A 107,201-nucleotide genomic window follows, 5' to 3' on the forward strand; every position below is an offset into this window, starting at 1 on the left:
AGATACATGCTTGGTTGTTTAAATTGTTCTTCTATGCTTAATGGGTTCCTAATGCTTAATTTTAGGTTAGACAACAAATGATCAAATTAGGGAATTAGGAACACAAGGTTATGACCAAACACCATGGCTTAATCATACATTAGCTAGAATCAATCCGTTAATCTAATTGAACTTGGGAACTTATCTACTTGAGTTAGTTATTTTCTTTCTTTCTTGTTTTATTTATTTCCTTTCTTTTTCATTTCTGTTTTGTGTAGGGAAATGAATTGGATCATTCAATCACCAATCCTCGTGGGATCGACCTCGCACTTACATACGCTATACTACCGAACGGCTCGTGCACTTGCGAGTATCACAAGTTGAGGATGCAGCTTAATCCATTTTGGTGCAGCTGTATCTACACAACAGGAACAACAGTTAACCAACAAGTCACTCCAGTTAGAAATAGGTAAATTTGAAGATAAGTCAAAAAATGAAGTTTGTTCTGATTTACCCAATGCCTTTTGGCACCGAAAGCAACATGTAGTTACTTTACCTTATGTCAAGTCATTTAGTGAAAAGAATATTCCAACCAAAGCCCGTCCAATTCAAATGAGCCAAGAATTAATGGAATTATGCAAAGCCGAAGTCACGGATCTAGCCAACAAAGGAATAGTTAGAAAAAGTAAGTCACCCTGGTCTTGTCCAGCTTTTTATGTCCAGAAAAATGCTGAGTTAGAAAGAGGAGCCCCACGCCTAGTTATCAATTATAAGCCCCTTAATTCAGTTTTAGGATGGATTAGGTACCCAATTCCTAATAAAAGAGATCTAGTTAACAGATTAGAAAAGGCAGTAATTTTTAGTAAATTTGATATGAAAAGTGGTTTTTGGCAAATTCAAATTAAGGAATCAGATAGATATAAGACTGCATTTGTTACCCCCTTTGGTCATTATGAATGGAATGTTATGCCTTTTGGATTAAAAAATGCCCCTAGTGAATTCCAGAATATTATGAATGAAATCTTTAATGCTTACAGTCATTTTTCCATAGTATACATAGATGATGTTCTTATCTTTTCCGAGTCAATAGAACAGCATTGGAAGCATTTACATAAGTTTTTCCAGATAGCTAAATCTAATGGTTTAGTCAGTTCAGCTAAAAAGATCAAGTTATTCCAGGTTAATGTTAGGTTTCTAGGATTCAACATAAGCCAAGGCCAAATAAGCCCAATCAATCGAGTCATCCAGTTTGCTGATAAATTTCTAGATCAAATTCTTGAAAAAAGCCAACTTCAAAGGTTTTTAGGTTCTTTAAATTATGTTTCTGATTTTTATCAAAATCTGAGAAAATTATGTAAGCCCCTGTTTGATCGTCTCCAGGGCAATCCTACTGCCTGGACTCCGAGTCATACATAAATAGTTAAGCAAATTAAGATTCATGTCAAGTCTCTCCCATGTCTAGGTATTCCTTCAGTCAATTCTTTTAAAATTGTTGAAACAGATGCCTCTGATATTGGTTATGGTGGTATTTTAAAACAAAGAATAAGCCTTGAGTCTCCTGAACAAATTGTTCGTTTTCATTCTGGTGTCTGGAATCAAGCTCAAAATAATTACAGTACTATTAAAAAAGAAATTTTATCTATTGTATTATGTATAAGCAAATTTCAAGATGATTTGTTGAATCAAAAGTTTTTAGTTAGAGTTGATTGCAGGTCTGCAAAACATATTTTAGAAAAAGATGTTAAAAATATAGCTAGTAAGCAAATTTTTGCACGATGGCAAGCAATACTGAGTGTTTTTGACTTTGAGCTAGAATATTTGAAAGGTAGTGAAAACAATATTCCAGATTTTCTTACAAGAGAGTTTTTACAGGATAAAAAGTCAGAGCCATGTCAAGTAAAGAAAAAGAAAAGAAAGACAAGCAAATAATGCAATACAGTCAATCAAGCCAACCAAGCCCAGGCCAGAGTCAACCCAGAGTCCTGCCAGCAACCCTGATGCCCAAACAAGAAGCCAATGCCCAACTTGTGCCTTTTCCAGGTTATATGCCAATTCTAGTCAATAATATATTTAATCCTTTAAGCCAGCCTTCTCTACGCCCTAATTATCAAGCAGTATTAACTTCTCAGTATGACCCTTTTATTGTTCATCCTCCTATGCCTTCCCAGAGTCAAAGTCCTCAAAGCCCAGTTCAAAGGTCCAAATATTTTCCTAAAAGTAATAGTAATCTTTTTTCTATTGAACCTTATTTAGAAAATTTGAATGACCCAATCAAAATAGTCAAGAAGTTTTTCCCTCCTAATCTTCATTATTTTCAAAGTCATCCTTCAAAGACTTTAAGATTTTATAGGGATATACTTTATGAAACCCAGTCAGCAGATATTAAGCCCATCAAAGATAAGCAAACATATGCCACAATTTTTCATTCCCTTTACATACATCAAATCATTAAGCCAGAACATTGGAGCAAAAATGCCTATGACCAGTTGCCACTTCAATTAGGCCTTACTTATAATTACGGAGATTACATTGATGCCTTTTATACAGTTTTATTTCATCAGCACAAAGATTTCAGTCATTCATGGTTTATGAATTTTGATGCCAAGTTCAAGCCCTATTTTCCATGCTGGTTTCTCCAATGGTGGAACATCAATGGACCCTGTTGGGAAATCATTCCAGAAGGCCTACGACCCACATTTAATTATTTTAGTCAAAAGCACCAATTAACTAAGCAAGAAAAATTCTTTCCCATGCTTCTTCATTTCTTTGCCAAATACAAGATTCCATGGATTCTAAAATGGAGTTATCAAGCCAATTGGGATTCTAAGCATTTAATCCGCCATTGTGTAGTCAAATGGTGGGACAAAGTCATTTTAAATAATATTATTAATGAAGTCCATGCAAGTTATCCACCTATCCAGATGCCAGTCGCTCAAGCCAAAGAAGCCTCTCCAAGCAGTTCAAATGCCTCCCTCAAAGGGAAATCTAAGAAAGAATTAACAGAATTAGCAGAGCAACTCCTTGCTCAAGTTTCTCAAATGAAGGATGAAGATGAAGACGATGCCAGTCCAAAGTCTGAATCTTCTTCAAGCCAGATGCCCAGTCAACAATTTAGTCAAAAGCCTAAGCCTAGATGGTCCGATTATGTGCCTGATAGTCAAGATCCTTATGATCTCTCTGAAGATTGAAGCCCTCCAAGTCAAAGATGCCTCTGTCAAAGTTAAATTAGCCGAAAGCAGAGTTAAAGTCCTTTCACCCATGTGAAAGCAGATGCCTTTCCTTCCAGTCAAAAGATGCCCTGACAAGTTAAAGGTTTTTCAAAGATGCCCATGCCCTTCAATTCAAAGTAGCCGAAAGCAGATGTTAAAGTCCTTTCACCCACGTGAAAGCAGATGCCTTTCCTATCCTTCCAGTCAAAGTTGTCTGACAAAGTTTAAGTTAAATGTTTTTCACTTAAGTTAAAGTCAAAAGTTATTTTGTCTTCTCTTGAAAGCCAAGGCTATAAGTTAGGAGTTTTCATTCTCAGTTACCTCAAGCTTTGTTCAATAAGCATTGTAAGTTTCTTTCAGTTTTCAAAGTTCTCTCAGAGTTTGTAGACCTGAGGCAACTACAATAGTTGTGAGTGAGAGTGGAGTGTGAGTGTCCTGCGTGGCATTGCTTGCTTTCACTTAACTAAGATTTCTGTAAGTTCTTACTTTGTTTTCAAAGCTTCCACAGATAATAATATTTTCAATTAATATTATTTTCTGTGTTTATTTCATAGTCTTTCAAATTCTAATTTATGTTAGTCCAATTATTTTCATTAATTTATATTCTTTATTTAATTAAATTTAGTGCCCTCATAATTTTTTATTTATACAATTTATTCTCATATGTTAATTTTCTTTTGAGTTTATGATTAATTTATTAATTTCAATTTGTGTTTATTCAATAACTTATTTTATTCATTATTTCTCCATTTTTTATTTGTTAGTTGCTCAAGTCATCTTCCAAGTCAATTACTTGGTCATACTCTTCATTCTCCTCCGTAGCTAACAAACCCATTTCCTCTTCCATATATTCAAAAGTCTCCAATACATAAACCAACTCCCTTAAAGTCAAGCTTTCATTTATAACTAGTTAAAAATCCTTTTTAGTCTAGTTCTTCTAAATTATAGGTTCTAGTTCCCCTTCTGGTATCAGAGCCGTAAGAGTTGAAAGGGTTGAGTCTAAGTGGCGATATGTGTTGTGTTGTTGATTCTGGATTATGCCATTTGTGATGTGTTGTTGATTTCTTACTTTTTCTATATTTTGATAGCCTTTGTGTGTATGTTCATAGAGCCTTTTTCTTTGATTCATTTGATAATTAAAAGTTGTTTCAAATAGAAACATATAAAAGCCTTTTTGTAACCAGGACCTGAATTCCATTTACTTTTTTCTGTGGGATACAAACAAGAACCTCTTGTATTAAATTTCAAAACAGTATTATTCTACCCTAGAATAGTTTTCAGAGTGGCCTCTGGGTTCTGTTAGTTTGAAGATCAGTATCTTCATTATTTTGTTCTTAAATTTCCATGTATGCATCATCTATATGGTTTCTTTCATTGACTAGTCATACGTGACGGTTTTGGCATCATCACTATATTAGCATATAAAAAACAATAATAATATAGAGAATTTTTTGTTAAAAATTGACTGAGCTTTGTTATTGGGTATGTAAGCCATAAGGCATAAGGCATAATTTTAACTATTTTGGTTTGTAAGCCATAAGGCATGAGTTTTAACCATTTGGATTTGATGAATCTGTTGATGGATATTGATTCGGTTGATTTGGATATTGAATATGTTGATGGATATTGAATATCTTGATTAGGATTTGGATATTGAGTATGTTGAATCTTTGAATCTGTAACTTAGGCATCACTTATTTTGGTGAATGAATATGTTGAATATTGAATTGGTTCATTTTTTAGTTGTGTCATTTTGGTACCGAAATGGTACCAATACCCATTTGGCACGGTATGATATGGTATCAACTTTGGCAAACAATACTCTCATACCGTACCATACCGGTTTTAATTTCCGGTATCTGTAGCAGTACGAGCTCAATACCGTACCGTGCCCACCCCTACTTCAAATGACTAGGATGGTAAGTAAGCGGTTAAACGATACTCATTTAGTAGGGATATTTCTTGAAAAAAATGACCTAAAACATTTATTTCAATCATTACTCCTCAAGTTGGAGGAAAATTTTAACTAGTTTATTGAAATGCGGACGTGCACTCTTGAACTTTGTTGGTGATACGTAACTTATTTGTTTGGAAGAATGATAAAGATATCATATTGTTGTTCACATTGTGTATCATTGATGGGCCCTACTTCTATTAGAGAGGGAGTCGATATGGTCTGTCTAGTATGACTCTTATTTATGAGAAGGGACACTAAAGAAAGGAAAAAAGAAGAGACAATTATGGGAGCAGCGTATTGGGGGTGACTTGGTATAAAATCCCTACCTTTCCTTTTCTCCGTTAATTTTTGTATTATTATTTTACATGAAGATTATGTCAGCATTAAGACATTTTGGTTTGTTGGTTGTTTGCTTTGTAATCTTGAGACATTTTAATGTTCGTATCTTGCTAGCAGTCGCAATTTTAGGCTTTTAGCAAGTATATTTGGGTTGAATAATACTAGCTAACCATAACCTTACATAAGTTATTAAGGGGGCAGATGAGGGCCTCAGGTCTTTCCGAATGGGGTGAAACCCTTTTGACAACCTTCCCTCTCCTAGCAATCACCACCACCGCCTCCTAAGATTTGGGGCATGGCTTGACCACTAAGATATAGTCGTGCCATATCCCATGTGGCAACCAGTCAATCGCCACTCTCGTACAAATTTTGAATACAATTGATGTTGCGGTGTTTCATTTTCTGAAAATGGCCACTCTCGGTCTAGCCTAGGTTGACTTTTATTTGGTCAATAGATTTTTTAAGACTCAATTTGGCTCGGCTCACCAGTTTAAATGCCCATCCCTTACTAAAAATAACTGAAATTATAATAGGGGAGACGTTATGGGAGGAATTGGGGTGAGCATTTCTAGTGATATCTTTTGCTTTAAATGGCGTTGGAGGGAAGTAGAAATAGGTGGCAATATTGCTGCCTCTGATCTATAGTGGAGTAGAGTCTGTAGAGAGATGGAAACATGGAATAAGAGGGTGCTTTGACATTGCCGCCGTCGTAATTAAGGTTAGAATTGAAGGGCATTATAGGCATGAACAGGTGGAAAAATAGGAATAGCGTGCGACAATAGCACTACATGCGTTTGCAGGTTGTCCCCAGAATCCCCCAGTTCTAAAATACAAGGCCTATCAATTGCATCATATCGCTCAAGTTAAAACGCAGAGCTGTTGTGAATTAAAACATGACCAGAACCAAATGGGGAGGGAGATTATATTAAAATTACATTATACAAAAACCAAAAACCCAATTAAAACCAGCCCTTTCAAATATGTCATTCATATCAGACATTTATTGAAGACAATGGGCATAATCATAAGGCAATGGAGCAATGACCTCGTCTTGGCACCCTTTAATACAAGGGGAAACAAAAAACGCAATAAAAATTAAAGGACAACGCTAATTCTAGTAAGTAACTAAGACACAGAAGGATCCTGCTAAATGGATCTTGTAGAACACATTTCCAACCCCATTGAAGGATACAGTGATATTGTCACAACCACAGGTGTGTAGCTGAGAGAGCTTATGGCTTCCACAGAAGGGTGGTTTCTGCAACCAAAGAAGTGACAACATATGGATCCATGTTCGAAGCCGGCCTCCTGTCCTCAAAATAGCCTTTGCCCTCTTTCTCTGTGTCTCTTCCAACACGGATTGAGGCACCACGGTTTGCAACACCCTGTCCATCATTTGACAGTAATGAAAGTGAGCAACTGTTTATATAACAAAGAAAACAATTATGAAATTGAGGACACAAAAGAATGAGGTTGTTTTTAGTTTTACCCATTTGAAAGTGTTGATATCAGCTGTTTCGTGCTTTCCTGTTAAACGGCGTTCATTGCCTTCTCCATATGCAGCAATGTGTTCTTTGTGCCTTAGTCCCAGCTTTTCAATTGCTTTCTTGATCACTTCATAGCCTCCATCAGCTCTCATGGACTTGGTACTGAAATACAACAGTTCAGATGTCAATCCTATAGGAAAACAATAGTTTGACCAAGACAGGCAAATCCTTGATTACAAAGAATTGGCATTATACCTGTAATTTGTGTGAGCACCAGCTCCGTTCCAATCACCCTGGTGTTAGAAGTACCAAGGGATTCAAAAATATATATATATATCAGTACGCAAACCAAGTTTCAAAAAAATGTGCCAATATTGCGAAGTTCAGTTGCCTCTTATTATGTAATGGAACAAGGAAATTGAAATAAAAGATATACTGTATTTAACATAGAGGAAAATATGTCACCTGGATTGGCTTGGGATCAAAAGAAAGCACCACCCCAGCAATCTCTGTGATCCTCTGTGAAAATAGGAACCAAAAATTCATTGACCAACAGCTTTATGTAATACTATCGGTTTATTGTGCAATCAAGCATGTTAAGTTACCTCCAAAATGTAACGAGCAGCCCAAAGTTCATCTCCCGCGGATATGCCGACAGAAGGACCAACTTGAAATTCCCACTGTATTATATGAAGTTTGATGGATTAGATTTCGAAAATACTTTAAATTTGAAACAAAGAAGGAAAAAGGAAGTATAAGAAGGAAGATTAGAAATATATAAATATATAATTTGTGAATTTTACCTGGCCTGGCATGACTTCACCATTGATCCCACTAATGTTGATGCCTGCGTAAAGGCAGGCCTTGTAATGCGAGTCAACAATGTCACGCCCAAAGGCTTTGTCAGCACCAGCAGCACAATAGTATGGCCCCTGTTGAGCAATAAAAGACATTTTAAAGTTGTGTTTTTGTAACAATGTGAAAAAATAAAATAAGAAAAAAGTAAGCATAATTAACATCACATAAGAATGTACGTCCAAAGAATTCTTAAAGTTATCAAGTTTGTGCCAGCATCAGGTGACAATGACATGTAAGTATTCGGAAAACTCATGAGCATAAAATATAACAACGAATCTAAAGCCTTAGAAAGAAAGCAACATCCATTACCTGAGGTCCTGGATAACCACCAACAGGCCACCCAAGCGGCCATTTGACATCTTTCTGTAACAAGGTGTACTCCTGTTCAATGCCGTACCTGTTTTCCAGATTACAGTACACAAAGTTCAAATACAGAAAATACATGAATAAACGACAAAGACATGTGTATGTATATAAATCGTACTAACCATGTGTAATGGAAGACCAAGTTATAAATAAATAAATAAAAACAGTAGCATGAGAAAAAGGATACCAGGGTACTTCAGCAACAACATTAGGATGGCTGAAGATCTTTGCAGCAGCAGCCCTCTTGTTTGTTGGAATCGGTACTCCAGCGGGAGTGTAAGCATCGCATATTACCTAATTTAGATCATCATTGAGAAACACAGATGATTTTAGAAAGAGAAACAATAAATACATCACAGCAGACCATATCTCCAATGAATTGAAAAGGAAAAAGAAAATAATAGGAGATCAAGATGACTCACCAAAATATTGTTGCCTCTCCTAAATGGATCCTTGAAAATGGCTTGAGGGCTGTTTCATTTCATGAGAAAGAAGAAGAAATATAAATAACCATAACCCAGATTAAATAATAAAACAGAAAACTATTAGAAGCAGATCCTTACAAGCAGTAAGAAAAATTAGAAGAGCTTACTATAAGATGACTTCACTATCTTCTCCAGGGGCTTGACCAGTGCTGGAGCCATCATAATTCCACTTCGGTAGCTTTGAAGGGTCACTAACGGGTCCTGGCAGAGTCTTCATACACCCAAAAAAAAAATATTACCATTTGAATTAATTAACCGAACAAGATCACACCACTAGAAAATAAACAAGAAAATTAATTACCCTTGCTTTGCTTCTGAGGTCCATACCAGATCCACCAATCCTGTTACAGTAATTAAAAGTTAAAAAAATTGGAATGAAATGAAAAAGAAAAATAAACATTGAACAATTAATTCAAGCTATAGAAATCCCAAGTAACAGCATAATTAAGCTGAGAAGGATTAACAAAACAGAGTAAAAGCTCAACAATCAAAACAAGAACGATCGTGACACTCCACGGAAAAGATATAATAATATAAAAGTATGAATTAATATTCTGAAAAATTGTTGAATCTATATGCTATTATATAAAGAGCAAAAGCTGGATTCTTAGCTCACCCAACTACGAAATTAACAAGCCATGTCTTTCTAAATTAAATAGGAAAAAGAAGAAGACTTTGGAATCTTAGCAACCAAATAGAAGAAAGAAAAGGAAACTGGACTCTAAAAACTTATTATTTGGTCACAATGAATAGGCAAAGAAGAAGATCAAAACTAACAAAAGCTCAAACAACAACAAAAAAATACTCAGAAAGAATACAAAGATTCCCACATAAGAAATCTCGTATGACAAAAAGTAAACCAACCCCATTGGATTTCAAATAATCCATAGAAAAATAGAACAAAATTAAAAAAAAAACAAAAAAGGAAATCCAGAACTCGACATCCTATAACTCTCACTTAACTCTCAGAAGCAAAACAGAGAAAGGGAAAAGATTTTGACAAAAAAAACAAAACACAACTTGATCATTTGACCTCAAGCGGTCGATCAAAAGAACAATACACAAAACCAAAGCCAACCCATCTCCTTATTCATCAAAACAAGCAGACCCATTTGCATACATACAAAAATACGTACAAATACACACAGATACGTATACCATGTTCAAGCATGGAAAACAGAGGAAGAGTAAGAGGGAAAAGGAGAAAAGGGGGCTGACCATATGTACTCTGCGATCACCTTCTCAGTGGAGTCTGAGAGGTCAAGGTTGAGGAGATCTGAGAGCAGCGACATAGTTGAAGAGATGAAAACGCACACAGAGCAAAAGACTTGAAATGAAGACTCTCTCTCTCTCTCTCTCTCTCTCTCTCAGTGAATGAATTGTATACAGAGACGTAAACAGGGGAGGAGGTGGGTGTGCTCCATTTATAGCACGGTGTCTCGGTGTTGTGAATATAAAAGGAATCTTGTATTGTTAATTTTTATCTTTTTGTGCATTATAAAACAGAAAACAATTCCAACAAAAAAACAACAGAAAATAATTAGTTGTTTTTTAATTGAATTTTGTGTTGGGAAAGATTAACGACTAATAATTATTTTGGCTAATTTTACCTGGGAGTGACCATTTTCAGAATTTAAAAAAAAAATAGATTCTGATAAAATAACTGATCGTGGAGAATCAAATCAGAGGGGTCCACGGTTGTTTAAGATATAAGCCAAAGCTGACCGGCTAACTGCTTCTTTCGGTCTTAATAGGAGTTTAAAAAGATTTGGCTGACCCATTTGAAGCCTAACTTGTTTATAATACCTTTTTCATAATAAAATTCTGATTTTATATTTTCTCCCTTATTTTTTGTTTTTAAACTATAAAAAATCAAAAGTCCATGGTGACATAACCGGAGAACTCGGTGATGATTTTTAATATAATGATTGAAGAAATAAACTTGGAATTGATAAAAGGTCAAAAAGTTTTGAAGCTACATTTACCAATTCCCTTATGGTGCGTTTGGATTAGGGAAGTAAACTTGGGATTTTGACAAAACTCAGAATTTCTAAATTGACATGAACCAATTCCCGTGTTTGGATAAAAAAAACATGGAAATTTAGAAATTCTGCGTGGAAAAAAACATGGAATTTGGAGATCATAAATCCCAACTTTAAATTCTATCTAAAACTCGTTATTTCTAAAATCCCAAGAGATTGAGTTTTAAAAAAAAAAAAACAACTTTACAAATAAAGGTTAAATTCCGTGTTTTAAATCTATCACCCAAACAAGAAACTTTACAAATTTTAGAACATTAATTTCCGTCATTTTAAATTCCATCATTTATGAAATCCTTTATACTTTTAAATTTCCTCATCCAAACGCACTGTTAGGTTCATAAGCAAAGATAAGTAGAAATTTGATGTGGAATATAAAAAATGAAACTTGGGGTCATAAATTTTATATTTAAATTTAATCAAAATAGGTGTTAATTATAAAACTCCAACATATTTAGAGGTTTGAGAGGAAAAAAAAACTACAATCACTTTACTCAAGGTCTAAATTATCGATGGTTTCGGAAATATCGGTAGTCCAAAAACCACATAAATTTTTCTTAAAACTTTGGAGGATGTTTATTTAGTCAATCATCTATTACTTTATCGCAAAAAATTGGAAGGAAATGCATTGCATGATGGGTTTAACTGATTTAAGTTGATTATATAGCGAGCTGACAAACACTGCGAGTGTAGAAAATATGTAGTAATTAATGAAAGAAGATTAAACACACCATAATCATTTATTTAAAATGATTTACTACAATATTTTACACTTTATACATTACATGGTAAGATACATGAGTGGTACCACATAGAGTTCCTATAAGGTTCAAATTTGAGTTATTTATACTAACACCTCCTGAGGTTTTCAGCTTTTTCACAAAACTCCTTGAGGTTTTAGAAATTACAAGAACACCCCCTGAGGTTTTAAATTGTTTTCACAAAACTCATTTTCATTGATTTTTCATCCAAAGATTGATGATTTTATACAAAAACATTTCTCCAAATGACAAAGTTGGCCTTTAAGATTAGATTGCATATACTTCATTGAGGTTAATTTTTTCATTTGCAAAGGTTTTTTTTCAATGAAATCATCAATTTTTTGATAAACAATAAACGAAAAGGGGTTTTGTAAAAACAAACTGAAACCTCAAGGTGTTCGTGTAATTTTTGAGACCTAAAGGGGTTTTGTGAAAACACACAAGAAACCTCAGGGGGTGTTAGTGTAAATAACTCTTCAAATTTTTCATCGTCTTCATCATCTCGATATTATCGATATTATAGTGATATTTTGGCCAAATGTTGCTGAAGTGTGAGAGAAATTATCAACGTCGATATTTTCCGATATTATTGATACTTATACGATATGTGTATGGATATATTCCAAAATATCATAGACCCAAAAAAAAGATAATATCCTCAATATTTTAGTCCTTGACTTTACCACATGTATTATCATCACATTGCCCATGCCATTACCACTACTAACCCCCACCACCGATGTCATTGCCACCAACTCCGCTTCCATCCCCACAATCACCTTACCAAGCAACTAGATTCATTGCATCACCCACAGGCTACGTTTGGTTCATGGGAAAGGAGACTTGAAGATGAGAAATTAATTGCCTTATCATGTTTGGTAAGTCTACACATGGGAAATGGTTGCCTAGTACATGGGAAAATAGAGGGGAAATGTAACCCTCCTCCGGTTTCATTTTCCATTCCCATGGAAAAGTTTGGGAAAATGAGCCAGCATTAAACACACACTTTTCATGATCATTTTGTCCCCAAAACATGGGAAATTATTTCCCATCAAATCTTTTCTGGGAACCAAACCGAGCCTAAATTCAATTTTTAAATCCCATTATAATTTTAGGTTAAACGAATAAGAAACTTCACAAATTCTAGAACTTTAAATCTCATCATTATGAATTTCATTTTTTAAAAATTTATTAGTACTCTTAAATTCCTTCATCCAAATGCATTGTTTTTAGCCTTATTTGCTGCTTGATATCTCTTGTTAAGGTTGAATTAGACTTAATTAAGAGAGTTTAGAGAATTTAAAGTTTGAAACAACGAGCTTTAGGTCTGGTTAAAATTCTTTATTGAGAATAGTTTAGAGGAGTGAGACTGTGAGAGATTGCTTTTAGTGATAGAACTTATTTGTTCTTATTTTTGTAATACCTTTGGAGTCCTTGGGCATAACCCAACTTTGGGTAAGCTAACTAGGCATTTGCGGTTCAACCGAAAAAACAGCAAACTACTAGTTACCAGTCGAGTTTTATGGGCGGTAAATCGTCATTGACCGGAAAGTCAACGCGGTGTGGTATTTAGAACTGAGCCAATAAGTTTTGGACACGGTTGCGGCACCCAGAGTGCCTATAATGGCGATTCCCGACCGAACCGATGTATATATATATTATTTATATTTAAATTATATGTGTCAACTTCTTATTTGTAGTAATAGGGAGTTCTACGGGTTGAAGGTAAAGACAACTACACTGAATTGCCAAAACATCCCCAATCTCTTTGAAATCATTGATCTGATATGAGCCAAACCTCTTTTCTCCTTTGTCTCGCTTGAACAAACCCCCCCTCTCCTCTCTCTTCGAAATCAATCTCCGTGTTCTCTTCCTCGAATCGACTTCATCAATCTCTGCTCTTCTTTCTTCAAAATCAGGCCATGTCTCTGTCGCTGTTGGTCAAGAAGATTATCCTCTCTCTTTATCTCTCTATCTTTTTCTCTTTTCTCATAGGTGCTTAGTAAAATATGAATGATACAAGTTGAAAGAAAAATTATATTGCCTTTCCTCTTCCTCTTATTTTCTCTGTACAATTTCCCCTTTAGTTTTATAACACATTATCAACACAACATTGCTTTTGGTATGTTTTCTTTCTCTGATTTTTCCGTTTTCTTATATAAGCTAGAGTCATCACATGGTATAGAGTTTTTTTATACTCACCACCATCAGACTTCATCATGCTCGTTTAAGAAAAAAAAAGTTTCTTGTTCTTATTACACATGAATATAATGCTATGTTTTATTTATTTGTTTGTTTATTTAATTTTAAGCATGATCTTAATTAATTACAACATGTTATGATAAGTTTGTATTATACAAAAGATCACGGCTCGAAGTTCCTTGATCATCATCATATAACTAGATTAGGACTTAGAGTCCTTTTGCTTGAATTAGAACCTGAAGTTCTTTGATTCCGAATAATTGAGGGTGTGAAATTCCGTGAATTTAAAAGCACATAAGGACATGAAACTCCTTGATTTTCTATTAATCAAAATCAAAATTCCATGAGGCCTACATATGTCAAGAACACGAATGAGAAGTTTCGAGTGCATATACATTGATTTGAATATGAAGTTCAAAACACAACTATTAATTCAATTGAATTAAATCTACTTATTCGAACCTGAAGCTTCAAATATACGTTGATATGCACCTGAAGTTCATAGATTTTCATGCATCTTAATACTATATATGAACATGAAGTTCATTTCTTGTTTGTGTTTATTTTCCATTTGAACTTCATAGAACCTGAAGTTCTATATCCATGAGATTAATTATCGAAAATTCAAATGTTATGATTTTGTGGAAAAATAGCCTACTTTGAGGCACATTGAATTGGTTGGAAATCTGATTCTTAAACTCGCAGTTCTATCTACATATTGAATCCACATTAATATTGAATTATATCTTGAAATTGCATAGTCTTTAATTAATTAATTTTATTCACCCTACACTTTTAATCATTTATTATTATTATTTTTAGATTTAATTTAATTTAATTTATATTGGGTTATTAGTTAATTTCGTTTCACAAAAGTAATGTTTTGTAATACCGCCTCAATATTGAAAGTCAGATGTGTCTATTGGAGAAACTTCTTACTTTATTTTGTGAGTTGTATTACACAACCATTAAAGTAGTTGAAGATTATGATTCATGAACCAAAAGTTTATTGACCCGATAACTTTTATGTTGTGGCATGACTGTCTTGGCAATCCATGGATAACAATAATGCATACGATTTTATAAATTCATAAAGACATCGTTTAAAGACTCAAAATATTGTCTTGTCCAACAAACATCTTTGCAAAGCATGCTAACAAAAAAATCTATCATAAAACCATCTCAGTCAAAAAATTGCCTTTGAGCCTTCTTTCTTTAAATAAATCAAGGGGATATTTGTGAGCTTATAAACATTTAATTATGGAGCACTTCACCAGTTTTACTTGATACACCTAACAAATGGTAACATATTTGTGTCTTGTCAAGAAAATTATGAGCACACCTCTTTACCAAAGATTTTTCAAAGTCAATATTCCAAAAGTTGTTGAAGATCATGGGGGATATCAATCAGGGGGAGCATCCTAGTTCTACTACATACAGGAAATATGTGCGTTGTATTCTTTTTCCCTTTGACTAGGTTTTTCTCCCACTGAGTTTTTCCTAGCAAGGTTTTAACGAGGCAACATAAACATATCAAACACCATATCAATGATCTAGAAGAATGTTGCACTCTTTTTCACTTTGCTTAGGGTTTGACCCACTAGGTTTTTCCAAGCAAGGTTTTTAATGAGGCAACTATGTCATTGTTTGGTGGTGGAAAGTTTTTTTTTTTAGTTGCTGGAAAGTTTTTTTTAGTTTTTGTGTTTGTGTTTGAAAACGTAGGCTTCTTCATTGCTACAAATTTTTTTTCTGCTACTGTTTTGAAAGTTTGGTCCGCTTTGTGTTCTTCATTTTTTCATGCTGAATCCAACGACATAAAGAACGTTAAATTTGACCAAGTGGTTTGAAAGTTACATGTCAAAACAGATTATATGTTGAAATTGAGCAAAACAGCAATTTGAAACCTCACGTTTTTCTTTTCTGTTTCTTTTCTTTAAGTCATTTTCAGTTTTCCGTCCCACACCAATGATGAATCATGAGTCTAACTTCTAATATGGCTCTTAGGAATTTAATAAGCATTGTGTTAGGTCTGAATCTTATTCTTTTGCTAGCTAAGTCTCACATAATTATGCTTGAGCTTTCTATGCACTTTAGCCATGATTATACAACTCTTGCATGTCTTACCCAATTGTATGCATTTTTGCTTGTGTGATTCACTGGAATGTTAAGTTATAACTAAGATATGATTTAGGCCATCTTTGTTAAGCCTCTTTCTTTTTCCTCCATCAACCCATACAATACATATTCCATTGTAAACCCTTTTGTGCCCAAACACTTAGCCATTTCTTTCTATCACCTTATCATCCATTAAATATCCTACCATCTAGGGGACATGTAGAGTATGATTGTATTTGAGATTGTAATGTATTCAAGGCAATAAATGAGCTATTAAAAAAAAAATTCAAAAGAAAAAGGGAAAAGAAGTATGGCCAATGTAGTCACGACCCTAGGGTGATATAAGGAGAAATCAAGGTGATCTAGGGTAAAGAGCCGCAAAATTGGGCCAAATATTATACAACGTGTGTAAATGTCAAATTCAAATTGTGAAGTGATTCAATTGCAAAATTTGGTGTTGTGAGCTTTTCAATTTATATGCCTTACATTTCAAATGTCAATGATCTTGTTTATATGACATGCTCTACTTTGTTCCTTAGACTTTGTGTTCCAATATCCATTCTTTGTCTAACCATTACCATAACCCCATTACATCATTTCATATCCAAAGCCATCATTGTTACCTAAAGCTGAAAGATAAACACAAAAAGGATTAAAAGCACAAGTTTAACTCAAAAACATAACCAAATCATAAACTATAAGGGTACAAAATGATATACAATTATGAACCGATCAGGTGGTCATCTAAGGGGGAAAGTGATAAATATATGGAATGTGGATGACCACCATAACATCCATTACCTCCACCCCTTATTTCTTTGTAACATATTCTCTTATTATTGTAATTAGTAACTATAAATTGTGGGTTAAATACCCCATTGTAGTAAGCCTATAAATAGGTGCTTAGAAAATATGAATGATACAAGTTGAGAGAACAATTCTATTGGCGTTCCTCTTCTTCTTATCTTCTCTCTACAATTTCCCCCTTAATTTTATAACATGAACAACATTATTTTATTTATAATATTGCACAAACCAGACATAGGAATGAGAGAAAATGACATTTTCTAGTCCTCATTTTCCAGTGATCCCAAACAAAGAAATCAACATCTTCCATTACCATCTCCAAGAAGTTCATTTTGCAAGCTAAACAAATGTTAGGGTTTAAGTACCATGGAATGCTCAAGCAAAAGCAAAATGGAAGGTAAGGTAGTAATTGGGGAAAAAAACAAAATAGGAGAAGAAAACAAAATAGGCGGCCATGACTGAACTAAAGAAGTGGCACTTGTCTCTTAATTGATTAGCTTGTAAAAAGCCTAAAAGGTAGCGTAAGTGTTTAGAGTTTTGTTAGAATGAGTAATAGTACTAAATAATAAAATAGCCCAATTTTTTTTTTATTTTATATAAAAAGATATATTTAGTCATATACCCATTCTTAACACTAATAATATAGATAAACCCTACACCATTTAATTTCTATAAACAAACCCAAAATGAACCCAAAAAATAACAACTGACCTTATTGAATTTAATTTTGATTATTAAATTACTTTGATGCCCTATTGAGTGTTTTGGATTTTTTATGAGATTTTGGGGTTGGGTTTGTTTTAAGAAATCAATGGTAGTTTTGTAATTTAAAAAAAGTTAAAAGTCTTTTTGTTATGTAGTAAATGAGCTTTTGGTGTGTTTCTAAAGTCCATTTCATATAGGGTTTGTTTTTTATAATTTGGACTCCTATATTGGGTATAATAGTAAATCTCCCTTTTAAAAATAGTCTAATTAAAAGAACTTTATTTCTGTACGGCATAGGACTGGAGCAAAGATTTCAACCGCCACGTGTCGGTAGAATGGTAAGTGGCCCATGACTCAAATTGGTTTCAGCATAGTCATGAGGCGGGCCCACATCCACTTTGGAGCTCCCAATCAGATCCTTGTGCTTGTGACTTTGTGCTTTATATGATAATATTTTCTTAAACAATTCACGCGCCTGCTCTGGCTTTTTATGGCAGAAAGTTTCTTTCTTTGAAAATAATGGAAGAAAATTGTATATAAAAAAATGGCAAGATGTCATTTGAAAATCATACCCAAAAAAATATCATTATTATATATTTTTAAAAATTATATATGTTTGTGCAGTCTGACTTCTCTGGCTGAGAGCCTGAGATGCATACAATAAGGTATCATTATTGTCATTGTCTAATGTTGATTGTATTTAGGTAGTATTCTACACGTATATTATAAGCAAAACAACGTATTTTAAAACGAAATGTATTATCTTTATCAGGTACATTACATATACTTTACAGTATAAAAACCAAATGGCATCTATAGTCTCCGTAGTTTTCTTTCTCGAGTTTTCATCTCCTGAAGAGTACGAAGAATGCTTACTTGAGTTAACGGTGTATGTGGATAATGGTGCGTTCTTTCCACTTCACCGAAATGTTTATTTTTAACCATTCATATGCTCTGTGGTGGTGGTAGGAGATTACCAAATCCTCTAGAACATGGAATATGTGGTAAAAGTCTAGGTCTAAGTCTATGGTCTTTGTTGTTTAGGGTTTGTGGTATGATTCAATTGGTTGACATTTTGGCCGAAGAAAAAGAAAGGATGCTGAATACGAAATACCCAATTACTTTCATCGTGATGACAGTGGTCACTAGGGGACTGCACATTCTCAGTTACAGTTCAAATAGCAACAAAAGATTTTAAATGAAACAAAAAAAAAAAAACTATTCAAAAATGGCAGATTTGTCAAAGTTGATTTTATGAACTTGTCAGCAACTCAGGTCTGTTTGTTGTTCACGTGTCCCGATCTAACGCGTAGGTGATAACGTGGACAGGAAGTGGTAGTTTGTGCTTTTGTTTTCTTTGACACTTTGTTTTTTTTTATTATTTGTTTTTAGGTGAAGACTTTCTTTCAATCAATACAGCTAAGAGATTTTCTTTTGAGCCAAGCATCCTTATTCAAGTTGGTTTAAAGAAATTTTTTGGAATGATAATATGACAATAATAATTTTTTATAATTTTATTAATTTATTATATATGTTTTTTTTTTTTTTGGTGTGGATAAACACTTATTATATAGGTGGCCAATGATCATTTTGTACGAGACAGATTTTTAATATCTATTTTTGTCAGAAAAATGTAATAGTATAATATCCAGGCTAAGAAACAATATTACACTTCTCTTTTTGTGAGAGTTTTATTTGTATTGTTAGAGCATCCATATTGGAGATGTGTAAATTCGGAGGTGTAAACATCTCCTTTACACCTCCGGGAGATGCAAATATCATTTTTGCTCTAATGAATTGGATGCAAATTCAAAGATGTAAATATGATTTTCTTGTATTAATTCATTTTTTGTGTTAAATTTTTTTTATGTTAATTTTGTGTGTGTTAGGTTTATTTATTTTTTCTAAACAAATCTATGTAAAAATTTTAAAATTCCGATAAGATATAATTTCATTCAATATGATGTAAATAAAATTAATTTGAACCATCGGTTTTAATATGAATTTATTCTTCACCATTGATCAGTGTAATTATTAGTTTCATATTTCAATTTGAATTAAATATGGCCATAGATTAGAGAGTTGTTGAAGAAGAACTTTGTACATTTGCATCATTTTAATAAATCTCAGCCATACCATGGGCATTTTAATAACTTCCTCATCTTTTAGGTAGCTTTCCTCTCTCCTCTCTCTTGGCTTTTTCGTTACAGGACCCACTTGCCCGGGTGTAAAATTAGATGTACATTTGCATCTTTTTTCCCATCTCACGGCTGTGATGTACATTTACAGCCATATACACCTCCCCATTGCAGGACATTCCGGCAACCAAATATGTATATTTGACATACACCTTACCATTGTGGATGCTCTTATGGCTTGGTTTTTTCAAACTTTATCTTTTTTTTGTTATTCTGAGTTTGCACTCTTAATCGGGATGCCTATGACAGAGTTTCTTCGATCTTGAGGGAACGTTAGTGGAGGAGCCCAAGATTTTCTTAAATTTGATGTTAGATTGCTCCGTTATTGTAATGACCCTTTGTGGCTAGTTTTGTATTGGCCATTTGTGATTAGTGACTTTTTTGACTGAATTAAGAATGCAATCCCAAAATATCTCAAAAAAAGAGAGAAAAAATGTTACACTTCAGCCAAAAATTATTTGCATGACTATCATAAGGCTCTCTTTCTTTTTGGGACAGCAACTATTTTAAGGGTTGATTGCTAGGTCACCATACTCTCTCCATGCTTCTATTTGCATAGTAAATGCGGCTCTGGCATTTTGACCCGAATTGGGCCTACTTTGGCCGTGGGTCAGGCTTTCCATGACCTGCTGGACGATTATAACCAGAAAAATAATGGAATCAAATAAAATAACTACAACAACTATCAGATTTTTTTTCCTTCGTAGGACACCCCTTGTTGGTTAAGAACTGAAATACTGGGAGGCCACAACTTCAAGCTATATTAATTGAATTTGTACATTAACAAGGAAAAAAAAACTATATCCACTTGATCCAAATTTTAAAAATAAAATATTTTGACATTGTTGTTGTCATCTATGATGTATGTTGGTTATGTTTTATATTATTTCCCTAATAATTAAAGTATTTAGTTGACAATTTTCCGCTTATATATATATGCATTGGTTTCAAAGCTACAAAGGACACGATTTAAAAAAAAAGAGTTTTTACAAATCTTGATAAATTGACTGGTTCATTATCAGGTTCCTTATGGAACTCTCGTCACAAACAGATTATATAATTCGACAGAATTTTAATAAATAATAATGGATAATAATGGACGGTCTATATACATGCAATGTCTAATCGTAGCATCACATTCTATGTATTTTTTTACTCAACATTTGGTACACATAAGTCGTATCGATCGAAGCTCATTGGAATAGGGTACTCTAAACATTTTTTTGTTTTGTTTTACAAAGCGATACTCTAATACCTCTAAAATATTCTAAACTACGAAGAGAGGATATACGCACGATCAATTGGCCTAACTCGCATATGCTGAATCAATTTAACTGTTAGAAGTTTGATATGTCTACACTTCTAATTAACTGTTAAGTGATAAGTCAACAATGCATACGTTTCTATTTGTTGTTCTTCCTGGGTAGAAGTTTGATATGTCTAACACTTCTTAACAGATAGATAGCACTCTTTTATCATCTATCTTAGTCATAAATATTTGAGGGCAACGAAAGGTCGAAGAAATGTGTTCTTAGGTATCCTGAAAGGGCACAAACAATTGACATTTTCTTACTTAATTTTTTTAATGCTCATAATTAGGCAGAAAAAAAGAAGAAGAAGTCATTTTATCCATAAAGTTTAGCTTAATGACTGAGCTATCAAAGCCTTTCGAAAGTTCTGGATTAAAATTCTGGCATATTACATAGTTCAACACAACTTAATTGAAAGTACGTCTATTTTCATAAATAAATAAAAATTTAAAGTACGTATACATATGCGTCATATTTTTATTTAAAATAAAATTATGAGATGTCCCCTAATTGCATCACATTTCGAGTCTTATTTAGATTGAGCGCAGTCATCCTTCTCATATTAAAGTATATAAACCTCACTTATGATACAAATTCGAAATTAGCATATCATTATTTTATAACAAAGATTTCAATTAAAAATGCACCTGTGCTTGCTGACTATTAGCTGAGATAATAACAGGTTGAGATGCATTTCAACGCATCTCGTTGTTCACGTACGTCACTACCCAAAAATATAGGGCAAGAGTTAGGTCATAAAACTAGGGGTGGAAAAAGAAATCCGCCCTTATACAAGATGGTCTATAAATGCGGGTCTTTTTAATCAAGACAATGAGCCGGCCCCCTCACACCCAAATTTGAATAATCCTTTTTATAAATTAAGTTAATTTAAAGTCGTTTGTATAAAAAAAGAATATGTCCTTCATATTTACCCTTCAACAAATGTTACCTCTCCTAGGCAACCTAGACACCCAAACTCAATTGGAATGGGAATCATGCGGACCAAAAAAACAAGGTAGAAAAAGGACTTGCCGTCTCGAGTTACAAAATACAGAGGACCCCTTGCCAGTGCCACTCGTTTTATTAGAGGATTAACCTTTAACCCTTGTCGCTATTAAATTTGTACACCAACCAAATGGTCAAACGAGACCTATCAAATTTTGGCTAAGATTACAAGCACGACCCCATTAATGCCTCAAATGTGAGGAGAAAAAAAAATCAGTCCATATGATATCGTGAGTTGTCACAATCATTTCTTGTTCCTTCCGTTTGAACATTGTCTAATTAATCACATATTAACAAAGAGAATATCAATTATGGATTTTGGCAGTTTTCCATTTTCCTAGATATATATTTCCTTTCACTTTCGTTAGTAAGGCATAGTTCAGTTGGTTGAGTTCTTTCATTTTCATCAACTTGAAGAGAGATTCGAAATCTCCAGACATCCATTGAATATTTGTGTAAACTGTTTTTTTTTCCAATCACTTGTACTAAAATATATATTTTTGTATATATATTTCCTTTCGCTTTCATGCTACTATATTTATATTTAAGCAATTTGAGGGAATCAATGACATTGTGCTGCAAGCTAAAAGGGTTTCATAGTGCATTTCAGCTAAGCCTTGTTGATGGCTGACAAAGCTGAGCTAGACAAACCCTAGGCCTTGTTGGACACTAGCAGTGGCAAGTAGCCACACAAAGCAGAGGAAGGACAATGCCACTTGGAGAGTACTGTCTCTCTCTCTCTCTCTCTCTCTCTCTCTCTCTCTCTCATCATCTGCTGTCCTAGACAGACTCTCCTTTGGCCTTTGGCCTACGGGGATTTGATTGAATTGGCATCTGGTGCCAATTTTGGTAGGCTTTGTACTTTCTATCCACACCACAAGCACAACAATAAAAATTCTAACATTGGTTTGGTGGGCTGTTGATGGTTACAAGAAAGGCTCATTGGGCGGTTACCATTTCCAATACTAGTTGTCGATCGTCTGCCAATATTCTATGGAAAAGGAACATATTCTCATACTCAACTCTCACCATGCACATTCTATGAATAACCAAAAAAGGATTTCGGCATTTTCGTTCCTTTTGAAGCCAAACAATATCTTTGAAAGCAAAGGTTTACATACTACTACTTACAAGGATGCTCCGAATCTTTTCAAGATATATATAGGGGGCAGGCAAGTTTGGGTTCCTAACACGTGTCCTTTGTATATTTAGCTAGAAAAAGTGGGGACAATATCATATGCTATGCCTACTCACGATCACATTGGTACATAATCCGCTGTGATGATCTATGGTTCTTAAAATAAGCTTTTATTCATATCTGTCAGACAGCCAACGAAATTGCTTATCGGTTCTCGAAATTCGCTTTACATATTGAAGATTCTAGAATGAGATTTGAGTAACCTTCAGATTTTATTTCTGATGCACTTTTTGAGGATTGCAATTCTTAATGTCTTTTTCAGATTAAGGAATATAGGAGAAAGGAGTGCTCTATCAGGGGTGGAGTCTTTTTGATCGTTATGCGAGAAGAGTGTAGCTACTACTTGGCTATAAATGCTTGAGCTCTTATATGTTGAGATGCTCGCTAATCCTCTTGATCTTAGTCTTAAGCTTTGATTGTACTACTTACTTTTCAATAATATATATATTATTGCTTTTACTCACAAAAAATAATAATAGTATAGATACGATAAACTTAAAAGATGTAGACTTCTTTAACCAACCCTGCATGAGATCACGAGATGCGATTATCAAAGTGTACTGGACATTTCTTTTTTCAGTCCCATAATGGCGTGTATATATTGGAGTTAGTTGGAAAGCACATGATGAAGTCCCGGCCCAATCGAACTATTTTCATCATTTTATGGATATCCAATTTTCCATATATGTGATAATGCCCACTACTCATGTGAATTATGCTTTGTGTGCACAAATGATGTAAAACAATATCTGAAGAGTTGATTTTTGGCCCAAGGGCTTTTAGGAACCAATGGGATCCCACATTTCCATTGGTTTTCATATAAAGAATTTTGTATAAATACTGTTTCACAAAGTGACACAGGGCTTTAAATGGCATGCAAAAATATTATAAGGTTCTCTTCGGTCTGAAAAATCTTATAAGGTTAAAAACTCAAAATGTTGTAATATAACTCCCAAGGTTTTTGTTTTTTACAATTCAATATTTTTAATTATTGTAATGTATGACAATGGGGATCGAATACGGGTGCAAAGGGACATGCACAATGCCTTTGCCGACTAGCCTAATGTACACGAAAGTAATTGGTTGAAAATATAATTTTTCAACTTTTGAACGTTAAATATGAAGCCCAAATTTTCTTTGCATTGGGCTTCAACATCAAACTACGAAATTGGGCTTCAGATTGAATTCAAAAGTGGCAATCATCCTGAACCATTGACCCTACAAACAATCTTCATATCCATTTCCAGAGACTCTGTAGGAGAATCTTTTGATTTCCCATTTGTATGATGATGATTACATTTTTTGTCTGTCCAAAGAGAATGCAAGTCAGAAAGGCCAATTACATGCGAAAATTGAAGAGAAATCAACAAATATTTGCTAAGAACCTTACCTTGACATTAACAACAGTAAAATAAGGGACTAAATCAGACAGTGGTAATTTAGCATCAATATTACCTACCCTCATGTAATCTTATTCGCCATGGTTTCCCCATGCGTGAGTCATATAGTGCTATGCTGCAATCACTACCCAGAAAAAAAAAAAATCATATATAATTTTCTCTCCTAAATATCATTACAAACAAGGAAAGATGGAATAAAATCATTACAGAAAGCAGGGATTGAAACCAATTATGTCGTTATAGCAAAAGAAACCACCAACTTCCCAAAATGGATGAACTAATTGCCGGTTTGGCACTTTACTACATGTTCACAGCATAGCAGAAAGATATGCAGATTTTGGGTAATATTGGAATTTTCAAATTTCCTTCAAATTCATGGCATATTAGAGGAAGAGAGTACAAGGGGGAAGAGGAACATGTTTCCATAAGAAAAATGGACGCTGACCAGCACACAAGCTGCCCTTTGCAGCTGAACCTTCTTTTACAAGAAACGTTTTTGAAGATGCTATATACTTGAGTCTTTTATCAGTACCATTCCTTATTACACCAAAACAAAAGTAGCTGCAAGCTCAAATTAGAAAGCAATTTATCCAGGACCAAAAACCAATATAAACAAGCACATGGTATGGTATCTAATGTGCTTGATGTACTAGTTTTCATAACTAGATGAGTATCTTATCTACAAGCATCAATGCATACCTTGCTAATGTTGCCAAGATATCTGGCTGTCCAGGATTAAATCGAACAGATACAACTGTGTATGTTCCCCATTCAAAACTCCGCTCTGGTGCAGACCTATGCATCACAAAGTCATTGTCATGGTAAGAGGGATAAACAGTTTTTTTTTACTTAATAGAAGAATAACCAGGGCAGGAACAAAACCTGTTGTGGTTTCATATATCTACTCCAACTCCACCCATAGCAAAACAATCAAAATTCCACTGGTGATCAACTGACCTGAAAATGAGAAAGTAAACCTTAATAGCAGAAACCTTGAAAATCATAACACATATCAAATAACTTGTAAAATTAACTAATTAGTTTCTTCCGAACATAAGTTTCCAATGGCTGCAAATATCATTTATAATTAGCTAGGTAGGTAATATAGAATACGCATGCATTGGAAAGACATATGACAGTATTAGGAAGGCAATACCACAGCAGATTTATTGGATGATATGTAATATACATTTCCATTTAGGAAATGCTATATACATATCCATCCTGGCCACACAGACACACAGAGTACTTCTGCGTATATATCCACCAAGAAAGCACCAAATTTTTTAGTTTTTATTTTTTATTACATCACAGAAAGAGAAAATAACCTGGAAAAGATAAAATGCAGAAGAACACACACTAAATACAATCTTTATGGCCCTGTTCTCAGCCAATCAAGAAAATAAACTGAACCCTAATTAAGAAACGCTTAATTGGGAATTCGAGTTCTGTGTCTTAATTGGGAATTAGGGTTCTTCATCGCAGAACCCTGATTCTTGATTTGGTTTCAGATTAAAAACAACCGTAATTCCCAATGAAGCATGTCTTGATTGAGGATTAGGGTTTAACTCATCGATGAAACGAAATCCCTACAGAAAACCGAACAATTAGGGAGATAATTTACCTCTTCAATCCAGCAAAAAAAACCTTAAAAGTACGGAATAGGAATGGGAGGTTTAAACCAGGAGGACCTCCTACAACCACTGATACCATATTAGATTACCACTTGACCCCAAAAGTTTAAGCTGTTAGAGAATGACTCGATAATGTATATCAAAATAACAAAAACCCTTGTTTTCACTTCTGGCTGTCAACACCCTAACCATGTTAGAATCCGTGGCAAATAATTCTTTCAAAGACAATGCACCTCCAAGGTATAGCAGCACTACCAATTGCCATATTGTAATGTCTCCCAACATGCTAACATGATTTCCGAAAAAAGAGTTTCAAAAGAGAAACTCCATCTAAGAGGATTCTAATAGCAAGCAGTATGGAACCAACAAGTTAGGCTACATGTCGCCTGCTCTCTTTTCCAATTATCAACCATCTTCCTGATAGCAAATACTACAAACATCAATTTCTGTACACTTGAGCATCAAACTATGTTTAAATCCTCATTCTTATGCCTACCAATAGTCTCGACAAGAACACAGCCCATTCTTAAAATGGTGAAAACGAGTAGCATCTCTCACAATGATTTCTCTGCCCACAAGCTTGGATATAAATTTGATGGCAGAATGACAGTCATTACAAACTCTGAGGTTCTTCATGATCCTCAGTGTAGTGTTCTCTGGAGTATTTATTAGCCCAAAAGCAATGGCAAGTTTCTCACTGTGATATTTAAGCATCTTCTCCTTTGCTTCTTCGCTAACGTCATGCAATACTGATTCAGTGTCAGGAATAAAGCCAATATTTTTGATCTCTTTCCATATCTTTTCCATCATCTTGTAGATTGCATCTCTCTGTGCGTGACCTCCATCTTCAACCCCAAACACATGGACTTTGTTTTGAATCTGAATCCAACTAAATCCTTGTTCTTTCTTCACTCTCCTATCCTTCATTGACTTTCTAACTTGTGCAGCATCTGCCCATCTTCCACAAGCTGAATACAAATTAGCAAGGGATGAGTAGGCCCCACTGTTGTCTGGATCTATAAGCAGCAATCTTTCTGCTGCAACCTCTGCCAGATCAACATTTTTATGAACCTTACAAGAAGATAAAAGTGAACCCCAAGCTATAACATCTGGCTCAATTGGCATACTTTGTGTAAAATTGAACGCTTCTTGAAGCAATCCAGCACGCCCAAGCAGATCAATCATGCATGCATAATGGATATGGGTGGGTTCAATTTTGTGTACGTTCCTCATCAAATTATAGTAGCTCCTGCCCTGTTCCACCAGTCCCACATGTATACAGGCAGAAAGCACGCCAACATATGTTATATGGTCAGGCTTAATACCAAGTGACAGCATCTTCTCAAAAAGTTCAATGGCTTCTTCCCCGAGACCATGTTGGGCCAGGGCTATAATCATGGAAGTCCAAGAAACAGTATCTCTGTTCCAGTGAACCAAATTGAATACTTGCTTTGCACCACTGATGCTTCCAGCTTTGGAATACATTGAAATTAGAGCATTGCTCACAGAAACTGAGTACACTTCCCCTGACCTCATGGCACTTGCATGAATTTGTTTACCATAGTCTAAAGAAGCCACGCTTGAACTGACACTTAACATAGCTGCTAAGGTGTAGCTGTTTGGTCTGGGGCCTTCATTTATCATCTTCCTGAAGAGCTCCAAAGCATCATCATTCAACCCATTTTGCACATAACCAACAATCATTGCTGTCCATGCAACCACGTCGCTGTCTCTCAATGAATCAAATATCTGTCTGGCTGGGTTTATATCCCCAAGCTTTATGTATCCATCCAATAGGGCAGTAAAAGCTATAACATTGAGGTCTGAAGTCACACATTGCTCTAAAACCTTTTGAGCAATTTCCAACCCACCAGACTTAGCATACATTGAGATCAAAGCATTTTTCACTGCTTGGGATGTGTCAAGCTCAGCTGTTATAATAAGAGCATGGATTTGTCTCCCGATTTCCAACTTCTCAAGGTTAGCACAAGCTGACAAAACACTTGACAAAGTGAACTTGTCGGGCTTTAGAAAAGAATCCTTGAGCATACTTGAGAAGATAGTCAGTGCCTCCATATCAAGCCCATGCTGATTGTATCCTGCAATTATTGAATTCCAAGAAACGACGTCGCGTTCTGTCATTTGCTTAAACTGAACAAGAGCAAGGTCAGCACGACCACATTGCATATGCAAATAAATCATAGCATTCCAGCTCGATGTGTTTTTCAATCTTATCCTGTCAAAAACAATCTTTGCTGTCCTTGGATCACCAGATTTTGCATACATGTTTAGAAGACAGTTTGCAACAGAAACATAACTACCAACAGCAAGTTTAACAACAAACGAATGAACCTTCCTACCAACATCCAAAGCCTTGACAGCAGCACATGCGGAAAGAATATTAGTAATCGTGAACTGGGTCACCGTAACTCCATCTGAAATCATATCTACAAACATCTGAATCGCATTACCAAAACGACCCATCTGATTGTAACCCACGATCATGGAAGTCCATGAAACAGAGTCGCGTTCAGGCATTTCATTAAAAACTCTAAGTGCTGCATCAAATTTTCCCTGCTTTGCATAAGCAGAGAGAATCGCATTCCAGGAAAGTGTATTCCTCACAGGCATTTCCTCAAGCACACGGTGAGCATCCAAAGAATACCCAGTTTTCACGTACATGTTCATAAGGTTATTCATTAAGAACACTCCGAAGTGAAGCCCGGATTTGATGATTTGGGCATGGATTGATTTCCCAGAAAATAAGTCTCTCTTTCTGAGGCATGCTTGTAGGTGAAATGCGTAGGAATCCGAAGAAGTGGCAAGGGAGGGCGGCTTTAGGGTCTCCATTGGAATTAGACACTAACGTGAAGTACCAACAAGTTAAACAAAAATAAAATTAAAAAAAAGGGACCAATTGTAACCAAGTGGCCAAGAAGAATTAGCTGATGAAAATGTGGTTATGGTATCTTTAATTCGAGCCACCAAGTATGGCAATGAGGGAATAGTGTTTGAATTGCCACTGAATTCTAACGGGGTTGGATCAAATCAACATAAACAACAATTACCACCTTCAAGTGAGGGGAAGTGAGAGATATAGAAGAAAGAGGGAAAGACAGCAAGAGAGGGAGCGAAACAAAGAAGAGGGCTATCGGTGAACAGGGGAGGGAGGGGGTGAGGGGCCTATGGGGTGAGATTGGGTGGCTGCTAGGTTTTACTTTTAATCCTTGTAGTTTGATGAAATTTCTACTTTCGTCCATATGGTTTCAATTATGACAATTTAATCATTTTAGTTTGATTTCATTGCAATTTAAAGACACGTCCAAATTTCCGTCTAATTTCTTGATGAAATAAAAATGTGTCTCTTATGTTACCTGGAGGGGTATTTAGGAAGGAATTAAATGAGAATTTGGATGTGTCCTTGAATTGTGATAGAATCAAACTACATGAGTTAAATTGACAAAATTAAAACTAGATAGACCAAAGTGAAAAAATCGGCAAACTATAGGAATCAAAAGTAATTGTTTCTCATATTTTTATTATGAGGAATGTTATCTACCTTTCCCATTTACCTTCCCCAATTTGTCTTTCCCATTCTTTTGTTTATTTTTTTGTTCGAAAATGAATGACGCCAACTACATAAACAAAGTAAGCTGCAAAGAAGCAAATAAACAAAGACGCCACCCACAATAAGGCTACAACGTCCAATCTTGCAGACTGCAAGCAAGCAACTAAGAAGGGGGGCAAGGGAGACCATCATTGTTGAGAACATGCACTAGCGAAGATAGTGGTCTATTGAACCAGGTCACAGGGTTCATCCTCGCACTTGCCAGAGACGCAGTGTGATCTGCTACCACATTAGCTGTTCTTAGACACCAAGCCCAGCTAGTATCAACAAAATTTGGATGGCCAAGCTGCTCCTTTATCTTACAGAGGAAAGGATACAGCTCCCACAGTCATCTCGAAATGTTTCATTGCACTCCACGAATCACTTCTCTACAATCCATCTCAAACTGAATTTGACGAAATTGATGCTCAATAGCAAAGAAACACGCTTCTACAGCAGCTAACGCTTTCGCTTCCAACGCCGAATTTGCCAAACAGGGACACACCTTGGCTGCAATAAAAGATCCCAGATGATTTCTAGCAATTAAACCAATGCCACCTCGTTGAGAATCTGCATACCAGGCTGCATCAATGTTTATTTTTATTTTTGAGGCAGAAGGGGGGCACCAAGTACAAATTCTCTACTCTGGAGGGGTGGAAGGCCTTCTAGTTGCCACTATGTGAGCTTTTGCTCTCAAAAAATTAGAGATAGCAGAAGAGGATGCAATCACAGTCGCCTTCGGGGATGGACTATAGCCTTCCATGGCCGCTTTACAGCGGGACTTCCATATATTCCAGCAAGTGAAGGCCAAAGATGATGTTATTCGGGCTCTATCCACCTTGCTCAACCCATCATGAAAGAGAATATCATGCAACCACCCATTCAAAGTTGTGATTTCATTTCTGCAGATTCGAATGTTTAGGCTACTACCAAACCAAACTGGATCAACCCATGGACAAATAAGCAAGACGTGTTCCACATATTCCACTCCAGAGCTGCAAAGGCTACAAGTAGGTGAATTAATGGATTTCCTTTCAAAAAGGCTCTCATTTGCTGCTAGACTATTCCTCAAAGCACGCTAGAGGAAATTTCGAATCTTAGGAGGACAATCAAATTTCCAAATAAGTTTCCACATCCTAGGATCAATGGAAGAGGAAGAAGAGGCGCTAGCACGACCCCCTCTAGTGGAGCACCCATGCAGCCAATGATAACCTGACTTTACAGTGTACTTCCTCGATTTCTCCCACGGCCAAATCAATCTATCACTAGCCGCAGCAGACCCAATCGGGACCGTGACAATAGCCGCAGCTTCCTCTTCACTTATCAACCTCCTAATAGAATCCAAATTCCAGGTGTTAGTACATATGTCCATTATAGCAGCAACCTTTAAATTTGGATCAAAATCAGAAGGGGATGTACAATGGGGATGCAAATTTGGAAGAGACGGGACCCAACGATCAATCCACACCCTGGTTTTGGACCCATCCGCAGTTTTCCACTGAGCACCATTAAAAACGAGGTCACGGGCATCAAGCAAACTCGACTAAGCCCAAGAAGCTCGGCTGCCCTTTTGAGCCTTCATGAAGGTGGAATGGGGAAAATATATGCTCTTAAGAATTTTTGACCACCACACATCCAGTTCGGTGAGGAGACGCTAACACTGCTTGGCTAGGAGGGAAAGGTTGAACTCTTGAAAGTTCCTGAAGCCAATTCCCTCATTTTTCTTCGCTAAACTCAGCTTCTCCCAACTAACCCATTGGATTTTCCTCTTCTGCTCCCTTTGACCCCACCAGAAGTTGGCCATAATGGAATTAAACTCATTACACAGGGAGTTAGGAATGCGAAAAATGCTCATGGGATAGGCTAGAATAGCCCGGACCATAGCCTTCAGCAAGACCTCTTTACCTCCAACTATAGACTTTCTTGCAAATCCTTTCCTTGATATACATCAGGGCATCTTTCTTTGCTCTTCCCCATAGAGTAGGAATACCAAGGTATTTTCCGGGATCTTCGACATCTCTAATTCTCAGAGAGCTTTCAATTCCCCTCATGTTTACTTCATGGGTATTTGGACTAAAGAACATGCATGATTTTGAGAAGTTTACGAGCTGGCTAGAGGCTTCACAGAAATCATTAAGAAGATTGACAAGATGGTCACAATAAGGCTTAGTGGCTTTAAGGAACACCAACGTATCACAGCAAATAAGATGTGAAAAATTGAAGGATCCCTATGGCCAAATTAATGCCCTGTAAAACATTGGAATCAACTGCTTTGGATATCATTTGGGAGAAGACATCACTTACAAAGAGAAACATATATGGAGAGATAGGATCTCCTTTCCGAATACATCTTGAAGGTTTGAACCGCCTCCTCGATTGACTATTAATAATAATTGCAAAGACTACAGATTTGACACATCCCATTACAAAACTTATCCATCTTTCCACAAAACCCACCCTCCTCATCACCTCTACTAAAAAATCCCACTCCACCATGTCATAGGCTTTATTCATATCCAGCTTAGATCCCTCTATGCTCTGTCATGTCGTCTGACCCCAATCTGACTTGTTAGTTGTTGGGAAGCAATACCCACATCATTTCAATTTCACTCGCCGTCACGCGCTCCATCCTCTTCCTATCTGGCCCTCCTATTGACTGTAGCTGCTCTCATCCGTTCACATGTGATGGTGTTTCTCAATTTTGGCTAGTAGAATTCTCGGATAATTGTAGCGCGGGTCCAGTTACCATAAGCAGCAGTGCCCTCTAGGAGTGCTTCAAACTGGCATTCATTCGACCAGTGCCCGATTCTCCAGCATTAGTAGCATAAATCCCCTAATCTATCAAACTGAAGCTCCACCCAAGTTTATGAACCATCTGCCCTTGGCAGCCAGAAGCCAATAGGGAGAGGGTTTGTGGTATCTATCCAGACTCGAAATCTAAGAAAACCTCTAGCCTGGTTTGGGTTTTCGTACTCGATCATATCTCTAATCTTATCCCATATCTTGAACATGTTGTCCTCATGGCACAGATTAAAGGGTTGATTTTGTGGCCCATTTAAACAAACTCATATCTTGGTTGGTGAGGTTCTTAAAGAGGGTAGAGTTAAATGAGGTTGTTAGGGGGAATGAGTTCCAAATTGAAAAGTTATCTTCAAAACTAGATCTACAGGGGCAGTTTCCATTAATACAAATTAAAGCTCAAAAAAACTTTGGGTACCCTCTTCTCCCTCCCCGAAACCCCCAACTAGAAACACAATTAGAAAGAATTTGAGCTCTCTTCCTCCTCATGTAGAATTCGAGTTCTCGTTGCTAGAAACTCAATTAGAAAGAAATTGAAGAACTGATTTTAAGAATTAGACTTACTAGGATAGCCCTTGGCCTGAAATCAAGAGGAGGAGGCAGCATGTGCACACTTGGAACTTGGATAGGATTTTGAGAGTTTAAAAAAAAAATTAAAAGTTGAGTCTGAAATTCTTAAAGAGAGAAACAGCAAAATGAGAGTGACCTTCAGAGCTATAGAATTCTTAGTAGTTTTATAGATTATATATGTATCTCCCTAATTGTAAGGCAATAAAATAAATTTAAACATTCATTAAAGATGAAGTAGACAAACCATAGCCATAGGCCTTAAACCCACATGAGGCGGCGGCACGTGCCCACCTAGTTGGATAAGATTGTGATAGTTGAGAGCATCCTGTGACAAAATAATTAAAAGCCTATGAAATTCTGACATTATTGTGGAAATGGGACAAATGTCCTAAAATATAGGAAAATTACTGACCACCCAAGAATGAGGAATTTCCAGAGCTGATTGCAAATGAGATGCAAGATCTCTAAGACGAGACACCACGAAGAAATTAGATTTTGAGCAGTTACCCACTGAGTTGAGGAGTAAATGTTCAAATCAAAGCTAGTATTAAACACTCCGACTCCCATAGACAGCTACCTTTTAGAATTTATGACCACCACAAAAGGTGGAGAGAGCTCTCATAGTAGAGAGAGGGAACTCTCATAGTGGAGAGAGTTCCCATTCTTTTGTTGATAGGATAAAACAGACAATTAATGTTTTAAGCACAAAAGAGATCATTCTTCCACATATACCCTTAATAAATCTAACATCCAAAAATTAAAATAAATCAATAAAACCCTACTTTTCTTGTCCATCTATTTAACACCTACTTAACACTGTTAAGTTAAATAAAATTAGAAAGAAATAATACAAAAAAATAAATCAAAATCAAGTAACCCAATAACAACAACCACTCCCAACTCGACATCAACCTTTCCTCACCATTGGGTTATTGGGTTCTTTGTCTTTCATTATTGTTTTAGTTTTTGTTATTTTATTTATACTTAACAGTATTAAGTGATAAACACTAAAAATATCCTATTCGAGTTTTGCTTTTTTATAAACAAGCCAAAAACCCTAGCTCGCCACCCTTCTGCGCCACACGAAAGGGGCAAGGAGGTGGCCTCGACCTCTCCTCCCCTAACCCCCAATCTCGCCCTTATCTTCCTTATTTCTCTCTCTCTCTCTCTCTCTCTCTCTCTCTCTCTCTCTGTTTGTATCCTTTTTTTTTCTTCTCCTCTTTCCTTCCCTTTCATTTATCGTGGATCTTGGTTTTATTTTGTTGTTTTTGTTGTTTCTAGCTGCAGGTTTGGTTGCAGATTTTTTTGATTTGGGTATTTTTTGCTTGGTTGTAATAAGAGTTACCGATGGTGCTATCTGTTCCGGCGGAGCCAGTGACATTGACATAAGTAGAGGTAGTAACAGTTGCTATGTTGGTTTACATGTGATGTGGAAACAGACAATGCGAAACACAATTGTCGCCATGATTTAGTTGCCGTTTTTGGCCAACATATATAGGGTTTTCGCTCCAGTTTAGTGTTTGGAGTTACAATAATGAAAGTTACCAGTTTGTGTGGGTTGGGGTTTAGCTAGTGCGGCATTAAGGGTTTAGCTGGTATGGCATCATGAATTTCTTCGGTTGCTAGAGAGGATGTGGAGCGGTGTTCATGTTTCTTGTTTTAAGTCTATTACTCATTAGGAGTTTGCTGTGTTTTGTATTCTAGGTTTCGGCTACAATACAGATCTGTTGTTGCGCGATGAAGATGTATAGTTAGTCTGAGTACGAGTCATTCGAGATTCTGAATCAGGAGGTTGACTATTTGTTGGTGTAGGGGTTTTTTTATTCCGGCAACTTCAGATGGGTCTGGGCTGCTGTAAAGATAGTGGATGATGTCGCCCCTTTTGCCTAAGTTCAAGAATCAAACCCCAAAACACTCCAAAAGTTTGTGGATCCTTAGGAAGTGCCTTGGTCTCTTTCACCAGCAAGATTGATAGTTGTGACAAATTAAGATTATTGCTTGGCCTGAGAAGCTTGTGGCATGGGAGCTAAATCTTCATGAGTTTAGCAATAGAGAGAAAAAGAGAGAGATAGAGAAGCCTAAATTTATTAGGAAAACAGAGACTTAGAAGAATGGGAAAGGAATATGGGGAGATTTTATGAAGGAAGAGAGATGGAATAGAGGGATTAGGAGGCTTGAGTTGGTTTTCCAGTAGCTTGAGGGATTGCTTGCTCACTCTGGATGAGTTGAGTCGATGGGTAGGAGATGCCCCTTTTCATAGGCGCTGAAAGCTCCTTATTCCGAGGAAACTCTAGCTGGTTCTCCCCAATATTGCTAATCTTCTTCTTCCTTTTCCTGTCGCTTCCTCCAATTCAATCCTTTTAAGTGAAACTTGCTCAATCCAAACACGTTGGGACAAGATTTCTTGGAGCTCTAAACCCATCTTGCAGTTGTTCCTTGCAAAACCTTCCATCCTTGGCAACGCTCCTCTCCATTTCCCTTTTCTTTTCTTACATAATCTTGTAGAAGGAAAGAATGGGTAAATAAGCTAGTCTAGAAGACGTTTAATCTCTAACGGCTCATGTATCAATGGGAACACACTTGTTAGAGCATGGTTTAGTTTTAATTGGCTGGTTTGATCTTAGTTTGGTTTTAATAGGGATGTTTGGAATTTATTCTATCTCTAGCCTGCTTACCCATGTGATTGGGCTCAAGAAATGGGCCTGGGTTTTGGTGCTTCCAAGTAGCCCAAAGCCTCCATTCCTTGAACCATCAATGAGCCTCATAAACACTCGTAACCATCCATACCACAACCCGCTCAGTAAGCCTTATGCATTCACGTGGCTTGGGCCCACTTAAGCTTGTCGGGTGGTTTGGCACCAAAATAGAGGTTTTCGCTTGGCATTGTGCGTTATTTGCGTGCTTATGCTCGGGCTTTGTCGTATTGCAATGGACTATGGCGGGCTAGGTGATGCTTGATAAGACAATGGGCGTTGTTTCATAGAACATGTACATCTTTACGGGCTTGTTGCAACCTCCCTAGGTGTCGGGTTGCGTATTTGCTTGGCGTGGCACGTGGACTGCAGCTTGTGTAAGCACATACGACAAATCCTCGAATACCCCAATCGGGGCTTCTTTCTCAGTGAAGTGTTGCATTGGGCTTGAAATACATTGGGGTCGTCCTTTGGATTTTTTGGGCTTTAATAGTTGGTTTGGGCATAATTCTCTCAGATCAAATCAACATGTTGTTGTGTTTGATCACTCGAGATTTTGTACCCATTTTGCCTCTTTTGTGGCTTTATACTATAATATTTTTCATCAATAATTACTATCACTTTTTCTATAAAAAAAATCTTAAGTGATTTTTTTAATTGCTCCAAATGAAACCCCAAGGAACTTTTGGAAGGAAACATGCATCTAATACTTAGGAAATGAACTTTAGCCACAACCTATACAACAAAAACATTCTAAATGGCGGATTCATTTTGTTTATACTAGTTGAGCTAAACCTTTTTCATTTTAAACCAAGTATCTTAGCCTAGTATATTTGAACACAAATAGAAAAGGAAAAAAAGGAATAGATCTTTACCCTTGATGACCTTTTCTTGATTTCTCAAGAATGAACACCTTTGTTGGTAAAGACCTTTTCTTTCTCTTAATTTTGACTCCTTCACCCTAAGGCTCCAAGATTGGAGTCCTCTACCTCACCACACCAAATGCTCCTAGAGATGAAGAGAAGATAATCAACAAGTATGGATGTTAGTCTACTTCTTGATTGGACCAATTTTTGGTTTATGGAAGATGAGATACAAAGATGATCACTCATTAACCAATGTAGGAAACCAAAAACCTTAGCTAGGTTTTCTCTAACACTTAGCTTATATAGGACAACACAAAAGGCAATTGGGTAGGTATTTGGGGCTCCATTTGATCCATGGGTCATGTCATCTTATGCCACTTATCCCTTGGGCCTAATAGCTTTTTGGGCTATTTTCTCAATTTCCTTTTAAATCATATTTAAAAGCCCAATCCAATATTTCTATATGTCAATATTAATTCCATAATTAATCTTTTAATTATAATTTAACTATTAAATTATAATTATAGTCTTACTTAATTGACCCGGTCAAACTATTTGACTTTGGTCAATTGCTCCAGTCAACATGTTGATTTTTGACCGTTGACTTTGACATTTGATTATCAACCATTGACTTGTGTCTCCTCATTTCATTTCTCCTCATTTGTACTTTTAATCACATTCTTTGAGTGTGCAGATCCGTAGGTTCCTTTTAGTAAGATAGTGGGTTGACTCAACTCCTCAGAGATGATATACGAATTAAATTTCACAATTAAATTCTTCATACTAATAAAGGTTAATTGAAACCTTTTAGGACATCCATAAACCATGGTTGTCGCCTAGCAGCAAGTCACGGTTATTCAAGCTAAATGAGAGGTTGTGAAAGAACCTATTCAAATTGGAATGACCGTGCAAGTGAATCTTTCTCTTATGTCAATACTCCTTATTCACATTATTAGATCATGGAATCTGATTGTCAATATCCTAATGTGAATCATTCCTTTTATATGATTATCTTGGTAAGATTTGAAAACTTCTTCTTTCAAGTCTTATCCACTAGTCTGCGCAGAAATTTGGCCAATCATATCTTGGAGTATTTTCTCTCCTTTACTGAGAGTAGAGATTCCTTGTTGTACATTCATTTGCTTCCATGACTCTATTGAGAATCATGATGAGCACCTTTAAGATATGTCTAATTCAACATGATCGTATAGTGCCCTCAAAGATTAACAACATAGCCACAAAACATCTATGATGCCTCAGGTCTAAGGATTAGTTTGCACCATTGCAATTTATGAGTTCTAGCTTGACATGTGAGTAAAGACTTCCATGCTGTAACTCATGTGTTAGATCGCGTTCAGTGTACTTGTTCTTCTACAAGCACCTGCACACATATCGATGTGTCTCCACACTTAATGATTTGAGACCTTGTCATTTCTTACATATAGAGACGATACTGTGTGTACTGGTCTTTGCGGAATATTGACACCCAATTAATATTCCTATGACCAGGAACACATTCAGGATTTAGGGATGATGAGAAGTCTCCATGTATGCAATCTCATTACATAGCTCTCATATACACTTGTGTATTCCTTGGACTATGGTTGTTCTACATATTGAAATATAATATAGGATGATTTGTATAAAACAACATTTCTTACCCATTGATAACATAATATGTCTTTCATAAAAAATGTCCTTAACTCTAACTATTATATAATTAGTTGGCTTTAAGGGCATATTTCTAACACTTTCTCTAAAAAAGTCCTCATGAACTTAGCTCTCTCCGTTGTTGTTAAGCTCATAATTTCATACATATACATGCCCAATTTACTTACTTCTTTTGCTTAGTTCCTATAATTCTAAGTTATTTCCCTCCCTTTGTGTGTTTTGTAGGCCAATAGAGCAAGAGAGCATAATTCATGCAATTCAAGCATGTTAAGGCCTAATTTGGATGAATGGAAGAAGAGCTTAAAAGACAAACTCATTTTGGCTACAGCCCCCTGCGAGTCCAGTTCCGTAGGTCATATTGCAAGCTTTGTTTCAGCAACCTACACAGCTCGGATGAGGCAGCATTCTTCATGAAAGTTGTTCCAATGGGTGTGTACTATAACATATCCAAAATTCAGCCCCATTGGATAAATATGGAGTCTGTTACCTAGCAAACACAGAATCATGCTCAGGATGGATCTTATCAGCGCGGAAAATGAGTTAGCAATTTGTTTCGGCCTTAACTTCGTCCTCCGACCTTGGATTGGCCCAAATAATATATGGCTGGAAAGAAGACATTCTGAACTTCAATTTCGAGTGCTTAAAGTCCTAATTTGATTAAGAGAAGCCCAAGTTGTAAGCCCTTGAAGTTGCTGGTTATGCTGACCTCAGCATGTGCTGGTTGGATGCTTGGTCATGGTGAGCTAGGTATGAGCTATCATTTCTGGTTGGAAGCTTGGTCATGGTGACATGAAGATGAGCTAGGGCTGCTGGTGGGATCTATTGGTGAAGTGCATCAACCAATTCAGATTTTATAATGCAAGTGTTGTATGCATTAGTGAAGTGCATCAACCAATTCAGATTTTATAATGCAAGTGTTGTATGCATTAGTGAAGTGCATCAACCAATTCATCTTTTATAATGCAAGTGTTGTATGCATTAGCCATATTGAATTCAGATTTGTCACTCCCCTCTCCCTATAAATACCACATCCATTCCACATTCAAGACACAACAAATCCTGAGATTCACAACCCCCACAATTCACTCCAACCATCCTCAAACACTCTCAAAATCCCAAACACTCCAACAATCACCAAAACAACTCCAGCAAACCTCTCTTCCATTTCCCTACGAATTTCATCTTCCTTAGCCATCACCACTCACTCAAACTCATCCCAAATCACCTCCATATCCTTCATACATCTTTCTAGAAGTGGGGAAGCTCTTGGAGAAGCATTAGAAGTGGAGAAGCACTTGGAGAAGCCTTGGACACCACAAGAACTTCAGAAAAAGGGTTTTTCTACTCTTATTGCATTCATTATGTTTTCTCATTTCTGTTCAAGTCTCTTTTCCATTATGAGTAGCTAAATCCATAACTAGGGCTTCGATGTAACCTAACATGAATATTCTGGGTTTATAAGTTTGGAGTTTCAAGTTTGATTCATGATTCATGTTCTTATTCATTATGCTTATAAGTTAACATGCTTGTTTGAATGATTGATCACCATTAAAACTTGTTTGTTAACTATCTTGGTTTGAATTAAGAGTATACACCATGCTTTAATTCGAATTGAACTATGAATAGGAAGAGTATGTATGGACATTCGACAACAGGGATTAGATACATACTTGGTTGTTTAAAATGTTCTTCTATGCTTAATGGGTTCCTAATGCTTAATTTTAGGTTAGACAACAAATGATCAAATTAGGGAATTAGGAACACAAGGTTAGGACCAAACACCATGGCCTAATCATACTTTAGCTAGAATCAATCTTTGAATCTGAATTAGACTTGTTACTTGAATCTTTATAACCCAGAATTGAATTGTTATGGTGATTCGAATGCCCTAGTCTCAAAATCTGTTTTCCAACTCTTAAAACCACTCTTTGTTACATTTGTTTACTTGTTTTTGTTTGCAATTTCATTTTGCTTCTTTTGTTCAACAATCACAACCACTCTTGTTTTAAATTCTGTTTTAGACATAACCTCCTACTTTCTTGAATTTGGTAATCTAAGTACATAACTAGTTTTAACTTCTCAGTCTTCGTGGGTACGACCTCGTACTTGTCTTGCTATACTACTAATTGCCCCGTACAATTGCGAGTTAACATAATATTAACAACAGTTGTCCCCCTTTGAGAGTGGTCGCCTCCTTCCCCACCGTCCTCTACCCTTTCCTACCCCCTCTCCTCTCCTTTTCAAACTTTCCCTACCCTCCCCTCTTCACCCCTCCTCTTTCTCCCCTCATCTCCTTCAAGTTCCTTTCTTCTCTTTCGGAGTTGTTTACTAGTTTTTTTTGGCTGGATTTTTTGCTTTGCTATACTGGCGAGGACGTAATTGTCTAAGGTTTAGGCAGCTCTTGTGTTTACAAATTCAATTTAATTGTAATAATTTAATCAAGCATTTATTGGGATGATTGAATAAATTGACCCTTGATGCATATTATATGGGAATATTATCCCATGTTAGTTCAGACTGTGTTTTTTTTTTCTTGTTATACTTTGGACGATGTTTAGGGGGGTGTATTCAATTGGGATTTTAAAAAATTATTTTGGGATAAATAAGTCATGTGTTATGCAATTAAGACTTTAAAATAATCTAAACAAGTCTTGTGGTATTCCATTAAGACTATTAGGATTTTAAAAAGAGAGTGACCAAATCTAGTGGTATTCAATGAAGACTTTAAACAAATAACAAAAAGTTTTATAGTATTCAAAAACTTGCTAATTTCGAAGGATTTTTTAAATGTGAGATTGTATGAGATTTTTTAGTGGGAGGTATAAATACTAAACCCTATTTCAATTTGAACATGGCATGTGTTTAAATTTGAGGAGGTCATCAAATAGAGGGAGAAAAGATATAGACGACAAAGCAGGGGAAGTAGTACAAGGATTAATGTGAATGACTAATCTATTACACTATGCAAATAGGGAAGATGATGAATAGTTAAATCCATATGATCCTTCCAAATCTAATAAATCTTATTATATAAATCTTTTAAAATAGAAAAGTGGAAAATCTTGATTATAGAAATTCATAAATAAAATCCTATAAGTCATTACATTCTGCTTAAATTTACTAGACTTTTTTTAATCCTAAAATAGTCTTTTAAAATCTCAATTGAATAGTGATAAGTTCGTAATTTCACACATTTGCATGCCTTCGTTACTTAGTAATTTTGTTTAGTTTCTCTTTATTTCGAGTCACTTACCTATGTTTGTGTGTTCTGTAGGTTAAGGCAGCGAGAGATCACATTTGTTACAATCCATGCATGTTAAGGGCTGATTGGCACAAGAGGAAGATAAGCTTAAAGACAGACCCAATTTGGGCCACACTCCTTGTCAGTCCAATTTCGTAGGTCATCTTGCAAGCCTCATTTCAGCAACGTACACAACTCGGATGAGGAGACATGATTAGTTCATAATTTTCATTGAGCTCTAGGTACCACTTGAGGCATTTGAAGCAAAATGGTGCAAAAACGTGCAAAAACTGGAGACTGAGTTAGAAATTCATTTCGGACTTATCTTCTTTATCCGAGCTTGGATTGGGCCAATGCTTGTGTGGTTGGATCAGAGACATTCTAAACTTCAAATTGGACATCTTAAAGTCATCTTTTGATTCAACCAAGCCCAATTCGTGAGCCCATGAAAATACACATCATGCTGACATGAGAATGAGCTGATGGATGCTTGGTCATGGTGAGCTAGTCATGAGCTATTGGTTTCTGGATGGAAGCTTGGTCATGCTGACATGAAGATGTGCTATGGCTGCTGGTGGGATTTATTGGTGAAGTACAGCAACCAATTCTGATTTTCTAAATACAAGTGTTGTATGCATTAGCCATATTGAATTCAGATTTATCACTCCCCTCTCCCTATAAATACCACTTCCATTCCACATTCAAAACACACACATTCACTTCATCCATTACTCCCATACACACATTCAGATTCACCACAAAGAGAGAAGAGCGATAGCTGCAAAGGAGGGAGAGCTTGGAGCTGTCCTGGGAACTACCTTGGTGCCACCAACTAGTTCTTCTATTCTCTTTATTCTATCTATGTATATCTTATTTTCTGTATTCATAGTTATGTTTAACTAATCCATTTAGTTAGGGCTTAGGATGAAGCCCTAGTCATGAATATTCAATGTTATGGATGATTTCATAGTTAATTGATTTCCTTGCTTTCATTGCCAAGTTGTTAATCTCCAGCTTATTATGTGCTTGATGTATGTTTTCTTGGAGTAGCTACCTAGGATTTTATGCATCTAGCACATGTTGGGAAGGGGTTTAGATTCACCAATTCTACTCTCCTTTCACAAGCAACACATGAATGGCCTAAGAATCATTCAAGGGGTTAATAACCATAGGTTGACTAGGACAGATACCATGTTCTAGGACTTGTGTGATTATCATATTCTCAAGGAACTTAATGACTCTTGTATGCTTTATTCTAAGTAGATACCATGCTTAGGTTGCGTATTAGAGATCACGTGTTGTGTAGATACCATGCACAATCACATGCCTTATGAGAATCATGCATCCTGCACCTAGATACCATAGGCTTGTATGCGATAATTTATTGTTGATGAGCTCGAGTCAATTTCTATGCATTCATAACTTGGATAGGAACACTAGTGGTAGATTCCAAGGCTCTAACATTTCTCAATCATTGTTTCACAACTTGTTGATTGCTGCCATTGTTACTTTCCAGCACTTTCATTTCATTCTCTTGTTTCCATTTCAACAACAAAACCCCCCATTTCGAGTGCGTGTGTGGTGCTAGGATTCTGTCCTAGACCTTGCCATTTGTTAGTTAGTTAGTTTCTTTGTTTTTTGTTTTTTCATCATTCTAAGTAGTTTAACTTGTAACCACGTTACCATTCTCCGTGGGATCGACCTCATATTTACATAAGCTATACTATTAACGGTTCGTGCACTTGCGAGAATTGAAGTTGCTATTTTTAATAACTCATTTTAGTTGTTAGGAATAGGCTCAACAAATAGCCAATGAGTTCCCACCACAGTGGTGGTGGCTTCCCCCTTCCCCCCATCACACCCCAGTTCAAACCCCAAGGTCGAACTCCAATGTAAACTCCAATGTAACAAAAAGAAATCCCAATTGAATACACCCGCCTTAGATCCAAGGCCACGAACCCTGAGTTTTATTTTATTTTTATTGTTACTTAATTTGATTGTAATAGTTGAGTCCAGTTTTTCTTACAAAAGACAACAATGCATGTCCATTACAATTTACATGGAGTTTTTCTATTAAAAAAATGAATCTATCAGGAATAAGGAGGTGCCCTTTTTAATTTGTTGGATGAAGTTTTAAACAATTACTTTTTTTTTAAATCAGAGTGAAACTTCGTACTTGAGACCTTTTTAATTGGTAAAAGAAATATTAGACCGAGAATTTAGTATGTTCTCGACAATTAAGAGCATGCAAAAGAATGTATTTCATAAAATTATTTTAAAAAGTTACAACGAAGTGGGAATTAAGAAACGATAGTTTACTAGTTTTGTAGAGCCGCCAAAAGTTTCTGCTTGATAGTTTTGTTTGAAATGACTTTGAAATACAATTTTGAATGATTGTCTCCAAAAAGTTCTAGTTCTTGTAACGGGATGTTTAATTTTTTTTTTTTTTTGGTCTGAACCATGAGATGGTCCTGGATGGGCCCCAACTATGGGTGGCACCTTTAAGCCTTAACCACAACCCAGACTAATCCCCACTCACACCGAGTCGGCCCATAAGGGGTAAAGTGTTGGCCAAAGTAGTGACTCCGTACGAGAGCAGGGATCGAACCCCTGACCTCTCTTAAGGAATGAGAGTGTCGAACCACTCACACCAACCACCTTGGTTACGGGATGTTTAATTTTGAGTGCTGCTAAATGAACTCTAAAATTAATTGAGTACACCCTATTACCAAATTAATTATTGAATTATTAATTTACCCTAATATAAAATAACAAAAAATAATATATTGAATTGTGAAACAAATATAATTTTAATAAGTATACCATACTCACCATATTCAACCCTAATCAAATGTAGAGAAGTTTTCGTATTGCTTGGTACAATTGCGAGTTAACATAATATTAACAACAGTGCCCGTAACATTATTAGTGTGATAAAATGTTAGGGTGTACCAAGAGTAATTTTGGTAGTTAAATATGGTGTAATTAGGTAATTTTACATTATGATTTAAATATTAAAGTGTACTTACATCAAAGGGTGTAATCAATTAATTTCAGGGTTCGTTTAGCAGAACTCTATCTTAATTTAAATTCTTAGGACAATGTTGCTAGTACAAAGAAAAATATAAATGTAAGTATATGTTTACACTCTTGTTAAAGTTTGTTTTGTCTTCGAAACAACTAGTCTATTAATCTAGATATATTTCTCTTCACTTGATCATACGACGTCTCAATTTTAAATCCATAAAAAAAAAAAGTGGTGGCAAAGTGCAGAGAATTAAAATGGTGGCAAAGTGCAGAGAATCAAACATTGAACGAAGGCATAGGTAATTAGATTAATTGCACTTTGAAGTTGAAAATGCGGAGCCTCACACGTTTAGGAAAGCCATTAAGCTCTATAAGATGCTATGAACAATACGTAGATTTAAAATTCTAATTCAATAATCAAACTCTATAAATAAAACCCAACTCAAATTTTTTCCCACTCATTTGAATTTTGCTACTTCCAGCGACCATGGCTACTTCCACTCCACCACCAACACCACCCCATGCGGTAATTTTCCCTTTCATGGCTCAATGCCACACCATTCCATTGCTAGACATATCCAAGGCCTTGTCAAGCCGTGGCCTGAAAGTCACCGTCGTCACCACCCAGCAAAACGCACCGTTTATATGCTCCAAAGTTTCAGACTGCTCGTCAATCTCCATCTCCGTCGTGCCATTTCCAAGCGTCCCTGACTTCCCTCGAGGGTGCGAGAACACCGCCAGCCTTCCTTCCATGGAGCTCCTCGTTCCCTTCATCGCAGCCACCAAAAAAATGAAACAGCCATTCGAAGCTCTTCTGAAGGAGATGGTGGAAAATGGTTCCCGCCCAATTTGCGTAATCTCCGACTTCTCTCTCAGTTGGACGCTCGACAAGTGCCGCTCTTTTGGCATTCCACGTGTTGTGTCGCATGGGATGGGGGTGCAGCCCATGGTTGTTCTTAAAACCGTTTCTTCTATGGATGTCCAACGTGAATCGACGTCGGTTTCGGGTTCTGTAGTAGAGTTGCCCGATTTGAGTCTTCCTTTCGCGTTGGATAGATCCGACTTACCGCCCCGGAGTGATAACCCGGAGGAGGATGACCCGTTTTCACGTGTGATGTGGGAGGTTGAAGAGGCCGATAGGAATAGCTGGGGTGTGATTGTGAATAGCTTTCAGGAACTCGAATGCGAGTACGTGGCTGCATTGGAATTTGGAAGTTTTGCACAATCAGGCCAAGGCATGGTGTGTGGGGCCCGTTCTGCTTTATGATTATATTCCACGAGGGACTGGTGGGTCCCACGATAAGAGTGAATCATGTCCCTACATCAAGTTGCTGGATGAGCAAGATGGATCCGGTGCGGCCATCTACCCAAATCGCTTACGGGCTGGAGATGGCGGGATGTCGGTTCATTTGGGCTGTGCAATTGGGGACGTGGGCTCCGGATGAAGGATGGGGAAAAAGGGTGGAAGGGAGAGGGTTGGTTGTACGTGATTGGGTGGACCAGAGGAGTATCCTAGCACACCCAAAGGTGGGAGGGTTTTTGAGCCACTGTGGGTGTGGAACTCGGTGTTGGAGAGCTTGCCAACAAAAAGGAATAAAACATGTAAAAGTTTATTTAGCCATGATACTGTAATAGAAGTTATATAAATCAGAAATGTAATTCATATAGTTCTACTCTTTCACATAGAATTCTCATATTTCAAACAAGAGTTAATAATTTGGTCTTGCATATTCACAATGCTACCCCCATCTTTTAGATCATTTAAAGATCAAGAGTTAAAAGTTTAATAAGGTAGCTCAGCCATCTTCTAGATCATCAAGTTCCTTAATCTTCATCTTCTGGATCAAAATCCTTAATCTTCACCTCAGCATCTTCTCCATACTGAATGCAGGTATCGATCTGAGCCAGGACATAGCTTATGCTGCCAAAAAAGAGAAGGAAAACAGAAGAAACATTACCCTAAGATTACTTACCTGTTATAAAGAAAATGAAAACACAAAAACAATTTAAAGTAATCTACAGATTCAAAACATCTTAGACGGGCAAAACAGTGATCACAAGATAAGACTAAAGACATCCAGGCAAACATGCATAAAAAGAGAGTACCTGGTCGCTTTTCTCAAGTTTAGAGGCACAAAACTCACCATGCCATAATTATCAACCTAACAAACCAAACAGTAGAAGATAGTCACTATTTGCAGTAATGCAATTTTTGTGTATTTATGTGTAGACCAATATAGATATTGTGCATCGTGACCAAAATCTTGAGAACTCCTGCAACTAATCTCAAAGTTCAAAAAAGTACTCTTGGGTTTTCAGTGGCTTCTCACTTACCAGTTCAACCAAAGATTTGTTTAGCTTTGCAAACTGAGGAGCCATGCGTTGATTCAACTCTGATAACAAAACTTGAGGCTCCGGATTCAAGAAACTGAAACATTAAAAATGCAGAAAAAATTGAGCAATTAAAATAAGCTAAACAGATTGAAAAAACATGCAAGGTGATAGCAGTAGGAGAGAATCGAGTATCTCACTCTTCAACATCCTTTTTTTTGGCCACAAGGTCCATTTTGGAGAGGATATTGACATGTGGCACTTCAAGTTGAATCATTGCAGAAAGGGATGACATGCACCCACTAATAAACTTTGTCACATCCGTCATGAACTGTTTCAATAGAAATTGGAACGATTTATTTGGTGAGACAAACAGAATAACGAGTAATGCCAAGGCAGTAAGAGAAAATACTACAGAGTAGAACAACAAGCAAGTAAGTATACAGACCTGTGAATCAAGCAAGTATACGGCGCAGACGTTGAAATTTTTACGCTTCAAATGGTCCACAAAGTTCTTTAGCACAGGAACATGTGAAAAAAGTTCTATCTGGCCTATAACAAAAGCAGAAGTCTCAAATTATTTTGTGTCACACAATTCCTTTAAAACACACACTCACACAGAACTAGGAGCCTTGACATAATTCTACTTTACTAGTATGAAAAACCATGCAGTACCAATGTTTAATCCTATTTCTCGAAAGTTAAATCATTGATAGCATCGTGTGGTTATAAGTGACCGAGGAAAATATATCTATATGAATGCCTTCTAGATAAACGGCCCCTCTTTTAGATAAACAGATACAGGAGCCCTAGTTCTTTCTTTTTTTAGTTTATTTACGTAGTATTCTTTCCCTAACCTTATCAAAAACTCCATCATTTCAGTTTTTCCCTTTTAATGTAATTACTTTCATAAAAGACCTTAACCTCATTGTAGTCAGCTTTTCATCAAAAGATCTCAACCACTGATGCATGATAATAAATACAGACAACAAAGCATGCAGTGTTAGTATGGATACCTGGGCAGTCAAAAACTAAGTAGTCATCATCCAAGTAATTGTCCAATTCCTCTGTGAGCCAATCATCCAGATTGTCTTCAAGGTGTCTAGGAATCAAGATTAAGGCCATTCACCAAAGAATTAAAGTTTTTACAGAGAGGGATCACACCCGGAAGTAATATAAATGATTCACTGTTTTTTCCGCACTTAAACATTCCATGTCTGTTAGCCTTTAAAAAATTGCAATCCTCACAGGTGAAAAATAAACAAGTAGAAACAAAACCATAAGAAATGCAAAGAACAATTTCAGGGGAAAAACTAAAGGATACTCCATGCAGTACAAAAGTCCACCATTGGGACCCAATCCAAGTTCCTCCATAACATCATCCAAGGAAACAAGCTCCCTAATATCTGCAAGAGGGAAAAGAGAAGAAGAGAACACAAATTGAGTGCAGTGAATGAAACTAAACAAGTGACCAAATATATGAATTGACTACTTACCCATGGCCACAGGGTAGTCAAAATTTTCTGCAGCAGGATCCAAGTTAATAATATGAATATTCCTCCCAACAGTTGTACAGTGTTCGTGCAACTTAGAGCAATAAGTCGACTGGTTGCAAGAAGCAAACAAATTCATCAAAAATAATAATGGGTAAACAAAAGACCTCAAAGAAAATATTAATCATAGTGATTTCCCATGTGATTATGATGTATCCCACATTGAAACAGTGTTGGTGCAAATTAGAGCAATAAGTCGGCTGGTTGCAAAGGAACTCATCGAAGTGGGTACATAAAAAATGCAAACATATTAATCAATACTCATTGCCCAAGTGATTATTATGATGCATCCCACACTCACATTCAAACAGTGTTAGTGTAAATTACAGCGGAAAATCAACTGGTTCCAAGAAGAGAACTCATCAAAACTAGTAACGGGTACATAAAAACATGCAAACATATTAATCAATACTCATTGCTCATGTGATTATGATGCATCCAACATTCACATTCAAACAGTGTTGGTGCAAATTAGAGCAGAAAATCGACTGGTTCCAAGAAGCAAACATACTTATCAAAACAAGAAATGGGTACATAAAAACAAAAAACAAAAATATAATCATAGTGATTGCCTATGTGATTATGATGTATCCCACATTCAAACAGTTGGTGCAAATTAGAGCAAGAAATCGACTGATTCAAGTATTGGGTACATAAAAAAAATCAAAAAATGTCAATAATGGTGTGAAATTACCTTGCCGCTGCCAGCAGGGCCAATAACCAGTTGTGCATAACCCATTTTAGATATCTAGGTTTTCTTCCGATGCTGCTAATTCAGAGAAGAAGACGGAAAAAGTTGAAGATTGGGGAAGACGAGAAGATTGCAACTGCGAGATATGCACTGCACCAAACGCCAATTGCCAACAACCAATCGAGGGTATTAGAGAGTCCCATCACCTACTTAAATATAATACAAGAATATATTGTTAATGGATTCTGATTAATTAAATACGAACCCTCTCAAAACGCAGAGAGAGCGTTACCTGCTCTGCTTCACTCTGATAGAAAAGGGTCTAGGGTTTTGACATTTTTATGATGAGTGTCTTTTCTTTGTCTTTTGCCGCTATTTTTTCTTTCTTTTTATTTTCTTCTCTTTCAGAATGGTCCACGTCATCATGCTGATTGTGGATTTGTTCTTCTTTTTTTCTGTTTTCTTTCTGGGACTGGAATATGTTGCATTTATGATGAAAAAGGTTTTTTTTTTTTTTTTTTTTGGTATTTATGAAAGTATGAAAATAGATTTGTTATGAAAGGATGAAAAGAGTTGCATTCAGCCAGCTTGACTTTACAACAAATAAATTCCGAAAGGAAACAATTCCTCAGAGAACTTGATAACATTGTGAACCTTTACATCAATTTTCAAGACATTAGAGTATAATGGCATTTTTTTTTCGCCAAAGTTAAGAAATGGGAGAGGGGTTTTCTCAAACACACGGGTCTCCAAGTCAAGATTCTTTTCCACTAGGCCAGATCCCATTAGTGAGTATAATGAGATTATCTTTGCCATAACAAGGATTAAAATTTAATTCTCAAATTATATGGAACTCAAATACAATCTCAAAATTGTGACATCTCCGAAAGAAAGTAATAAGGGCATATTAAAGCCTTGTACAAAGTAACAGGCTCAACCAAGTTGCCTCTTTTGCAGCTAAAGTAAGCATATCAATACATTTTATAAACACGGCACACGCAAAGTTTACTCTCCCTTGTATGCTATCTGCTTAACTTGTTTCACTCTTTCAAAATCTGGGGCATAGAAATTCTTTTCCACCTCCCAAGCTAATTGAGACATACAATTAAACGTTGATTTTGCACCCTTCTCGTCGGTCACATCCCTGGGAAAGGGAATGCGAACCTCGAATATACCTTCCTGAGGAGACCAAAGACGCAGGTCAAAGCCTAATCGATCAATCCAAATCAATTTTGCTTCAGAAACCTGCAAAGCAAAACAGTGTACCATGACCACATAGCAAGAGAAAATACAACTTAATGCAGATTCACTGAAAGTGATGTATAAACCAGTCCTCAAGGAATGTTAATAAACGCTTTTACTAAACAGTTAATGCTCCTCAAGCTTCTTGAGGAAAAATGGTTATTTGGTTTATAGAAATCCTGTAATAGAAATGGAAGGTTTTTCTGACACCTCAATATTGTTGAACAGGCAATGAAACGGTTAATATCTTCAATGTTGGTTGGCACAAACCTGGAAGTTCAAATCAGCATAGATGTTGCAGAAACGGTTAATATCTTCAATGTTGTTGGTGTTTATCTCATTCACTAGCTTTTCCGCAAAGTCCCGAAGAGGATCAGGTTGTGCATTTTTATAATCTGAAGATGTAACCCATACACCACCCTGTGAGAGTATCATAAAAGTTAGAAAACAGATAAGCCTTTGAATAAGTCCTCCGTCTAAATACATACCAATTTAAAAGCTACAGGCAAAACTTTATGGGCTCGTTTGGTACACATGACTGTCTTGGCATGGACTATGCTTAGGGACTGTCTTGGCTTGGCTTGGCTTGGTCTAAGTTGGATAACACTTATCCTGCGTTTGGTGTATGCTTGGACTAGGAATAGTTTTTTTTTTTTTCTTCAAAACTATCTATGTATATGTATATATGTATAAATACATGTATTATGTATGTGTACATATGTATTTTATAATATATGTGACATGTATGTGTATATACATGTATGTGTATTTTATAATATAATATATGTATATTATATTATATATATATATACATACATTATACATATATAATATATGTGTATATAGGTGTATATATGTATTTTATAATATATATATATATATGTATGTATGTATTATACCCATGTATATATGTATATTATATATATATATATATATATATATATATATATAATATATATATACATACATTATACATATATAATATATGTGTATATAGGTGTATATATGTATATTATAATATATACATGGGTATAATACATACATATATATATATATATATATATATATATATGTGTGTGTGTGTATATATGTGTGTATATGTATACTATAATACATACATGGGTATAATATATATACACATATATGTATATATGTACATATGTATTATAATATATAATATATAATATATATTACATATATACACGTATACTATTATTATAATATTAATATGTATATGTGTTTATGGGTATATTATAATAATAATATACATGTATATATTATATATGTATATATATACATATATACATATATGATATATTTATGTGTATATACATGTATATATGTACATTATAGTATATGTGTAAGTAAGTTTAATAATAATAATATATGTTATTAATTTTACAATATAATATATGCATTTTATACATTGGTGAGCATTAGGACTAGCTAATCCTCCCTTTTCACATGGGATTAGTAGTCCCCTCCTAAGGAGGTGTTTTTGGTGGGCCCGGTATTAGCAATCCCATCTAAGACTAGGATTAGATAAAACAAACATGGTACTAAATTTAGTCCAAGCCAATCCAAGCCAATCCTGTGTACCAAACGAGCCCTATAGGATTAGGCCATACCAGTATCGTAAATAACTATTGCTTATAATTTACTAGTCCAGCACAGGAGCAAATAAAACACCAAAATACCTCTTTAAAGTCCTCCAACTGAAGTACCCGTTCCACAGAAACAACATATATAAGGTCTTCGTCGACCTCTTCTCCAAACCTCTTTGTCCATACTGAATGAAGGTACTGACAGTAATGGCATTGAACATCCAAATGAAAGATCAGATTATAACAATATAACACCTCACACATACATACTAGCAAAAAAACAGATCACACATGAATGCTTTTTATTAGCTTTAAATGGATCAATAGGGCTCTTTTAGTTGAAAATAATGGATTAATAAGGTATCAAGAAGCCACTACACATAATACCTACATGGGACTGTCTATGCTTCTGTTGGAGGACTGAGTCCAGCACATAAATCCAACCACACAATGCTGGAGTTTAGGTCTGTACAAAATTTGGACGACCAACTAAGTCAGGAAGTTTCATTGCCAAGCCAATATACTAAAGTGGTGTAAAGTCTAGACACAGCCTGGTCCAGAAAGCCCAGAGCATGACCACAGAAATATTTTGCCTCAGGTTGCAGTGATTCTGGGTATCTGGAAACTGATTTTCTATAAGATTTCCTTTTTTGGGTTTAATTTAATTGTGTTGCTTATTATTAAGAAATCTTTTCGTTTTCATATCCGATTGCCTCTCTATAAGCAAGGCTTTGTAAGAGATACACAAACTGAAATTTTAGGCAAGGTCACTTTATTTTAATGTTGAGGTTCCAATAAACTTCTCCCATGTGAGATTCCTGGAAGCCCTTACAACATATCTTATCCTCTAATTTTCTGCCCTTATATTCAACTTCCAATTACACCCAAACAATAATCCAACCCAATCCTAATGTCAAAACTGCACATAACACACAAAACAATAACTTGCACCTCAGAACCATAATATGGTACATGTTGGTCAATCATTAATCATACTGTTTAAAGGTTATGCAAGCCGGGGGCATATGAGAGATAGCTCTAGTACTTACTTGAAAAAAGCCATGGCAGTCTGCCATAAACATCCTAATATTCTATCCTAATGCAAATAATGCAATCATAATTTGAAACGGACTAGTTGCAGTTGGTGGAAGACTATGGAACTTCGACCAAAAACCAAGCATCGTAAATATGTTTACTTTCAAGTTATGCATCCTTCATAGTGACTTCCATCTTTAGTCCGCAAAGATCAGCAACAATTATGCTTTTAACATGCTTCCTTTAAATAACTTAAGCAGCACACTAACAACGAGCTAATTACTTTGTAACATAAATGATAAATTGATAAATAACATTGCACTTCCAAGTAAACCTATTCGACCTAAGCAAACATAATTTACCTTCAACATCTTCCTGTCTTCTGGTTTGTCAATGCTACCTAATATCGTGCATTGAGGCGTCCGCAGCCCACATTGCTCTAACTGTGCACCAAAGAAAATAACATCAACGCCTCACATTGAGCTTCATAATCAACCATATACCTTAGAAAATTAGAGCCCTTTAAGGCTGTGAACAAAATGCAAACACATAGTGTTCGATGAGAAAAGCACCTGGACATGGAAGCTAGACCTCCTGTCAATGGAGAACTGCCGATTAGAGGCATTCAAGCACAAGACTGGAGTGCCTTCTGGGTCAACAGCGAAGCGAACGCCAATACCCAAAGGCCAACCTTCTTGGGTCAAAGTAGAAAGCGTGCCCACAGACACCAACTCCATAATAGTCCTTGAAACCTCAGCCGGAAACGGCTTATGGGTCTTCTTCTCCAAGTGGGTCGGCTCTGAAACCGTCGAAAGCGAGCATTTTAGTGTTCTCCACTGAGTTTTGAGAAATGGGTTTTGCTTTGAAGGTGTGAAGAATTGGGTTTTGGGAATTGGTTTTGAAGGAGTGAATGGAAGAGCCACATGGGTTGTGAGAGATTGAGTTTGGAGAAGCATTTGATGGAAAGCTCGTGTAAGATTGTTAATTCAATTGGGTTGATTTCTGAGAAGTAGAGACAAATGTTGTGAGAATTTTTTGGTGGTCAATGAGATTGAGAGGGCAGCAGACTTTTAAAAAAAAAAAAAGAGTGACAGGTTGGACAACAGTTGAGAATGGAGGAGGTGGTGGTGATGATGTTGATGATAAGTTGGAAAGGAATCAGAAAAATGTGAAGAAAATGAGAGCAGAGATCATCTATCTGCGGCTGCAAGAGAAGCCGAATAGGGCCTAGCGATGTAACAAATCGAAAGCCAGATGGGTGTTGAAGTTTGACTTGAAATTACAAAAATAACCCTTCTTTCTGTTTCTAGAGTGCCCTCCAAAACCCAGAAACTTGTTTGCATTTTGATGAGAAGAAAATGAAGGCAGAGGCAGCAGCAGCAACCTTCAACAATCCCATTCGGCCCCTCCCATCCAATCTCAACTCATCACCCATTTCCCGCCAAATCAACTTCCCTTACCAAAGGTGTCTACTTGGTCGATATAATTCCGTCAAAGGTGAGTTATTTTTCACTCCTATGTAATTTGTAAACTCCGCAACTCAATCTCCATAAAAAAAGAAAAAAGAAGAAGTTATTTTCCTCTTGTTTAGTTGCGGAGGCAAGTAAGCATATTAAATAGATAACCCAGAATTTCATTGAAGTGTTAAGTCAGTGAACCAGCTCGTTGTTCGGTTTAGCTACAGCTTTAGTTTTTTGTCATAAGTAATTGGAAAAATGAAGCTCAATTTTTTAGTTTCTCTGAAATCAAAGGGCCATATCATGTTGTTCATTTGTTTAAGCTTGTGAAACTGTACTTTTGCTTGTGTGATTTGTGTGTACTTATGTATGGACTTACGTATTTGTGTGTATAACTGCAAATTATGCTCCTTTAGTTTTGTCTTGTTGTCTCCAGTTTTAGAAAAATGGTATGTACTTGTAGGAACATATGATTATGGTCTTTGTTTGGGCGTGCAGGCTTGCAGTTGTACAGCAATGGGTCTCTACAGTATACTGGTGTAGTAGTTTGTGCTGTCAATGGAGGTGGGAGAGGGTATGTATCTTCGTGGGACGACAAACCATATGAATATCTTCCAACTGGGAGAAAATCTTACTTGGATGAGCAAGACATTGTCACATTTCTTGACCCTCCTAAGGACTTGATTCCTCTGGACTCGGCTTCTTACAATCCTGCTGCATATCTTTGGTCAGTTTTCAATCATTATCATTTTTTAAATTTTAACTCTTTTATGTTATTTTTTTACTTAGATTTATGGTACTTTGAAGTTATTCTTCGTTGTTGTGAAAATGCTGAGAAAATGAACAAATATTAATTCTTAATCTGTTACCGTTTTTAAAATTGTATGTCTGTGTTTGTTAGGAAAAAAATTGATGATATTCCCCCGGAAAGGCGTCATCGACTGCTGCGATTGCTAGAACCTAGGTAACTTGCTTATGCTATACTTTAAAATCCACTCAATCTCGTCTTACAATGACAAGTTATGAAGACATAAGGCACTTATGTATCTTTATTTTATAAAGAATTTTTCTTTTGAAATTAATAGATTGAATGTAGAGTCTTTGACATCTGGATAATTTTAATGCAGGCTCATATCAAGAGCTTGGGAGATAGCTGGCACAAGATATGAGGATCCCAACTTAGCCAAGAGAAGTGCATCTAAATTGTTGTCCAATGAAGATGGTGCAATTTCTCTTGAATATTATAATTGCCGAACAAATGGAGGTAACTTACATAGATCAAGCTCTTTCTACTGGAAGCTCTAATGTCCTCATTAGTGCTTTACAATAATGATTGTAATCTGTTGGATGGGGTAGTTTATTGGTTTACAGTTCTTAAACTATTGATGTCAAGAACATGAAAGTTTCTGCTTATGTGATGTTAAAAATTACTTGCTGACTTTATTTAGATGAGTGGAAGTTTCCTCTTTTAGTTGGATTTTTTTTTTGTAGGACTGTTTTAGTTGGAAATAGCTCATTTCTGGTTATAATTGGATGGTTATTTGCTCTACCCCCTTGTTGAAGTAGGCTTTCTCAAACTTCTGATTGCATATTTTAACCGGTTCATTTTCTGAGAATTTATGTGCTTAATTTCCTTATATAGGTTAGGTTAATTGCTCACAAATGACACCTTTTTCTGTTATAGCAATAACCCGTGGAGAAGTATATTTTGAGCCTCCTTTTAATCTGAATCTTATGTACCTTTGTGGCACTGATATTGGATAATCTTTAATAGGACCAATGCCCATTTCTTGGATAAACTCTTTCAAGAAGGTAACTCCTGTACTCCTATTGATTTTTCCTTTCTTCTCCCTGCTTGTATATGCATGTATTGTAAGGGATGGGTAATTGGATGTTCTGCAAATTCCAGGCAATTTTTTCTCGGAAGGACGGGGAGATTTATGGACGATTTATTGGTAACTTATTTACCCTCTATGATTTTTGTAATTCAATTTTGCTTTTTTTACTACACATCTCGTGAAAATTAAAATTGAATTGAATGCAGCATATTCCCTTGCTCCTTAATATTCATGGGGATTGGCAATGGATGAGTTCTTGTGATCTCTATTTTCCCATTTACATCTATCTATTCTATATCATTTCTAAATAATTTTCGGTGCAATTTTTAAGGCGATGGATGAGTTATTCTTTATTTTCCCATTTACATCCGTCTATAATTTCTAGTGTAAGATGGTAGGTCTGATTGTCAGTGCAATTATTACGGCTGAAGTTAGAGTTGCATGAATAATATTATGCAAGTTGATGGAGTAGACCTCCAAAATACATATTGTTATATGTGTAAATTATGAGTTTCAGCTACTGTATTTATCAAGTCATACTTATGAAGTTACGGTAAATTCAAATACTTATGTTTAATGCTTCCCCCTCATGTTGCATTAGTTAAGACAAGTGATGATAGAAATTCAGTGCCTTAAGATTAATAAGCTTCATTGGTTACTAATTTAGATTCTTATTGGTCCATGATATACAATATATAGTTCCTTTCTGTAGCATTATGGACATAACTTAGAGCTATGGGGTGGGATTTTAAGCACATGGCCTATGCATATTGATAGGATTTTCCTTGTCAAACATTATCTTTCTAAATGTGATAGAATGGTATATCAATTGAAGATGAATCATGATGTGTTTCTTCAGTCCTTATATTGAATATGCAGTTATGTACTGCAAAAATAGAGTAGTCTGTTCTGTTATTTTTATGCTTGAATGCTTCTTGCATGAGTGATATCCAATCTTTACATAATATTTCATTGGAAATGAGAGGAGGTGGAAGATTGAGCTACAAGCATCTATCTAAAACTGTAGGATAGAACAGAAGCTGTTCTTATGGGACAAGCTGCTCTGATAGTTTAAGGTTTGGTGAATGTTATAAGGCAGTGCGGTAAACTAGAGGAAAGTTAATCCATATCTTGGGGAAGAATCCAAACAGAATTATTTTGTTTCCAAGGAAAGGAGCCCAAATAGAACTATTGATACTATCAATATTTTGGAAAAAGAAATAGAACTACCGATACTGTAATTTAACATGGACTTTGAGGTTTCTTATAATAGCCGTAAGTTTCATATTTTATTTGAAAGTTTTAGGATGAGTTTGTTTTGGATGTTTTCAATCCACTATTTCATTGCATGGTTTGCAATTCCAAGACTAGAGGTTAATTGGCTACAGCTAATCAAGTTTGTTGATACAACTCTAAGCAGTTTGTTGATATTACTCTTAACAATTATTGTAATGAATCAGGTGGATCATTTGTTACTGGACTTGCAAATTCCTTTAGTCCATTGTACTTCGTAGTGAGACAGCTTAAGGAAGTAATGCCAACTGAACAACCTTGTGATCTAGCATATGAATTTGGAGATGGGCTGTTTGATCTCCATGAATACCCAGAGGGTTTTCCAAAACCAGGTATGATTTTCCATACATCCAGTGCAATGTGGTCACTAGTTCACTATTAGCAGTGGTCATTCTTTGCAAAAATTTCTTTTGGATTTTTTATTTTATTCAAGGAAATTAATCTTAACTTTTCCAATGAAAAAGCTAAGTACAAGAGAAAAGAATGTTCTGACAAGATATCTTAATCTAATAAATTAGACGTGGTATCTTAGCCTATTCAAAAATTATAAACTTAGACATGGTAGATCATCTCAACGATGTTTCTAAAAGATGTGGAGTAATTGGAGCACTTGGTGCACAGGTCCAGGAACTATGATCTCTATAAATAGTTGTGTACACAATACACATATCATGTACTCCTAACCATTCTTACCTATATTTTGCATGTATTGTAAGTCTTCTCAACATGCTTTTCCTTAGGTTCTCAATTTTCCCCAAAAAAATTTATGTTCTCGGTTCCCGTCACTTTCCACTTCCAGTTCTCGTATCATCTCCACTTCCTTTGAGCTATGATTGAAACTGTCTGGCCATACTAACTGCCAATGAGCTGTGTTTGCCACTAAAGGTTTAGTTGTGGTACCAGCTGTTTGCCAATAAGTTGTCTGTTTGCTCAAACATCAGCTTCTGCAAGGGCCATTAATAACCCAAGCTCAAGTATATTTTCTGTATGCAAATTTATTTTTGGGTTTGTAACATATGTATGGTATTCACTGATATAATTATCTAACTGTAAATAATTTTTATGTGCATTTTGTTTTTTGTAGTCAAGCATCCATATCCTTTCAACGATCAAGTGGTTGTATATGTTCGTCATCTGGGACCGGGTGTTTCAGTAGGGCAAGCATGGCAAGAAGGAAAAGAATTACAACAGGTACCACAAAAGTTATGCAGCGAGATTCTGATGGTGAAAGATTATTCTGCTCTTAGAGAAAATCAGTAATCGTTCTCATGAGGATCATATTTTAGAAAAGGTGAATGACTATGCTGTAATCAATTGTAGCTGGGGAGCTCATGTTGTAGGGTGTTTGGAAAACAAGTACAGAAGGGGTAGGGATCAGGAGAAGATCAATTCCTGTTAGTGTAAGCCAACAGCAAGTGATTCAAATTAATTTGATCTATAAAGTGGTTTTTTTCCAAAGCCTTGTTTATCAAAGATGCAGCATTTATTTTTGATGAAGTCAAGATATATAACAAATTATTCAATTAATATGGTTAATGCTGGATATAGAAGCAAATGTGTTTTGGAAGAATGAACTGGGAATTTTCAGATCAGCATATTCCAAACCTGTCAAATTAGTGTGAGAGACATTTAGTGCAGCACATGAAAGGCCTTAAAGGACATAAAAACGCTAGGCAGCCTGGCTACAACTTATTATCATTTAAACGAGCCACCAACTAATTGTAAGGATTGCTGGTGATGCCTGCCTTGGATTTTTGGCCTAGATGATGAGTTATAAATTCCTCATGGCAAGTTGCTTGCTCAATGTCAAGGAGCATGTGATTATGTTGATAATCAATGATCAGTATTTATCATTATGGCCATCATGGCCATCATGGCATGGCTTAAGCCATCGCCCATGAGGAAGAACACTTGTGTAGAACTTTGGTGTGTGAAAAGGCACAATAAACTTGGTGCACCAGAGGGTAAAGTAAACCAATAGAAGAGAAACTCTTACCCAAAGAGGCATTTGATGAAAAGGGCACAACAAACCACATCAAAAGTGGCTTTTGGCAAAGAATTTAGGGTGTGACAATTGAATGTAGCGAAGAGAGGATGTGCCCGTTCGTTAAAAGAAATTACATATGTTTGAGAAATGTTGCACCTATTGACTGTTTATAAATAGACAAGTCAAACAAAATGGTTTTTTTTTCTCTCACGTACATATTCAGAAATTATGTTCGCAATAATTATATGTTCACAATGATGCATTTTGATATGTATGCAAATAGGCCTATTGGGTTGTCAACTTCTATCTACATGGAGGAAAACAGCCAAAAAACATGGACCGTGCTAATAGGCCAGAAGCCTCCAAGCCAGTAGGGCTCACTTGGTTTGCTCCTTAACCCACACTTGCATTGCTACAAGACACTCATCTTTAATGACCGCAGAATATGATCTTTAAAAAGATCATGGTCGATCTGTATTTATTTATTTATTTTCTTAATTTTTGTGAGAAATTGTTGAGAAGATTTTAAAGGACCCATTGGTTTGCAGTTTACAAGAATGAGATAATTCTGAATCCTGTTTATAGCTTTTTTTTCACAGGTCCCCGAGCTTTGTCTCTAGACAATAAATTGGAGGGGAGCTGGCCACATCTTCTTTTGTCCGTTTAATTGCTTTCAGTCCCAGACACTCAAAGCCCAGGGATGCAAATGGCACACTGCTCATTTATGAATGTTACCAAAGACAATGAAAAGGTATGTATCAAGTGGTTACTTAGTCTTGTCACTTACTTCCCATGAGAGATGGTAAAGTCTCTAGTTGTAAGGATGAAGGGAAAGGTAGATTTACAGCCAACTTAAAAAAACCATTTCTTGGAAGGACTCACTAGTGTAGCAGTTTGGAGCAATTGCTCTCTCAAGAAAAGTCCTAGATTCTAATCCTAGCATTTATGTAGTGTGTTTGAGTTTAGTAAGTTCTCGCCCCTCTCAATAGGAAAGTTTCTCAAAAAAAGGCCATTTCTTTATCCATGTTGGGTTCAATAGGAGAAAAAGAAAATCAATACATTGGTGTGAGTGAGTGAGAAACAAACATGGTTGAGAGCTTCTTCAATATATTAGTTGTTTCCCTCTTTGCAGGATTTTGCTTTATGGTTGAACCTTGACAAGACCATTAGCTTATTTTTCTGTTTAATAAGCCCACTCAAATGTGCCTACATCTTATGCCACAAGCCTTGAGAGTCTTCTGCAGTTGAAATGGTTTGCAAGACACCAACATGTGACACATACAACTTGGGCAGTTGTAATATTTTATGAGGGGAAAAATACCAATTATCTTTTTGTGAGTGGTAGTTTGGTCATTAATGAAGCAACATTGTTCATACAAATGCAAAAGTTGGCTTCAAAGTGTTCAAAAGTGTAGAAAAGATGCTTTGGAAGGGTCTGCTGAGGTCCACATGACTTGCATGAGTAGGGTTCTTTCTGCATCTACCATCATGCATGCCTTTATTGGAACAACGATTGGCACACACCCAGAAACCATTATTAGTGGTAAGATTAGTATAGATATGTGTGGTCCAATGTAGGGCATAATCACATAGCTTAGGGCAAATTACCAATCTTTGCAAATCCAAGGTCAGGAATCTTACTTGATGGCAAAGGGAAGGGCCACAGCATGAGCAACACATGAGCAACACCATTCTCATTGCTTGCCGACACTAATTTTGCCTCTCTTATTTCCAAAGAGACAAACTTTTTACAAATGCAACAAATAATAGGGGAAAGGAAAGGAAGAACAAATGGCAGAGAGAGAGAAAGAGAGAGTCTGGTTTCAATTGAACTAATGAAATATACAGAGAGTTTTACATGTGTAAAATCTGAAAATTCAAACTACAGAACTCAACCTATCTGGTATTGGAATAAACATTGCTTATCTAAGAACATCACACAGAATTCTTACATGTAAATAAAAATCACCAATAAGTTATGAACCAAACAAGAAAACAAGAAGATGGTGTGAGGATTTGATGTGGAAGACTCGCCCGTGTCACAAATGAACCCAAAAAATGATTGCAGCAATACAAGGACAAACAAAAGCTAGAAAAAGAATATATATATATGGGCAATTTAATGAGAAGCAGCTATTTGCATCTACCAGTGCCAATTTTGGGTACCATTTTGAAAACCAAATTGGTTCCCACCTCTTATTCACCCTTTATTTTAATCTGTACCATTATTTTGTACCTCAAATCTCTAGCTCATCTGCTCACCAATTAGATCAAGCCCCACAAGTAGAAATGACACACCTTGGAATAGTAAGAAGTAAAAATGTACCCCTTGGGCTGATAAAAGGCTCCTAAGTGCAGCAGTAAGCAGCAGGAAGGCCAGGGCTAGCTCTTTCTTATAGATCTTGTTCAATTTCTTTACAGGAGGTTTAGGACCAGCTTCTTGATGCTCTATTAATTTGTTGAGCTCAGATAGGCCACTATCAGAAGTTCCTCTGTAAAGTTGTGGGTGGTTCATGGCCTTTGATTCCCTCTCCTCCACAGCTAACAGATCAGGCTCTGATGACCGACCTGCCTTCTTGGTGACAACCCATTCATATGAGCTCCCCAACTTGAACAAGCCAGATACCATAGCATTGAATTTGGTAACAGACATTGTGTTTTCAAACAGAAGGTAAGGGACAATGAAGGGGAAGGATCTAAGGGAAGGAAGAATGTTCATGAATGACATAAATACGGGCACATAGCAAATAACCCACATGGACAGCTCAGCTTCAGGGACAAACATGGTCAAAGGAAGTATTATGCAGAACAATGTGAAAGAATAAAATGGGAGAATTAACTTCCTAAGAAGAAAGAATAATAGTATCAAGTTTGCCTTCTTCCAGAACATCATCTGCAGTATGGCATATAGGACATTCTCAGAACAATATTATTTAGAAAAATACCCTGATCAAAGAGGAGAATCTAATTGTAACAGTACCTTAGAACTAATGATGGCTGGAAGGCACAAACGGAAGAGATGCATCGGACCAGAATGCCAACGGTGTTGCTGCTTTTTGTAAGCTTCATAAGACTCAGGAAGTTCACAAAGGACCTGAAAATCAGTTTCTTAAATTTGAGACATCATTTGAAAAGTTTTAGGCAAGGTTTTACCAACTCATGATGAAAAATGCCCGAAAACCATATAGTTAAGGACTAAACATAGGATCAGGTAAGGTTGAATTTGGATTTGAAATAATTAAAATTACCTTGACATCATTGAGGAATATGAATTTCCAACCATTCAGATGGGCACGAACTGCTATATCCATGTCTTCTACTGTTGTACGCTCGAGCCAGCCTCCAGATTCTTCAAGTGCTTTGATTCTCCAAACTCCAGCAGTACCATTGAAGCCAAAGAAGTTGAGGAAAACCCCATTAACCTGCTGTTCCACCTCAAAGTGGAAGCACAAATTGATGTTTTGGAGGCGTGTCAACAAGTTCTCATCCCTGTTAACAAAAGCCCACCTAGCTTGAACCAACCCCAGCTCAGGATTGTCCTACCACACAAATTAGAACCACAAACCAAAATCAGTCACCTAAAGTAGAAAGGGCTATAGAGACCAGACAAAAAGCTATATGAGATCTAGCCACCTTAAAATGGGGAACTGTCAGCTTGAGGAAGTCAGAGTTTGGTTGGAAATCAGCATCAAAGATTGCAACAAACTCGTAGTCCTTCACATAATCACAATTCATTGCCGACTTGAGATTCCCAGCTTTATAACCAGTTCTAACCAAACGATGTCGGTAGATAATATTAACACCCCTTTGGTTCCACTTGGCTACTTCTCCCTTAATTAACCACTGTATGCTATCATCATCAGAATCATCCAGAACTTGAATCAGCAAGCGTTCTTTGGGCCAATCAAGTTGGCAGACTGCTGAAATAGATTGTTCATACACCTAAATACATTTTATGTCACAGTCATGAATAATCCATGAAAACTAGTAAAAAAGTGCCTTAGAAATCAATTTATACAGTTATGTATTTAGTTAGTTACCTTTCCAATTATAATGTTACTCAAATTTAAATGGTCAGATAAAACTAAAAAAATCTATCAAAACTAGTAATTGCTACACTAGTTTCATCAGTAAAACTTTAACCAGAAAAAAAGCATTGAGACTGTTACCTCTCTCTCATTGCACATAGGAATTTGAACAAGAACCTTCGGATAATAACATCCTGCACCTTCCAAATCGTTTGACTTCAATGGGGTTTCTTCAAACCTTGGCTTAATCTTCTTGAACTTGATCCAGAAGCAACCTAAACAAAGCAGCATACGGTCGGCAGACTGGATTAAGAAGAGAGCAACACAGAAGTTAGTCAAAGCTTGAATTGCAGGTGCAATGTAGTCGGCCCGGAACTCCAACCATACAAAATAAACTGAGTGAAGCCATCCTTTAATCTCCAAAGTTTGGGGGATATGCAAACTATTGGTCTGGAAATAATGCCAACCTTTCAAGTGGGCGACCAGTTCAAAAGCCAGAAAAGCTAAAGCCATGACTAAGAATCCCATAATGACCCTATACAAGGTTCTTCCTTTTCCAGATTTCTCATTCTCCACAGTCACTCCTTGCCCATATATCAATCTTTTCTTAATGGAACCAAGCAATGACCAAAGAATATTTCCCAGCCAAGCAACACAACCAACAGCTTTATGCGCCTTTAGAAGCAAAACCCATGTAAATTGCTTAGCATTCTTGCCTCTGTCCTTATCAACTGGCCTAAATACTTCATCAGGACCATTTATCTCCAGCACAGAGTAATTGGGGTTCTCCATGGTCACCACCACTGGATTTCCCTTACTTGTATTGCCCTTTGCCCACCACCTGGAAAAATCCAAGCTTGGAGCCATTTTTGCTTTAACCTCTCAGTCTCAACTGAACTGTTATGAAGTACAACAGTAGGATACCAAATCCAACTCACAGAATCTTGAACCTCACTGTGTGCAGAAATCAGATCTCAGCATTGAAATGCTCAAAAACCCATTTCAGGTCTAAGCACATAAAAACAGAGCCAACACTAAAAACTGAAAATTTAGCAGGAAACCTTCAAACTCAGAGACCAAATGTGAGAAAACTCACAAACTCATTTGAGCCCTGGTTAAAAAGAACCAGATCCAACACTGGAACAACTTCACAAAACCAGTTCAAGCCTCACCATTGCAAACAAAATGCAGCAAAATAGAAAGACAGAGAGAGGAGTAAGTGTGTGGGTGTTTCTTTTGGCACTACCATAAAGCTCCACAAGCTACCCAACATGGGAAATTACCATTATGGGGAAATGTTTTTAAGCATTTGTTCAACGGTTTTAGTCACCTGATTAACCCATTAAAGAAGCAAACACGGACCCCATATTACCTTTCCACATATTACCATTACTGGTTTGGAATAAAAGTGTTTCTAAATTCATAAGAAATTATATAAAATAAATAAATATTATAAAATTAAGGAAAGGTGAAGATAAAGCTTATAATGAGACATTAAATAAACTCCTAACATGTAGCACCAGACCATGTGAGAATGGAAGTGAACACTCCAATCTTCTTAAAGAAAGAGAGCAGCAGCACTTTGTTGGTATTGGGATTTGGAATTTGTATTAAGTTGCAAAAACTGATGAGCTGAGCCCTTTGATTAAAATAATTATAAGTTGATGAGAATAGTAATAAAAAAGACAGGAAAATGGATAGAGAGGAATGGCCACAGACAACGCAGATCCCAAGTCTTATCTGGCCTCGTTCCTTGTCTTAAATTTAAGCCAAATTTGTTGCCAACCCCTACACTCTCTCTCACACACACGCACACATTATGTCGGTGGTCATAAAAAAAACAAGAAAGGCTCACTTGTAGCCAATCATACATCTTTTTCATGTAAAGCAAAAATCTTTTTTCTGGGCTGCTAAACTTATAAATTAGATAGATATATATTAAACCATGTTTTTTTTTTTTTGGTCGAAATATTAAACCATGTTTCATAGTTATGATTTAGATGCTTGACAACAGTGACTGTATCTAAGGCACTAAGACATGGTGGGGCATTAAGATTTTAGTATTATTTTCTTGAATTTTGTATTGCTATGTTTTTTTTTTTTTTTTATACAAGAGATATTGAAAGAGGGGGATTTCGAATCTAGGACTTCAGGTGCAAAAATAAATGATCTTAACCATTTGAGCTACAAACCCCTTGTATATTGCTACGTTCTTTAGATTACTGAAAGTGAAGGACTTTAGAGTCTCAATTTGTTCATTTTGCTTCTCCTTTACTTGAGAGAAAATTGTGCTTTAAAATTTAAATTGACATTCTATGACAGTAATGTTTATGCAGGTTGGTTGAATTGAAGCTCGAGCTGCAGCTATTTTTGCTAGAGGGGCCTTCATAAAATAGAGTAAAACAAATGTTGGCTAGAGATGTCATTTTGTTCCTTTTACTTTCATTGTCATTATATATATATTCATATAAATATAATGTTGTGCTTAATAAGTAATTATCTGGGTTTCTTCTTTGAGCTTTCTTCCATGGCCCCATGACTCTGAAAGCTTATATTTAGTGGAGTTGTTACGGTGTGGCCCCAATACCAAATTTATGTCTTTTTTTATTTATAAATAATTTGTTTTGATGAATAACTCAGATTAAATTGTAACTGGGAACTAGAGCCATCATTCCTTTGAGTCGGTGCATTGCTATTGGATGCTACTAAAGATGTGGGAACGTCCAAATTTTACTGGGATGGTCAACTTTGGGCCATTGGGTCAACATGATCAGCCTATTTGCGCCGATAGGCTCTAATCGATCAATGTGCTGAATTGTCTAGGACTTTTTTTTTTTCGAGTGGGATTTGTCTACGATTCTTCGAAAGAAAAAGAAAAGGGGGAGAGAGAGAGAGAATGGGTACCCAATCTTGTCCAAAACAACTTTTTTTTTTTTTGGGAGAACAGAGGAATTTCATTGATTGTACACGGGGCAATTACAGAGAATTGAACATCAAATACATTCCTAAAAAAGGAGGGTTCTAGCCAGAATTAGAAGTACATAACAAGAGCACACATGCCATAAACAATGAAACAAAAATATTAGCTCATTGGAAGCCAAAGCCAGACAAGCAAGCATAACCATCAATACCAATGCCAAATGAGCTCTTAGCAAACGGCGAATCACCTCCTATCACCACTGAAACGAGAAAGAGGGACCGCTTCCAAGAGAAAGAACATACCACTCAATTCCTCTCAGCACAATCTCTTCTCCACCAGGGGTCCAACACCCAAACTCTGTGAAAACCAAATATTGGCTTCTCCTCCAACAAAGTAAACCCCAATCCTCAGGAAAGTGGTGAAAACAGGAAATTGAGGCCAAAAGCACACCCTCAAATGTGGGAGGCTTGTGTGTATTTATATTGATGCAGAAGCTTATACATTCAAAGTACAAACAGTTGCACCAAAATAGGAGACAACCAAAAAATATACACAACACCAATATCTGATATAAATATTGACAAAGGTTGAAACAAATCTTATCCTGAACAAACTTCAAGTTTGACTCGTTCTTGGTTGTTTATCAGCCTCCCCCAAGCTGAGTGGCCATGAAACAACAGGAATCCTGCTTATCAAAAGATGAAAGCGAGCTGCAGACAGACCCTTCGTAAATAAATCTGAAAGTTGTTTCTTAGAACAAATATAGTGAACAATGAGTTCCCCGCGAACAACCTTCTCCCTAATATAATGGTAGTCCACCTCCAAATGCTTTGTATGAGAGTGAAACACATGATTTGAAGCTAAGGCAATAGAGGACACATTATCGCATAAGAGAACACGAGAAGAAAGAAAAAGAGACAAGCCCGAGATAAGGAGCTCAAACAAGATAATTCAACGGTTGTGGTTGCGAGTTGACGATACTCAGCTTCCGTACTGGAACTTGAAATCGTTCGCTGCTTCTTAGAACTCCAGAAAATCAAATTTTGACCTAAATACGAGCAAAAACCACCCGAGGAATATTGGAAATCCGGATTCCCTACATAGTCAGCATCAGAAAAACCAAGCAACAACTTGATTTTCCCATCACGATATACCAAACCATGAGATTAAGTGGCCTTCAAATAAAGCAAAAACTGACAAACTTGATTAACATGATATGAAAGGTCTGGACGTGTTATAGTTAGATATTGTAGGGCCCCAACAACACTTCTATATTCAGTAGGATCAATAAGCGGATCACCCATTTGTACACTCATCTTCTGACAAGAAACCACCGGTGTATTGATAGGTTTGCAATCCAGAAAATTTGTTCTTCGCGGCAAAATCCAGTGTATACTTTAGCTTGTGTCAAATGCAAACTTGGACCAGAGTAAGTAGCCTCAATTCCCCAGGAAATAATGTAGTTGTCCCAAATCTTTCATTGAAAACAAAAGACTCAATTTTTCAATTAAAGGCGTGACATGAACATAACAATTTCCAATGACAAGGATATCATCCACATAAATGACTAAGATAAGAAGAACATCCTTATGCTTGACAAACAGAGAATAATCGCACAAGGAGTAAGTAAAATCAAGCTCTAGTAGATAATGAGTAAACCTTTGAAATCAAGCCCGTAGAGCTTATTTCAAGCCATATAGAAGGACCTCTTCAACTTACACACATAATGAGGATGTTGGGGATCAATAAACGCCTGTGGTTGACGCATGCATACTTCTTCGATCGAACCCATGCAAAAAAAGCATTTTGTACGTCAACTTGTTGAACTGCCCAGCCTTGAGAAACAGCTAGACTGAGCACCACCTGAATTATCATGTACTTTACAACTGGACTGAAAGTCTCGTTGTAATCAAGCCCTTCTTGCTGGTGAAAGCCATTTGCCACAAGCTGAGCTTTATACTACTTGACCGACCCATCAACCTTACATTTAATCTTAAGCACCCATTTTTTAGGAATGACGTTCATATGTGCAACATGAGGGACCAACACCCAGGTACCACAACGTTGTAAGGTCGTAAATTCTACTGCCATTTCTACTCACCAAGCCTTAGACTTAGCTGTTTTACTGAAATATGAAGGTTCCACACAGTAGTATGCATATCAACATTAAGTGCATAACTCGAATTTGGTTTGATACTTCTAGTTTGATGTCGAGTGACCATGGAATGTCGAGTGGAAATCTCTTGTACACGTGAATTGGAAGGTGGTGGCACCATAATTGCTATTGATCTCGTTGAATTGGGTTCAATAATGTGGTAGGAAGGTGGATTTTGAAAGCAGCTGTGGTTGAGAAGAGGATGACAAGGATGGTTGAGTGCCGACTACTTAAGCGAACTTGGAAGGAGGAGTGCTTTGGATTTGCCTAGACTGGGGAGGGCTCTGAAGAAGACGTGGTCAATTGATTTGATGGCAGTTGGAGTTGCGAAATTGAACAACTTACTGACCTATATGAGTACAAACAGTAGTAGCTGTATGGTATTGGCCTTGGCAAGTGGATTGTTGTAGAAGACTCAGAAAGATGTCATATGTTAGTGAAATAATCAAAATTGGAAGGATAAGTGAAAGAAATATGGGGGCATACCTCTGGTTGATGTAGAACATCTTCCGTGGTAGATGTAGAACATCTTCCGTGGTAGATGTGAGAGAATTTTGTTTAAAAAGAAATGAATCTTCATCAAAGACAACATGAAAAGATAAGTATATTTTTCAAGAATGCAAATCTAAGTTGTTCCCTTGATGATCCAAAGAGCATCCCACAAAACACAAGGTTTTGATATAGGTTCAAGTTTATGGATATATAGACAATCAGAATATGCATATATTGATAAAGGATGTTGAAGAAAGGAGTTGAAGAATGGAGATGGACAAAAAAAATTTGCTTTTCTAGGTAATCTGTTATGTTTCTTGACTACTAGTTTCATCTATTTGTTTTTTTCCTTGTAATTAGATGCTTTTTTATTAGTTCAATGCTAGCAAGTATGTTTTTTTTTTTTTTTCTAGGTTTATTACTCTGGTCTTATACATTCATGTTTCTGCAGGTCATACATAGTCATGCTAAGAAGTTAGATGTCTGAGTCACTCCAGATGGCCAAGAAGAACGTAGGATACCGTGTGCTCTTTGCTGTTACTCAGTGCATCTAAACCTTATTACTTTTGTTAGTCAGGGAAAGTGGCGGGTTGTCATGGATTGGTGGGTGCTGGAATCTGGTTTCTAGCAGCCACATAAAAATAAAAGAACTCTGTAAAAAGTCATGTCATAATCAACATATGATTCTTTTATAGTTTTGTCCCAGCCTTTTGGGTGTATAGTCTCTCTAGTGTCTGTGTGTCGGTGGGTTCATCATATTTTTAACGTGATTCGAGTCTTGTGCATAATACAGACAGAATTTTCATTGAAAACTCATGTGATTCATATAGTTCTGAGGGCCTGGTTTCAAAAGGGGAGCAGCACTTGGATATATTGTCAGTAAGCAGCTCATCACATTTGCGTCCTCTTCGATACATTTTGATCAATCAATTTATTAAGTACCAATGCACTTGACTCGATTGAAACAGATCTTTCATCTAAAAAAACACTTGACATATAATAATATCTGCAAAATGAATAAACATCTTCATTGAAATTTAGTTGAGAAATTTTTGTAGCCTCCAAAACTAAATAAAATGAAATACAACCATTTTCAACTCTCACATAAAAAAAACAAAAAAACAAACGTCTCACATAATCTGATACACATTTCAGAGTTCTAATGTTTTTTTTGTGTGTAATTCGTGTTGTGTTGGGATTACCAAAATAAATCACCCTGCTTCTTTTATTTTCCAATAATTGGAGAATTATGTGGGTTTACTTATCAGTCATCTCACTGATAAATAAATAAATAATCTTCTTTTTTGACCTTTCTTTCATGGGGATCATGATTTTGAAAACTTATATTACGCCTGTAATTGATTCGCAGATTAAACTTCATGGGAATGAAATATGTTCAACGACGAAATGCTATTTTTACCAATTCCCATGTTTGGTTTGTGCAGTATTACGAATGAGAAGTTGTTTAGTTTTCCAACAATGCCCTCAATTAGCCCATGTTTAATCCCACAAGATGGGAATGAAGGATGTTCAATGACAAAATGCTATTTTTACCCATTTGCATGTTTGATTTGTGTAGTATTAGGAATGAATTTTTTTTTAGTTTTCCAACAATGCCCTTAATTAGTCAAAAAGGAAAAAAAAAATACGAAAAGTTCTTTTATAGGTCAAAAATGGTATTTGAAAATTGTAACATGGGTAAGTTTGTCCATACAAATTGCATTATGTTTTATGGTACAAAGTTTACTTTGACATATATAAGAGAATGAGTTATTTAGACTAACATCCCTGAGATTTTAGGCGTTTTCACAAAATCTCATGAAGTTTTAGAAATTATACGAACACCCCATGAGGTTTTAAATTGTTTTCACATAACCCATTTTCTTTGATCCAAAAATTGATGATTTTATATAAACAAATTCTTCAAATAACAAAGTTCGCCTATGATATTATATTACACATACATTCATGGAGGTTAATTTTTTCATTTGCATAAGTTTTTTTTTTATATGAAATCATCAAATTTTGGAAAATAATTAGAAACCTCATGAGGTGTTCATATAAAATCCGAAACCACATGGGGTTTTGTAGTGTAAATAACTTGTAAGAGAATATAGAATATAGAATATTTGCTTAATTGTTTATGAGGAGAAATGACCAAACCAAATCGGTCACTAAACGGATTGATTTGGTAATTATGCTATTCGTTTGATGACTAAATCAAATCAATTCTAACCGACTACAGTCAAAGGCCCTCGCCGGGTACTACCGCAAGTTTGTCCATAACTTTGGACTCATTGCACAGCCTCTCACGAATCTCCTAAAAAAGGATTCCTTCCTTTGGACGCCTACTGCAGATCATGCATTCTCCGCCTTAAAAGATGCCCTCACGACCACTCCGGTCTTGGCTTTGCCAGATTTTGACAAACCTTTCACCGTTGAATGTAATGCTTCTAATGGTGGCCTTGGGACTGTACTTTCACAAGATCACCATCCTATTGCTTATTTGAGCAAGTCTCTCTCTGACTGACATCGAGCTCTTCCTACTTATGATTGTGAGATGATGACTGTTGTGTTTGCAGTGCAAAAGTGGCACCCTATCTTTTGGGTCGCCCTTTCAAGATTCTCACCGATTATCAGACTTTAGAATATTTTTTGGAGCAACGAATATCCACTCCAACCCAGCAGAAGTGGCTCTTAAAACTCCTTGGTTACAATTACACATTAGATTATAGACCTGGTTCAGTCAATATAGTCCCTGATGCTTTATCACAGCAACATGAGTTTTTGGCACTTATGGGACTCTCCCGCTGTATTTTCGACTGCATTTCTGACATACAGGCTGAATATTCCACGGATCCTATCATAGCCAACATCATCAAGGATCTCCAGCACAACCCCACTACTCATTCATCTTTTTCTCTCCATGGTGATTTGTTATACTATAAGGAGGGAATATATGTCACTACCACTTCTCCTTGGCTGGAGGAGTTCCACTCCTCCCCTTCTGGAGGCTACTCCGGCTATCTTCATACTTCTAAGCGTATTTTACGCAATTTATGTTGGCCAGGTCTCAAAACTGATGTGAAGTCATTTGTGGCTAGCTGTGATACTTGTCAAAGGGTCAATTATGAGACTACAACCCTAGCCTTCTCCAACCCTTGCCCATCCCTGCTCAACCTTAGACAGATATAGCCATGGATTTTATAGAGGGTCTACCGGCGCTTCACGGTCGCAATGCCATATTGGTGGTGGTGGATCGCCTTTCTAAGTACGGTCACTTCATTCCCATTAAACATTCTTACTTTGCTACCACGGTTGCGGATGTGTTTGTTTGCGAGATCTTTCGCCTTCATGGAATGCCTACCACGATCGTCAGTGACCGCCATCCTGTCTTTGTGAGTCAATTTTGGGAATCTATGTTTAAGATGCAAGGCACCGAACTTTGTCGGAGTTCCACCTACCACCCTCATACGAACGGGCAGTTAGAGTTCCTTAATCGCACCTTGGAACATGATATGCGAAGTTATGTCAGTGCCAAACCCAAAGCTTAGGTCACTTGGCTTCCTTGGGCTGAGTGGTGGTATAACTCCACTTTCCAGTCCGCCATTTAGATGACCCCTTTTGAGGCCGTTTATGGATATCCCTCTCCCACTATTTCAACTAACTTACCTGGTTCTTCCCTTGTTCACTTGCTTGACACTACTTTGCGTGATCGTGATGCATTGCTTCGTCTTTTGAAGGAGAACCTTCAATTGGCTCAAGAACTAATACGCCATAATACAGCTTCCAAACGTTCTGAGCGTGAGTTCCAGGTTGGTGATTGGGTCTTCCTTCGCCTCCAGCCATATCGCCAGACTTCTATAAGCAAGAACCATTGCCCCAAACTGGCCCCTCGTTATTACAGGCCTTATCAGATTGTGGCTTGAGTGGGTAAGGTGGCATATATACTCTGGCACTTCCTCCTTATTTTTGTATTCATCCCACTTTCCATGTTTCTCTCTTGAAACCTAAGGTGGGCGCTCATGTCATTCCATCTACCACACTCCCACCCATGTCTGCAACTGGTGAAGTTGTCTGGACACCGGAACAGATTTTGCAACCCGGACTTTGCACCCATAACAACACTGATGTGGAGCATTGGCTTATCAAATGGTGGGGTCTTCCAACCCATGACGCCACTTGGGAAGATGCTGTTACCATTCAAGACCGCTTCCCTCACTTTTCAGCCTGAGGTCATGCCATATTTTAAGGGGGGAGGAATGTTACACTCTTGGCTTGGGCTCACACTGGGCTCATATATTAGAATATTATCTGATATATCTATATTGTAAGGGCAATTTGCTAGAAGTGCTGACGTCACAGACTCACACTTTCTCCATTTCGAGTTGTATTAAAACTCTCTTCCTTTCCATTTGGAAGGCATGAATGAAAAAGAATCCTTTACAATTTGCTTTTGTCTGTCTTTTCTTCCTTTTTACTCTCTAGTCCTGACAGTTGCAAACATGACAAGGCTAAAAGTTCTTAATCTCATGTGGAAGATCATCTGGGGTACCATACCTCAATGGTTGTACACTTGTAGCAATCTTGAGTTCCATCCCTTTATTTGAATCTCTTGCGAGGTGAAATTTCAAGTTCCATTGGAAACTTGACGGCCATTGTCAATCTTGACTTGTCTGCTAATCAACTTGAAGGGAAAATCCCAAACTCATTGGGAAATCTTTGTAAGTTGACAGTTCTTGATCTGTGTCAAGGAACTATTTCAATGGAAGCATATCAGAAATATTGGGAAGTTTGTCAAGGTGTAGTTCAGGTCAAATGGAGTCACTGAAGCTGTCAACAAATGATTTTTTAGGTCCACTATCCGATCATCTAGGAAATTGCAGACATTTACACCTCCTTGCTCCTTCAAGTAATTCAATATCAGGTCCAATTACAGTGTCCTTGGGAAATCTGTCATTCCTAGAAGAGGCAAGCATTTTTTAAAATCATTTTAATGGAACTCTTCCAAAAACTACTGGTCAACTCAAATTGGTAATGGTTTCTTATGTAAAGAGTATAGCCCCTCGACAATAATATTTATCAAAAAAGGACCCCAGTAAAGCCAGGCGGCTATACAATTTTTTTTAGGCTTATTTACTGTCCTCTGAAACTTGGGTCAAATCTCACTTTACCCCCCCAAAGTTAAAATAACCCACTTTCATCCCTTGACCGAGGTTTGGTGATCTACTTTGCCCCCTGCCATCAGCACCATTCAAACTCTGTTAAATCTGATGACATGGTAGGGGTGTTTTTGTAATTTTGTATATAAATAAAAATATAATTAAATAATTTTAATAAATAAAAATATAATTAACTAATTTTAATAAATAAAAATATAATTAAATAATTTTAATAATTAAAAATATAATTAAATAATTTTAATAATTAAAAATTAAAATAAATTTAAAAAATACCACTGCCACGTCATCAAAGTTAACAGAGTTTTGGATGGAGTTGACAGCAGGGGGCAAAGTGGGTCACCAAACCTCGGTCAAGGGATGAAAGTGGGCCATTTTAAGTTTGGGGGGGTAAAGTGAGATTTAACCAAAGTTTCAGGGGGCATTACTGTATAGCCGGGCGGCTGTACTATCCACGAGTATAGCCGGGCGGCTGTACTATTCGCATTATAAAAAGAGACCCGCCTGTCGCCTAGCTCCCATTTCACCACTTGTCAAGAATATTATAGCCACGCAGCTATACTATTTTTTATAATAAAAACCGTAGTATAGCCGGCCGGCTATACTCTGTTTATTATGAAGCAAATATAGAGGATGAAGATCAAATTATACTAGCTGATTGGGCATATGGTTGCTATAAGCAAAATAAATTGCAGATGTTATTGGAGAAGGATAATGATGAGGCAATGGATGACATCAAAATGAGGCAGAAGTTTGTGATGATCGCGTTTTGGTGCATTCAAGAAGATCCATCACTTAAACCGACCATGAAGAATGTCACACAAATGCTTGAAGGAACTGCTGAAGTCTTAGTCCCACCAAATACATCCTCATTATATGTTTTATCTAAGTGATCACAATTATACGTGATTATTGTTCGAAAAACCGCTAAGCGGTAGGTATGGGAGGCGCCTAGGCGTTTTTTATATTTTAAATTTATATAATAATTATTTTGTATTATAAATTATAAATTTATACCAAATTTAATATAAATAAATGTAATATATATATATATATATATATATATATATATATATATTGTGTGTGTGTGTGAATCATATATATATATATATATATATATATATATTTGTGTGTGTGTGTGAATCATATGATATATGCTTTAATATAAAGCAGAGGGTTGAAATAAAAACACAATTAAGTTATGTTTTAGTATATGGGCCCAAGCCCATAAGAGAACCTTGTTAAAATACTAGCCCATATATGAAACACAGCGTTTCACTAACACTAGCTTCACCTTTTTTTGGACGAGCCATATCCTCACTTATCTCTCATCTCTCCGCCTCCATCACCTCCCATCTCTCTCTACCTCCATGGTCTCTCTTCTTTCTATGACGAGTGAATAAGAAGCCGTCGCTGCCACTGGTTGGGTCGAGAAGAGTAGAGAAGCAGCCACCCGAGCCGCCCAAGCCCGCCTAGACCCGCCTAGGCCGATCTTTCCATGCTGCCATGCAAAATATAATGCAAATTGTCATGTTCATAAACTGTTTGCCATGAAGTACTCCTCTAAACACTGGAGACATATGCTCCTTGCTCCCATGGCATTTGAACTACCATATCCCTTATGCTTTCTACTTCTCCTTCTTCAACTCGCATATCTTCGGGTTTGTCCCTCATTGCACAGGACGATACATCTTTCTGGGCTTCACCATCTGGAGTATTTGCTTTCGGTTTCTGCTCAATGATGCAGCATGAAAATAGATATGGAGTGTTGATTCTGCTGGCACTGGAGTTTCCTATGCAGCCATGCTTGACACAGGAAATTTATTGATGGCTAACCGAATTCAATCAATTCTTGGGAGATTATTTGTTACTAGAGATTATTTGCTGCCGAAAGAATTATGAGGCAGAGATAGAGGATGAGATCAAATGATACTAGCTGATTGGGCATATGATTGCTATAAGCAAAAGAAACTGCACATGCTATTGGAGAATGATGATGAGGCAAAGGATGACATGAAGAAGATGGAAATGTATTTGATGATTGCATTTTTGTGCATTCAAGAGGATCTAAGTGGTCAAAATTTTATTTTATATCGATATCAAAATATTTCTGTGTTTGATCATGAAGGACTCAAAATTTTTTCTCTATACATTAGGATAATATTTTTTTAAATTTTATTTATCAATTGGATATGATTTCGGAAGTCTATATTTCATTCACTCCCTCTTTTCGGTCCAACACCATTTCTCTTCATCTCTTTCTTCACTCTTTCTTCTCTCTTTCTTATCTTGAAGAAACGAGTGTCTAATGTCTTATTTTGAACTGTTTTTATACAGGCTATAAATTTGGGATTACTCTAAAAACAGAGGAAACTTTGTCGGATTTTCGGCGCAATTCTATTATTGTATAGACAGTTTGAACAAAAAAATTTAATTCACAAGATTTTTCGTATAAACAAATTTCCTTGTATATGAGTTTATGAGCAATGGTTCTCTACAAAGCTTGCTCTTTGGGGAGTCAAGACCAAGCTGGAACCAAAGAAAGGAAATTGCCTTGGGCACTGCACGGGGGCTTTTGTATTTACATGAGGAGTGCAGCAGCCAAATCATACATTGTGACACTAAGCCTCAAAATATTCTTCTAGATGACTCTTTCACTGCAAGAATTGATGACTTTGGCGTAGCCAAGCTTTTGAAAATTTACCAGACGCAAACCACTACTAGATTCAGGGGAACAAAAGGGTATGTGGCCCCGGAATGGTTCAAAAGCTCTCATGTCACAGTGAAGGTGGATGTTATAGCTATGGAATTTTGCTATTAAAGATTATTGGCTGCAGGAAGCATTATGAAGCAAAGATAGAGGATGAAGATCAAATGATACTAGCAGATTGGGCATATGATTGCTATAAGCAAAATAAACTGTACCTGTTACTGGAGAATGATGATGATGAGGCAAAGGATGACATGAAGAAGATGGAAATGTATTTGATGATAGCGTTTTGGTGCATTCAAGAGGATCCATCACTAAGACTTGCCATGAAGAATGTTACACAGATGCTTGAAGGAACTATTGAAGTCTCAATTCCACCAAATCTCCTCATTATATCTTCAATGTAAGTGATGGTTGGTGACACCTGGTAATACCAGTGAAGTTGTACTGCTATTAGAATATTCTAGCAGTATAGCCATAATTTATGAAAAAATGTGAATATCTGCTGCACATTAGTAACAAATGCCATAATTTTTTGGTTGATTATTATGGTTGAATGGTTTTTTTCATTATTATTATTTTATAGTACAAATAATTTTTTTTCTTTCACAATTTTCTTATACACACCATGAAAGTCTTCAAAGGCTTACGCCTAGGCTTACGGGACATGACGATTCTAAGACTTTCGCAATATAAAAGACTGGAAAAGACTTGTAAAATTATCAAAGTATAAAGCCAAACTCCATGCTATCTGGTTTATATGTTCTAACAAAGTTAGTCAAACCAAACAGGAAGCACTATCTATATATTATTCATAGGCTTTTTATCACAAAAGGTCCCTGACGTTTGCGAAACTATCAGATTGCATCCTTAAAGTTTTTTTGTATCACTCATGGTCCCTAACGTTAATATAAGTGTTCTTAAATAGTCATTCTGTCAAAAAAAACTGTTAAATTCAGGGATATAATTGTCAAATCAATCCAAGATTATAAAATATATATATATAATTCTTCTCTCTCCCCTCTATCTTTTCTGTTTCCTTTCCTTCTCTCTTCTCTCTCTCTGTCTCTTTCTTTTTTTCTTCTTTCTTCCTCTCCCCGAGTTCAGCTCTCTTTTCTAGTCAATATATATCAATGGAGGAGGTATGGCAAATGGGGCGTGGACTGTCTTACCCATTGTGATTGCAATTAGAAGGGTTGGCTTCTTTGTTTGATTCACTGGAGTGGAGATGGATCCCTTGTGAACAAAATTATGCAGCTTGAATTGGTCTCGGAGCAGTAGTTGTGCAAACTGATCAGCAAAAGACCACTATTCTTCCCGGTGCTTTTCTGAGTTCTCTTCCCACCTGAAGTGTTTTCCCAAGCTTTAGTCCATACCAATAGCTCAATGAACAGAAATTTAGAACGAAAATATATCACACCAGACTAAATTGAAGTGCAATCTCTGACAGCAAACAAAAGCTTCTCCACAAACAAAGAGTTAATTTTTCCCTGGTATTTTTTTTTTTTTTTTTGGGTCTGAAACATGGGTTTGCTGTTTAGACATTGGTTTCCGAGATGATTTTTTAATTTAGTTAAGAAAATCCAATTTTTGAGTTGATTTTTTTCACTAATTTATGGGTTTTTTTTTTCTTTCTGTCATTGTTTATTGCATCCTTGATATATATTGACTAAAAAAGAGAGCTGAAAAAATCGAACATGGAGGAGATGAAATGGGAAAGAGAAAACATGGGATGAGTGGTCTATTGTTTCTCTGGTTCTCAAATGGCGGTGCAAAGTCAGATATGGTTATTTTTTAGAGAGAGAGAGAGGAGAGAAGGAAAAGAAATAGAAAAGAAAGAGGGGAGAGAGAAGATTATATATATATATATATATTATAATTTTGAATTGATTTGACGATTATATCCCTGAATTTAACAGTTTTTTTGACAGAGGGACTATTTAAGAGCATCTATATTAACGTTAGGGACCATGAGTGATACAAAAAAACTTTAAGGATGCAATTTGATAGTTTCGCAAACGTCAGGGACGTTTTGTGATAAAAAGCCTTATTCATATGTGTATAATAGTTGTGGGAAATCATTATTTAATAATGCCGAACAAAGCATCAATTTTCCTAAAAACAAGAAATTGCCGCTAAGATGCCAAACAAATCATTTCATAATATTGGCATACACAATGCAAAAGATGTTCATAACGGCTTCGTAGGAAACTCATCTAACTTACAAGAATATATCTCTAGGCTCATCCCTCATTGCTGTGAATGCTAACTCTTTCTTACCCTCATTATCTGGGGAGTTTTGTTTCCACTTACCCTTAAATCATTTGATATTTTAAAGAACCAATAGCGACAAAGTTCATTGCACATGAAAGAGGCTAACAATGGCAGAGACAGAAAGCTTTGAAAACAATGAAAAATATGTGTGGAATGATCCAAAAAGACAAATTTCCATATCTGTCCATACACCGTGTGCTAAAATATGATATTTGGTTTGAATATATTAGGTTGGGTTTTATTCTTCTCCATAAGGAGGTATATATAAGAGTTTACATAAGTGTTTTACAAGGAATTAAATACAGTAAAGGATTAGGAAAGTATCTCCTAATTATACAATGATTTGACAACTATATAAAATAGGAAAGTAAATTCCTTAATTAATCAAGGAAATAAATCTCTTTGATTAATTAGGAGACTCCCATTTCAACACCGTGTAGTTGAACGAAATCATTATTCAGTTAAACAGATTCTTAGTACACTGAACAAAGATTCAATTTGAACAGCAAGAGAAATCATATCATAAACATTTGAATTTTTTGTGTATATCAAGGGAGGACTGCATTTGTTTGTCATTTTAGCAAACTTATGTGGGCAGCAAACCAAAGCATAACACATTAATTCAGTTAAAACATATTGCATGGATTGTCGATGATCTTAAGGTACTGTAGGTGACTCCACAGATGATGGTATATAAAGATATAGCAAATGATGCTCATCAGCAGTTTCACCATTAACTCCTTAATTATGTACCATAGCTTTTGAACTACCATATCCTTTTTTTTTTTTTTACTCCTTCTACAGATACTGCCATTTTCAATCATTGCTCAAACTTACAACAACATATCTTTGGGCTCATCCCTCACTACAAAGGACAACAATAACTCTGTCTGGTGCTCACCATCTGGGGAATTCGCTTTCGGTTTCCAAAAGATTGGTAGCGATGGTGGCTTCATACGAGCCATCTGGTTTAACAAAATATCCAAAAAGTCTGGTCAGCCAATGGCAACAAGGATCCACAGTTGAACTCACTGCACATCGCCAGTTGATGCTCAGTGATATTGCAATAGGCAAACAAAAATGGATTGCTGACTTTGGTGGTACTGGAGTTGCCTATGCAGCCATGCTTGACACAGGAAATTTCGTTCTGGCCAATAGAAATTTAAACAATTTGAGGGAGAGTTTTGATCAACCAACTGATACAATCCTACCAACACAGACTCTAAAACTAAACAACACACTCCTCGCTAGCTACACGGCGTCCAACTACTCACGAGGGAGGTTCCAGTTTGCACTACAATCTGATGGAGCACTCTCGCTTTATACAACAAATTTCCCATTGGATACTCCTAATTATGTATATTGGTCAACACACACTGAGGGTAGTGGTTTTGAGGTCATCTTCAACCATTCTGGCTCTATTTACCTTACAGCCACAAGCGGAAGCATACTTTATATTCATGTGGTACATTGTCTGTGTTAGAATCATTCATCACCTTCCATTTCCTACCAACTGGTTTTTTAATATCATACAAATGCATATGCTGCTAGTGTTCGAAAAATCGGCCTAGGCGGCCGCCTAGGAGGCGCCTAGGCGCGGCCTGGGCGGGTGGGCGGATCCTTCATCTCTGAGAGCTTTAGGCAGCACCGTGTGGTAAACTAAGCGAAGAAAATTTGGCTGGATCTGCTCCACGAGCTTGCGGCGGCAGCACCAGGTGGTAAACGCGAAGAAGATGACCTAATGGAATACGCTATAAGTAGAATTTTAAAAGTATAGCCAAACGGCTATACTCTTTAAATAGAATATTTTCAAAGTATAGCCGCACGGCTATTCCCTTTAAATAGCACAATCTTTATTTCTCTTTTTTAATTACTACCCTTTAAATAGCACAATCTTTATTTCTCTTTTTTAATTACTTTATTTAGTAGTTATGTTTTAATTATTATTTACTTAGTGAATAACTAGTATTTAAATATTTTATTAAATAAAATATTTTTAAAAATAATTACCATTTATTAAGTAATATAATTTATGAAGTTAATTAAAATATTTATTTATTCACTAAAGAAAAAATAATTAAAACATTTAATTACAAATGAAAGCAATTAACAATGAGTGCTGCTAAACGAACCCTAAAATTAACTGAGTACACCCTATGATCTAAATACACTCTAATATTTTAATCAAAATGTAAAATTAACTAAGTACACCCTATTTAACTACCAAAAATACCCCTAGTACACCCTAATACACTATATCACACAACACCCTAATACCAATCCCAAATCTATCACCTTCTAAAAATCAACAACCACTTGAGAGTCCTGATGTTCTCAAAACTTGTTCTCCAGATAAATTGGTTGGTGATTCACATCTATTTTATGGCTCCTTGGTCACAGCAGAAGAACTTTCAGGTGCTCCTGCAGAAACTATTGGAAGGAGTTGTCATGGAACAAAGTACAAAGCTATGCTTGACTCAGGTCATGTATCGGCTGTGAAATGGCTAAGGGAGGGTATAGCAAAAGGAAGGAAAGAATTTGCAAGAGAAGTAAAGAAACTAGGAAACATCAGACATCTGAATCTAGTTTCTCTACTCAGTTATTACTCGGGCCCAAAGGAGCATGAGAAACTGATTCTATCAACTTATAATAATGCACAATCGTTGGCATTCCATCTCCATGGAAAGACTGTTATCTATCCTTCATTTTATTAGGATTTGAAATAAGAATCTCCCGAATATTGTTCCATGTGTACAGCTTGATTTTACTAGCAATTCTTTCTCCCCTCCAAAGAAATAAGATTTCGCCCTGGGCACTAAGCAATACAAAAACTTATCTATGTTTGATTAGGGTTAAATATGGTGAGTAGATAATATTTATTAAAATTATATTTGTTTCCCAATTCAATATATCTTTTTTGGATCGTCCAAAAAAATAATATATCTTTTTTGGTCATTTTATGTTAGGATAAATTAGTAATCCAATAACTACTTTGATAGTAAGGTGTACTCAGTTAATTTTAGGGTTCGTTTAGCAGCACTCTTAACAATTTAGCACTTTCACGTTTAATAATGTATTATACACATACGTACGTATTTTTCAATAATACATCCGTGTTCTGCACACATCTTAGAGAATCAGTAAAGTTCACATTTTTTAAAAAGAAAACGTACAATACTCATATTATACATGTTTGTACAAATTTGTCATGTTTAATACACGTATTTTTTACAAAAATTTCAATAAAACACATAAAATTCACGTATTATACACATAATTCTCACATATTATTGAATACAAATAAGATATATTAAAAAAATGTAAATAATTTATATTAAAAAATAATATAGTGGCCGAACATTTAAGTTGTAATTTGCAAAAAAATTTGCCGAATAAAACACGTATGTATTTTATTCATATTTTTTCCGGTTCCGTATTTTACTAACTATGAATGAATGTACAGCCATGAGGCTATACCAAGTTTTTTTTTTTTAATCGTACAACCGCACGGCTATACTTGGTTTCTTTCTAATTTTTTATTATAAAAAAATAGTATAGTCGCTCGACTATACTCGGATTTTTCCAAATTTTTTTTTTTTAAATCATATCGTCAAGCGGCTATACTCGTTCTTCCCTAATTTTTTTAAAACATAGTATAGCCAAGCGGCTTTACGGTTTTTGACGTGGCGGCTAGCACTAAGCGGGTGCTTTTTTTAATATATATATATATACATCGTATAGCCGAGCGGCTATACCCGATTTTTTAAGTGTTTGAAAAAAATAGTATATCCGCATTTTGACACGTGGGCCTAATCCCTGGGAGGGTCCTCTTTTGTTTTTTATAAATAGTTTTATAAATAGTGTATATAGCCGGGTGGCTTTACTGGTTTTTCTTGTTTTAATTTTTTTAATAAATAGTATATCCGAATGGCTATACGCTTTACATATATAGTTGAATCCTTTTTTTTCTTTTAAATTGTTTTCTCCGATTTTTGTTTATCGATAAAAGTAGTTTAGAGCATTATTCATTACTATTAGGCCATTATCCAAGTCTCTATTGTCCCCTTTTGATTTTTTACTTTTTCAGAGTTATTTCTCTTATAAACCATTTAGTACTTTCACGTTTAATAATGTATTATACACGTACGTACATATTTTTCATTAATACATTTGTGTTCTGCACACATTTTAAAGACTCGATAAAGTTCACATTTTTTAAAAAGCAAACATACAATACTCGTATTATACAGGTACATACACATTTTTCATGTTTAATACACATATTTTTTTACAAAATTTTTAATAAGACACACAAAATTCATGTATTATACACAAAATTCTCACATATTATTGAATAAAATTAATATATATTAAAAAAATAATATAGTTGCTGGACATTTAAGTTGTAATTTGCAAACATTTTGCCGAATGAAACACGTACGTATTTTATTAGTATTTTTTCTCATTATGTATTTTACTAACTATGAATGAATGTACAGTCACACAGCTATACTCAGTTTTTTTTCACCTATACTTGGTTTTTTTTAAATAGTACAGCCGCTCGGCTATACTCAGTTTTTTAGTCTAAAAAAATAGTATAGCCGCTCGGCGATACATGTTTCTTTTTAAAAATAGTATGGCCGCGCGGCTATACCTAGTTTTTTTTATATTTTTTCATATTTTAAAAAATAAAGCCAACCTTAGGCGGTTCCCTCCACTCTAGAAACCGCGTGAACCGGAGCCTTTGCTCAAGCCACAGGGTTCAACTCCACATCAGCTGATCACCCAACCCTGTTTAAAATCTAATATAAGATGAGCATCTTCAAATGGGTAACTGTATCTGATAAACTACACAACAAACCATAGAATATATATAACAGTAAGGCGATAACTCTTCTATTCAGCATTCCAGCTCTACCTGCCTGCCTCCATGGAGACGAGTTCTCTATAACTCTACCCCGGAAATATATAAATTCAATGGAAATGATCACCTAACACAATATTTTACATTAAGATATCAATTAAAATCATGTGGTTACATATTGTCTGTGCCAGAGACTCAGAACCTTGTTACATGCATGCATTTGAATTTTCCTATGCTTTTCTTCATGAAATGCATTTATATATCCTATATTATAATATTGCAGGTCCATTGCATAGCTCACATGTAAATGCAGACACAATAATTAATTGGGCTTCTTAGATCTAGGTCCAAAACGATTAGTTGTCATTAAGCTAAGTCCTCATTGTTTTGGTTTTAGATGCAGGTCCTTTGACTTTTATTACTTTTTTTGTTGTATCAATTTTACCCTTTGAGGTAAATAAAGAAACACATTGAAAATCCAATTTAATGCATTATTTCATTGTAATTGAATTTCAAATTTTAAAATTTGAATTCTTTCCTTGTGAATATTTACCTAACATATGGATAAAATACAATTTAATCAAAAAAAGTAAAGACCCACATATTATACTAATCGATGAGACAAGCACCCACATGAAATTATATACCTATGCATCAGGTAAACACCCAAATATTGAAAACACAACATGTTTAATACTTATCAAGTTGATTCGTGGTGTTTAAGCATAGCAACAAATAAAAAACTTGAGAAAAACAATATAAACAAGAGAACTATTGATGACGTTTTTATGTACGTAATATATAGGTACTATGAGCGCTAATGTGCTTTATATTAATATAGGTATATATATATATAGGTAAAATTTTCTAATGTACCTGGTCACTAGGTAAATATAAGATTATGTACCTAATTACTAGGTAAATGTGAGATTATGTACATAACTTACTAGGTAAATATAGGATTGTACCTCATTATTGGGGGAAGTATGAGATAATACATAATCTACTTGACATATAGGTATCTTGTTATTTTCAATATACCTTTTTTTTTTCTTCTTCAATTTGCCTAATAAAGAGGTCGTAAAAAATAAGAAAGAGAACCAACCATTTTTTTGGGATAAAAGAAGAAAAAATTGAATGGAAGTACTCAATAACTAAGCATCTTTATCAAATGATTTGGCAGGGATCGCTAAACCCTTTAATAAGGACAGAAACACTGTGCCGCTGGTTTTGGTTCAAAGCAAGGTGCAATGCGAAGGGATGCCCTTAGCAAGGTCTTCTAATTTAACCCCATAGTTGCAATTGATTTTTCTAAGCTCCATTTCCTCCCTAGTAAATGTATTTAATTATCAACACATATGTATTCTGCAAGTTAAGTGCTATAGATGCCCAATAATATGTGTTCATCACCCAAAACCTTGAGCATTCAAAGCCTTATTGGCAATAGTCATTTAACATTTGTCATTACCCCGAATAATCTGTTTCTACCTTGAGGCAGAGCCCCAGTTGGATAGATTCATTTTCCATATTTAAGGACCAAAATCAGAAATTTTAGGTTTTACATATAACATGTAGTGATTGAATGTTAAAGGAAATAGTTTCTTCAGTTTTGTTTGTTGGCTTTATCGTGCATTCCTAAATAACATCTGTTGAGCATATGTTTATTTGTCTCCGCTAATTGTCTCTGGTATTATTTGCTTTAATGACTAGACATGCGCATGAGCCTTTATTTACTTTCTTATGGTGGTTTTATTTATGTTCTACAATGTTGCATAAACCTATCTATAAATGTGAAGTTTGGTTTTTCAAATTGAATCTTTTGTTATCTAGGAAATGAGCCTTATGGTGAAGTATGGTTTACGTCCAGGTACTTTGAAGGGTGAATTGTTCAAAGTTCTGCTAGAGCAAGGAATTCATGGGTTGAAAGTTTCTGAGTTGGCGAAGTCATTGCAGGTAATTTTCTTGAAAATTTCGTTATCATAATCTCTCATGTTTTAATCATTAAGTTGATACCAGCCAAGCACAGCATTCCACTCGAATTAGTGATGGACTTTGTTTTTGTTTTGCAGATTTCTGAATTGAACCTTTCCAGTGGAATAGAGGAACTAGAGTCTTTAATTGGTTCAACTCTTTCAAGTGATATTACATTATTTGAAAAGTTTCATCATCCACATATCATGTGCATATTAATTTTCTGAAAAGAAAATGGAGGAATCCCAATCAGATATCGAAGACCCTGGAGCAGTTGATGATCACCTCGGTGATAGTGGTACATGTAGCAGTGATGATGATTCTTGGAGCAATTCAGGAAATTCCAAAATTAAAAAGTTGACTTATATGAACCATGACAAAAGTAAAGATAACATGGTGATAGTATACACCGAAATTGATGAGAGCCATCCAGGAGAAGTATGGTTGTTAGCACTGATGGAAGGTGAATATTCATATTTAAGCATTGAAGAAAAGTTGAGCGCAATAGTGGCTCCAATTGATCTTCTTTATGAAGGTTCTAGTTTCATAATGGAGGTAACATATATAGAATCTTTGCATGGACATTGAAACCTTTTCTTTGTTTTTATTTTTCCCACTACTATGAGGTTGCCCCGTTAAATGGAAATACTTTGACAATAAATATTATTTGAATATTCAATGAGATTCAAGTAACTGTAATTATTATGGTGGTTTATAAGTTTAACATTTTCCAACGTTGATATTATCCGACTTTTACTTTTGTATTTTCTGTAACCTTGAAATTAAAAATAATAATTAAAAAAAATAAAAAAAACTGCTAAAAAAAGTTTACTTTTTTTTAATAGAGGGCCATTTTAATACAATGTTTAAGCCCATTTTACAAAACCCAACCCGTTAGGTTAGATGTCTTCTTCTTCCCAGCGTAGTCTACACTCCTTCCTCTCGCTGTTTCGACTTCATTCTGGTTCAGGGGCGAAAATTAAGAGGTTATCAACTAAACAACATGGCATGCCCAGGCCAACCTGGGCCCATGCAGGACATACGAGTGGTGCAAAATAAGATTACACATTAAAGTTTCACCCTATAGATTCTTCAGGGTCAATCTCAAAGTTCTCTGACGAGAGATTCTCTACAAAAGAGAAAAATGGAAAAGAAAGAGAAGTGCGGTTCGACTTACACCCAATGCAATCTGTGTTTTTGGGGTCTGATCGTAGATGCAATAGATACTGGCTTTTCTTGGGCCCTTGTAATGCATATGACCCTGGACATAGAAGGGTTTATTTCAAATCTTCAGAAGATGGTCACTGGGAGGAGATTGATACAGAAGAGGTATTATGCGGAACTTTTGTTATACGATCAATGTGATTGTAGTACATATTGCTTGACCTTGTATAAGTTATAATATTTACTTGCTTTTTCTTAAACCAATTGCAGGCTCTGTGTGCTTTGTTGTCAGTTTTGGATGACAGGGGTAAACGAGAGGCTCTTCTTATTGCAAATGATTCTCTGCCTTCATCTGGAGTTGTGGCTCTTGAAGTTAGAAAGAAAGGAGAACAACAGAAACAGAAATGGAGCCGAATCCAAGCATTTGATTCATGGTTATGGAATTCCTTTTACCTAGATCTTAATGCTGTCAAACATGGTAAACGATCCTACTTTGATACACTTACTAGATGTGAAAGTTGTCATGATTTGCATTGGAGAGATGAGAAGCACTGCAGGATTTGCCATACAACATTTGAGCTTCATTTTGTTCTGGAAGAAATGTATGCCATCCATGTAGCCGCATGTAAGGAGAAAGAAGCGAGTGATACTTTTCCTAAGCATAAGGTCTTCTCATCACAGATTCACATATCCAATCACTATAAAAGCTGCAATGCATGCAATTGAGGTAACCCATCATTTGGATTTTAGCTTTGCATTTTCTGATATTTGTTTGTTATAGTAATGAAGATGTCCTCCAGTTAAAAAGATTTCAAGCTACACATATCTTTGATAGACTGGAGGAGAATAGGACTTCAGTTGAGGATCAACCTAGGAATGAATTAAGTGGTCATGGTTTGGATAATTTAGAATGTGACTTTGAGATTTATGTGCAATCAAATCCAATAGCTTTTATATAATAAAAAAAAGAAGATAAAATCTCTGAAGTGCAATTAGATTTTAGATGAAGGGGTGGGGGATGGCGGGAAAACAAGGCCAAAAGAGGAATTTAGCATGAGTTACTGGGAAGGGATTGATGAAAATGCGTACTGCTGTGAATGGAGCAGAATGGCGCATCCACCTGCCCTATCTGATTAGTTCTGGCCTCTGGTAGCCAACCCTAAATAGTGGGATTATTTTAGTTGGATTTTGGGGCCTGAACCTTTTGATTGTCTGGTGCTTAAAACAGGTTGTCTAGGTTATATATAGAAGACATTTCTATTCGCCCCAAATTTTTTAATGTTTTTCCGTGCTATATTGATCTCCACCTCCCTCTGCTTTGTGCAGTCATGCCAGAAGATGCTGTGTTGGGTGCTTGGAAAAAATCTGCTCATAAGCTATGGGTGAAATGACTAAGACGTACCTCATCTTTGGCTGAGCTTTTGCAGGTTTTCTAGTTTCCTCATATCACACTATCTATTTTTTGTTTATTTTCTAGTTCGGAACCATCAGTTTCTTTATTGTTTACTCGTGCAGGTTCTTGGTGATTTTGTTGGTGCCATCAACGAGGACCGATTATATGAATGCAATATAGTGCAAGGTTCTTGTAATTTTAGTGAAGAACTGATTGCGTCCTTTGCATGTATGCCCCAAACAACATCTGCAGTTGCACTCTGGTTGGTGAGATTGGATGCCTTAATTGCTCCATACTTGGAAAGAGCCCATACTGGAAATTAGTGTCAGAGGTAATGATTGAATATAATGCAGATTGGTGCTTGACAATTGATAGCTGTTGAAATTTTCGCCATCTTAAAAGCTTCTTCTACTTCAGGAAAGCATGCTCCAAAGCAATAGCACCGCCTTTTTTCGGTAGATTAGCCACATTCAATCCCACATTTTTTTGACAGATTGAGGAGCATTTAGATGTCCATATTATACTGCCAGCTCAGTGGAACTGTTGCAGGCTTTGAAACCGCGGTACTTTGTATGAAGCTATGCTTCCAGTTTTCTATATAGTTGCCATATATGGCTATTGAGTCGTTAGATGTACAGCATGAAGGAAAGTTGGGACGTTTAATAGATACAAGAGTTTCATATCACTGAAGCCTGCTCCAGAGAAATATCCTCACGTTTATCCTATATTCTCTTGTGAAGAATATGGGCAGCCTCTTTACTGTCTCAGTCAATGGAGGATTCAGATTTTGTTCATGTGTGCTTGTTCTAGTTTTTTAAAGCAGGAATAAAATGTTGTCAAATGTACATTGTTGTAAAGAAAAGCAAAATACTGTATGTTTTTAAAATAGAAAATTTGAAAGTCATCTTTGTGATAATCTTTTGTTGCTAGAACAATGTTTATTGTAGTTGAATATCCTCGACCTCACAGTTTGTTGCCAAAGACTTGTTGGTTTATTGAAATTTGTATTTCTTCATTGTGGTTCTCGTAGCTCTTGATTGGTAAAAAAAATAAACATTCACCAAGTATGCTCCAATTATATTACACAAGAAATAGCACAAGATAAATAAAACATTCAGGATTTGGCTGTACTTTCTCTATGGCGTTTTTTAAGATAATAGTTGCTGCATAATTTCACGAAAAACTCCATGCATTCCTCGAAGCCTTCTTCTGGGTTTCGGTAGCAATTCTCAGTGCCTTGAGCAACAAACTTTATATATACCTCAGTCTTCGTGGCCATTTTAACCTTAAAATTATCAATTGAAGAGGAAGGAAGAAACTGAGAGGGATGATGCCGAGGAGGAAATAAATATGGAGAGGAAGAAATATCTTTATCTTGCACTGAATAATTATCACCTTGAATAATCTCAAATGGGTTCTCTTCATTGCTAGCTTTTACAACTTGTTTCGAGAGGTTTGTATATTTTGTTTTAAAGTTGAATAAATATATAAAATGTACTTATGGAATTTATTTTAAAGAGTATATATGTTGTGTGTATAGTGACTTTTTTTGGGCCACCTATTTGACTATTTTTTTTTTGTTGGAACCTATTTTACTAATTAAAAATCAATGAGAAGTGAAAAATAGTACATATCCCTTTGTTAGAGTCGTAAGTTATCTTTCCAGTGTTTATTTTTTGCCTTACATATTAAGGATCAAATGTGATAATTAATTGGCTTATAGAAGGCATGTCACTACCTATAATATATAGAAAGCTGCATATACGCTTAAATGTAAGTTTATTTATTTATTTATTGTTTGAGCTTAAATGTAAGTTAAAAATCACTCTTCAATTAACGGTAAGTATCTTTATAGAGCATCTGCTTCAGCAAAAGACAAAATAACAATAAGAAAAAAAAAAAGACCCTAAACTAGCCTAGGCGCCTACCCAGGTCTTTTAAAATTTTCTTTTTTCCTGACTTTCAAGAAAACTTACGTCAATAACGTGATAATCAGAGCATATGCATGTACAAAAATCAGTGCTGCGGATGAAACTCTTTCTTCATTTAGGTGGTTGTTGTTATATAAGCAATTGCTCTGCAATGGCATTTCCCCAAATTGTCTCACTTTCCCGTTCCTTGTAAAATAATGCACGAGTAGGGTTGATGGCGGCATAAGCCGGAGTTTCCATGAACAAGTCGTTAAGTATGAGCTCGACATGATGTTTTTGTTCAAAATTAGTTGATTGGTATGTACTCTGCATGTGGGTTTCTGAATCGTGCACGGACATTGTTTGATGAAATGTTGGAAAAGGGATGTTGTTTTGTGGAACTTGATGATGAAGGGGTATTTGAGAAGTGGGAATCTTGATGAGGCATTGAATTTGTTTGGGAAGATGAACAAGAGAAGCATTATTACTTCGAAGCAATAATAAAAAATCGTAGTATTGCCGTACGGCTAGTCTTTTTATTAAAAACAAAAACCGAGTATAGCCGAGCGGCTATACTATTTATAAAAATATAAAAAACCCGCCGGGCGCTAGCTCACATTTTGTCACGCGTCACAAATAGTATAGCCGCTCGGCTATACTATTTTTAAATAATAAAAATCCTAGTATTAGCGTCGTCCAGATAACTCTCTCTCTTCTTCCTAGCGCCGAGTCTGAGCCTCTTTTGCTGTGTTTCCAGACATGGGGAAGAAGGAGAAGAAGGCGAAGAAGCCAAGAAAAGGCAAAGAGAGAGCAGCGAAAGCTGAGGAAAAGAGAGCTCGCAGAGAGACCGGAAGCTCTCACCTGAGGATGACATCGATGCCATTTTGGTAATTTCATATATATATATATATATATATATATATATATATATATATATATGCTTGTTAATTAGAGTTATGGATCATTTGAGAACAGCCGAAATAGTTTGTGGGAGTTCGCAATCATTGTCTATGATTCCCATATGTATGTCATTTTGTGCTTGTTAATTAGGGCCAGTTTGGCATTGCTGTGCTGTGAAAATAATCGCTGTCAGATTTGCTGTGAAAGAAATCAGCTGTGAGAGAAAGCAGTTTGGCGTATGGTAAACTTTTAGCTAAAAGTATTGTTGGTATTGATTCTCGCATAATCAAAAAAATGATTTCTACATAATCATTAAACCCAGCGCATCTTCGAAACTAATTCCTGCATAATCAGAAAATGAAAGCACATCATTAGCTGCTTTCCCTTATAGTTTTCTCTCACAGCAATTTTTAACAATAAGTGATTTTCTCATAGTTTACCAAACGGGCTGGGTTTCCCAATTTTTTTTTTTAAATCACTTATCACCCAAAATAAGCAATGCCAAACAGGCACTTAGAGTTATGGATCATTTGAGAGCAAGCTGAAATAGTTTGTGGGAGTTTTAAACAGTGTTGGAAAAATCTGCCTAGGCGGCAACTAGGCGCTCGGCGGCCGATTTTTCGCAATTGTTGCTTGTGATTCCCACCCGTATGTCATTTTGTGCTCGTTAATTAAAGGCGTGACATGAACATATATAACAATTTCCAATGACAAGGATATCATCCACATAAATGACTAAGATAAGAAGAACATCCTTATTATTGTGAACAAACAGAGAATAATCGCACAAGGACTAAGTAAAACCAATCTCTAGTAGATAATGAGTAAACCTTTGAAATCAAGCCCGTGGAGCTTGTTTCAAGTCATAGAGGGACCTCTTCAACTTACACACATAATGAGGATGTTGGGGATCAATAAACGCTTGTGGTTGACGCATGCATACTTCTTCAGTCGAACCCATGCAAAAAAGCATTTTGTACGGCAAGTTGTTGAACTGCCCAGCCTTGAGAAACAGCTAGACGGAGCACCACCCGATTCGTCGTGTACTTTACAACTAGATTGAAAGTCTTGTTGTAATCAAACCCTTCTAGCTGGTGAGAGCCATTTTCCACAAGCTAAGCTTTATACCACTTGACCGACCCATCAACCTTACATATTGGGGCCTCTATTAGATGGTTTGAGGAACCACCAAATTTTATTGTTAAGGATTGTAACCAGTGGTTTTTATGGGTATGATCTAAGGGGGACGCGCGCATCCCGGGGGCGGGGGGTGGGGGGTGGTGGATGGGGGAACTCTATCAGAAGTAAGGTTCTTACTCCCGCTTGCGGTTGAGCGGGTAAGGCTACTTAGTTAGACCGCTTCATTTACCATTGGTGTAGAGACACTTGCCTAATCCCTGACGACATATATAGCCCGGTTTTTGTACTAGCTAGTTACTACTGTTTTCCATGAATAATATACTATCTCTTTCTCTATAAAAAAAAAAGACTACTAGAATTCCTTTAAGACAAGAAAGAATCCTATTTACACCACGATGCTATTTAAACACACTTAATTAACCACATTAGCTGATCACATTATGTGGCAGCTTATGTGGTAGTGCCATGTCAATGAGGATTTATCGGCAGCAATGGGGGAGGGGATCAGCACTAGCGGGGTAGGATCGGGTGGCTAGGTGGGGCAGCTTTGGTGGCTATTGAGTTTTTGTTTTTTGTTTTAAAAATAATTAGTTTTAGTTTTTTTTTTTAAATTTATTAAAAGTTAACACTTGTTTGTTGGTGGGGAGGCGAAGTCCTTAGAAGTCATTTTACAACGGGGTAAATTCTGAAGATAAAGTAGGTGAAAAAATAGAGCAGGTGGGTGAAAATAGCAGCACTCTTATTTAAACAACTTTATACTATATTTTATTCATTGATTTTATCTTGGATTATCATTTACAAACCCACTAATCACTGAACGGCCAATTAGCCTACTATCTTATAAATCCACTAGGTAGCCAACCAATTGCTACATTATAAGGCTAATAACCTATAGTTCTACACCAAGCAGTGTACTTCTCTCCATTCTAATAAAATCACTCTGTTACGAAAACACCAATCTCTTCTATTGTTATCGTAGTGTCCATTCCATCACATGCTTTCCCTAACATCATAGCTTGGTCACGTATTTTCTACTTGTTTGTTTTTCCTACATGTTCTCAGCCATCAAACAATATAAATCCAAGATATGCAATCCAAAGTATCGAAAATGAATAGAAACTACAGATTAGATCAATATATTTTCTGCACTTCATTTCTCAACCACCAAACTACAAATTCGAGATCTTGAAGTAAAATGAACAAAATGGACAAAAGACAACATGAAAATCTTGTACAATAGTAACATGTTTGATAAACAATTGTTGGATAATGTAAGGAGAAATCGAGAAGACAAAATATTAACGTATTATTAGAAGAGTGCTGCTACTTCCACTCACATTTCCTACTTTTTAACCCATCTTTCTTTTCTGACTATCTTTAATATATATTTAGAATCCGGAGGCTCTGCTTTAATTTCAATTTTTTTAACCCAGGGTTGCAGAATCTGTTATTGTAAAATGTGATGGACATTTGGTAGAAATCTCAACAGAGTAATAGAGTTCTCCAGAAAAACAGAATCCCAAAATGCTATAATATAGCCATCAAATATCTAAGATAATTGTAGTAGAATCTAGAAGAGGGTAGCTACTGTACTAAATGACAAGGTTGGTGGACTATTCCTGCTAAACAAATAGCCACAACACAACAAGAATGCTCTAGAGAAAGCAAGTATGTGGTTGATAATATTCGATAAGAGATATTTAGTCATATATCCATTCTTGGCACTAATAATATAGATAAACTCTACACAATTTAATTTTTATAAACAAACCAAAAAATAACAGTTGGCCTTATTGATTTTAATTTTGATTATTAAATTACTTTGATATCCTATTGAGTATTTTGGATTTTTTATGAGGTTTTGGAGTCGAGTTTGTTTTAAGAATTTGATCGTAGTTTTATAATTTATAAGAAGTTAAAAGCCTTTTTGTTGTGTTGTAAATAGACATTGGGTATGTTTCTAAAATTCATTTCATAGAGGATATTTTTATAATTTTGGCCCCTATATTTGGTATAATAATGAATCTCCCATTTGATAAAGCCCTTTAGAATTTTAAAGACAAATTTACCTTTTTATAAAATAACTTCTAAGTACTTTGCCTCCCCACCAACAAACAAGTGTTAACTTTTAATAAAATTTAAAACAAAAACAAAAACTAATTATTTTAAAAACCAAAAACTTAATCCCAACAGCCACTAAAGCTCCCCACCTAGCCACCCGATCCTACCCCGCCGGCGGCAAACCCTCCCCCTCGCCGCCGATAAATACTCCTTTCCTCTTTATCTCTCTCTATCTCTCTATCTCTTTGTCTTTCTCTCTATCTCTACGTGCCAATCTAGATCTGGATCCCAAGATCTATGTGTAAATGATGAGTAACAACAACAGAAACTGGTGGTCCAAACAACTATCACAACTTCACAAGAGATCATGTAACTGATTCTACAACGATGAGATTGACTACAAGACAGACTATATTGTTGGGGTTTTGAAGAAGAGAAAGATGGGTGTTATTCTTGCCGACGGCTTGAAGATGAGATTGACTATGTTGTTGGGGTTTTGAGTTTGGGGCAGAAAATGGTAGAGTGGGAAAAGAAAAGAAATTGACTACGCTATTCTCATGGACCATGGTCCGTCATCTGTAATTGTTCATTGTTAGTTAGCTTTGTGAGGTAATTGTTTTACTATATATTTAGGTTAATGATGTTTTAACTTTGTTTGAACATGATTTCAAGCTGTGATTCGCAGCTTCTATAGTTTATTCTATAGCTCTCCAACTAAGGCCTCTGCAATGATTGATCTCATGCCAGCTTTTACCTTCATTCTTGCTGTCATCACTGGATAAATACTAAATATACAATTACTGTCCCAAATTGATGAATATATTTTCTTTTTTTATGATAAATATGTTTTGGTTTTTAGGATGGAAATTCTAGATTTGAGAATTTCCAGTAGACATCCTAACTGTTGTGAATTAATACTAACTCACTGCCCTTAAAGATCTTGTTGTTGATGGACTTTGGACAAAGAACTCAATGATGGATGAGTCTTACACACACACACCGAAATTAACCAAACACAAATGACACAAGTGTTTATAGAGGTTCAGCAATTTACCTACATCCTCTTTGGTGATCACCTTGAGAAATTTCACTAATGAAGATATGTTACAACTTTGGTTTACAAAAGGAAACCTCCTTAGAACACTACCCTCACAATCTGTTTCTCTCGCACCCTTGCTCAACACCTTGATACACTTTAGAGAACTCTCTTGCTCTCCCCTTGGCTTTTCTGAAACTCACACTTAGAAACTCTTACACCTTCCAGCTTCTACCACTTACTATTATTCAACTTGCTTTCACCCTTGTGTTATCTTACTTCATCCCATTACCTACACAAGCCAATGGACAAGAGATAGGATATCTGATTGTCCTCCACGTTCCTTCCTTTAGTCACCACTTAGACTAAATGTCAGATCAAGTAGGTAAATAGAATCCCACTCAGCCACCTCCATTAAACCAGAAAATGGAGAGGAGATAATCCAAAATAAGATAACCAATTAGCCATGAGTGCTCTCCCAACTATCCAGCAGGTAGTCAACCCTCTTTTACCTCAGAAGTGACCCACTAAGCCTCTGAAATCTCGTGGAAAGCGATAGCCCTCGAAAACACAGTTGAAACCACGTAAGAAAACGTCACAGCACGACTCGGACGACCGGTCGCCAGAGGTTTTCCTTCCAGACTTTGAATCTGCTCTGGACGACCGGTCGCAAATGCCTAGCGACCGGTCGCTTGTGCTTCCTGCGACCGGTCGCAAAGAACTAGCGACCGGTCACTCTTCAATTTTGCTCCAGACTTCGAATCTGCTCTGGACGACCGGTCGCAAATGCCTAGCGACCGGTCGCTGGAGGCAGACTCAAAATACGCCTTTCAAAAAACAACCTTGTATCCTTTAGGTGAGCCATTTTTTCCAACAATCTCCACCATGGCGAGCCTAATACTCCTTGTGGACATCATTGCATTCCAGAACATCTGTAATGTCTTGAGAATCGTCCTGATAACTCTCAAGAACTCCACCTCAATCTTTAGCATGCAACAAGATTGAGCAAGCTCAAACAATGCTTGAACTTTGCTGTTGTGACTGGCTTTGTTAGGCAATCTGAAGCGTTCTCATTTGTATGAACCTTCATTATTGTGATGTCTCCATCATTCACCCAATCCCTTATCCGGTGGTATCTCACATCAATGTGTTTGGACCTCCCATGGAACACTTGATTCTTCACTAAGCAAATAGCACTTTGACTGTCACTTAGAATCACCACCAAGTCTTGAGCTATCCCGAAATCCTTTGCCAATCTCTTCAGCCATACCGCTTCTTTTGAAGCTTCCGTTAGCGCCATATACTCCGCTTCAGTAGTAGACAAGGCACTAACCGATTGCAACACTGCTCTCCAACTAATCGATCCTCCACCACAAGTGAAGACATATCCTGTGGTGGATCTCCTCTTGTCTAAATCTCCTGCATAATCAGAGTCTACATACCCCGACACACATGCCTTTCCTTGTTGTCTTTCAAACAATATCCCAAGCCTTTTGGTGCCCTTCAAGTACCTGAGAATCCATTTTGCTGCTGTCCAATGTTGCTTTCCAGGATTCGCCATATACCTTGACACCACACTTACGGCTTGGGCTAAGTCGGGGCGTGTGCAAACCATTGCATACATGAGACACCCTACTAAGCTTGCATATGGAACTTTACTCATTTCCTCCTTCTCCACATCCGTAGAAGGACATTCCCTTGCACTTAACTTAAAATGCTCCGCCAAAGGAGTAGACACCGGCTTGCAATCCATCATATTGAACTTTTCAAGTACCTTGGAAATGTACTTGCCTTGTGACAGCCATAGCTTGCCTTCATTTCTGTCTCTCCTTATCTCCATTCCTAGGATCTTTTGTGCAGCTCCAAGATCCTTCATGTCAAACTCCCTTCCAAGCAATGTCTTCAAATTCTGGATTTTTGACATGTCTTTACATGCAATTAGCATGTCATCAACATAAAGAAGCAAAAGGATGATATTACCATCCTTGAATGCATGAGTGTATACACAGCAATCAGATTCACATCTTCTATACCCAATCTTCATCATGTAAGAATCAAAGCACTTGTTCCACTGTCTTGGAGATTGCTTCAGCCCATACAAAGACTTCTTCAACTTGCAAACCAGATTTTCCTTCCCTGCTTCAATGAACCCTTGAGGTTGGCTCATGTAGATGTCTTCCTCCAATTCCCCATGAAGGAAAGCAGTCTTCACATCCATTTGCTCCACCTCCATGTTCTCTTGTGCTACTATGGAGAGTAGTAGTCGTATAGAAGTATGTTTCACCACCGGAGAGAAGATTTCATCATAATCAACTCCCTCTTTTTGCAAGAACCCTTTGGCCACCAACCGAGCTTTAAATAAGGTGGCACCCTTCTCATGCATTTCTTCTTTCTTCCTAAACACCCACTTGCAGCCAATAACCTTGCGGCCTTTGGGTTTAGGAACTAACTCCCAAACTGAGTTTTGGTGTAGAGATTCCATCTCTTGCATCATAGCTTCCATCCAACTTTCCCGTTCCTTGTTCTCAACAGCTTCTTGGAACGTGGTTGGTTCTTCTTCACTAGCATTTAGGGCATAGTGAACTGCATCCGTTCCCCATCCAAACCTTTGAGGTGGTTTGATGGTTCTCTTGGGCCTGGAACGAGCTATAGATGATGGCTCCACCTGTTCTTAAGCCACTTCTTCTTCTTGAGTTTGTTGTTGTTGTTGCCCAGCTTCTTCCTCCTCAATGTCAGACACCACCTCCTCCTGAACGTCTTCAGTTGGCTGTTTCTGTGAAGTCTTTCTTGACACCTTCTTGAGTGGAACTTCAAAGGTTGTTTCTTCCTCAACAACATCCTCCTTTGCCTCTGAATTCTTGACTTTGTTCATAGGTATGGTCTTCTCATCAAACACAACATCTCTGCTGAGTATCTTCTTGTGGTTCACTAGATCCCACAGCTTGTAGCCCTTCACACCACTCTCAAAACCGATGAAAATACATTCAAGAGACTTTGGCTTCAACTTGGATCTTTCATCACTAGGAATAAGTGCAAATGCACTGCATCCAAACACCTTAAGATTTGAATAATCAATTGACTTATTAGACCATACCTCCTCTGCACACTTGAACTCAAGATTTCTTGAAGGCGAACGGTTAACCAAATAGGCAACGTGGTTAACTGTCTCTGCCCAAAAAGATTCGGGCAACCCTGCATGAATCCTCATACATCTCTCACGCTCCATGAGAGTTCGGTTCATCCTCTCCGCAGCTCCATTTTGTTGGGGTGTCTTCTTCACGGTAAAGTGCCTCCTAATGCCTTCACTTTTGCAAAACTCAAGGAACTTGCTGTCCTTATATTCACCACCATTGTCACTCTTTAGGATCTTGATCTTTCTTCCGGTTAGGTTCTCTACTTCCGCCTTCCACTCTTTGAATTTGGTGAAGACCTCGGATTTCTCCTTCATGAAGTAGACCCAAACCTTCCTGGAAAAATCATCCAAGAAAGTCACGAAATAGCGAGCTCCACCCTTCGATTTAACCGGTGATGGCCCCCATACATCCGTGTGAATATAATCAAGCACACCTGTGCTTTCTTCCTCTTTGTTTCGCTGCTTGAAAGCTATTTTTGATTGCTTCCCCATGGTACAAAATCTGCAGAACTCCAGCTTGCAACTTTGAACAGATTTCAACAACTTTCTGTTGTGTAGTTCCTGCATGCCCCTCTCACTCATGTGCCCTAGCCTCAAATGCCAAAGCTGAGTTTCATCCTCCAAGTCCTTGCTTGTAGATACAGCTGCTCCACCTGTGATTGTTGTACCACACAACCTATATAGACAGTTAGGTTGAATCTCTCCCTTCATAATCACAAGTGAACCTTTTGAGATTATGAGTTTCCCTCCATATGCTTTGAATGAATAACCATTCTTGTCAAGAGTTCCAAGGGAAATGAGATTCTTACGCAACTTTGGAATGTGCCTCACCATTCCAAGTGTCCTAACAGCCCCATCATGCATCTTCACCTTGATTGTCCCGGTGCCTTTGACTCTACACATTGAGCCATCCCCTATCATCACTTCACTGCTATCTTCTTTCTCATACGTGTCAAACCACTCCTTGTTTGAGCACATATGATATGAGCATCCGGAATCCAAAATCCAATCGGAAGAGGAACACCTTGAAGAATTAGCCAATGCATTTGTTTTAACATTGCTATTAACACACAAAAGCTCACCATCACTTTCCGTGACATCCTCAGCTGTGTTTGCTGCATTCTTCCCTTTGTTCTTCTTCTCCTTCCATATGGGGCAATTCTTTTTCCAATGCTCCTTTGACCCACACTCGAAACAACCATCTTTCGCCTTGGATTTGGACCTTCCTCTATTGCCTTTCTTGCCTTCACGCTTCTTTGAACGGCCTCTCTCTCCGGTCTTTGCAACTAGACCTTCACCTTGAGAGTTTTCTCCCGAACGTTGAGCCATCCTATGGTGTGTCATGATGTCTTGCACCACAGGCTCAAAATCAAGAGTAACCTTCTGTTGTGTAAATACAGCTGCACCAAAATGGATTCAGCTGCATCCTCAACTTGTGATACTCGCAAGTGCACGAGCCGTTCGGTAGTATAGCGTATGTAAGTGCGAGGTCGATCCCACGAGGATTGGTGATTGAATGATTCAATTCATTTTCCCTACACAAAACAGAAATGAAAAAGAAGGGAAATAAATAAAACAAGGAAGAAAGAAAATAACTAACTCAAGCAGATAAGTTCCCAAGTTCAATTAGATTAACGGATTGATTCTAGCTAATGTATGATTAAGCCATGGTTGTAGGAAATTCAAAACATTTTTCCAAAGTTCATTTGAATATTAAACATGCATTTAATCAAATTAATCGCAGCGGAAGTCTAAGGTGGTTGTTTAAATTCAAAAACAAAACTTCTTCCAAGTATCTTAAGCCATGAACATTGATATGTTTTTCATAAATGAAAATTCAAGAGAAATGATAAGATATAATTACCCTTGAAGCAATTATATGAACCAATTTGTGTTTGGTCTTCTCTTGATGATTTCCTCTTTGTTGATCTCCTCTTTGATCTTTGATCTTTGCTCCTTGATCTTTCTCCTCCATGTGAGCCACAAAAGTATATGGCCTCTAAGTCTCCACACCAATGGAACCTTGAGATGAGAAGAAGTATCTTGAGAATACTTGGATGCTAGTGCAAGATTCTCAAGATTGGTTTCAATCTAAACCACTTTGAAAAATGAAAGTGTTTCACTCTTGAAAACTCTCTTTTTTCTCTCTTTGATCTTCCAAACCCATTTGGTTGATGTTGGATTGTGTTTGTGTGTTAATGAGCTTATTGAAACAATTCCCATACACATTCACTTAAGCATTTTCGGCCAAACCCCATTGGGCTTCCAAACTTGGGCCTTATGACACTTAAACCATAATATTTAGGTGTCTTAAGCCCTTGGGCTTGATACCCAACCATTTGGACTTTCCTTAACTATTACCGAGGCCCAAATACGTTTTTACACGTAGTAAATCATCCACATCAAATCAATCAAATTGATTTCCTCATTCTCATTTGTATTACTCAAAGTTAACCATTTAAGGTGTGCGATCCATTAGGTTCTAATTAGCAAGGCAGTGGGAAAATATTAGAACTCTTTCTAACCAACTGGAATTAAAACCCCTTTTTAATTCTTCCTTTATTTGGATCGATCACAATCAATCCTAGGACTTCCACAAGCCAAGAGTGACATCTAGCAATATATCAAGGCTACCCAAGCTAACCAGAATAGATGAAGAACCTATTCAGTTGGAATTGCAATGCAATACGATCCTTCTCTTATACAATGTTTCAAATCATATTATTAGGGTACGGATTGTTTATGTCAAACCCCTAATATGATTTATAACCTCATGTGATTCAAAAGAACATGATTAAGAACAACTTTCTAAATCAAGCTCAAAATACTTTGGCCAAAGATTTACTGAATCACATCTTGAAACATTCTCCTTCTTTATCGAAAGTAGAGATTCCTTATTGTACATTCACATGCCCCTATGATGAATTAAGAGATCCCAACAACACTTAAGACAAATCTTTTACGGCTTGCCTTTAAGAGCTATCAAAGATCAATAACGCATCACAGGACAACCATGATGCCTCAGGTCTAAGGACTAATTTGCATTATTGCAACTATGAGTTCTCATTTGACATATAGATAAATACTCCATATGAGAACTACGGTTGATCGCGTTCAGTGTACTCATTCACTAATGAGCACCCACATACTTGTATTAGTGTCAACTACACAAATGGTTTGAAACTAACCATCCTCCCAATTGAGCATACATAATATGTGCTAATCTTGACGGTTTATCAATGCCCATTTGATAACCTATGATTAGGAACATTTTGGGATGCTACAGTTAGAGATTAAAGGTCTCCCGAATCTAATCTTCTTTAGATTACTTTATCTCTTATTTAGCATACCCGGGACATTTGTTTCTTTACACGATGTAAAAGATAACAAATAAGTTTGCCCTTTATATATCATATACGAAATGTATTCTAAGGAGATTACATCAAATGTATTGGCTCTTAGGGCACATTTCTAACAATCTCCCACTTGCACTAGAGCCACATAGCCATGTATCTCATACCCATTATCTCTGTATGTCTATCCAGTTGTGACTGTGACATAGGCTTAGTGCGTGGATCTGTTACGTTGTTTGCAGATGCCCCATCTAATGGTAACATTTTTCTATGTGTTTGGATCTTTGATGAGACCTAGGTTCCTTGGCTTGAGCTATCGCCCCATTGTCATCACACAGTAAAGGTACTTGTGACATTATGGTTAGAACCTCATTTAGTTCGGTAATGAACCTTTTTATCCAAACAGATTTTATTGTAGCTTCTAAAGCGACAATGTAATCAACTTTAGTTGTTCTCCAACAACTACGTGTTCATTCAAAATGAAGACGTACCCTTAGGTGGATTTGCAATAATTGATAATAGATATATTACCCAAATCAGTAAATGCTTCCACTTGCTACTCTGATGTTTCTCTCAGATGAGGAACATGTCCTTAGTCCTTCTTAAGTATTTAAGAACATACTTGACTGCTCCCAATTGATCCAATCATGGGCTTGATTTATATCTTCTAGTTATACTCGTATAACCGATATCATGTCTCGTACATGCTATGACATATATGAGAATCCCAATTGCATATGCATAAGAGATTTTTACTCATCTACTGTATCTCATAATGAGTTTTTGGACACATGCTCTTAGAAAAGTGAAGTCCATGTCATACTGGAAGTAAACTTTTCTTAGACTGTTCCATATGAAATCTCCTTAGCATCTTATCAACATACAAGGATTGAGATAATCCAATTATTCTCTTAGATCTATCAGGATAAATCTTTATCTCAAGTATGTAAGATGCTTCTTTAAAATCTTTCATTAAGAATGATTTTAATGAGTCACAGCTTCACTGAAGATATCATTCCTATATCGTTTCCGATAAGTAGTATGTCATCTACATACATCACTAGGAATGCTACCAAACTCCCACTGACCTTTTGTACACTCATTAGTCATCCATGTTTTTGTACGAAGTCAAATGTTTTGACAACTTCATCAAATAGGATGTTTCAACTCCAAGAACCTTGCATCAACCCATAAATGGATCTATGTAGCTTGCATACCTTATGCTTATCAACTTTAGAAATGAAGCCTTCAGGTCGATCTATATATAGTTCTTCCTGAAGGTGGCCATTCAGAAAAGCCGCCTTCACATCCATTTTGACAAATCCCATAATCATGGTATGCAGCTATTGCAAGCCAAATCCGAATAGACTTTGTCATAGTGACAGGAGAGAAGGTTTCTTCATAGTCAATCCCTTCTCTTTGCTTGTAGCACTTTGCTACTAGCCTTGCTTTGTAGGTTTCTACTATCCCATCTGAGCCTATCTTCCTCTTAAAGATCCATTTATTCCCTATTGGTACAATACCAGGAGGAGGATCAACTAGAGTCTAGACTTTGTTGGTATACGTAGAATCCATTTCGGATTTCATGGTTCCAAGCCATTTCTATGAGTCAATGTCTGACATTGTCTCATTGTAGTTCGAAGGGTCTTCGATATCCTTACAATCACTTAGGAGATTCAACTCTCCTTTGTTGTCATGAAGGAAACCATAATACCTTTTAGGCATTCTGCTAACCCTTCTTGAACTACGTGGAGTCTGTGTTACAACAAGTTTGTGGATCTGGGATTGCACTTAGTTCAGTGTTGATTTCTAGCTCATTGGACAATTCCTTGAGTTCTATCTCATGTCCCCCTTTTCCCATCAAGAGTGTATTCCCTTTTAGGAAGGTAGCTGACCTTGTGACAAACAACTCTTGCTCGTCGATGTGATAGAAGTGATATCCCATAGTTTCCTTTTGGATACCCTATAAATCTACACTTCACTAACCTTGCATTTAGTTTATCCGCATATTGCCTTTACATATGCTGGACAACCCCAAATCTTGATCTAATCAAGACTTGGTTTCTTCCCAAAACACATTTCAAATGGAGTTTGTGGAATGGATTTGGAAGGCACTCTATTTAGCAAATGAATTGCAGTTTCAAGTGCATATCCCTAAAAGGATATAGGTAAATTAGTACAGCTCATGGAACTCATTTTAGAAACTCCATTATGTTGTGGAATTCCTGGTGGAGTTCATCGTGATAAGATGCCGTGTTCCTTGAGGTAATCAAGAAACTATGTGCTTAAGTATTCACATCCTAGATCGAATCTAAGGATTTTAATACTCTTGCTTGTTTGGTTTTCAACTTCATTTCTGAATTCCTGAAACTTTTCAAAATTCATATTTATGCTTCATTAAGTATAAATACCCTAACCGTGAATGATCATCGGTAAAGGTAATGAAGTATGAATAACCGCCATCTGTGTTTGTATACAAAAATCCACAAACATCTTAGTGAATTAATCCCAACAGTTCTGTAACTCTTTCTCCTTTACCAGTGAAAGGAGACTTGGTCATTTTACCATGTAGACAAGATTCACAAGTAGGCATATGAACATGATCAAATGATCCAAAAGGTTCCATCTTTTGCCATCCGGTGAATTCTATCTTGGCTAATGCCTCCAAGTTTAAGGTGTCACAATTTAGTTGATGTATCCACATCTCTAGGCCTCTCAGGTCTAGTTGCATCTTTATCCATATACAGTTAATGCTACCATTCATTTCTTAAATGAAAAGAGACCATCAATCAAAATTGCATAAGCAACGATATGATTGATATGTGAAATAGAACAAAGAATTTTGTCAAACAAAACATTAACTCCATCTCTTAAAATATAGAGACGGATATTAAGTTCTTTACACATCCAGAAATGAAATAACAATTATTTCAAATTCAGGTCTTCTTCAGAGGGTAGTCTGAGATGTTAGGTGCCTATTGCATTGGCAACTACATTAGTGCTACTTCCCACAGTCAGCACCATTTCTCATTTTCCAAGTCTTCTACTCCCACTAGTCCATGCACACAATTGCATATATGTTGACTAGCTCCTGAATCAACTATTCAGTTTAGAAGCTTTAACTGTAATTACTAATTTTAGAACAAGAGAGTGACCTTCCGAAGGTTTTTCTCTTGAGGCTTGCAAGGCATCTCTTGCAATTTCTCTTCCAATGTCCATCCTTGCCTTAGTGAAAACAAGTACCTTTAAGTTACTTGTCTTTCTTTTGTATTCTTTCTTCCTTGGGTTTTTAGAAAACCTTTCTTCTTATTTCCTTTATCCTTACCTTTTGTTTGGATTTGAAAGAAGAAGAACCCTTCTAAAATTGCAACTATCCTTTTAACCCTTTATCTTTTGAGATATTCATTTAAGCTACTATAGCTATATTGAGTAGCTCATATAGGGTATCATTCATCTTTCCCATATTATAGTTCATAACATATTGGGATAACTAATGATAGGGATGAAAGAAAGAATCTTGTTGAACTTCAACATCAAAGAAAAATCCATATTTTCCCATATCTTATGTAATGATATTACATTGAGATCATGTTGATTAACCGGGAACCCACTTACCATTCTTGTCATAACAAGTTCACCTATGGTAATGTAAGCTATGAGTAGCTTCACCTTTTCATGGATGCCAACATGTAACTTTTACCTCGGTTGTCATCCGACACATGCTTCTTATAAGCCTTTGTCTTCTCCTCAATGGCATATGGACCAAGAGGGGTATATGGTGGGGTTTTTCTTATACACAACTAATCTTATCCAATTATAGGACAACTTGGTGTTTGTGCATCAAACCGGATAGTTCGTGTCATCTTGGACGTTCGAGTCAAGTATCTTCGAGATTGGGTTTGTGATGGTTAATTTGAAATTCTGCAAAAACATAAATAGATTTTAATTTAGATTAATCTTCTACCAAGGACTTAGGGTCTTTAAGTCATGATGGTAGCTCCCACTATTTTTGGCAAATTTCATATCCCTCCTGAAATCCGAGAGTTTCCGTTGAAACTCTTAGTGGGGATGGGAGTCTCACTTTCACATAGTTTTCCTCAACCTAACAGTTTGTTGGATTGCTATGATACTAATGAGAGGATACTCTTATCCAATCACATCATTAATGTGAATACCCATCACTATGGCCTCTAGAGAACTAGACCTCAACCTAATAGTTTGTTGGTTTCGTTCGTCTTAGTTAAGTTATTCCCACCATGCTTGTGGGTATAGGGTTTCAAGTATGACCTCAACCTAACAGTTTGTTGGCCACACTCGTTATCTATCCGCACTACATCAAGTATGTGTAATAGGCTTCCCTTGGATGGTTACAAGTACTGGATGTTGCCTCACTGAGGTACAACAAGGTGTAAATGTGCCACCCAATAAGAGACTACCACGGTGGAAGGCCACAAAATAGCATTCAAAGTGCCATTTCGCTTATCAACTTAATATTGCTTTGAGGGTAGTTAAATTGGTCTCATTTTAATCCAATTTTAATCCTGTTAAAATTACCTATCTAATCTCATTAAATGGTTCCCATTGCAATATATTAGTAGCACATAATACTCCCACTAAATGTTTTAGAAACCATTTGCTTGAAATAGTGGAAATACATGATACTACTAATTGATTAATTATCATCATTACCGAACATTCTAATTGCATTGGGCTTATAGGATGATTATGGACTTTCTTGTTGATCCAACACGAGCCACCATGTTGGATCATGGTCTTGGATGGTGATTCATTTTAATTACGCGCGCATAAAAGTAAATTAGGCATGAAAGCCATTTCATTATTACATAGCCAATCAAAATCGAATACATATCCAATAAGCGGCCAATCTCATAGCTCAATTGTTTGGTCTAAGTCCATAACCATCCTTTAATTATTTAAACGCTTTAAACAATTAAACT

At 36.4% G+C, this 107,201-nt stretch overlaps 7 protein-coding genes and 2 pseudogenes across 10 annotated transcripts; 4 read left to right on the plus strand and 5 right to left on the minus strand.

Moving 5' to 3' along the window:
* Positions 1–6,384: 6,384 nt before the first annotated feature.
* LOC110771022 (glutamine synthetase cytosolic isozyme) lies at positions 6,385–10,087 on the minus strand. The gene is made up of 12 exons (XM_021975257.2): positions 9,899–10,087; positions 8,982–9,021; positions 8,788–8,891; positions 8,618–8,666; positions 8,383–8,489; positions 8,139–8,226; positions 7,775–7,903; positions 7,577–7,651; positions 7,437–7,490; positions 7,227–7,264; positions 6,974–7,133; positions 6,385–6,869 (listed from the first exon to the last, which is right to left on the minus strand). Exons 1-12 carry the CDS (start codon positions 9,970–9,972, stop codon positions 6,717–6,719), a joined length of 1,071 nt encoding a protein of 356 aa, XP_021830949.1. The 5' UTR covers positions 9,973–10,087; the 3' UTR covers positions 6,385–6,716.
* A 14,392-nt stretch (positions 10,088–24,479) lies between these two features.
* LOC110771026 (pentatricopeptide (PPR) repeat-containing protein) lies at positions 24,480–29,251 on the minus strand. Of its 2 annotated transcripts, XM_021975260.2 has the most exons (4): positions 26,045–29,251; positions 25,303–25,377; positions 25,120–25,215; positions 24,480–24,544 (listed from the first exon to the last, which is right to left on the minus strand). In XM_021975260.2, exon 1 carries the CDS (start codon positions 28,902–28,904, stop codon positions 26,547–26,549), a length of 2,358 nt encoding a protein of 785 aa, XP_021830952.2. In that variant the 5' UTR covers positions 28,905–29,251; the 3' UTR covers positions 24,480–24,544; positions 25,120–25,215; positions 25,303–25,377; positions 26,045–26,546. The 2 variants fall into 2 exon arrangements, with proteins under 2 accessions (XP_021830952.2, XP_021830953.2); XM_021975261.2 differs by having other exon boundaries at positions 25,303–29,251.
* Positions 29,252–45,015: 15,764 nt separating this feature from the next.
* On the plus strand, positions 45,016–45,795 carry LOC110772800 (scopoletin glucosyltransferase-like). Its single transcript, XM_021977268.2, has one exon. It carries the CDS (start codon positions 45,016–45,018, stop codon positions 45,793–45,795), a length of 780 nt encoding a protein of 259 aa, XP_021832960.2.
* Positions 45,796–46,152: 357 nt separating this feature from the next.
* On the minus strand, positions 46,153–49,552 carry LOC110772818 (P-loop containing nucleoside triphosphate hydrolases superfamily protein). 3 transcript variants are annotated; one of them, XM_021977292.2, is made up of 10 exons: positions 49,396–49,552; positions 49,107–49,309; positions 48,356–48,464; positions 48,184–48,265; positions 47,876–47,961; positions 47,308–47,411; positions 47,060–47,190; positions 46,863–46,956; positions 46,635–46,690; positions 46,153–46,449 (listed from the first exon to the last, which is right to left on the minus strand). In XM_021977292.2, the coding sequence occupies exons 2-10, from the start codon at positions 49,149–49,151 to the stop codon at positions 46,353–46,355; spliced, it is 804 nt and encodes a 267-aa protein (XP_021832984.1). In that variant the 5' UTR covers positions 49,152–49,309; positions 49,396–49,552; the 3' UTR covers positions 46,153–46,352. The 3 variants fall into 3 exon arrangements, with proteins under 3 accessions (XP_021832984.1, XP_021832985.1, XP_021832986.1); XM_021977293.2 differs by having other exon boundaries at positions 49,107–49,253; positions 49,396–49,545; XM_021977294.2 differs by having other exon boundaries at positions 49,107–49,253; positions 49,369–49,520.
* A 340-nt stretch (positions 49,553–49,892) lies between these two features.
* PGR7 (proton gradient regulation 7) lies at positions 49,893–54,128 on the minus strand. The gene is made up of 5 exons (XM_021977288.2): positions 53,557–54,128; positions 53,347–53,427; positions 52,043–52,147; positions 50,616–50,765; positions 49,893–50,348 (listed from the first exon to the last, which is right to left on the minus strand). The coding sequence occupies exons 1-5, from the start codon at positions 53,938–53,940 to the stop codon at positions 50,109–50,111; spliced, it is 960 nt and encodes a 319-aa protein (XP_021832980.2). The 5' UTR covers positions 53,941–54,128; the 3' UTR covers positions 49,893–50,108.
* A 178-nt stretch (positions 54,129–54,306) lies between these two features.
* On the plus strand, positions 54,307–59,030 carry LOC110772821 (WD repeat protein). Its single transcript, XM_021977297.2, has 8 exons — positions 54,307–54,481; positions 54,940–55,168; positions 55,343–55,405; positions 55,569–55,705; positions 56,216–56,253; positions 56,351–56,396; positions 57,740–57,904; positions 58,657–59,030. Exons 1-8 carry the CDS (start codon positions 54,343–54,345, stop codon positions 58,830–58,832), a joined length of 993 nt encoding a protein of 330 aa, XP_021832989.1. The 5' UTR covers positions 54,307–54,342; the 3' UTR covers positions 58,833–59,030.
* A 2,328-nt stretch (positions 59,031–61,358) lies between these two features.
* LOC110772803 (putative xyloglucan glycosyltransferase 5) lies at positions 61,359–64,986 on the minus strand. Its single transcript, XM_021977271.2, has 5 exons — positions 63,729–64,986; positions 63,193–63,501; positions 62,808–63,098; positions 62,540–62,653; positions 61,359–62,452 (listed from the first exon to the last, which is right to left on the minus strand). The coding sequence occupies exons 1-5, from the start codon at positions 64,452–64,454 to the stop codon at positions 61,805–61,807; spliced, it is 2,088 nt and encodes a 695-aa protein (XP_021832963.2). The 5' UTR covers positions 64,455–64,986; the 3' UTR covers positions 61,359–61,804.
* A 10,800-nt stretch (positions 64,987–75,786) lies between these two features.
* Positions 75,787–77,451, plus strand: LOC148295909 (G-type lectin S-receptor-like serine/threonine-protein kinase LECRK3; annotated as a pseudogene).
* A 2,810-nt stretch (positions 77,452–80,261) lies between these two features.
* Positions 80,262–89,033, plus strand: LOC148295910 (homeobox-DDT domain protein RLT3-like; annotated as a pseudogene).
* The last annotated feature ends 18,168 nt before the right edge of the window (positions 89,034–107,201 follow it).

The sequence above is a fragment of the Prunus avium genome, chromosome 3 (assembly GCF_965620075.1).
Source record: "Prunus avium chromosome 3, drPruAviu1.hap1.1, whole genome shotgun sequence".
NCBI lineage: Eukaryota > Viridiplantae > Streptophyta > Magnoliopsida > Rosales > Rosaceae > Prunus > Prunus avium.

Coding starts and splice junctions, on each gene's coding strand:
- LOC110772800 (XM_021977268.2), top strand. CDS start 45,016: ATGGCTACTTCCACTCCACCACCAACACCACCCCATGCGGTAATTTTC.
- LOC110772821 (XM_021977297.2), top strand. CDS start 54,343: ATGAAGGCAGAGGCAGCAGCAGCAACCTTCAACAATCCCATTCGGCCC. Junction 55,706..56,215: donor TAATTGCCGAACAAATGGAG/GTAACTTACATA, acceptor AATCTTTAATAG/GACCAATGCCCATTTCTTGG. Junction 56,397..57,739: donor GATTTATGGACGATTTATTG/GTAACTTATTTA, acceptor GTAATGAATCAG/GTGGATCATTTGTTACTGGA.
- LOC110772818 (XM_021977292.2), bottom strand. CDS start 49,151: ATGGGTTATGCACAACTGGTTATTGGCCCTGCTGGCAGCGGCAAG. Junction 47,191..47,307: donor TATACTTGCTTGATTCACAG/GTCTGTATACTT, acceptor CTATTGAAACAG/TTCATGACGGATGTGACAAA. Junction 46,450..46,634: donor AACTTGAGAAAAGCGACCAG/GTACTCTCTTTT, acceptor CTTTTTTGGCAG/CATAAGCTATGTCCTGGCTC.
- LOC110772803 (XM_021977271.2), bottom strand. CDS start 64,454: ATGGCTCCAAGCTTGGATTTTTCCAGGTGGTGGGCAAAGGGCAATACA. Junction 63,099..63,192: donor TGACAGTTCCCCATTTTAAG/GTGGCTAGATCT, acceptor TTTGTGTGGTAG/GACAATCCTGAGCTGGGGTT. Junction 62,453..62,539: donor CAGCCATCATTAGTTCTAAG/GTACTGTTACAA, acceptor GCCATACTGCAG/ATGATGTTCTGGAAGAAGGC.
- LOC110771026 (XM_021975260.2), bottom strand. CDS start 28,904: ATGGAGACCCTAAAGCCGCCCTCCCTTGCCACTTCTTCGGATTCCTAC.
- LOC110771022 (XM_021975257.2), bottom strand. CDS start 9,972: ATGTCGCTGCTCTCAGATCTCCTCAACCTTGACCTCTCAGACTCCACT. Junction 7,652..7,774: donor GTGAAGTCATGCCAGGCCAG/GTAAAATTCACA, acceptor CATATAATACAG/TGGGAATTTCAAGTTGGTCC. Junction 7,491..7,576: donor CTGCTCGTTACATTTTGGAG/GTAACTTAACAT, acceptor CTATTTTCACAG/AGGATCACAGAGATTGCTGG.
- PGR7 (XM_021977288.2), bottom strand. CDS start 53,940: ATGCTTCTCCAAACTCAATCTCTCACAACCCATGTGGCTCTTCCATTC. Junction 53,428..53,556: donor GGTCTAGCTTCCATGTCCAG/GTGCTTTTCTCA, acceptor TTTGGTGCACAG/TTAGAGCAATGTGGGCTGCG. Junction 52,148..53,346: donor AAGACAGGAAGATGTTGAAG/GTAAATTATGTT, acceptor CATTACTGTCAG/TACCTTCATTCAGTATGGAC.